Source organism: Rhipicephalus microplus, chromosome 7 (genome assembly GCF_043290135.1).
Source record: "Rhipicephalus microplus isolate Deutch F79 chromosome 7, USDA_Rmic, whole genome shotgun sequence".
NCBI lineage: Eukaryota > Metazoa > Arthropoda > Arachnida > Ixodida > Ixodidae > Rhipicephalus > Rhipicephalus microplus.
Window position 1 is genome coordinate 10,113,431 of NC_134706.1, and position 144,179 is coordinate 10,257,609.

A 144,179-nucleotide genomic window follows, 5' to 3' on the forward strand; every position below is an offset into this window, starting at 1 on the left:
GGATCGCGAGTCGCGCACGCTTCCGGTTCGGGGCGGAAGAACGAGCGGATCTTGCTTCCGCACTCTCGGTAACGAAACTCTTGAATTCTCGTGTCGTTTCGCAAAAAAAGCTTGAGCCAAGTTTTTATTTTCCGGTGGTCAAGAAAAAAACTGGCCCGCTTTTGTATAGGTATACACGCACTGTCCCCATTTAATGCATTATCATATTCTTTACGTTATCCCCGCATTTCTACGGCACCTGGCAAGTGACGGCGTGCAGAGAACTTTCAATATGTAAGCCGCCGTTTCCTAAATTTTTATTCTTGTTGCTGCTTCTCATTATAAAAAGTGGCGTTCTCGCTTCAACTGCTCAGAAGACGCTCTTCCCAATTAGTGGCATCATTAATATGCATCGTCCCCAGAGTTTAGGCATCACTTTAATGTAGAGTCGTGATTGGTGGTGGGAAACGTTTTGCGGTTTAAAAGTACCGTACTTTCTAATAACCGGTGACTCATCCCTTGTCAGGAAGGAACAATTCCCCAATTATAAAAATTGGATATGAGCAAGCTCACATCCAATATTAGAGATTGTTTTTTTTTTGCTATAGTCATAACTAGCACCACTAGGGCATGAGCTAGCTCACATGTGCAGAGAAACTTGAAATGCGCAAAGCTGCAATGCGCTCTATGACTCTATGATATAGTAGAATGCTCTGTTAGAGAGAGAAAGGAGCAAGGTGTTCTTCAACCGTAAGAACAGCAGCCGATAAAAATTAAGCTTCTAAATGCGCTGTATTTTGTTTGGTGTTCTGGCTTCTTATATATGATGACACGTAGTGTAATTGGCTCCATTCAAGTGAATTTGTGGTAACGCTTCCTGTCCACAGGGCCAGAGAAACATGTTTTACGAAAATTAGGAACTCTTAAGGATGTGTATCACGACATTCACACTGGTTTCGTGATACAAGGCGCATGGCAAAATGAATAATCATACGGAGGCTTGGCGAAAAGTTGACGCAAGTACGCGTAAAAAAAGAACAGATAGCATTGTTTATTACATCTTTACTGCCAGGTTTAGCCATATGTCACGTGTCTCACGTGCAAGTCAATTCGCGCTTCTGCTGTTTTTTTACTATGTCTGTTGTCTTTGTATTAGATCAGTTGAATAATACGATAAGTCACCAAGAACAAGCTTCATCAATTCTAAAGCTGGCAATACATTGGCAATTTCAATTGAGATAAGGTAACATTTTTCCTGCAGGAAAAATGCTACCATATAGTTTGTGTTGTGTTTCGTGCAGTCGAAATTTGTGTTGCACATATGGTGCAACACAAATTTCGACTGCACCTTTATGTACCAATTTTTTCGCTACTTCGCATTTAAGAAATGTGAATTATTTATAGCCTGAATATATTTTCTCATTATACTAGCTTTCAACGTCTGCTACCTTATGCAGTTGGGGCCAACAGTAGCAGCGATGACATCAAAATAAAGACAACTCACCACTTTTTTTCTTTTTTTTTCTTGTCCTCGTCATTACCGCTGGATACATAAACACTTCTCACTGTGTATAGCCAATGATCTCAGCAAAAAAAAAACATCATTGGTAATATTTAACGTTTGGTTCCCATGTGTGACACCAAGTTCTGCAAAAATTGTGAAAATTTGTTTTTTTTTTTTTGAAGACTATGGGTCGGCACAGTTCCTCAGGAGTATTTGTCTCTCACCAATTACAGAGGAATAAAAAGTGTCAGTAACGAATATGGCAGTAATGACTGTGGGTCAGGAGCACTCAATTTCTTGCTCCGCCTGCACTCTAATTAAACTGCACGCACGCATTACAGTGCAGAATTAGAGCTCCAATTTAGACGGCACGATACACTTTCATCAGTTGTGCGTTCTACTTCTTTTGTCTGTGTCGGTCGCGTCGAATTCCCGCACTAAAGCTACAATGCAACTTCACTGAAAACAATGGGCACTTGATAGTCTTTCAACAGCATATTTGGGCTCCTTCAAAGCAAGTTTAGACTATTTCAAGTATACGTATGCAATTTTATTTTTTAGTCATGAAAGTATAGAAACTAAACGAGTAAAATCAAGTAAAGAATATGTAAGTTCAGGATAAACTTGCGTTTTTCGAGTAGCGTCTCCCCATAAAACATTACCTATTTCATCTTCGATGGCTCAAACTTGTTGCGGTGTCTGTGTAAGCTTACGAAAGCCCCACGTGGTATTGGGCTCAGATCAAGCATTTTGTGGCAGTAATGCAATAATGCTGCGCGACAAATTGTTGTCAGATAGTAAACTCGTGATATGCAGGGTGGGACGGAATCCCGTGTGGTCGGGAGGAGGCACTTTAAGAACAAAATAATGCCGAACACCATAAGAACACTTTAAAATAAACAATATGTCTAGACTACTGCACGGAATCTTTCTTCACAATGTAGTTGAAAAGTTGAATATGTTTTCGAAACACCGAACAGCGAAAGGTAATCATTATAGTATCCTCGTCTCAAAGGTATTCCCACCGCTCTTTCATTACGCAATTTGAGCAACATCCAGGCATCTGGAAAAGGTGCATGCTATTTTCTTTCATGCTAGACAGCCGTATTATTGCTGGGAATCTGTATTGAGAATACACCAGAGGCACGCCTGAAATTCAGTGTTTTATTACTTTTTACTCCAAAAAGAAAAAAAAGACATTCAAGCAGCTCGGTGACTGAGACCACTTCATTCATTGCATTCATAGCACAGCGCAGAAATTAAAGTTTAGCATTCATCTCTATTAAAACTCAGTACTTGCACAGAGCACTCCACATTTTATTATTTGCGTAGTCCAATTTGCATTATCCATCGAAGTCGAACTACAATGGGGCGAAGAAACAAGGCATAAAAGCGAAGTAGTCTTTTATCTATGCCTAACTATTGCATCTTCCGATTCAATGTGCAGACACTGCAGCCGTAGCAACACGACACGCAGGCACGCTGTTAATTTTATGTTGTTGTTGTTGTTGTTGTTGTTGACTTAAAAGCTGCAGCATGTGCTCACCCGCCGACTTCTGAAATCTCCAACGCACCAAAAAAAAAAAACAAAAAAAAACAAATGATCGGCTACGGGGCTTGAAAGAGCTTGCTGTTGGGCGAGTTGGAACAACTGAGCATATATTCTTTAACGGCACTTGCGTACAACAACAGAAGCCTAAAATAGCCTAAAATAACGACAAGGGTTGACTAGCCCATACAGGCGTGGACGTGCATGGCCAATAATCACGAAAGTTGTAATTTTGAGTCGTCTTAGTCCAGTAAAAGGCATAAGTAAGGTGTGCACGAACGCCTTAGCGAAACCTCAGCTCATCTGTGTAACAGTGAGATATGGTTTATCGAGGCGCTTCATTAGGCTACGAGATACTGAACGGAGGGTTGATGATTGTGTAGAGTCAGTTGGATAAATGTTAACTCTGCTTTCTCGCGAATACACAGTGATGTGTGCCTGAAATCTACTTATATGTTATCTCTGTAAAATACAAGTTGCAACTTCTTGCCTGTCCTTGTTTCAGGTATATTTGCGGTCGTAAGTTGGCGCATTTCAAGGATGCGTGGCTACGGGGCGTTTCCGCGTGACATAATATCAGGGACGCTTTTGCTGACACTCTGGTTTTCTTATAATTTGCAATGGGCCAGTAAAAGTTCTAGTCTAAGACGGCTAATATCAACCAAACAAAGAGACCAAAATAAGGAGGTTATGAAAGACGTGATGATGTAATACTTCTGTGATTGCGGGGTTTTTACGTCACCTAACCAAAAAATGCATAAAGGTCCCTATTTGTAGCTTTTATTTCAAGTGTTGCAAATATCGCGTAAAGAGAAAACATTTCAACAGAAGTCAGAAAACAAGTAAACTTGCTTCTCCTCCTTGCTTCGTTTAGTTCTGTATAAAACGATGACTTCGGTTTCGCAATGGCTCATCAGTAAAAGTCAGACAACTGCATATGCCTAATTTTGTGCGCTGACACTTGCCAATTATCTCGCATGTATATTATTTCCCGGAATCAAATCAGCAGCGATAACTAAATCACATTGCCATCAGATTTAGAATCCCACTGACGCGGTATCTCTTAAAAGGTGAAATCACATTTTAGCTTTCAGTTCTGGATAAAATTAACATTTATGCGCCATTCATTGCCACCAATTTCTTTTTTTCAACCACCCGGGATAAACAACACTAATTTACGAGAGACGTGGTAAAAGAGGTTTACATTATTTTCGGCCACTTGGGCAAAAATATTGAGCACCGAAAGCTTTATTCTAACCTTTTAAAAAAAGGAGAGGAGGGGGTTATTCTTATCATACGATTATTGTAATTTATCTTGTATATATTTAGCCCAATGCTTCTAATGAACGGCGTGTGCATTAACAGCGTGTAATATCCATCTAGACGAGAAAGTGGCGAGCGTGTAGTTTTCGAATTGCAGAGCGTAAGCAAGCTAGAAGGCAATTGTTTTCAAATGGTGGAGAGACGCCCCAAATGGGTCCTATAAAATAGGAATGTGTGCGTACGATCGCTCCTGTATTTTATTCTGATTCGGTGGCCACCATCGCGAACTGAAGACATGACCTCATATAGGAACAGTGGTCCAAATAATCACCCTGACGACAACAGATCAAGACGGGACACTGCGCTAACCTAACAACTCAGTGTTTATCGTCCATGATCGCATATATACATACAGACGACATTGCACGAAACGATGAGAGAGGGGGAGGTGGCGAGGGAGCGCACAAGGCAATGTGGTGTGCACATAAATGTGATCATGTACTATAAACACTGAGTTGTTAGTTTAGCGCTGTGTTCCGTCTTGATCTGTTGTCAGTGTGATTCTTTGCAGTACTATTCCGACTTACGCACAAACCAACTAGTCCAGCAGTCTGTCCTTTTAAACTCCATGATCTCGAAATGAAGCAATGTTTCATTTTCTATACGAGACGCCCCAATCCAGTGGAAGAGGGCAGGGTTGCGCGTGTAACGTGGTACAAACTAGGAATATACCACAAGATGCAGCAGCCTTTATCTATGTGTTGAAACAGGCGCTGCTCTGTGCAAGTAACGTAGCAGTGTGAAAGCAATAACATGAACACGCATCCTCACATACGCAGAAACACACAAACACAGAGACGTACACACGCACAAACACGCAAAATAACTCCCCGACCCACGCAGGCATCTGTTTGATTGATATTACCTAAAGCATAACTCCGGATTGCATGATTAACTTTCTCACCATGGTGTAAATATACAAGCTTTGAAAGCTCCTTATACCGACGTTAACATAAAGTAGTCACGTGAGTTCCTGATAACATTGCGATGCTGTTCGACAATGGCGAGAAATGCCCATAAAAAACTATAGAAACCATGTCATTTGATGCTGCACGTTTATGGCACATCTTTTCAGAAACTGTAGCCAGCTCGTCATCTGAAGATAGCCGAAACGTAAGCAACAATGACGTCTGAGCACGCTTATTTTCAGTGTGACTTTGTCATGAGGCCCTCTTGTGTAACTAAGCCCAAAGGACCTCGAGTGCTACGTTTTTCAAGTTAGTGACACTTTCGCCAAATTGGTTATGTCTTATAGCGTCATTCATTGGAGGATTCGGAGTGGCCGACGACCTCTGCACCGGAGCACTCCGCTCTGGCGGAGAGCGACCAAAGGGAACACACCGAGTGCAACAAGCGTGCTCCCTCTAGAACAAGGTGTTGGAATCTCTGAAGCCAACGGCGGGGTCACAATGGAACGCAGTGCGTGCGCCTGCCTTCTTACCCGAGTGGACTAAGGATGTTTGAAAAATATTGCTGGAGTGGGAATTCCCGCCCCCGAGTGAAGCCGTGCCAACCGTAAGATGGCGGCTGTGGTAGCCATCTTACTAGGGGCATGATGAGCTGTTGGCGTTTGGCGATTGAGAAGGAGAGTGTTCCTCGCACGCCCAAAGCGTTTAACGTGGCAACCTTTTAGGGTCAGATAGTGCTGAAAATGCGTCCTTGTGTCACTAGTTTTCTTTAGTTAGCCTCAAAATAAAGACAAATTTCAATGGAGATTAGGTCACCGATAGTAGTCTCTGCGGATTGTTTCTCCGAAAACAATTATCTTTTCATTTATATTTAACGCAGACTTTAGCCTAACAACAATCCACTCGATGTGTAAGCGGGCACCACCAGGAAATAGCACGTTTAGGAGGTCTTTATAGGGCAAAAGCTGGCTTCACTATTGCTGGCAAAGAATTGCGGGACCTTCCACTCCGGCAATTTTTTTTAAATCTCTTTGGAGTGGACCCGCTGAGCAAATCGACTCTACGCTGGGGAAACGCGATTTCCGAAGCGAGGCGCAACCGACGTCACCGGCGTCTGTTGACGCGCCCACATTTGGCATGCAATTCCAGATAGGAGGGGCTGACACAGGGCGCTTCAGACTTCCGCTTGAATCCGCCGCTTTTAGCGTAGTAGAAGAAGTTCCTCCACGGAGTGTAGTGGAGTGAATATCGCGACAGAGCTGCGCCGGATCTGTCAGTGGAGCATACGTGGAGTGGTCTCAGTCTGCCAATCGAACAGACTTGCACCGAATGGAGCAGAAGAAGTGCCCCCGCTATAGTGCTCCGAATCTGCCAATGGACGATACCATGAGTTAACGGCACCGAACGCTAGAAATAGCCGCCGTATAAAGTAGCATTATGATCTCGCGGACGCATAGACGGGCACTTAAAAAGACGTCATCAACGACCGTAGTGTCGGAACCACATAAAACACATTGAACTATACTGTCACGTACGTGTAGCTGATTAATACGTTACTCCGAATATAATTTCACATATATACACACTACACTACCTTATTGTTTCAAAGATAAATATAAACTCTGTCACACAGAATACGCTCTCTTAAGACACTACATCACAAGTGTGAGCATGTTTGTCTTTTGCAAGACACCGTCAGGAGATAATATTCGATAACACAGTCGCTTCTTGCTTTTTTCTCTCTCTCTCTCTCTACAGCGGTATGTTTTCACAATATAGAGCGGTACAGGTACAAAGAGTCAGCACACTCTGGACGACATCGAAGATCACAAAAACATGACGCTCTGTGGCGGCGCACCTAGATTTCAGTGGCTCACGAAGAAACAGCTTACCGTGTGCCACCGGGCGCAATCCGAACCCCGTCCGCATAATGTGCCACACCAAGCGCGCATCGTTCATTCGTTATGTTCGAAGGCATTTTCACTTGCACGGCAAGTATTAAGCTGAGAGCGACATATTCAGACAGCATCGCTAAAGGCAGGGAGATCTCATCGTCTTGATGACGTAGATGTCCGCCGCCGCATCGGCTGCCGTGTAGGCTGGCGGCGGTGACACGTCAGTGCGCCGAATCCTCGAAGACAGCGTTCCCTGCAACGTCGCCGGCAAAGCACCACCGGGAGCGGGCATCATGGACATGACCACATCGATGGGACGCACCGCTGTGGCGCTCGCCGAGACCACAGCCGTCTCCTGCGATTCTGAACCGTCCGCCACGGGGTCCAGAATCGAATGCCAGGGTCAGCTGTCCGGGCTCTCCAGCGGCATGTCGTCGGCGGGGCGCAGGCGCGGTTCCTCCTTGCTCTTGTCTTTGCTTCGACACCAGAGCAGGAGGGCCGTGAGACAGGCGCAAATCACGACGAATCCGGCGCCAGCTCCCAGCGCCACGTAGAAGGTCGGGAAGCGTCGGCAGTGCTCGGGCTTCTCGTCGTGTCCCGAGGGACAGTGGACGATGCCGTCGCACCAGAGTTCGGGCGAGATGCACGCGCTCAACTCGGGGCACTCGTGCAGGCAGTTCACGTTGCGCAGCGTCAGGCCCGACGAGGTCTTCAGGAAGGGCCGCGTCACTTCCAGCCACCGGAGCTGGAACTGGGCGGCGCGGAAGGCGACCGTCTCGATGACCACGCGGTCTGCCAGGGTGTGGGGCTGCTGCTCGCTCGAGTCGTTGTACCACGACGCCGAGAAGATGTCGAAGTCCGTGGACAGCGACGTCTCCTCGTGGATGCCGCCCGAGCAGACGACGGCCACGGGCTGCACGATGCCGTCCGCGTACACCACGAACCTGGGAACGATCCACGCTTTCAAACACGGGATCAACTGGTGTTCTTTGACAAAAGCTGTGCTTACAGAAACCTGTATTTCAGCGCGGTCGGAAAACACTGCCGATTGGTCGCCAGGGCGCCTGAGAACATTTGAGCCAGGCATGACAGCGTTGCGTGCAGCCTGGAATTCACAATTAAATTTCAGCTAGAAATCACTGACACTTCACTCGATTAGTGATACGATTGCGGTAGAATGGAAAGTTGGGCTATTTGTAATGTTCGCATGATTTGCGCAGCGCTATAGACAATGACAAAAGACAAAATGCACAGAACGAGCGCTGTCTCGCATCAGAAAGATTTATTTCGAAAAACCAAAACAGAAAAAAACAACGCCGGCAGTAGCATACATGCGCATAAGTGAGGCAGTAAAGCAAATCATTTAGAAACAGCACTTGCGTCTCTAAAAAAAATTCAGACATGTCACCCGATGTTACATAAGCCAAGAAGATAAGAAACTCCTTGTCTGTCAACAAAAAATCGACGCATGACTCATCCATGCGTCTCCTCTTCTTTTAATGTAGAAAGCTTCCATAATTTCGCGGGTTAATGCGTCTACGAACACCTGAGAGCAGCCACATGCATTACAATGCGATCCTGGACGGGATGTGTTAGGCTCCTTCACAGACTATTTATTCTTTTTTAAACGAATGTTAACACATACACCGCGTTGTCCCACGAACTGCAGGATAATGCCACGTATATGCCATAAACCCAAGTCACCGCGCCAAGCACGAACGACCAAACTGTCAACACAAAGTCCACACCTGATTTGAGCATCGCTCATTGCACACTTGCCAGACCACACAGGGTAAGCCACGTGTTCGGTAAGAAAAATAAGAAAAACTAATCAAACGCTCAAGTTCATTGAGCGCGCTGGCGAACAGGCGTAGCTTCTTGCCTCCTTGTCAAACCTCCGTCTCCCTGCGTAGGTTGCAGCAAGCTCACTGCTACAAGGGGAGACGGAAAGCTCTGAAAGCGTGGGACGATTCCCTCTACTTCCGTTCGCACTTTGCGGTTTCGAAAAATGTTTGCGGCAGTCGACTCATGTGGCAATTTATCCCTTTATTGAATCCACTCAATGATTACTAGAGAGAAGCGTTTCAGGGTTTTCTTTATTACGAACTAGTTTTCCTTAGCACACACATTTCTCCCCTTCTTGCCCTGTCATCTCTGATTGAAGTCGGTTTCGTTTGCATGCATGTGTTAGTTGTCGGAAGTTTTTGCGTTGAGAAGTTTAATACTGCATTACCAACTAGCCCAATCCCGCACTTTATTTTTGTACACATATTCGAGTACATCATACGTAGTTTGTTACACCAGCCATAAAATACCAATAAACATGAAATTTAGCCTGTGCATGAAAGATGACTGCTCCTTTTTCCTTTTGAGAAATACCCATACGTGTGGTGGAACGCTATAGCAGCTATATGCAAGAAGTTCATTCACCGAGATGTTTAGGTCCACGTATCTCGCGCTTGAATTTGTCGCTGTGAGCAAGACCTCAACGATTGACTCCGGGTGCGTGCTACCGAAACTTATCGCGGAGGCCACGATACGAAAACACAGATACTCTACAACAACATATTCATAACCTTGTGATTAACCGGAATCGTTTGTTTCTTCTAAAGCCTGAAGCATATTAACTCATTACTGAATCTAAAAACAAAAAAATAGCAGTGGCTTGGCTCGCTATGTCAGGACATATGTAACGTGAGCTAAGGTGCTCCGGTGTCTTCTCAGCACGCTCAGCCTTCTTCTGTTTGCTCTTCCTACGCTCATTCGCTAATTGCCCCGCAACTGTGGAACTCGTTCAGTTAAGCTTATCCGCCCGTCTGCGTCACAAAGCAGCAACTTCGCTCTACCACACTATACGTCGCTATATCACACTGGAAGACGTCCCGCTATATGTACAACATCACTCATACCTACGCGCGTGCGCGCGAAATGAGAGACGCTATTATTGTGTATTCTAGTTCACTATAGATGGGCGCTATCAAGCAGATTCGGCCCATGGAGGATTTTAAAAAAATTGCTGGAGTGGAAATGATTTCGCAAAAGTGAAGCCATACCTCGGGCAAGATGGCGGCTGTGGCGGCCATCTTACTAGGGGCATGATAAAGTATCACCGTTCAGCGATTAAAACGGAGTGTTTTTCTCGAGTGCCCAACGAAGTTAATGTGGGAACTTTTTCGGGTCTTATAATGCTCCAAGTGCGTCTTACAGTTACAAGTTTTTTTTCCTTAGTGAGCCTCTGATTGGAGGCAAAGTTTTTTGAAGATTTAGTCATCCATACTCGTTTCCGCGTGTTATTTCGTTGGGAACAACTATCTTTTAATATATAACTAACGTAGCACTTACATAACATATCAAAGCCACTTGATCTTTAAGTAGACATCATCAGAAAAGAGCATGATTCCGCCATCTTGGTGGTGGCAAAAGGTGGCTTCACGTCTGCTGGCAAGGCATTGCGGGAGCTTCCACTCCAGCAATTTCTCTTTAATCCTCCTTGCGCTGGCCACAGCGTGATATGGCCACTGCGCAAAAGCGCTGCACAGCTGGCCACGCGTCGGCGCCAGTTTATCTGCCGCGGCTATGACGTCACATTTACAGAGGATAGTCTTCCTTGGGGACCTTCGACGCAAAAATTTTGGTCAGTCAGTCTGCCTGAACATGTGTCTGTTTGCCCGTGGTAACGATATCCCAAACGGCAACAAACGGTACCTCAAACGGCCAACCCCATCCGCAGCGCCCACCAATATTGCTCAAGTTTCAGTGTTTATACTCGTGCGATCGTCAATTAAAAAGCAATTATTGCGAATATCTGAGGCACCATAAGAACACGTCGATATTTTGTATGTGTGTCTTTATACTAGAGAAGGCACACATAAGTAATTCTAAGGACCGTAGCGTTTATCTCGCAGCGCTGACAGTGCAACGCGATGCTCGAAAAGGCAAGCGTTTCCAACGCTTTGCTAAGACGACACAGTGGTGGCACCTGCCTGTCACTTTGCGTTCTACACCTTATCACCTCTGAGACAGACGCGCATCTTTCTCCATGGGCGCGCACGCCTTCCTTCATTTTCGAAGATAAGTGCCAGATGGCGCTCGTGTCTAACGTGCCTCGATGCGCCCGTTAACCTTCGCTGCACGGATCCAGACTCTCCAACGCAGCACTTCCAGAACACAATTCACCGATTTTCTCGTGCAGAATATCAAATAACTGTTTTGTTTACTCTCTCCACACGCAAGACTATCGTCTTTCGACGACATTTGCAGTGAAACGTGCAGATACGGGGCCTTTTTTTTATGCGTAGATCAACGAGACTTTGGCTCCGAGCGTCAACTGTATGCCATGTGACGTCACTGCTTCTCGCGCACGAGTTGCATGCCTCTTGATAAGTCACGCAAAACTGCTCCATCTCGGCCAGTATATCCCACGCCACAAATTGAAATCAAAAAGATGGTCGCATTACTGGTGGTAAATCTATTGAACTATTTGTTGATGTGAAAGCATCTCTTGCCATAAAACTTGCTAGCTTCTGCGGCGTTGCACCTGATGTTGCATCTTCGTAAGCATTTTGTAAAAATGCCCACATAAATAAATAAATAAATAAATAAATAAATAAATAAATAAATAAATAAATAAATAAAGCTAAAATGTGTTAATCAGAATATAGTTTCAGTGTTTAACGTTTCTAGCTCAAGTAAGTCTTCTATTACTAAAAGAGCGCACCTGTTTCCCGAGTCGGGACAGCCCCGGGATCCGTCGCGTCCCTGGAACTTGAGGTACAGGTACTTGCGCGGCGATGCCTCTATGAACCAACGGCAGCGCAGGGGAAGCTCCTGGCCGGTCACACTGGCAGGAGCCGTGAACGTCAGCTCGCCCTGTGAGCCGTTCCTCAGCTCCGTGCTGGTATCGCACGAAGTGGCAGGTCGAAACTCGTACGTCGCCTCGAAGCCGTAGTTGTTGAAGTCCTCCAGCGCTGTCATGCCGCTTATTGTGAAAGTCAGCGTGACGTTGTTCCCCACCGACTCGATGAGTATGGGCTTGCGTGGTTGCGAGGTAATGTTGCAGAAACAGCCGATGGGAGTGTACGTATCGCTCCAGTGGTCCATAACATGCAAGAGCGAGATGCGACCCGACTGGCGACCGGTGACGCGACAGTTGTACCTCTGCGTTACTTGGTCGAAATAATGCTCGCATCCCGGCGCCGGCAGGTTCAAGGTGACCAGGTACAGCCTCAGTTTCTCAGAGGTCATGCCGGAGTAGTAGTAGGAGCAAGTGACGTTCTCGCGACCTCCGCGACCGTACAGAAAGACGTTCTTGGACGATGACACCATGCCGAATTTGGAGTTACTGCTCTGAAAGTGCCTGTGACAAGGCCCGTGACGTAGTCCCATATCAGTGCCTTGTTGCTCGGTGTCCACAAACTCGTATCGGGCTGAGAAGAAGCTCCTGCGGACAGGTAGTTCGATGGTTTTGTAGAACTTCTGCTCGAGCACAAGCTCGGCACCACTGGACAGATAGGATTCATCGGGGTACCTGCAGGGACGAAGTGGTATAAAGTTTGGGTATTCTGCCGCTCTCGCGCATATGCGAGGGGAGTTCTTTTCGCAGAAGCGGTAGGACATTCCAGGGATGTCCCCGGTGGCGCTGGTGTTTGAGGCATCGGCAGAAGTGTTGCTACCGGGCCTTAGGAGAGGCACGTCGAAGAGATCGATGCTGGACAGGTCACACTTCTCCTCACTCGACCAGCGGTGCTTGTCTTCGACGAAGTACGAGAGGAAGTAGAGCCAGACGCGATCTGTGGGAGACCTGCCATGAAATCGGTAGCGACAGGTGGTATTTGGCGGCACCGTGTGCGCCGGCGTGTGCACGAGGCCCTGGCGCTCGACTTTGCCGTCGACGTGGAACTCGCACCTGCCGTGACCCAGCTTGTATTCCTTCACATCCACGAAGCGCACCTTAACTTCAAGCTCGAGCCGCGAGCTGTGCATTTGTTGCGCGGCCACGCTTCGGAGCACCACAGTCACTTCCGGTCCGCTCGAAATCACTTCCGGTAGCACCCCAGTGCCGCAGAACTCGGTGAGCAGAGGCGAGTGGTCCGCGCTCGGTCCGTCGTAGATTTTCACAACGTCTCCGAGACAGTCCGTAGTGAGCGACCTCGGGGAAAACGTTGTAGCGGTGCGGCGACCCGTGAAAATGGAGATCTTGTACTCGTTGTCTTGATACAAAACTATCTGTGCTTGCTTGCCCGGTGGCGCCACCATTTGGCGTATGGTGAAAGTACAAGTGAAGTTTCGCAGGTAGAAGCCCGGGAAGTTGGGCGAGCGGATCTTGCAGCGCTTGCGGTCGCAATGTTCGAACACACGGTCGCAGTACGTTCCCGCTGTCGCCATGCCGATGTCGTGAGGGCTCGCGGACGTGCCGTAGCGTGTCCGGGAAGGCCTCTTCGGATGAAAGCGAAATGTGAGATACATGCTGAAGCTGTACATGTGCAACGAGGCACGACTGGGCACGGTCACGACCAGTGTGACGTTATTCCGGTCCGAGAAGAAGGTGGCGCTTCCACCGGTGCCCGAACCACCGTTGGTGGCCATGTCGCCGCAGAAGTAGCCGAACTCCGGCTCTCCGTCCGAACCGTCGTAAAGGGACGCCAGGTGCGGCGAGGCTGCTTCACCCCGCACGGCGGAGAGAATTTTACTGAAACCTCGGGTCTGCGGGGTCCGCACGATGGGCGCCGATGTCGAAGGCTCGATTATTTGTACATGACCGTTCAAGCAGGTTGTCGACCGGTTCCTGCGGGAAAACGGGGATCAACGAGTCATAAGCTTCATGACTTAACCACAAAAGATAATTTGGGAGCAATATGCAACACACTCGTATTATCACATGGCGCAGTCGCGTTGCCTAATTGAATGCGTACTTGAGTTCTTCTACCCATGCACTCATAACTAAAATTATTATAAGAGCTAAAGACAATAATGCCATTTAACGATGCGATAACGCAGATGAACGTTGTATTCTGAGGTAAAGCTCGTCGAATCTCAGCATGTCTCAACAATTGTATAGTATTTCTAGCTGGCAGCTTCTGCATACATGTACAGACGCTCACAAAAGCATATAGATAATCTGCATTTGACATGCTCTAATATTATGTAATCTAAAGCAAGGGACATACTGCACTCACATTTTTATGTGACCGAAGGGTATATGCTATCGTTAGTGAACATGACCCTTCCTAAGGGAGGGCAATCGAATATGAAGGTCACATAATCGAGCCGCCTTGCGAAGTCGAGGAAACAACTTGGTGTCCGTTATACCCATGTTAGCCTCATGTAAATGCCGATCCTAGAGACTGTGCGCACTGAGTACGTAAATGCGAGCGTCTTCTAACAGCCCTGATTTTTCGTCTCTGCATACGACTGCCTCACCTGTCCAGCTCGAGTGAGCCTATCTGGAAGTTGAGGAAGGTCAGCTCGACGATGTCACCGAACTCTCCACCAGCCGCGACGAAGTAGAGCGTGCAGACAAACGGCAGGTTCCTCTGAAAGGGCTCCGCGATCCTGATTGGGTTCTTGGTTCCAACTTCGCCGAACAATGTCCGGTTGCAATCTGCGTGGCACAGATCGCGAAATCGCGCTATCATTGCAAGTTCAGTTCATACGAGAAATACATCGTTACAAAGAGATTATAACGTTGTTTGTCAGTGAAATAAGGCGAATCAACAAAGGTACTAGCCCATACAAGGCGGCAAAAGTTGTATTACGCATTTTGTGATAGACCGCAGATAGCCCTGAGAAATTTAAGAGAATTGTCGGAGGAAAGAATTCTACAATATTGACAAGATACAACTTCCTAGAAGAAGGCCCTGAAAGCGCTACTGCACTTTTTGCGACCGATCTGCCTTTCTAAACGGTTGTAGCCAGAACGCCCTTCCTGTGTGTGTTTTCGTTTTCTCATGAGTGCACGTGCGTTTGTTTTTCTTCTCTCTCTATCTACCCCTTCTTTCTTGCCCCTATTTCCCCACCCCCAGTGCTGGGTAGCAAACCAGATGCTAATATCTGGTTAGCCTCCCGGCCTTCCTTTCTCTCTCTCTCTCATCCTTCGAAATCGAAAACGCGTATGTGCCAGAGAAATCAGGTAAATCCGAATACCCACCACTTGTTCGCGTAAAATCAAGGCAGCAGTTCGCCCAACAAGTAGCTGTGAAGCGACGGTGGTGAGCCAAGCCCCCCTTTCTTTAATTCGCAAGTGCGCTTCTCTGCACTGCACATTTGCCCAAGTAATGGCGGCCCCCGTCACGCTTCAAGCGGAGACGCGGTGTCCTAGTTGAACGTGCTAGGGCTTGTCTATACTATGCGTGCTTATATCAAGAGAGCCGACTCTACGTTTTCCACGTTGTTGCGTAAGCCAAGCACGCGTGATTAGGCTATTTGCAGTTAGTGACTAGCCACCACTAGTTCTTCGAACTGCACAGTACAAAAGCAAACTTTACAATTTTGAACAGCGTCTATACTGGGGAACAACTTGAGCCTGCTTCGCACTAGAGGCGCCAAGCCTGAAGTACGGTATGGGACAGTCTTTGTTTTTCTTCGAGTTTTTCTTTTCTTTTCTCCTCTTTTTCTTTTTTTCTTCATTTCCGTTTTTGTTCATTTTCCTCTGTGGTTTTCTAGTTGTTTCTATTTTTCTTTCTTTTTTCATTCTTTCTCTCTCTATCCATTTCATGCTTGCTTCCGGTTTTTGTACATAATTTTTGTACATGGTTCTCGCTACCGTAGTGCAGGCATGTAATATTCTCCACACTTCATGTAATCATAGAGGTGCCCGAAAAACAAAAGGAGAAAGACGTACTTGGCACGAGAACGTGCTCGGTATGCTACAGGTGGCTTTGCTACGTGCGGTGTTGCCTGCGCTAATGTCATCTTCATGGCGCTCGGAGAAGAAGAGGAAGAAGACTCCTCAATGACACGAGCGTGTGTAACTGCCGGCTAAGCTAATGTAGTTTTGCCTGCCTTATGCCTAGCGACAACGACAGCATGAGATCACTGCATACGACAGCATACCTGGCCGACTGAAGTGCTCCGCACGCCAAATGTCAACCAAAAATACGAGCGGGTTATTCTTTCCTGCCACTTCTCGCCTTAAATTGAGCACTTCGCTACTCAAGAACAGCGATTCCCGTGAGGTCAATATGGCACATTCACACCATTGGTCTATATACGCGAAATATCAGATGTGAACTGTCTCCTGCACTGCTTCGCTCTGCAAACGCCCGCCCGTTCTTCCTTGTTTCGCATGACTATCCTGCACAATCGACAGATATTACTTCATTTTGTGTGTTTCCAATTGTGCAATCGCACATAACAGCGTGCAGCCGGCAAGCACGAAGTCTTGATGGACCCATGTTTAGCCCAGACATCGTACGGGTGCCTTAAGAAGAAATAAATGGCAAGGAAGAGATATCGCCTGTGAGAAGGGTAGCAAAGGCGAGGAAAGAACTATTCACTCGTCCCTAAAATGGCCCTGAACAACTTCCAGAAATAAGGAGACCGAGCGCGTTTTATCTCCCCGCGTTTCCCGTTTCTGCTGCAACGTTCGTGACGTCAGCAGTTCGTTCACATGACGTCAGGAGAAAAAAAAAGCTCTCGATTGGTTGATGTACGAGAGACGTCTGTTGTTAATTGAATCCAAGAGCGTTTTGCCACGCAATCAAATCGCATGCTCGCTCGGACGTCTCCTTGCATGATTACCATGCGTGACCAACTGATTTCGCTTCGTTTTCTGCGTGTGCGACTGCGAAAAAGCAGATGGCAGCGCGTTGTCGAGAAACGAGAAATCTTGACCGGCTCAACGCTTGGCGCCGACGTTCCACAAGTTTTGTGAAGAAATAAACGGCAAGCCCAAGATATGTAAGAAGGGGAACAAAAGCGAAAAGCAAACCACTTCCTCTATATCGAAGTTATGTGGTCCTTTAAACGTGGTGTGGTCAGGAGCTACTTATATAAACAGGCAAGAAAAAAAAAGGCAGAACAATCAAGAAAGGCTCCTACTGGTGCAGCCGATGGGCTCGTCCGAGCCGTCCTTGCAGTCGTCCGAGCCGTCGCAGAACCGGGACAGCGACACGCAGCGGCCATTGTCGCACGTCAATTCGGAGAGTCGGCACGGAAGAAACGTCACTGGTGCGTCTGTGATCGTAGTAGTCGTCGTCGCGTTCACGTCCCACCTTGGCCACGATGTCGACATCGCCCAGCGCCCTTGGATGAACGCCGCTAAGATGAACGTCCAGAGCACTGCGACGGGGTGCCGCAGGCCGGTGGAGAAGATCCATCCCATTACTTACGCTGCTGCTTCGCTTTGGAATTGGCTTGGGCACCTTGTTGACTGTTACCGAACGCCGGGTGCCTTGACTGAAGGCGCAGAGCTTGGAGTCACCTGCGACAAGGCAAATACGCAGTTTTCAAACTGGAGAAACATTACAATAAATTTTATTTATTATCAGAGTGTGTGCATGTAATACAGAAGAAGAGACAAGGACAGAAAGAGCGTTGATTCCCAATCACCAACTAGCCCAAGCATCTGTCTCATTGGGCTTTTTTTTTTTCAAAATGGGTCAAACACACAAACAGAACTAGCCAAATAAGGCTGTTTTGGCACACGCATACTTTTGAATTTCCTCTAAAAGAGTAATGATAAATGACTCATTTAAGTAATAAATTATTAGTAATGTTTTTAGGAAAGGTAGGGTATGTATGCGCCAAAAGAGCCTTGTGTGAGCTAGTTTTGGTTTTGGATTTGGCTCATTTCAAAAAAAGCTCATTATATATATATATATATATATATATAAATATATATATATATATATATATATATATATATATATATATATATATATATATATATATATATATATATATATATATATATATGCCATGCAAGAAGTGACTTTCTAACCTGTTCTTTCAATCACAGCAAATAGATATCAAATCTGAAATATGGCACCGCAATGACAAAGTTATGTACTAGTAATAATTAGTAATCCAAGTAAAGAAACAACACATACACCGGCCCTTACACCTATTTGAAACGACTGACTTGTGTTCTCTGCCTATAGTATAGCTACACCGCAGTTGTATTGTACATGTAAGGGTGCACGCTTTACAGGATACCCAGTTTACAGCACGGAAACGGATGCACACTGCTCACTTGCGCGCTGTTTTCATACAACGTGGTTACAAGCTTACTTTATTATAACGAGTGGATCACACGCAGCTTTTCTAAGTTTAGTTTTGTTCCGAAAATTAGTTTTTTGCTCTTCAGTAGCGGGGAAATAAGCTTTTTCACTCTTAACAAGGGCACACTATTATCAGTCGTACAAAATCTCGATACTGCGTTTTTTTTTTTCAACCTGAGTGCGTCAGAAGATAGTCTTAGTAATTGAGAAATTTAAAGCTTTTTCATGTGATAGCTAAACACATAAGCCTTGACCCTACCTCATATCAGCCTAGGTGGTGACTTCGAGTAAAGCTTCGTCGCTATGGCGACTACACGTATCATCGAGACACTGTGCTTTGCGTGATTCTTCGATATCAATAGCATACTTGCAAAATAGACAAAGCCATAGAAACTTTTTATCAATCTATTACAGATGAACTCTTCATCTGTGTGGGCAGATATGTGGCATCACGGCTTGTGAAGATATTGCGTACAAGAACGCCAGCGCTCTTGCTGAACAGCATATACCATGCAATGGTTTGAGGACCGCATATTTCTTGACGGCAGTATAATGCCAAGGGCTTATAAGAAGGCAGCCGTCGTTTAACAAGGCAGCCGTCGTTATTCTGAAGGCTCATTGTTTCTACTTGGGCAAACTTGTGCGAAGAAATTGATACACCACTCTACAAGCTATACATATTGTATATTGATAGCAGTGAACAGAGCGTCGGCCGTCAATAAAACTGACAAGCAGTGAATTGCATAGGCATTTATGCATGTGCCACTGAATATTCTAGCATTATCGCTAGCAGCGACGAAGTTCTAGAAGAATGTAGAAGAACACTTTTGAACCTGTAATGTTTCCGTTGTGCACGTAATCTCATCAAACGGCTCTAAGATTGTCTAGATGGTTCCTAGACATTCATTCAGCGCGGTTTGTACAAGGCATCAGTAACACGTGTAACAAGGTCATAACATAAATATTTCAAGAAATGAGGGTGTGTGCAATATCCCACACCAGTTTGTAAAACGGTATATCGCCAACTCCTGCCGAAGAGCACTGCCGAGGCTGTTCCCAGCACCACGGATACTTAACGTCAAGAAAGTCTGAGCGAGAGAGAGAAGAGTGTTGTGGGGAATGCAGGCACGTTAACAAAAGTTAATAATTGTTGAAGTTTAAAATCCTAGAACACCGATTTTATTATAATAAATGCCGCAGTGAAGGGCTCCTTCAATGTTGACTATCTGGTGTTTTTTTTTATGATGCACCCAAATGTACGGACACGTGCCTTAGGCATTTTCACCTCAGTCTAAAATGCGGCCGCCGCAGCGGAGATTCCATCCCACGACCTGCGGGTCAGAAGCCGAGCGCAATACCCACTTGACGACCACGGTGGGTCGCAGGTTAACCATATACGTAGTTGGCTATGTTGAACTGTAAAATAGTAGGAGATTGATTGATATGTGGGATTTAACGTCCCATAACCACCATATGACTACGAGAGACGCCGTAGTGGAGGGCTCCGGCATTTCGATCACCTGGTGTTCTTTAACGTGCACCCAAATCTGAGCACAGAGGCCCACAGAATTTTCACCTACATCGAAATTGTAGCCGCCGTAGCCGTGATTTGATCCCGCGACCTGCGGGTCAGCAGCCGAGTACCTAAGCCACTAGACCACTGTGGCAGGGCGGAGTGGTAGGAGAGGCAGAAAGGTAAAATATGAATAAGATAAAGAGTGAATGTGGTGCAGCGCAAACGGCACACGCGTACACGCGAGACACATAGTCGTTCAACGTGGCTGGTTGCTCATAGAAACTTCAGTGCTGCCTTCTTCGCTTTCCGGTGTGAAGCTCGGACTTTCCAACGTTTCAAGACTGATCGCTCAGAAAGTAGCTATAGTTGTCGAGGTGTAGAAACGCTGATGCTGAGAACTTCCGAAAATGCTGGTAGCTCTTGCGCGACTGAAACATCGAATGACTGCCGGATAGTGTTAATACTTTATGAGTTCTTATGAAGCTATCGCGTCTACTAATAACGATAACAGTCTGAGAATTATTCTTGATAAACTTACGTGATAGTCCGGTAAATACCATAAAATTATGATCGTGAAACCTTTCGGGCTGCTGTGCTTGAAGCCAGAGGTTCAATTTTACTGTCCACCAGGTACTTATATTATTAAATGAAGTCGAACGCGCAAAAAAAGAACAAACTCCCATAAAGTGCTTGATAGAGCCAGAAAAATGCTTTGAATAAAAAGAGAAGAAAAAGACCAAGTAAGTACTTTTATGAGGTGTCATCTGCATCAGGAGACACACAAGAAACAAAAATTGACTGAAATGTCACCGTAAGGGCTAATTGGCCACTTTTCTGGATGTGTTATTAAAGCAGTGAACACGAGCACCAGCCACGCTTAGAGTTGATGACTCTCGGCGAATGTACAAGCCCTGACTAGCGAATAAACGACGCTGCTACGAAGGGATGGACCAAGTTTCCAGACAAACTACAGTAAGGTGTTCTTCCCCGACGCTTCGGGCTAAGTGAAAGGCGAACAAAGCGGGAAACGGCAGCCAGATTAACCATCGTCGTCGGGTAGGTGCATCCTCTGTTCGCGCGGCAGAGCGCCCTCCCACGAGAACCACTTTTAAGTCATTCGTCCGGGCCTCGCTAATGGCAAGCAGGGCCTAGATCGCAAATGGGCGTCATTAAGGCTGGATTATGCCGCCCCGACTGGCTCCCGAAGGGTGGCCTCGTTTTTTCGAGGAGCGAGGACCAGAAAGCTCCGTGGAGCCGGACCCGGGATTCTCCAAATGCGCTCCGGAAAGTGACCGAGCATAAAAAAAAAGTGTCGTCGACCTAACCACCTCTTCCGGTGACGCGCGAGACAGTTGCTGGCCGGCTACGGTTCAGACGCCGAGCATTAACGCTCAGATCTACCGCGTTTTCTATAATAGGCACGCCGTGGTGCCAGAAAATTGCATAAGCACTCAATTTCACGTGAATAATAATTTCCGCGCTGTTTATGGTTATGTTTCCGTTTTTCCTATGTGTGCGAGACAGAGGAGGAAGAACAACAAGAGAAAAAGCTGGGAGGTTAACCAGGCACATGGCCGGTTGGCTACCCTACGCTGGTGGAATCGGAAAGGTGAATATAAAGATAAGAGAGAGAGAGAGAGAGAGAGGAAAGACATGGGAAAAGAAGAGAGATGCAAGAAACGACAGCAGGATTAACTAGATGCACGTACAATTTGCTATCTTGCACTGGGAGAAGGGAAGAAGTGGGGAAAAGACAGAAGAAGGAAGGGAAAAAGAAGTTACTTGGCTTCAACAGTTTGTTCGCGGCTTTCTTTGCTCACGATAAACTGGTCCACTAATATTTGAGGACAGTATTTAGTTAGCGTTGATTCAGCGCCTTCAACTGTTACTAAATGCAACGCTAAATGTTCGATTGCGAGGAACTGGCTTAAGTGTTGATAAGTAATATAAATACGTTGAGTTGTTCGGTTCGTAAAGCCGTCCTGCAGTAATACCTCTAATTGCATTGTGCAAGTAGAGAAAAAGAAGTTAACAAAGAAGTATTGGCTGGTTGCGACGCAACAAAACATTCCGCATACTAAGTAGGCCCCATTAGTTGCTAGTTGGTCACTCGGAAAGGAAGGATTGCACAAAAACGCCACACAGAATCGTCGTTTCTGTATATAAAGTGGACTTTGCTTTTTGCTGCAATCCTTCCTTATTGAAATTTCGTTGGATGGTGTGCCCAGCGTCGAAATATGGCCCTACGCATTTTGACTACACTTTCTCATCACGTGAGTTTCAATTTCTTGTATTAATCAGAAGTAACAGTCAATAATACCAAGGAAAGTGTATGGGTTGTTATTACAACTAATTGTATAGTAAATGTTTTTCATCATGGGAGGTCCCGCCTGCGGTTCTTACCTTGGGACCTCCCACTGAATCTGTACCCATGCACTTTTTCATGTTCACGCTTGATGAATAAAATTCAAAAATTCAATTCAGCTAGATTAAAAAAAATGCGAACAAAGAAAAGTGGACGTGAAGATAGTTTGCCCCCGGCATGATGCGAACCTGGGACCTTCGGATAACGCCTCCGATGCCCTACCACTGAGCTATGGTGGTGATCATCCTCCTGTGCACTTTATAGGGCTTTACGTTTAAATACACATATATATATATATGCCCCATAAGGGGGACGGGAAGGGGATCGGGGGGGGGGGGGATCACCACTATAGCTCTGTGGTAAGGCACCGGAGGCGTTATCTGAAGGTCGCAAGTTTGCATCATGCCGGTGGCAAGTTATTTTTTTCCGTCCACTTTTCCTTCTTCCCATTTACAATACAATTACTTCTAATAACAACCCCTATACTTTCCCTGGCAACATCGCCTATTAGTCCTCAATAGTATTGTGTCTAACAAGAACATTGATTGATTAATATGTGGTGTTTAACGTCCCGAAACCCCCATATGATGATGAGAGATGCCATAGTGGAGGGCTCTGGAAATTTCGACCACCTGGAGTTCTTTAACGTACACGCAAATCTGAGCACACGGGCCAACAACATTTCCGCCTCCATCGGAAATGCAGCCGCCGCAGCAGGGATTTGAACCAGCGACCTGCGGGTCAGCAACCGAGTACCTTAGCCACTAGACCACCGCGGCGGGGCGTGTCTAACAAGAAGAACGAGTCCTTAAGTTTACACTTTCCTTCACTCAATTACGTGTTAGTCCCATTTACACATAATCGAGCTACAAACAGCTCGTTTTGCGCGGAAAGCTGACATGATAGCATTATCGACGTAGCATACGACAGAACAAGAGCGATGTCTACATGTATAATGATCGACTGGACATCGGGTGGGAACAAGACATAACGAGCAAACTGGTGCTAGGTAAATTCACGTCTTAAGTGACTTTCTGAGGAACGAACATGCGCACCCATACGCTTTAATCGCTATTCTACATGTGCGTTGATATGCGGACCACGCGAAGTCACCTCACTTCTAGCATAAGTGGACTCAGCCGGAAGACAGCCTTTTTTTTTCTTATTCTAAAACCCCTTAGGCTTCCGCGGCACAGAACAGTATCTCGCCGCGGGCGGTAGTCGATAAGCCTAACCCTCGCATTTCGTATCCTTGTTTATCTTGGCCGTCCACTTCTTTTGAGGTCATTCTTGCCGTCACAACGCTTTGGGTTTCTCGAAGGGCAGCCATCGCAGTCTCCGAAAGCGTCCATTTGTCTTCCACGGGCGCGCGCAGAATTCGATAACCGAGACTTTGAAAAGGCTTTAGACGCTGTGAGGCGAGCGAAAGAGTTTGCTTTTCTTTTGCGTTTGAACGGCGCTTTTCGCCCCTCCGTCTCTTCCGATTCTACGAACTCTGACGTTCTTTGTCGGCTTCCAAGGCCATTGAAGCCCCGTATAGCTTGCCTGCATCTCTGGGGACAGTCTTTAGTGATTTGATGTTAAACTTATTAAAGCAGTTTCCCCGTCACACGAGGAAGCTATCTGCGCGTGCATTGATGAGGCTGAAGCCTGAAATGTAAACCGGCAGTGGAAGGCGAGTCACTCATCGTCCCTTTTTTTTCTTTTACTCCCAGTTAACGAACGCTAGCAGCAATAAGAACTAGCATGGCACAGAATTTGCATTCTTAATTCGCTTTCACCGTTTCTGTTATATAAGCGAGAATGCGCCTAAACGCCACTAATTTATTTATTTATTTATTTACAGATACTGCAATCACCTTTGGTGATTTTAGCAGGGTGGTACATGAAGTTAGTCATGAACAAATGGCAAGTACAATGACATATAATATATACAGGTTATACAATGTGTATAGGGCAAAATACAAACTTCAACTGGCAATATCATACAATAAAAAATAGAAGACTACAATTATACAAACATGTACAGTGGTATGTAATACGATTCAACAATTCAACTGGTTAGTGCACTTTCTAATTTCGAGGAAAACAATGCCAATGAGTGTGCTGAAACAATTGCATTAGTTAGTTTGTTCCACTCGACTATGGTGCGAGGAAAAAATGAATACTTAAAGCAATTATTGCATTCATATCAGTTATATTCGTTTTTAGGGGCACGTCACAAACTCCATAGCTTGGCCTTTTCACGTCCGATGAAACGAGTCCTCAATCTCCTAATCATGCGAAGTTGAAATGTGAAGATTAAAGTGAGAACAATGGACGTATGTTGGTGTGCAAACTTGACAGAAAGTGTATAAGAACAAGGTCAATCATAAGTACAACAATAGAGAACGAGGTACAGCGCAAGCGACAGGGCCTAGGTGGATGAAAGCTTACTATTGACCTTTCCTTCGGGCCCTTTCAGAAATCAGTTTATATATTCTGACTTCTGATTTTCTCTCTCTCTCTCTCTCTCTCTATATATATATATATATATATATATATATATATATATATATATATGTATGTGTGTATATGTGTGTGTGTGCGTGCGTGCGTGCGTGCGTGAGTGCGTGCGTGTGTGTGTGTGTGTGTGTGTGTGTGTGTGTGTGTGTGTGTGTGTGTGTGTGTGTGCGTGCGTGTGTGTGTGTGTGTGTGTGTGTGTGTGTGCGTGTGTGTGTGTGTGTGTGTGTCAGAGAGAGAGAGAGAGAGAAAAGTCTCTTTTCAGTTGCCATCAACAAATAGGAAATAGGAAAAACCTGTACGCTTCTCAAACTCCTTTTACTGGTCGACTCATTTCAAAACTTGTTAACAGCGCATAGAACGATTAGGAAAGGATGAGACAACTGAGACAAAGAGCATACTTTTCTAATTGTTCAACGCGCTGTTAACACTTCTTGAACTGAACCCCAACAAACTTGTCCACCATCAACTCTTTCAAACCTTACTGGTCGACGTTTCGACCGGAGGCCGACCTTTATCATAAAAAGGTGATGATGACCGGGATCCGATCGAAACGGCAACCAATTACCAGTTTCTGAGTAGCGTACACGTTCCTCCTATATCCGCATATTTCACCAATTTCGCCACTCCGGCTGGCCCTTCGTCATCCACAGGCACACATCTCGTGTCTGGACATGTATTTAGAAGTTGTGTTTGACAATCAGTAAGACGATGGTCAGTTCTTCCCATGGCATGACCTGCCACTGTCAATTCCCTCCTTCTATATCTCCGATGGTATTGGGTACCCTTTTGTGTTCGATGATTTACCCTCAAGATTGCATAATCGATTCTTCACGTTTAGAAGCAACAACAAAAACTTTGGTTTCGGCTCTACCATGGAGCCGAACTATAAACAATTTTTGGCAAAAATAATGTAATTAAAACTCATGACCCGTATATTAACGTCATCCAACGAAACGTGCCCGCTTGATTGGCCATTAACGTGGCGATAACGGCAAAGCCACTCTGTCGATAGGGCCGATGAAAATCTCTTTCCGCCAGGTCACCTCCTTCTCCCCGCTAAATGAACAGCGTGAGGCAAGACGGAGGCGCGCTTCCGACTCGATCGGCACATTAGCACCCAAGCTGCTGGTCGGAACAGCAACGCATCCTCCGTCGCGGTGCCTTCAGGATGGCCAGTTTTCATCCCTCTAGTCACACCGCGCTTTTGTTCCGGCAGCCCAGCGCGCAAAACCCTCCCGCATTATCGACGCTAAAGCTGCCGCGGGTTCTCCTTACAAAGCTTTCGTCGGCGGCGGGCAAAGCTGCGACAACGTCGGCTATCGGCGCCTTCCCTTGCCCCTAACAGCGGTGACCTCCTCTAAAAAAGGAAAAAAAAACTTCTCGCGCCCTTACGCTTCAACTGTGATGCGTCGTCGCTCGTCATCGTCGCTCAATACGTGCGTCGCTGATCTCGATAGCTGATTGCCTTTCTCGGCCGGTATAGCCTTCCGCATCCTTGCAGGGCTTGCGGGTGAAATCCCTAGACGCAGCTGCCGGCGTGTCTCCTACCTCCCACCTCACACCCCGCGCATGCACCAAATTTGACGTCGTGGTTTTAGCCCTCAATACCCAACGAGCTTACGACCTTCCTTTCAAAAATAATACAAAAATGAAAGCCCTGCAATGAGGAAGAGGCGAGAGATCGGCTCGTCATCCCCGTAACGTATAAGGCGACGTGAGGCTATCGTATTCACGGCTGTCTGCTCTAGCGCCGCGCACGCCTCCGGCAGGAATCATCCCTGCCTCTCTCTCTCCCTCTTTCTTTCGAAACCTCTCCCCCATTTCGGCGAGATTCTCGCTAATTCCGCACCCTCTATCTCCCGACACGCTCCAGACGCACCCTCTCTACCAACAAGTCGGCTTCACGGCAAAGCGCCCATCTCTGGAGCCGTTCTTCAAATTGATTTAGCCCTCCGGCACGGAAGTTTCGGTGCGAGGGGGTGAAGAAGGTTGTCAGCCAGAAGAGAGGAGGAAGATTGAGACGATCGAGGGAAGAAAAGAGCGGAGTAATTTTAGCGCGCTCTGTTCCTTCTACCCTAATTAATTGCGGCGGCTCCGAAAGATGCCTAACTCAACGCTACGAGGCGAGGCGGATGGTGGTTGAAGGAGTGGAAAGTGCGAGCTGTTTTCGCCAGGTAACAAGCAACCGTAGCATAAGACTTGTCGTTCTATCGGGTAGGGCTTGCTTCGCATTGAAAAAGAGGTTGTCTTTTACTTTCGGTGCTCTGTATTTTACTTCTCTCAGAAGGAAAACATGAATAAAATGTTGCGTGTAAAAGAGCGCTAAAGCAGTTCACCTTGAATACCTGCACTGAGATGTCTTCTTAGGCGCGCGTAGTTTGTGTTGCTATGCTTATTTAGCATAAGAACACAAAAGCTCCGTCCACAAGGAAGAGGACGTGAAAGAGTTACAGCCTGATTAGCTTACTGAGTATGGCTTGATTGCAGTTGCTTCACCAATAAACTGGCGAAGTGAAGTCACGCATTTACAGATTGATTGCCAACTGTGATAGAGTATAAGAACCAAAATGTATATATAATTTCACTACCTTATGCCACTGAGCAAATCTCGACAATACGGCAGTGCTTGCGATTGTCTAATTTCCCTATTAGCTGCATTTCAAGGGAGCTCGAAGATTACTCGTTCATCAGGCTTTAGCCGACAAAAACGAAATTCATATTAGACCCTTTCAAAGATTCCTCCAGTCCAACCTGTAGAGTCGATGACTGTGTCTATTAAGTATCGGACGTCATGTCAAGGTAAATGTATGAATGATAGCGAAACGTTCGAGGAAGGTGATGAGTTCGAAATGCAGATAATGATCAGCCCCTTACGGAGCTTAGCGCCATCTATGTGAGGAGAGGAACGTGTGATGTTTCATATTACAGGTAATTTAAATTAGCAACTCATCAGATTCGTCGTTAAATGGTATAGCGAGTGCTAGCCGTTAACAAAAAAAAACCTTCCAAGCAAGCATCGCTGTATGTTATCATTGTGGAATTTGTACACTGCTAATCAGGTGCCGCGTGATTTGCTGGCTATATCCAGGACACTTGATGAAAAATATGCAGTTTTCTTGCTGCATCTAGCACTTTAGGTGGGTATTTGTTGTGAGTGTACTGCACGAACAAAATTGCTTTTCAGCTTTCTTTCTATTCACTTCTATATACCGGCTCATGCCCTGTCCCCCTATTCCAAGAAAAAAAAAAGAGTTTGCATGACCGTGCTTTCACGTGTTCCTTTCTTTCCACGTAAATGACTCCCTTTAAAGGGGCACGTTACCTGTCTTCTGGGTCACATGACTCATATAAGAGAAGGTAATGACTCCCCAAAGAGAGTTGACCTGCCTCTTTAAAGACAGTAATATACGCGTCAAGTCATCACTCTCTTAAAGGAGTCAAATGATCTTTCTTTTTTTCTTTGGAGTGTAATTCAGCCACTACATCGGGCTACTTTATGCATCTCCTACGGAAGTAGCCTCGGAGACACTTCAAACAGGAAAACGATGACGTTAACAAGGAGGAAGCATATGATGCACGCAGTGGGACACGAAAATCCGGGAAACTGCTTCGACGCTTTTTTGTCACCTCGTCCGCTGTCAAATAAAACAACGCTCAACCCAGGTCGAGGCGAGGGGTCGTAGATACGTCATCCGTTTTGCGCTGCCCTCCCCCTTTTCCCGCAGAGGAGTGAGGTTATATGGGCCGTCCTGTGATCGCCGCTTTCGATCATCGTGGAAAGAGCACTCCTTTTTTGTATCATTTACATTTTTCATTGGCCGCTCTCGTTTTCCGCGTTTGCGGGAGAGATCAACGAGCGTTTTGTCAGCGCCGCTTTTAAGAGCCGTATTCAATCACTGCCCTAATGGGGCGTGCTCTGAAAGGTGTTTAGGGAGCCGGAAAGATACGTCTCTCGCCGCTCCGCTTTTATCTTGCCTCCTCGAACGACCCGTTTCCGCCTCCGATGCAAACATCACGCAGCGACTGCCCGGGAGGAAGTAATTATTGTAATGTGTTAACCCCGTTGTTTGAAACTCTACACCGAAGTAAATTGACCGGAATTTTTCAGCGGCGTGAGAATTTGTAGATTTTTTAACGCTATTCATCTGCACATCACTGTTAATGCGCAGCAAGCATGATCACACATCTTGATAACACGAAGTTCCGGCTAACTCTCATTCAATCACTAAACGAGTCCCGCCCTTTTATCGCAACGCTGTGAACTATAGGAGCATAGTTTAACGTCGACGAGCATTTGGGTGTCGCAACGAAAATTTATTCTGCTGGCGCCCAACTTTGGGCGTATGTTAAAAAACGCCATCTCACAACACGACTGCAAGGCTTCTTTGCTACAGTTAATGTAAATGTCTATTTACTTCAGGCGCGTTGCAGCTGCCGCGTTGTATAACGAGCCGATATCTTCTAATGAGGGTGTTCCAGCCAACCACTAGGAAGAGGACAGAAGGGGAGATGACACACCGCTACACTATAGCAACTGAGCAACTGCTTGGACGAAGACAGAGGGGGAGATGACACATTCCTATACTATAGCAACTGCGCAACCGCTTAGACGAGGACCGAGGGGGAGATGACACACCGCTAGACTATAGCAACTGAGCAACTGCTTGGACGAAGACAGAGAGGGAGACGACATTCCGCTGGACTATAGCAACTGAGCAAGTGCTTGGACGAGGACAGAAGGGGAGATGGCACACCACTGACCTATAGCAACTGAGCAACTGCTTGGACGAGGACAGAAGGGGAGATGGCACACCTCTAGATTATAGCAACTAAGCAACTGCTTGGATGAGGACAGAGGGGGAGACGACACACCGCTAGACTAGAGAAACTGCACAACCGCTTGGATGAAGACAGAGGGGGAGACGACATTCCGCTGGACTATTGCAACTGAGCAAGTGCTTGGACGAGGACAGAAGGGGAGATGGCACACCGCTGGCCTATAGCAACTGAGCAACTGCTTGGACGAGGACAGAAGGGGAGATGGCACACCGCTGGACTATAGCAACTGAGCAACTGCTTGGACGAGGATAGAGGGGGAGACGACACACCGCTAGACTAGAGAAACTGCACAACCGCTTGGACGAAGACAGAGGGGGAGACGACATTCCGCTGGACTATAGCAACTGAGCAAGTGCTTGGACGAGGACAGAAGGGGAGATGGCACACCGCTGGCCTATAGCAACTGAGCAACTGCTTGGACGAGTACAGAAGGGGAGATGGCACACCTCTAGATTATAGCAACTGAGCAACTGCTTGGATGAGGACAGAGGGGGAGACGATACACCGCTAGACTATACCAACTGAACAACCGCTTGGATGAGGACAGAGGGGGAGGCGACACACCGCTAGATTATAGCAACTGCGCAACCGCTTGGACGAGGACAGAGGGGGAGACGACACACCGCTAGACTATAGCATCTGCGCAACCACTTGGACGAGGACAGAGGGGGAGACGACACACGGTTAGACTATAGCAACTGATCAACAGCCTTTACGAGGACAGAGGGGGAGACGACACTCCGCTGGACTAGAAACTGACCAACTACTTGGACAAGGACCGAAAGCGATTCAGTTGCTAGTTTAGCGGTGTGTCGTCACCCCTCCTGTCCTCGTCCAAGTAGCTGGCTGAAACACCCTCGCTATGTGCAACCAGCGAGCTCAGGCAAGCACATTTCCGATGTCTTCCGTATTGTAAACATGCCTACTTAAGATAATGACAGAGACACCTAAAATTGGACTTGATGGAATTGACTCATCATTACTACAGCGCCAAGAAATTTCTGGTACTGTCGCTTTATGCCTACTGTACGCTCAGTAGTCATTTTTGTGTGCTGTAAAAAACGGAAAAGGTAAATCCAAGAGCAAATAAAGAAAATCATTTGCCTTTGCAACTGCTTTTCGTTCTCGTCCCCAATCGCAATATATGAAATACATTCTGTCGTCATGTCATATTCTTGTCAAGGTAGCAATTCGACGAGATTTCGCAATGGTGTCAAAATTCATAAATACCGGTTCCTTCGTGAGACAACAACACATTAACGTGGTACGACAATTCAACCAGATTCAGATAAACGAATTTTATTGAAGGCATTTCAGGCGAACAATTCAGTAGAGCCAAACACACACCGTAGGTTCCTGTTCCTCTCATATATATATATATATATGGTGCCCTAGTTATCTTCAACCAGAATTTAAAAATATTTCGACATGATCAAACGCGCGTTGCTGACCATTGCCTGGAGTGAATCAGACTACTTTTTGTGTTTTGATTATTTATATACTTAAGCCCGTTTAACTGACTAACTTTCGAAGAAAAGAAAGTAAGCAAAAAATACTATGAGAATGATGTAGATTGGTTTGCAAAACATCCTATTAAACAGTTTCTAACGTTTTGTCTGTTTTTGATTAGTGTTTTCCTGCTAACTATAAATGCCCGCGAAATACAAAAAAGTACCTCGTAACAAACGCACTGGAGTGAGTCTGGTGCTTTCTAACGTTCCGCGTACCAACGATACACTTCCCCCGCAACAATTCGTGACAGCGATAAGTAGCCACGACAACGATTATTTCTTTTGTGGCCGATAGCAGACCGGGTTCCTCGCAAAGCTACCCCCATCGTCGCGGTCCTGTCGAGATAGCGTAATCAGGAAAATGCTATGACAGTTCGTACGCGGAACGCCAGGGAGCGCTAGAACCATCGCGTGCACTGACGCTAGGGCTGGCTCGTAGCGTGTGTTTTAAGTGTGAATACACTTTATAAGCGACCCCAAACCATCAACCGCCGTCGGCGGCGTCCGCAGTCTTCTCTCTATCTTTAAAAGAAAGAGGACTTGGCGGGCCGCAGCGCGACGCTCTACCGAATAAGCCACGGACGCGACGCTGATATCGGTGTCAGTAACGCGCCTTATATCTTTAACGACGCTGCGCGCGTCACTCTCCCCCTTCGCTTGCTCCTCCGCTCTCCTCGCTCGCTGCAGCTGCGCGCGCACCCCTCTCTCTCGCACGCCCGCCTTCTCTCTCAGTCTCCCGTCGAGAGCGGGTCGTGAGGGGGAGTAAAGTTAAAATCCGTTGGCATTCGCCAGTGAGTTAACGTAAACTCCCCCGTGTGATCAAATTGCGATTCCCAGGAACCATTACACCATAAAGGCACCATAGTGTGATGAATGAATTTAATAGTGCGAATTAATAAATGCCCCTCATAGCATCAACCCGTGTATTCGCACTTAACCATGTTCACCCTCGGGGAAATCCTTGGGAGTTTATTTGTGTGTGTTTATTTCACGATCAATTGTAGTTAGCAGAAAAACACCGAAAGTTAACAGGTAATATAAAGGTCTATACTGTCTAGTCAGACGTTGTTTTTTAAATCGGTGAGCAACGTTTTTTATTATAATTCCTGGCCCATTTTCGTTAATTAATAGGTTAGTTAATAAAAGAGTCCTGACTAAGCACTTAATCAGAAACACAAAAACAGTTTGACTCACTACAGACAACACTCAGAAACATGCATTCGATCTCGTTGTCAATCGCGTGTGCCGGATTATTTGTAAACTTTGGCTAGAGATAGCTGGGCACCCTGTATATGACAGGCACCTACGCTATATAACACCACTGCATTCTAAAGCCCCAACTTGGTCAACATCGACTGGCATTGCATCGGCAAATTGAACGAGTTAGAAAATTACCATACCGAGACTCTGCTGCATGCGATAAGACAAGCTCGAGACCTCACATTCGTAGCATCTCAGTATTATTGGTGCTCGAGGGTCATAGAGCTTATCTTTCATGTTCAACTATAGTTCACCGCAGTGTAGCCGTCGGCCATTGGTTGGTAACTATGACTCAGTTGCTTCTACACCTACGAGGAAAACCTCCACGATAGGGCGCGTCCTGTTTATTTATATTTTTTGTGCAATAGTGCAACTTTATACCCGGAAGTGGGCGCAGCACGAGTGGACAGGTAACCCGAGTTGTAATTGCACGCAAGGCGCGCGCTTCTAAGTGGTCTCGTGCGGGGGAAATCATAATAACGTCAGCGCTTATTAAAAACCTTCGCTAAGGCTGAAACGAGGCCCGTTCTCGGCCGCCGTCTCGAACAAACAGCGTTGGCTGAGCGTAGCGATCTGCCTCGGCTCCTCACCAAACGAGGGTGTCCGATGTCACGCTCTCTGGGCCCTGCTTCAGACGAGACGCCCACCAGCCATCCGGCACGGGAAACTCTGTTACTGTAAACCAATTACGGAAACTTGAGCACGAAGTTTGGAAAGCTTAAAGAAGGCTAAGAGAGGAAGCGAAATGGAAGCGAGAGCCCTGCATTGGTAAACGTCGTTATGAATGTGCGCTAATGTTTGACGATGCCCCACAGATTCAATCAATGCATAGGTTGAACAAGGCGAGTGGAGAGACTGTAACAGAAGGGACAGCGACAGCAAAAAGCAGCTTGTTTCTGTGTTCATACTGCATTGGCATATTTGATGGTGGTTTGTTTCATATGTGGAGATATGTTAGGAGGTCTACTCAAAGGTGCTTGTCTCTTTTTCTTGTTGGGCCGTTTTATTCAATAACCGTCACTTCATGAAATAAATTTATGCAGTCTAGTATTCTGATCCCTAAGTAATGACGGTGTTAGAAAGCAGCTTTGAGTACATTGCGAAAACATTACCAAGTCAAGATCGAAATAAGCGGCAGATAGTTTACCAACATGGTAAGTTGTACCACTGGCATACATATTGCAAAATGAGCAAACGCATTAATACGCAATCACTCTTTCATCGTCTTATCTATAAAAAGGTCACTCATTCACGACACAATATTTCACCCATAATTACTAATTACCTCTCTTTATATCTATCAGTTGACGGAGTCACCGAATTCATAGCCTGTTTACGCTACGCTGGCATTCTTCGTGAAGCGAGGGCTGAACTTATTGAAAAATAGCAGTAGCGGCAAGTGGCAAAGGGGCACGTTTAGTGCAGCACCAAACAACACACAGATAAAAGCGGAATATGAAACAAGAACTATGCCTTCCACCTTCTAAGCGAACCATGAGCAGATGCGAAGCAGCGGCTGCTAACACTTACACGGCGGTGACGACGTTGACGCTGGCGTTCACCGGGGCATTGCACAGGAGAGAAATCCGGAGAGGCGCAAAAGCACGCAGTGATACACCGGTGTTTCCTACTGGAGAATGACAAACGCTGCTATATTCGGCAATGAGAGACTGACGACTCCGATTGGACACAGAGACCCGCAGCCCGTTCGCTTTCAGTTAACGCCCACACTGCGAAATTTCATTGTTTAACAACGCACAAGAGTAATCTACTAATGGTATTGCCTCGGAGATATACATATATACGATGTGGCCAGTGGACGGTTGTGCAGCGTGAGCAGTCAGTTATTTTTTTTTTTCAGTCTAGAAACTCGTTAGCAGACGTTGCCTGCATTGGTGTTGCTATGATTGATATGTGGAGTTTAACGTCCCAAAACCACCGCATGATAATGAAAGACGCCGTAGTGAAAGGCTCCGAAAATTTCGACCACCTATAGGGTTCTTTAACGTGCACCCAAATCTGAGCACACGGGCCTACAATATTTCCGCCTCCATCATTGGTGATGCGAAGCGAGAGAGGAAGAAGCGTTTGAGAGGAAAGAGATGGGGAGGGATGCGCTTGCGCAAAGGGGGTGTAAACACCGTGTAGAGAACTGCCTAGATGAAAATTCGGCAGATCCCACGTACCTGATAATTGACGTAATGCGAAGCATGCGGAGGGAAGGTGACTATGTTTAAATTTTTTTGTCGAGCAACATGTCATGAAATGACGCTAAATATATGTACAAATGTTGCACGCGCAGACATATGTTGAAGTGTTGCAGATGTTTATATAGCAAGTTCTTTGCTCAAGCGCAACGATGCCAACTGTAAAATGTGTATTAGCAACACCAGAAGCTGATATAAAGCGCTGATGCTCGCGAAAATGCTGGCCCTGGACATTGCTACATCAATCAACTTCAGCGCGTGGCAAACAACCGCAATTTACGTTAACCCGACGTGACGGCTCTATCAAAGGAGTACATATGTAATGTTTATAAAATTGGGTAGGCAGCACTGCAAATCCTATTGACGTTTCACGAAGATAACCGTATATTTGAAAAGTAGTTGCGAAACCTGGCGTAGCTCTGTGGTAAAATGCTTCATTGCCACGCATAATTCTCAGGTTCACTTCCGGATGGCACCCTGACATTTATTCTTTGCATTTGTCGGGTCGACGCTACCAATTTTGGGTATTTCTTAACACTCGCGTGTTCAAATTGCCCATGTGTGTTCTCGCTGTTCCTGGGCAGATACTAAGCGTCAATCACCTGTGGCACATACCCGCTAACCAGTGGCACGTACCAGCCCGTGGATATGTTCCTCTGTCTGGCGGGAAATGTTTGACGACGTACGCGACGGGATTGTGACATTATTCATGTCTTGACCAGCGCGTCATATTCGTCAAACCATCTTACCCTCCCATGCTAATTTTAGTTCACCGCCAAGTTAAGCCAAGGGGGTGACCACGAGAGCACCCAAATGTAAGTGGCTAGACAGACAGACAGACAGACAGACAGACAGACAGACAGACAGACAGACAGACAGACAGACAGACAGACAGACAGACAGACAGACAGACAGACAGACAGACAGACAGACAGACAGACAGACAGACAGACAGACAGACAGATAGATAGATAGATAGATAGATAGATAGATAGATAGATAGATAGATAGATAGATAGATAGATAGATAGATAGATAGATAGATAGATAGATAGATAGATAGATAGATAGATAGATAGATAGATAGATAGATAGATAGACAGACATATAGATAGATAGATAGATAGATAGATAGATAGATAGATAGATAGATAGATAGATAGATAGATAGATAGATAGATAGATAGATAGATAGATAGATAGATAGATAGATAGATAGATAGATAGATAGATAGATAGATAGATAGATAGATAGATAGATAGATAGATAGATAGATAGATAGATAGATAGATAGATAGATAGATAGATAGATAGATAGATAGATAGATAGATAGATAGATAGATAGATAGATAGATAGATACGCTCAAAGTCGCTGAAGTTCACTAAGAAATGCTTTGCATTTAAAACAGAGGGGGGTAGTGAGCGTAGGTTAGCAGACGCTCCCTGTGTCGGCGTTGCGAGGCGACACACACATGCGCAGTAAATGGTCACACCGGATTGAGCCAGACCCTGAGCTGCTTCGTATCCAAAAAAAAACGATAAAACTTGGTTCTGCATTGCCTCCGTGATCGGATCACCTTTGACCAAGGGGCGGTGTTGTTTGATGACGTCATACCATGACGTGACGTCACAGTAATGTCCTAATAGGGTCATAATGAAGCCACAACTTTTGTAATCTGTGCCATAATTGTGATGTCGCATGGCTACGTCACCACATGATGTTTGTTGTTGTTGTCATCGTCGTCGTCGTTTGGTGATGGTGGTGGTGGTGGTGTTTTATTTAATGAACTTTCACTTTCTAGTCTGGGCTTGTGCGTGGACCTTCTATGTTGTCTCTTTTTTTAGGGCAATTTTGTATAGGTACTTTCTTCCCGACAACAAGTCGCGGGTTCTATCCTAGCTGTGGCCGTCGCATTTTGATGGATGCAAATTGGTAGAGGCCCATTTGCTGTGCGGTGTCATCGCACGTTGAAGAACATCAACTGGTCGAAATTCCCAGAGCCCTCCACCACAGTGCTTTTCATAATCATATCGTGGTGTTGGCACGTATAACCCCATATCATATTATTTCCCTCCGAGCATAGCGTACGCGATTGCCCATTCTAAATCCCCACCCTCAATATGATTGATTGATTGATATGTGGGGTTTAACGTCCCAAAACCACCATATGATTATGAGAGACGCCGTAGTGGAGGGCTCCGGAAATTTCGTCCACCTGGGGTTCTTTAACGTGCACCCATATCTGAGCACACGGTCCTACGACATTTCCGCCTCCATCGGAAATGCAGCAGCCGCAGCCGGGATTCGAACCCGCGACCTGCGGGTCAGCAGCCGAGTACCTTAGACACTAGACCACCGCGGCGGGGCATCAATGTGAAAAGGACGTGCTTACACCGGGACCGCATGAGGGCCCCTTATGATGTAGCGCACGTGCGAAGCCTGTAAATCCACGCGTTGCTGCTCGACAAAAAAAAACTTGAAACAATCACAGCCATTTTGGTGCAGCGAACACAAAATGAATATAATATACCCTCGGAGCAATCTAGCACGAACTACCACAGCCAATGCGCGCTCTCCTTTTATGCCCGCCGAGTGCGCTAAGAGTACAAACTGCAGCGTCTGGTTGGTCGGCTTCCCTGCTGGGCACAAATGTGTTGTGCTGCCATAGATGATGACCCCAAAGCGGAGACAATACATAAAAAAAAAGAAAAAGAAAAGGCGTCGGCGGTCTTCGGGAGAGGAATATCGACCGAGGCATCTCAAAATGTTCTATGCGCCGCACGAGTTTCGTTCTATCACCTTCGGCTGCGAAGCGAAAAAAAGAAACAAAAACCTGATGGCCGCAAGAGGCATCTTCAAAGACCCTTGAGGTCATTGACTTGGACTGGCATTTATGGGCCCAGGCTGCTCGTTATACGTATTTCCTTTAGCGTCATCAAATACTTCTCTTTTTTTTTTTTTTAGGGTGGGGTTTGGGGAGGGAACGCAGCATCTGCTTATCTTTACAGTTCAGATTTTGTTCGTCCGCCTCGTCTCTGTTTACCTCGCTGAGAGAACGCATACTTGAGGGCACGAACCTTTCAATGGCCAATGCTCAACTTTTGCCTTTCAAGAGAAACACTTCCAGCTCCCGCCGGAGACGCAAGCCTTGGCGCCTTTCCTCTTCTTTTAGCTCCGACATTACAGCCTGATTCTGTTCACGCAGTGAAGATTTCCTTTGCCTAAGCGAAGCTGGCTCTGCGGAGGAATCTATAGGAAAGCCGTTCGCTCCGAAGCCGTGGATCCAGAGAACCTTCGTGCCAGCCATGGAACGTCTAGGGGAGGAAAATAATCTAACAACCAGAAAAAAAAGGCGGGGATGAGATAAAGGCTTCTGCTATTACCCTCGCCTGGGTTCATCAATCAAGTCTATCTTTTCTCATTCAAGAGGCGATGCTACGGCACCAAAAAGGGGTGGAAGGTATATAAACGAAGCTCGTTCAGGGGGAATGTTTTGTTGCAGGGCGCTTGTAGCTTTATTGAATATATATATATATATATATATATATATATATATATATATATATATATATATATATATATTCACTTGGTTCTTGTATGCTATGCTATGTTGGAATGTGCACCTTGCATGTTCGTCGCTTCTCCATACGGAAGTGAGATAAGTGGTGGCGCTAGAGCATAGTGGAATCATCTGTCGCCCTCCTATAGACATACAGTTGAACGCCTTTCTAAGAGACACCTGCCGGGGAGCAGTTTTTGTCCATAGCATGGACATAGCATAGCGCTATATATAGTATGGGCTAAAAAAGCTTTGCTGGCAGATACGGCGTGGGTGTGGCTTCTTACGAGGAATTCGCGAGGAAATCGCCGTCGTCTAAACAAAAAGCAGAAATTAAAAAAGAAAGTGCTGCCGTATCCACGAAGAGAATGATGATGAGTGGGCGAAGCTCCGGAGGTAAACGTGGTAAACCATGAATCCTCCGTACATTTTGCCCACTCGATTTTATTACAACGCTCCCCCTAGCGTACGTCGCCGAATTAAATCGAACGATTGCTTTTCACCAATGACACGCGCCATATGTGACATCGTTCCTATTTTATAACATCTCGCATCTTTCATCATCAACTACAAGTACCGCCGTCTAGTTTATAACATGTTGCATCTTTTCATCGGATGGATGGATGGATGCTATGAGCGTCCCCTTTATAACGGGGTGGTGACAAGTATGCCACCAGGCTCGACAAAAAAAAAAAAAATCTTTTTTCCCTTTTTTTTTATGTTGGCCTAATGCCTCTACTTCGATAAATTCTATCTTAATGGAAAAAAGGTAAATTTTCAGCTTAAGTTCTCTGCCATTTACGGCACTTACGGCATCATCATCAGCTACAAGTACCACCATCTAGTGAACACTGCAAGAACTAAACGAGAGGTGGCTACATACAGGGGATGGTAGTGCCATCTAGTGAACACTGCAAGAACTAAACGACAGGTGGCTCCATACAGGGGACGCAGCGCCGATGCCTTAAGGAGCTTCGCCCCTAAAAAGGCAAAGAATAATGTAGGTTGTGACGTTAAGCACCGATCTCAAGCAACTGAGTGTACCTCGGGTGCTGATCACCGAATCCCCGAGCTGTCATTCGACGCCGCATACATAGGCCAGACAGGAAGGTATGTTAATGTTAGGTACGTAGCGATGGCCTATCGCATATGGCTGCGCATTGTCGGCAATGTGGATGTGAACCTCAGTTCAGTGAAACCAGCATAGAGTCACGGCATCGTGACCAGACAACTCGAGATATTATACAGGCTTGGCACATGAGTAGAGACCCAGAATCATGCATCAGCTTCCACTCTGTAGCCTTGCAAGATGAAGAAATCATACGCTTGAATGGGTAGAGATATTGTTGTTTTATGTGCTTTTTTATTGGTTGCTCACACCGGTTGTCATACACTTATGTATGGATTTGTTATATGAGAAGCCGCACGTGGGCATATATATTTATGGTCTGCGCATGTGAATAAAGGTGCAGTTGAGAGTCGGCACTTGTGTTTCACGTTCCGTCTTTCCGTGTGGGGGTGCGGCACTCTTCTTCTGGGCACGAACTTACGTTGCTTCATGTATCAGGTGCTGCCCGGTGTCCTTGTTGCTGCGGCGTTCATCGGCGGAGCGGCGGCTGAGTCTACCCCACAGCCCTGGATGGCGGCTACGGCGCATGTGCAGTGCGCCCTTCCTTGCCATCCACTGATGCGAGCTCACACGCCTGATACCGTGCTTGAACTGCGGACAGGCCACATGACTGCGTGGCGGGGAGCGCTTCCGGATCCGCCTTACGAGGCCGATAAAAGGGAGCATCTCGGCAGCCGTCGACTGGGGTGCGGCACTCTTCTTCTGGGCACGAACTTACGTTGCTTCATGTATCAGGTTTGTTATTTGAATTACGCAAAATGTTATCACACGAGTAATGTGATGCCTGTAAGAGTGTCGTGCCCCATTGATAGACAGAAGTTGTGCTTGTTCATTGACACTGTTTGCAAATACTTGGTTGACTCTGTTTGGGTGCTAATCTGCAATGATTGTTCTTTGTTGGGGGAGGCTCTATTGCTACTCTCAGGGGATGTAGAGCTAAACCCAGGCCCTATGAACTCAACCGAAAAAGAGCAGATGGCGAACATTGAGAAGATCCTTTTGGATGTACAAAGTAGTCAGAAAACCATGCTTACTAAACTTGCAGAAACAGTGGCGAAGCAAGCCGACCTGGAACAGAAAATAGACAGCGTGATAGCAAAATCAAATGTAATCGAGGAGCGCATTAAGATTGTTGAAATATCCGAAAGAAAGATAGAGGCTAAGCTTGACGATCTCGAAAACAGGAGCCGCCGGTTAAACTTAGTTTTCTTTGGTGTGCCAGACAATGAGCGCAAAGAAACATGGGAAAAATCTGAGAGCCTGGTTGAAGAGATTTGCAGTAACGTGCTCAAGCTTAGTAACATTCCGATAGAAAGAGCTCACCGGCTGGGGGCCTTCACAGAGGGGCGCATTAGGCCTATCGTCGCAACCTTCTCGGGGTGGAAAGCCAGGGAAAGTGTTATGCGTAATGCTTACAAATTTAAGAACACCTCTTTTAGTGTATCCGAAGACTTCAGTCATGCTGTTCGCGAAAAACGACGGCTTCTTTGGAACTATGCCAGGGAAAAGAGAGATAGCAAGGGATGCCGAGTGCGCCTTAACTATGATAAGCTTGTTATCAACGGAAAGACGTTCGTGTGGGACAGTGAAATGAACCAACCTGTCCCACTGCATGCACATGCGCGATCACAAGAAGCCGACTGACGTGACGTCAGTCCTCGCAGAACTGGAAGAATCGATACTTCAAACACGTGCGGGCGCATACCGCTGCTTCTTGTGAACTGTCGAAGTATTAATAATAAAGTTGACGTCTTTGCGTCCCTTGTGGTAACTACTCAAGCAAAAATTATTATGGGTACAGAATCTTGGCTGGACAGTGCGATACCTGATACTGAGGTCTTGCCACATGGCTTCACTGTATATAGGAAAGATAGAAATCGCCCTGGTGGGGGCGTATTTATTCTTGTAGCGAACGAGTGGACTAGCGAGGAAGTTTCTTTCCACAATTCTGCCGAGGCAGTTTGGTGCCGTGTTTTTTTTACCGAAGGGAAATACTGTCGTGTTTGGTTGTTTTTATCGACCACCAGACAGTGGTGATACTCCTATGACACTGCTTCCTGAAATGGTACAGTTAATTCCAGACAGTGTACTCCTGAGTGGAGATTTCAATCTACCAGATTTTGACTGGATAACCAGTGGTACACAAAACAGGTCGTCAGTGTATACTTTGTTCGGCGAATTCTTGAGAGTGTTTGGTTTTTGTCAATATGTGAATGTTCCAACGAGACATGATGCCATTCTGGATTTAATATTATGTAATGACCCAAATATTGTTTCTACTGTGTCGGTGATTCCTGGTATAAGTGACCATAAGGCCATTGTGGCAGATTTAAAGATAGAATACTGCCAAGTAGCACAGGCAATACCCCGAAAAATTTTCCTGTATGAACAAGGTGACTACGATTCTGTTTCTGCAGAATTAGAGTCGTATTACCCAACATTCTTGCTTTTGGCAGAAAGTCGTTGCTCTTTAGCTCGGTGGTCTTATTTTCGTGATAAGCTACTTCACGCAGTTGAAGCTCATGTACCAAACAGAATTCTGAAGAAGAGAACAAAACAAAAGCCTTGGTTTAATAAAGACATTCGCAGGTTAATTAGGAAAGCACGAAGTTCGTACAGAAAATTTCGCGATAGGAGTACCACGTCTAATGAACAAGAGCTTAGGCATGCAAACCTGACACTGAAATCGGCAATAAAAACAAGGAAGGATACTTTCTTTGCCCAATTAGGCGATAGGTTAAAGCAAAACCCGAAAGAGTTCTGGAAGTATATTAAACAAACTAGAAAAGACGATATAAGCATTCCTGCTCTGACCGTGGAGGGTGATACTTTGTGCACCGATGAAGAAAAAGCTGAAGCTTTTAACAACTATTTCCAATCAGTTTTTACTCAAAGCACACCTGGCGATGTGGGGGCGCTTCCAGTCACGTGGACTTCCATGAAAGACGTGGAGGTTGACATTACTGGTGTTGATTGCTTGTTACGGCAGATAGATACAACTAAAGCAGTTGGACCAGATGGTTTATCACCATTTGTTCTTAAAAACTGTCACAGCGTTATTGCAAAGTATTTATGCGTTATATATGAAATTACACTAAATACTGGAGTTGTCCCACATGACTGGAAAGTTGCAAACGTTATCCCGGTTCATAAATCAGGTGATAAAAAGCTTGTCGAAAACTACAGACCCATCTCGCTAACAGCAATTTGCTGTAAGTTATTTGAGCACATCATATACAGCGAAACAGTTAAACACCTAGAGTCAATCAACTTCCTCACTCCATCTCAGCATGGTTTCAGAAATAGACGCTCATGCGTAACTCAACTAGTCGAATTCCAGCATTACATCGCACAATCTATAGACAGTGGCGCTCAAGTAGATGCAGTGTTCCTTGACTTCCGCAAAGCCTTCGACACCGTCCCACACAATCTGTTAGAATTTGTAATGCTCTCTGCAAACATAAACCTTAAAGTTATCAATTGGGTAAAGAACTATCTAAACGATCGACAGCAGAACGTAGTGCTTAACGGATCAAAATCATCTGCGCTAACCGTTACGTCCGGTGTACCACAGGGAAGCGTATTAGGACCTTTGCTTTTCCTGATTTATATTAATAGCATAGTCGATGGTATTACCTCTCACATTAGGTTATTCGCAGATGATTGTGTAGTGTTTAGAGTGATTAAATCGCACAAGGATGCTGAAATTCTGCAGCACGATCTGTACCGAATATCAACGTGGTGCCAAAAATGGAAAATGAGTCTAAACGTCCGTAAATGTTGCTGTGTATCATTCACCAACCGGATTAGTAAACTAGACACAACATACGAAATCAATAATTCAATAATTAGCAATGAATCCTATTATAAGTACCTGGGCGTCTATTTTTCCGACAATTTCAAGTGGAATAAACACATTGACATAACTGTGACCAAGGCAGGCCGGATGCTATACTTCATACGCAGAAATTTTAGGCAAGCTTCACAGACCGTGAAACAAACCCTTTATCTCATGTATGTAAGACCTATTTTAGAGTATGCTTGCGTAATCTGGGATCCCCATCAGCAATACTTGATTGACGCATTGGAAAAAGTTCAAAACCAAGCAGCCAGATTTGTTAGCAACAACTATAATTCCTTTGCAAGCATCACAGAAATGAAACGAGCATTGAAATGGGAGACACTGATGGTAAGGAGGCAGAAACTCAGGCTTAAATTTCTTCATTGTATATATTATAATGGAAATGCCATTAACCCTTTTGATTATCTGTTCACACCAACGTACGTCTCAAATCGTCTGGACCACTCACGAAAAATATTAGAATACCGTTACAAAACCCACTCTTTCGGTAGTTCTTTTTTCGTAAAAACAATACAGGAATGGAACCGTCTACCGGATGATCTCGTCAATGAAACTGATAATGAATCCTTTTTTTCTTCATTGTAACAACTCCTACAATATCACTGCCACTAAGAATGGTTTGCTGTCTCGAAGCGTGTGCGTGTTTTCAAATGCATGACTGTGACGTTGTTTTCACTCACCAATATTCGAGTGTTTTTTTTTCTCTTAAAATATTTTGAGTGCTGTTTTATTTGTTGAATCTATTGTTTTGAATGAAAACTATTTAGTTAAATTATTATGTGTACCTCCCCTACGTAATGCCTCACGGCGATGTAGGTGAAATGTAAATAAAAATAAATAAATAAATAAAAATGCACTGGTGCCGTTTGAGTAGCAGGGGGATTATAATATTTTACTGCTTTGTTTGTTTGTTTGTTTTTTGAAGAATTAAGCTCGAGTTTACCGTGCTCGAGCAGCGACCACAGCAAATCTTGCTAAGTAAACCGGAAGATGAAACCTGGAAAAAGATATGCATCTTTCGCATGAGATGTATTACGCGTGATGAGAACATGGTGCCGCTCTAGCAACTCAGGTAGCTTTTTCTGAAGTATTGAATTCAACACAAAAATCATAATGCAAATGAAAGTTCTGAAACTATACGTATACGGAGTGCAACGTGGTGAATCGCATCAAATAAACTTGTAGTAGAGGTGATGAAGACTAGTTTTACAATTTTTACCGAAAAAAGGCTGTGCCAGTTATCTAGCGCTGCCAGACGACTGCACAATGTACCATTAATAAGCTAAAGTAAATAGTTGAAATGTAGCCGAGGGCGTTGTAATTTGGTGTTGTCCTAAAACAAATCTGGTCTGTAAAAACATCGTGCTTTTCCTTACACATTCACCTGAGACGACTCATAGGTGAAAGCCATGTCCTTTTTTTTACTCAATCAATGTATCGATCCTCTCCCTCACCTCTCCAAGATATTTCCGCACCCGACATGATTCTTCATGACCTCCGAGATCGGAGGCAATGTAAGCTTTTGGCACCTAACGTGGATTTGCACGGGCTCCATGATCGGCACACCGTTGACCGTCATACCGTGACGTCGTACCGTGACGTCATCACAAGCTCATGCTTCTTTTACTCAATCGTGCTGACTCCGCCGATTCCGAAGGTCAGTTTTCACGTTTGACGAGACGCCTAAGCTTTTCGTCTTAAAATTTTCAGAAATGTAAAAGCAAAAACTTGAAATATTTTCCTCGACTAGCTAGATTTTCTTATTCCAGAAGGGCATGCGTTTGATCTCGGCCATGGTGATCGCATTTCGATAAAGGCGAAATGGTGGAAGCTCGTGTAGTGTGCGATATTAGTACACCTTGGGGGAAATATCGTCCAAATTTTAGAACCCTCCACAAAGACGTCTCTCATAATAATGTCGTGGTATAGCGACGTAAAACCTCGGATATTGTTAGATTAATATTTCCACGTGCAAATCAAAACTGCTCGAGTCTGGCAGAATTAATTTCGAGTTGGCAGCTCTGCATCGGCGAATCCTCCGCGACTCGCTTCGCATGGACCCCGCTTCACTTGCGAAATAGCAGCGCCCTCTGTTACTGCTCCCCGAATCGCAAAGCCCGCGTATCCAGCCGAAAAAAAGCTCCACGGATGCGTCCTCTAATAACGCCATCACCCTGACGAAACAGTAATCGTTATTACGCATCGGTGACGTTCCCTCGCCTTCCCATGATGCTGTTCGCACCCGTTGCATTTTTTTTTCGAGACTTCGTTGTGCGGCATAGGCGGAGGCGCATTGTTTGCTCTTATACGAAACGCGCCTTTCCTGCCCGGATCTTTCATCTCGTTGTTCCCTTCGGTGTCCTTTCGTTCTATATCGGTGCAGCCCGGCAGCTGCTCGATAATCCACGCGCCATTCTTTCCCTAGAGCGCGAGAATCATTTGACGCGCTACGAACCGTAAGCTGCCTCGAGTGGGAGATTCTGCTGGGCGCTGCGCGAATACAACCGGCTGTTTCCCTACGGAATGTATATAAATCAGATTGCAAGAGCGGAGGACGAAAAAAAAATAAATAGCGGGAGAACACTTTCATCTTCGTTTTTTTTAACGAAGAAAAACAACATTCCTAAAGGGTGAATGGCAAAATTTAATAGCCTCAAAGGCGTAAGAAGGGTAAATTACATTATTTTTTATATTCCACCCCACGAGGGCTGCTCTTAAAGGGGTCCGTCTCGAGAGGCCGACCCGACATCTCCCATTTGTCTAAGTTAGCGGAGCGAGGAATAGTGGGTAAAAAATAGAAGGCAGCAAAGAGGCGCAACTTCCGGACAGCTCGGAAGAGAATAAACACTGCTCGTCTAGCACCTCCGGTGAAGGTGGAGAGAAGTGATAAATGCGAGGCTGCTCGAAAAAAAAAAGGTCAGCGCAGCGATTCGTCCCGGTTCCTGGCTGCATGCGACGAACCTGCACGGCGCTGCAGCGGTACATGCTCGGCCACGCATAGCAAAGCACGCTACCGTCGTGTCTCGCTAGATACCGACGAGAAGTTTGAGGATAGTAAGACGAAAGGGTTAAATGCATAATGAAATGCGAAAGCCGACCGTTGGTGGCGTCGGCGTCTCACGTCGGTAGCGTCCACTCGAGTGATGCCAGAAAACATGGTCACGTGGTGACCACACCATATACAGTCATCCTGACGCCACAGATAGTCAACTTTTGCAACGTCACTATGACGTCACACGAAGTGAGTTCACCTGTTGACGCCATTATATGACACAGTCACTTTGCATTGCCTCCGTGATTGGAGGCCCGGTCACGGAGGCCATGCAAATGCGAGTGAGGTCGTAAAAGTTTCTAATGCTTCCGATCCCGGAGGCCATGGAAAACCACGTTACGTGCAGAGAACTTTTCTCGGGGGAGAGAGCAAGGAGGGACCCTTATTTAGGAGTTGAACTTGATAGTGATATTCTGTTCCTAGTGCGTACTTCATACACTTAGTGCATGAAGCCTTTTTGAACTTGCTATGCACCCACTACGTGGCCTTAAGGGTGCAGTAACGGGAGCATTCTGTAGTGCGCGACTGGGTTTAAAACTATGAAGTCATCACGATAATCTCCTCTTACCACTCTGGATGGTAAGGTACGGTCATACCACACAATTTTACGAAAATATTTCATGTTTTGTTTTATTGCGAAGCGCGTATACAGGACGCGTGTGTTTGTATAGCGTGATAGTTACTTTCACTGTATTACCAAGCAGTGGAAGTTATATTAACTGCACCCACAAGCAGAGGCGGGGCTGTGCGGTAGAACACCCACTTAAACCCCGCAAACGACCCGGTTTCATTCCCTACTCAGACCCAGCAATTTTTATTATTTACTTTATTTGCATCTTTCTCGATTTTACGGTCGCGCAAAGATGATTTTTCGCTCTCAACCATCGACGCCGACATCGACGGCGGAATTTCTGCGAAACGACCTATTTAACGATATCGCGTTAAAATTGTGCAAGCCACTCTGTGAAAACAGATGTCAAAATCCTCTTATTGTAAGCGGAGTTGGCAGCCCTTGCTCATACACACTCACTGGACCCATATTTTCTGCTCGGTAGTAGAAGGCAGTGATATCAAGTAAGTTAGACAAGGGCTGCTGATATTTTGGTGCTTTGATGCGGAATCAAAGCGTGAAAGCGGCAAGCTAGTGTACACCTGCCACCATATGAACACAGTACTCTGACTTCGTAACGGACGATTCCTCGCATTGTTAGTCGTTGTTGAATATGACCAGTAAAATAAAATGGTTTGAAAGAGACACTTCAAAAGTATAACGCTAACTGCAGTGCGACCACATTGACGGTGTCTCGGAGCACCGTTCTATTATTTGAAATAATTTCGGAAAAAATAATGTTCTGTAAAAATGGCTTTGTTGTTATTGTTGTTGTTGTTGTTGTTGTTCTTATTATTGTTGTTGTTGTTGTTGTTGTTGTTGTTGTTGTTGTTGTTGTTGTTGTTGTTGTTGTTGTTGTTGTTGTTGTTGTTGTTGTTGTTGTTTTGAAAACGGGAAGAAGAGACCATGTACGATACTTCAGACTTCAGAGGGAGAGTTATCAGGTTTTTTTTTTTTTAGTGTACTATGTGGAATAATATTTAGAAGGGGGGGAAATGCAGGACTTACACTACCAAGTAAGCTACCCTGGGAAGCCGGTAGTCTATCTTTGGGAGCTGGTATGAAGAAACCAATACGGTACATGGTCAATACATTTACTATATATCCACATGCGTATGTGTGTATGCTACAATACACCTAAGCTGCTTTGTTCAAGTTTTATGGTTATACCTCACCTGTTCTTCAGAATTTTTTACGATTGTAGTGCACACGAAGCCTGACACTTTCAGCGCAAAAATATATTTTTATTTGGATTGGCTGTTTCTTGTCTAAACAGATACTTGTGCCACTGTTCCTAGAAGCTTTTAAATGTGTTTTTTAGTGTTATGTATCTATTATTGTTTTGTCTATAGCTCCCTTTCATTCCTCCTCAATGTTTGTTTGTAGCTGACGGTAAGAACAAATTAATTAATTAATTAAAATTAATAAATATGGACATTGTGGAGAACTACCCTGTCAGTTTGCACCAGTGGTTGGATTCTCTTTACAGTCAAGTAATTTCAAAATGGGGCTTGGAAATAACGGTTGGTATGAGTGTGTGACTGCGAGAAAAAAACATGAAAGTTTCATTAGTCGCAATATTTTTTTTCATATGATCGGCACTTATATTAGACCCCGACACGCGAAACAATGATAATATCTGGAGTTGAACATTCAAAAACCATGATATGTTTATAAGAGGCGCCGCATAGTAGAGGAGTCCGGGAATTTCGATCACCTGGTGTTCCTTACTATGAACTGACTTCGCACAGTTCACGTGCCTCTGGCATTTCAGCTCAATCGAAATCCGACCACCACGGCCGGTATCGAACCCGCAACCTTTGCGTCAGCAGCTGAGAACCGTAACAGCTACAGCACCACGGCGGGCTGAGATGCGAAAATTGCGAAGTATCATTGAAAAAAAAATGAAGGAATCAAGAGGTGCGTTTATTTTGGAAGACACAGCATAATGAAGCCAAGAAAAGCATTGAGTACAGAATTTGTTGCTCTATTTGAACACTAGTTATAGTCATGTATCTTCTAGGCGTTACAAGCTGGAATAGGACCAAAAAAATCTGTCAACTCATCACCACCCTGTAAGTCCTAAGAACCCCGTAAACCCAGTACTTCTGGCGTCTTTAGGTAATAATAGGTATAGCACGCGAGGGTTTACAGGTCAGCTCCTGGCTTGTTAAGATCACGTGCCACGTGATGTGAGCAGGCGAAAATTCGCCATTTTGCCACTATTGGCCATTCTAACACACCCGGGGTTAGTCGTACACTAACACCCAATCAAGTGGACGAGGGGACGGCCGTCAACGTGGCTCAAGCTCAGCTGAGCATCAGACACGCGGTTATTGATTGATTAAGATGTGGGGTATAAAGTCCCAAAATCACCATATGATCATGAAAGACGCCGTAGTGGAGGGCTCCGGAAATTTCGACCACCTGGGGTTCTTTAACCTCCACCAAAATCTGAGCACATTGGCCTACGACATTTCTGCCTCCATCGGAAATGCAGCCGCTGCAGCCGGGATTCGATCCCGCGACCTGCGGGTCAGCAGCCGAGTGCCTTAGCCACTAGACCACCGTGGCGGGGTGGACACGCAGTTATGAGGTTGTGGGCTCGGTACTTATTAACACCAACAAGTAGTTATCTTGCTCAATTTATTTTATTTCTCTTCAAATGATAATTAGTAGGCTTCAATTAAAAACTACAAATAAGGCCTTTCACGCTCTCATTTACGTAATTATCTGTTTCATGAATTGGTGAGCATTGGGAATATAATTCGGAAGAATGCCATTGAAACTTGCAGTGTCAAATTGGGACGACGAAAAAAGAGAACACACTTCACAAAATGTGAACGGCGTTGTTTCTGTTAAGTTGTTGCAGTTTGAGGGCGTGAATTACGGCATGAATTACAGATGAGCATTAAATGCTATCCTTCAGGAAGAACTTCACACGATACCCATGATCGCGTTCGTAGCACTTCCGCTTTTCGTCCGACACCCCATTTTCTTTTCTTTTTAATTCGCAGTGACAGCGACTTCCCGCCAGTTAATTGAGGAGTTGTAACAACCGTTTTTTTTTTAATCCTGCAGGAACTTTCGAGGGACAATGGATAACGTTCATTCCCATTCATTCAGGGACGCGTACCTCCCGTATACGTAGTACACGTACCTCACAATCAGCATGCCATTCCCATTTCGCTTGACGCACCTTCAGTCGGCTCCCCCACTGTCAGAACTTATTCACCCGTCGCTCGGAGCTTCTCATCATTCTCACCCTTGCTCCGACCATTTACACAGCTGTCTGAAGAGCACACAGGTCCTTCTCAGTTATTACCGTGTCGTTCTTTCTCTTTTTTTCCCTCGTCACTCGGGTGTCTGTTGTTTCTGGGTACGCGTGTTTGTTCATAGGGGCCCCGATTGTCCCCGCCAATGTTCCACGCGGCCAGACTGGAACGCGGTCTCGACAAGACAAGGCAGGGAAGGAGGGACGACGAATGGGGAAGACAAAAAAAAAAGGACGATTCGAAATTTCAGGCAGCGGCTGCAAAGCGTCGTCTGGCTGATTGATGGTGGCGCCGGGATATCCGCGACGTGTTGTTCCCCTTCCCTTACAACCCTTGCGCCCTTTATGGCTCCCCATTTTAGTTTTTTTTTTTCCCGCTCCACGAATGTGCGCTCGGTGGAGAGAGAGCTCAACCGCACGCAATCTGGACGTCGCTGAAATAGCAGCATGCCAGAAGAAGAAGAAAAGAAGGAAAAAAATGGAATGGGAGAGAAAGGTGAGGCGGGTTGTGCGGAGGGCTCGCAATACCCGACCGAGGAACACGTGGAAGACGAACACGCTCGGATCGGCACCGTTTTCCAAGCGGACGCACTGCTCTGATTTCGATGATGAGTCAGAGCGACCGCCATCCTTCTTCGCAACGATACGGCTGTGCATACGAGCGAATTCGTAATGCGGCTGCACGGTGCGAGGTCATCCGAAATGGCCGCTTGGTCAGATCGTGCGAGTCCGCACGACGGCGAGATGCCGGTTTTCGCGACAACAAAGCGAGCGGCCTTTGCCGGAGCGGCGTCAGGTCAACTCCGCGCAATAAATATGCGCTGCCCGAAAATCCAAGCCGTGACTCGATGAGAAACAGCCCAATGCGATACGTCTGATGAAAAAATCTGAGTCCTGCAATCGGCCGCGGGTATTATAGAGCGAAGAACCAACAAAACATTATGCTAGAACTCAATTACAGCGAATGCTGTTTTGAGATCAGAACACGGGTCACGTGCAGTGCAGTATAGTTGTCCGCCGCCGCCGCCGGTGTTCGTAACCAGTATCGTAAGAAATAAGAGAGGAACCCAGTAAATAAAAAAAACATCAAGGACACAATCGGATTCGAAAACCCGGATCCGCTGCATATGAGCCCAGTATTCTACCATTAAGCCACGCTAGTGCTTGGAACACGTTTCCAAACTCACCTTAGGCAGGCTGGATGTCGGGAAATGAATCGCGTTAATATGAGCAGTAAAGCTTTTTGAATTATGAACGGGACAACCAGGCGTCGCACAATGCGAATTGTGTAACGAGTGGGTCGTCCAGCGCTCAAACCCATCACAAAAGCTTGTTTTTTATCACCTATTTACTGTGGCGCATGCGAGGCACAATGTGCGGCACGTGAAAGAAACCGTGTGGTAAACCCAAGCCAAACGTGTGTTTACCTTCATAAAGAAGCACGAACATGCAACCAATAATTGTGAAAGACTTCAGTGCAGCGTAGAGTTGAGCCCACAGCTAAACACCGGAGCCGCATGTTTCAGCTTTCGCTGGCTCACTATCTGTATTGAGTGCTTGGGCGGTGATCTTTTTTCACTTTAATCATCATCCAGTCACGGCAGGATTCTGTTGCCGCCACTGAGATATGGCGCAACTTACTGATGTCACCAAATCGAGAGACTTCCGTACACGTGAAAACATTTACTACGTCATCTGACTTCGATCTTTCAGACCCTCTAACACCTGAAAAAAACTGCTGCGCCTTCGTTGTGTATGTTATACTTCTCGATAAGTAGCCGAGACGAGTGGTTATAATGGTCTATTGTATTGTTTTTATCCAGAAAAATACCGAAGCAGTCTACAACAGTCTCTTCTTTGCTTTCAAGGGACAAATGCAGGAAGTTTGAGGACCCATTCCACTCTGCGACGGTCGATGACCAGCGAGGTTGTTCAGCACACTACGCAGTGGAGACCAAATTTCGAACCACAGCTAATCATTAAACTCCTTTTGAATACAGTGTTAGCATCTCCTTCTTTTTTTTCATTTCATTAGGATGGGCCTTTTCAAACGCGCATGTATTGTCCTGTTACCCGCATCCGCTCGACGCGTCGTGCCCGATCTTAATTTGTGCTTCCTGCCTGTGTGTTTCCTCCTTCATTTTTAGTAAATCACTGGGGAGTGTTGGTGCTTAATTTGGCCAATCTCCACGGCACATTTTTTCGCTCGAAAACAAACGAAGTGTCCTACAGCTATATACATGACTTCATCTTAAAAGCTGCCGAAGGTGATGCATGCCAGAATGTAACGCCATTACACCTTTTCACAGAAGCACCCTTGTTCGAGTGATCTGCATGCAGGGGTCGAAGGTATTTTCTCAGCATCGTGTTTAGGTCGGCACGTGTCGTTTAGATGTACACTTGGTATGCATGCATGTACTGTGTGTAATAGGCACCTCTTCCGGATAAAAAGTGACTGTCATGGCAGAAAACTCCACGTATTCGAAGGACAGATCTGGTTATCACTGTGTTGCTTACATAATGATGCGGGGTTCAACATCCCAAAACCACCATTATGATTATGAGAGACGCCGTACTGGAGGGCTCCAGAAATTTTCATCACCCGGGGTTTTGTAACGTTTCCCAAATCTGAGCACACGGGCCTGCAACATTTTCTCCGGCGTCGAAAATGCAGCCGCCACAGCCGGGATTCGATCACGCGACCTGCGGGTCAGCAGCCGAGTATCTTAACCACTAGACGACCGCAGCGGGATACTTTGTCGCTTACAAGTGCACGAACAATCGGATCAAGAGGAACATTTCAGGTGCAATCATGTCTCCGACGGACAGTATACGCCACCCGGCGAGTGCGTTCAGGTGTGACATGTTCACGATGCATCGTTTTCCGCCATCGCTTGAACTGCTGAAGCGGCGGGTGGTTTCAGTGAGACGAAAGAACTTCCGTCTGTCGACATCGTCACGCCTCTGCTCATGGCACTTGGTTGGTGACATGAAAAGCGGCGACAACAACGCGTCATTATTCAAGGTTGCACTTGCGGATTATGTCGCAAACCTCTAATAGCTCAGCATTCTAGGAACATTCATTCTTATTATTTTGTTGTGTTTCAATGTACTGCTTTTTGCATTTTTATTGATTTTGTATCACCCCCCCCCCACTTCTCTGTAACGCCTTTATGAACTTTGCGAGCGAATTAAATAAATAAATAAATACATACATAAATAAATAAATAAACGAGAAGAACAGCACAGCCACAGGTACCCAAAATGATATACATATTGAACAGTATCTTCTAGGAACCTTCATCGAAATATCTATTAGTATACCACTTATTTTGTCACCTAAGTAAACAAATTATATCGCATGGTCGCAACCACACCCGCGCATAGTTTAGGTGGCTTGCATTGTCATGTGGCTTGCACTGACGAGAAGATTGGGTGGTCTACGCAGTGTCGTCTACGCGACGCTGGTGCACAAACGTGCAATAAGCGTGTCACACATGCTTGCCGTGCAATGGCTGCTGCTAATGGTGAATCGTCTGCGTGAAGTTCTCTCTCTTTTGTATGGCATTCGTTCGGTAATCTCGAGTCTGGTCCCAGAAGAATTAATGCGGCGCGTGTTCAACGATGGCACTCGTCATGCTCGGCGCATCTCTTGTCTTGAACCGGGAGCGAGCTTTTACGGCTAGGCCTCGAAACTGAGGACAAAATGCGGGAGAGATGGCGGTGATGACAATGTTCCCTTAGTTGCCTTACAGTTACACTTCTCCCTGGGGAAGAACGTCATTCTGACATACTGTACTGCTGGCTGAAAACAAGCACTTATTCCACACGAAACACCTTTCGGACTTATGGTCCTGTAAGGTGCATATCTTGGAGACAGACGGATAGATAGATAGATAGATAGATAGATAGATAGATAGATAGATAGATAGATAGATAGATAGATAGATAGATAGATAGATAGATAGATAGATAGATAGATAGATAGATAGATAGATAGATAGATAGATAGATAGATAGATAGATAGATAGATAGATAGATAGATAGATAGATAGATAGATAGATAGATAGATAGATAGATAGATAGATAGATAGATAGATAGATAGATAGATAGATAGATAGATAGATAGATAGATAGATAGATAGATAGATAGATAGATAGATAGATAGATAGATAGATAGATAGATAGATAGATAGATAGATAGATAGATAGATAGATAGATAGATAGATAGATAGATAGATAGATAGATAGATAGATAGATAGATAGATAGATAGATAGATAGATAGATAGATAGATAGATAGATAGATAGATAGATAGATAGATAGATAGATAGATAGATAGATCAGAGAGAGAGACAGACAGGTGCACGGATGGACGTACGGACGGACGGACAGACAGACAGACAGACAGACAGACAGAGGAGTGTCAAAATTATTCACAAACTTCAAGAACGCCTTCAGAATATTCACGCTCGCATGGGCGTTTTAGAAACACTTATGTCGTTCAGACTAAACAGTGCAACTATTGTACCTTTCTGCGCAGTATACCGAGCTTAGCGCTCGCAGCAAGTTTACAATGGAGGGCATACTGATTCCATCAAATTACACCCAAGCATTTTCCTCGATCTTTCTCGTCAGGAGTCGTCATTTTAACCCCGGAATGCAGCAGCAGCACATGCCATTTAGAAAAAAAAAACAAGTGCAATGATTACGGGCTGCAACAGTACATTAGGCTTAGAGTTCTCTTGCCAAACAAAATGTTCCATTGTTCGGCGGCAGTTCTCAAACCCCTCTGAAAGACTTTCACGGTCTGCTAATCCCTTTCGCCTCCCGACTGCGGGGCTTGCAGCTTCGAGTACGAGGCATATTGCGCACGCCGGCCGAGTCCCCTACAAAAGGATTGTGTCTGACTCAGTGCTGCTAATTGTTCGAATGGCACACCGGTGCACAAAAGGAATTTCCCTGCGTCAGGCTCGGGGGCCGAAAACTCGACACGCAGAACGGTCCGACATTCCACTGGTGGAACAAATTAAGCATGCCGTTCTGCAGACGTACAAGCTTTACGCACGATTTCTTCGTCTGCCTTTGTTGATTGCGCGAGTTACAACTCCCCTCTCAAGTACGAATATCCTATCTATCTTTTTTGTTTTGTACAGAGACTAGAGCTGCTATCAACCGTTTAGGATGGCGCGCTGGATTTGAAATGAACCGGTGCAGGCCTGCACGTTCTGCAGAGTCACTTTGTGATTTTCCACCTCACTGCTATTCAGATGACAGGATGCGATCACCATCACATGGGGCCAAAAGGCGGAGAAAGCAAGAGCAAAAGAACCCAGTGCTCAGGACAGCTACCACATTCGTTGCCAGGTCAAAGCGTGGGCATTGGCGCATGATACGTTTGCTGCGTCCCAGATGCTCAAAAAAGAAAAAAAAAATACTGAGGGACACTTTGTGCATTCCAAAGTGTGTTCGGCGAAAGCCTGAGCTTATTCAACTGAGAATGCGACTTTTTTTTTTTACATTTCCAGTTGAATGGCACACAAAGGGAACGCATGCGTGTTTTCTTGTTTTTTAAATTTTTACTACAAATCGCAGCGAGACGGTAGACTAATCAACGAAGTTGCTTTAGGTGGCCTGAAGTACTTTCTTTAGTTTATACTTATTGTTTATACCGGCTAAAATTATAATGGTTAACTTTTCGTGTTAGCCTATAGTAAAAAGACAGGAAGTGCCAGCTTAGGGATAAAACAGAAAGTGCAGAGAGACTGAACTGTAATTCCACTTACAAATACGTCACGTCTTTTTGTCATATGCGAGGGATTGTTCGCACGTACGTAGCTGAATGGGCTTATGTTTGTAAAAACAACTTCGAATAACCGGAGTTGGGATTTAGCACTTGTTTTTGTTGCCTTCATTTTTACGTCCATTTTCCATTGACAAGCTCTTCCTTTTTTCTTTCTCTCTCTCTCTCTTTAGAGACAAGGGCGAGAACTTAAATACCATACTTGCTGCCATGTACGTTGTGGTGTGGTGTGAAGAGAAATACACGCACGCACGCACGCACGCACACACACACACGCACACACACACACACACACACACACACACACACACACACACACACACACACACACACACACACATGATGCCGTAGTGCAGACTGTGTCGTAACGATTGTTCGCCGTACCGCAGACGCTCGCTCAGCAAGCTACTAGTTACGTCATGGTTTGCGAGGGTGGAAATGCTGCCCTACTGTCATACCACCCTCGTGTTCGTAAAGATGTTAAATTATAAGTTAAAGCAAATACTCCCAAATTTCGCCGAGATATTTATTAACACACAAAGATTAAACCTTCCACTCTTAGTCGGGTCCCACTTAAAGAGCTGGATATAGCCAGGAAACCGGACACTTTTCGTTCGGTTTCCTGGATGTAGCCAGCATTCAACCAGGAAATGATTGGGAGCACATAACGCAGATCACGATCGAAAATTTGGTGTCAGGGCGCCTTTAACCACCTACTCCTTGTGAAGCCTATAGCGAACAGGAAGCGTGTCTCGTTAGGCTTCCTCTCTTTCCCTCCACTTCCTCCTCCTACTTCCGGGCAAAGTGAGTGCGCCGCTCGAAAGCCATTATTTACCCGCCTAGTGGGAATAATCAATCGAACTAAACTTAACAAAAAAAAAGTAAAACCCCCATCGTCGTTTGACGACGACGTGTCGACAGGGAGAGAGAGACGTTCACAACGTGGTCGATAATCTCATTCCCGCCTAATTATGGTCGCCAAGGGTAATTTATGACACGCACGTGGAGCCAGTTAAAGGCTCTGTTTACAAGACAAGCAAAAAAAAAGGTGGTGTTTCTGCTGGAAGTAGACTGCAATAGCGAGGAGGAGGACGGTAAGTGTTATGCGCCATCACTGCAGCCATCGTTGAACAAAAAGAGAGCAGAAGTTGTCGTGTCCCCGGGGGGGAAAAAAATTAGCCTCGTCGACAGATCGCGACCAACATGGTTCAGTGGTGGAAGGCAGGAGTGGAGAAGGCTCATTAGACGGCTTATCCGTATTTGTCCTCTACTCACACGCACTCCATCGAAGAGTGCTGTAGTTTTATCATAACAGGTGTCTGGTAGAATAAGTACATGGTATAACTATCAGTTAAAGCGCACGAATAAACAGAAACGAAGAGAGGACATTTATTCGTTTATTCGGGTTTATTCGTGCGCTTTAACTGATAGTTATACCATGCATATCCAACTAGCCCAACTTTCGATTCTGTTCAATAAGTACATAATTGACGCTTGTATTTAGTTCGTTGAAAAGTGACGCAATGCCCGAAGTGCGCAACACCGCTGCAAAAGTATGCCGATATTAGAGCCTATGTCCTGTAAACGCTTAGGTGACAGTATTTCCAGTGGGTCAAGTGCTAACTTTTTTTGTGTGTTAAACTGATAGTGCTAAGAAACGTTGCTCCACATACAAGTAGTTCATTGGCGCATGGAGTGCGAGAACGTGCCAATGAAATGGAAACGTGAAAAGGTACTTTGAATCACTGTCTATTGAGAGAAAAAATGCTTGCTGTCTACAAATATTCCTCAGGCATCAAGGTACAGTAATATGCTTGTCTATGGTTATCGACGTGACTCTTACCTCTTAAAGCAAAACATTTTGCTCTTTGTGGAAGCGTTCGAAATGGAATGCTGAAGTCACACTTGAAGTTTACCCTGCTAAATGCTTCTAACTGATGGCTGCGTATTACTAGTATCTGAATATAAGCATTGTGATAATTTGATTGATATGTGGGGTTTAACGTCCCAAAACCACCATATGATTGTGAGAGACGCCGTAGTGGAGGGCTCCGGAAATTCCGACCACCCGGGGTTCTTTAACGTGCACCGAAATCTGAGCACACGGGCCTACAACACTTCCGCCTCAATCGGAAATGCAGCCGCCGCAGCCGGGATTTGAACCCGCGACCTGCGGGTCAGTAGCCGAGTGCCTTAGCCACTAGACCACCACAGAGGGGCATAAGCATTGTGATGAAACGACACCTTAGCCTTAGAGAGTATTGCTAGAACAGGCATGCGCATGGTGTGTGTGGGGGGGAGGGGGAGGGGGCAGGGGATAGCCACCTTCCCAGTCACCAAAGAGGGGGGGTGCAAACTCATCCCCACGTGTTCATATAATTGCGACAAAATTTCAAAGTAAGCATAGTCAAAACGCAACGTATATGTTCCCAGCCTTCCTGCACCCCGAAAGAACTCACTTGTCGTAAGTGCCCCCCTTCCCCTGTAAAGAAATCCTGGCGCCACCCCTGAGAAGCGCAAAACTATATACGTTACGCTTCGGAAGGGGCGCAGAAGGGAGAGAAGTATCAGCACAGAGAATGAGAAGGCGGCTGTCATCTCAGTAATCTCAGGTGAATGAGTAGTTCTTCCCATAAGTTTACGCGTTTTTAAATGTTTTTTTGCTCTGCCCCGCCACGGTGGTCTAGTGGCTAAGGTACTCGGCTGCTGACCCGCAGGTCGCGGGATCGAATCCGGGCTGCGGCGGCTGCATTTCCGATGGAGGCGGAAATGTTGTAGGCCCGTGTGCTCAGATTTGGGTGCTCGTTAAAGAACCCCAGGTGGTCGAAATTTCCGGAGCCCTCGACTACGGCATCTCTCATAATCATATGGTGGTTTTGGGACGTTAAAGCCCACAAATCAATCAATCAAAGTTTTTTGCTCTCATAAAAGTACATTAACAACAATTAGAACTAGCGAGCACCATGCTATGTGCGAAGTGCGGGTGTTAAGATGTGCCGCAAAAAAAAACGAACAAATAGAATTTCTACTGCAAGTGCAGTTGTTAATTGTTCACTACGTCGTAAGATTTACTTTTGCGAATCAGCCGAGAGTGCACTGCGGCGCACAGGGCAAGACGCGAACATATGTTCGAGCACTTTGTGATTTAGGGTCTACAAAAAAAAAGGGGGGGGGGGGGGAAACCAAGTAGCACAATTCCTATGTTTCGTCACCTAGTATGATTCTACGCTGCTGCCACGCAGTATGACGTGGGTTAGGAAGACTCCTTTCCCTACACGACATTAACCTTTTTTTTTCGAACCCGTTTCACCTTGTATACTCTGCAACCAACCTGATTGATTAATTATTAATTAGTTATTTATTTAAATAATTAATTGAATAATATATTGATTGATGTGAGGTTTAACGTTCCAAAACCTCCATATGATTATGATAGACGCCGTAGTGGAGGGCCCCGGAAATTTCGACCACCTGGAGTTTTTTAACGTGCACCCGAATCGGAGAACACGGGCCTACAGCATTTTCCCCTCCACCGAAAATGGGCAACCAACCTGAGACGATAGAGCATTCTGTCATTCATCATAGTGACACACTTCATTTTTTTTTTACATTCCAAAGAGACAATCAGAAAAAGAACTTCCTATCACAGCTCACGGTATGAAGTTCCTCCTTTTAAAGAAGAGCCCCTTGAATAATATGTCATATGATCTGTTTATATTATCCGGACTTTAGTCGCTGTGGAAAAGTCACGTGATTGGAAGACACGCCGAGCCACTATGATGGACGAGTTCTGTCCTCCGAGAAGAAGCTGCTCAAGTGCGCTGAGTTGTTGAAATTTTTGACCCCGTTGCGGAGTGGCTTACCCTTCTGGAGGCTTGTGTCGGACTTTTTAAATACCTCGCACTATTTCGAGCAATGGGAAAGTTGTTAACGTTAAAACAATTCTAATCTGGCGAATCTTGTTATGCACAGTTCGCAGTTGAATATTCCGTACATTAATAAAACAAAGCAATAACTCGGCTCTGTGGTAGGACACCTGCATGTCACGCAGACGGACTGGTTCCGATTCTCCCTCGGACCGCAATTTTCTATTATTCATTTTATTTATCTCTTTTATTTTGTTACAGACGAGATTATTTCTCGTTTACAGCCTACGTTAAGAACATTGACGCTGACGCCAGAATTTATTGAAAACGAGCTCTTAAACGATATTGCGTAAAAGCAAGACAAGCACACACAAAATTAGTGTCAGTACTTGACTACAAATACTGTTTTTACTATTGCATTGACCTTTCGCTATGGGTACCTCAGTGCCTATATATAGTCGATATTTCGAGGGAACACCGTCTACGATGTAAAGGCATTGTTAAAAAGCAGGCCACGAACCCATGTCAAAACAAAAAAAAAGTGACGTTTCGGAAACCGTACAGATTCCTCTTTCACAATCTAAATTTGTTTTGTTTTGGCATCAATATGTAACCTGCAATATAATAATGATGACAACTCATCTACTTTCCAACAAGACTTCTGACAAAAAGAATCTTTCGTGTTCCACTAAGGAACAAAAAAAGGAGTATGTATTTGTCAGGCCTCCATCCTGAAACAATAAGAAAAAATGCATGGTCTAATAAAAGTGAAACGCACATAAGTAAATATACCCCATAGAACTTACATACGATAATTGATTATTTAAATGTGAAATTCAACGTCCCAAAAACCACCATATGACTATGATAGATGCCGTAGTTGAGGGCTCCCGAAATTTCGACCACCTGGGGTTCTTTAACGTGCACCCAAATCTGAGCACACGGGCCTACATCATTTTCGCCTCTATAGAAAATGCAGCCACCGCAGCTTAGAACGTTCAAATATGTACAAAGTTAACAAGAACATCGGCAAAACAGGCATTGTTCGTCGCCTACTGTTGACTGTGAGTTCCTGTTCGGAATAAACAAACAGCACAGAAAAAGTAAGCGAGAAAAAGTCACAGTAGTTTCCACCGCCGGTCGGTGCTATAAGCGCTATCTGCGTCGTAATAAATCCCATCCGAGTCATTCATAACCCGGCACACTGCCGCCACGTCACGAGTGGGGTATAAAAAAAGAACCCGGATGGAACTCTTTCCACAAGTGAACGGGGAGACATTGTCGCGTGGTAAGCAAACGAAAGTAAAACGGGGGGGGTGTCACGGAAGAGGTGTCAGGGGAAGACGAAACAAAAAAAAAGTCCTTACGCTTTGGTTTTTCAAAAAGAAAAAAAAATGGGATGAAACTGGGGCGAAGAGCATCCTGTCTCACCCGTCGTACCGTGAAGTGCCGTTAGGGGGAGGAAATCAGCCATCCTGATTGGCCCATTCAAAAAGCGTTTAGGCTTCCTTTGTGATCTTGGCGGAAGCTTCCGGCTTTGACGTCGGTTGATGTTGGCCGCCGCCGCCGGGGAGGTAAATTGCACCTATTGTTTGAACTGCGCCGGGGAGGATGATCGCGTAATGGGGAAAGGAATTTGTGGAGCAAAGCCCGAGTGTGAACACGGCGCGACAGAACTTAGCTCGGGTGACACTTCTGCCACGAGCCAACGTGGTTAGGACATAGTTACAGTTATAAACTGAGTTTTGCCTCTACACTCGGTAGCAGTGAACAAGGTGTGTACATGCGCAGGGGAATAAGAAGTGCACGATGCCACCAGCCATTCGCACTCATGCTGCTTTTCATTCCAAAGCGGATTACCCGCAAGCGCCCAGGCTTTCTAAGCATCCCGGCATGCCCAGAGCTGGCACAGCAGCACGGTCATTTTATTGAGATTGCACCAAAAGCAAGCACTCACTTGTCATCAGCTCAAATAAACTAGGCCCCAAGCCAAAGCAAGGACCTTACCCTTCCTACCTACCCACTATTCGGTCCTGTCGTCTGCCTACCGATAGAGCTGGGGAATACAGAAAACCCCACTCCGTTGAGGCAGATCTGGCAAGTATCGCTAGAGAGCCTTTCACATGCCCTCAGTTGACTACGCGGACCTATCACTATGTAGCTTAATTTCAATTAACTGGAACTTGCCAACAAACATCTCAACTTCATTAGCGCTTGGGGCAAAGGACACCCGTCGCTATAGATGTGTCACGCAGCCGAGGCTCCAAACGCCGGGGAACTCTTTCGTACGTTTGCCACACTATCGGTTCAGTCTGCAGGGATGCATTCACCAGGTGACAGCGTGATTACTGACGTTTCGGGGAAACAGAGGCCAGGTCCGCGAACCCGCCAGGCGCACGTGGATCGTCACGGAGATGAGAGCCAGGGACTGGCGAGCCATGCTCGCGCTCGCGGCGAGAGAGATGGAACGCCGTACTTCTCGTCCCCTCACCTCCAGCCCCCACCCCCCCCCCGCCTCATTTCTCGCGCAAGCTCTGAAGTAGACGCTCCTCGCACATCCCGAACTCGCGGTAGAGCTGATAAGCCTAATCTCATTTGCTCTTTCCGTACGCGTTTCTCCGCGTCGATGAGAATAACTCCGCCCGACAACCAGCTCGAAGCGGACAAGGTATGGCACCCGTCTTGCTGTCTCCGGCATTCTTGCTCCAGCCCCGGCCAGCGACATGCCGGGGCATCCCTCTTTGCTCCGGGTACGCGGAACAAATTGGGTTTTCCCTTATTTCCTCATCTTCCTCACGCTCCTGCCCCTGTTGGTCGTAGTGACCGAGGAGGTTCTACGCACAAAAGCCCTTTGGTGAGAGTAGAAGCGGGTGTTGAATAGGCCCGAAGAAAATGCGGCTAGAAGATAGGAAGCGTTTCGCTTATGACCGAGGTTTTACCGCATCTCAACCAGGCCACCCATTGTCTTCACGCGCGAAAGATACGTCGAGGCGGAATTGCCTCACCACTCCTAAGGTAACATCGATGTGTCTATATATAGTTAACAAAACTTGCTGATTAGCTTTCTTTTACTCCTCCCTGAAAGGTGGTTGGTTATGTCACAAATTGTAGGGCAAGAGATTCGGACTCTCTGTCTCGGCGTGGGAGATGCCCTCTGCACCAGGAGTCGAGCCGAGTGTCCTTCAGGACCCCTTTTTGGGTAGTGAAGTTTCACCCCCGCCCCCGCCACCACAACTTCCCGCATCCAGAAATCTTCCGTAAACCGAGTAATCATCATTGAGATCGAGGTGCCAAGTCAACCACCGTGGCATACCGGTTACTGTGCTGAACTTGTGACTCAAAGGTCCCTTGTTCGATCCTGGCCATGGCGGTCGCATTGGAAATGCTACAGACCCTGTACAAGCAATCTCAGTGCGCGTTAAAGAGCACCAGATGGTCAATATTTTGCGAAGCCCTTTAATACAACGTGTCTCATGATCACGTCGTGGTTGCGGCATGTCCAACTCCCTATATCATTATTTACAGTGGAAATATCAAACAAGAACATTGCGGGCACTTCGCAAAAGAGACCATTCTGCTCCGTTGTGCCGGGACTCCTCGTCACAAGAGAGTGACGAACTTTTTATGAAGGTGCGTCGCATTGTGGTACACTGTCGTGGAAAGCTGTACGTCACCTCACTTGCTCCGCAGGATCACGCGTGATTTTTTATGTTTGTCCGTTTTTCTGACACTGCGTGCATGAAAAGCGCAATTTCTATTTTTACCTTGATAGTACAGAGCTCAGAAATTAAAAGCAGTCACTGCTGCGCTTCTTGCAAACTGTGCGACAGCCCACATAGGGCTTTTTGCCTGTATATACTTTTTTTCAATTTAAGAACTTAGGAAACATGTGCACTAGTGGTGACAAGGTGGATGAAGCTGCATAGCAGAGTGGCTTTCGTTTATTAACGCGATGGCGTTAAAGAGCTCGTTTCGCAGAATTTCCGGCATTGGCGTCGGCGTTGGTGGTTGCGAGCGAGAAATCTTTATATTATGCGCGACGTAAAAATCTAGAATGATGCAAATAAAATAAATAAATTAACGCTAAGAATCTTGAGCCGAGTGGGGACCGAACCAGGGTTGTTTAGGTTGGCAAACAGCGAACGTAAACAGCGAACGTAAACAGCGCACGCTCACGCAACCATCCGTAGCGCTAACTACGAATGGTTACGTCTGCGTGCGCTGTTTTTAATAGGCGTTTTTTTTTCTTTCATTCCGATTTTTCCACTTAAAGACGATAGTCTTTCTTGGGGACCTTCGACGGAAAAATTTTGGGTCTGTCTGTCTGTCTGTCTGTCTGTCTGTCTGTCTGTCTGTCTGTCTGTCTGTCTGTCCACCCTTAACGATACCTTAAACGACACCAAACGGCCGACCCCATCTGCAGCGCCCACATAAATTGCTCAAGGTTCAGCGTTCATAGTTGTGCGATTGTCAATTAAGAAGCAATTATTGCGCATGTCTTAGGCACCACAACAATACATCAATCTTTTGTATTTGTGCCTTTATACTAGAAGAGGCACACACAACTAACTATATGGTCTGTAGCGTTTATCGCGCTGCGCTGACAGTGCAACGCGATGCTCAAAAATGTAAGCGTTTCTAACGCTTTGCTAAGACGACACGGCGGTGGCACCCGTCCGTCGCTTTGCATTCTACATCTTATCACCTCCGAGACAGGCGCGCATCTTTCTCCGCGGGTGCGCACGCCTTCGTTTTCGAAGATAACTGCCAGATGGCGCTCGTGTCTAACGTGCCTCGATGGGCTCGTTTGCTTCCGCTGCACGCTCGAGGGACTCTAACGCAGCGCCTCCAGAATACCATTCAACGATTTTCTTGCTCAGAACGTCAAATAAACGTTTTGTCCACTCTCTCCAGAGGCAACACTATCGTCTTTCGACGACATTTGCAGTGTAACATACAGATTCGGGGCCAATTTTTTTTTTTCAAGCATACCCACGCATCTATGGAATAGAAACGTTACGCACTGCGCATGCGTACTTCTCTGCCATAGCCGTGCTGCGTACGTAGGCTCGTTACGTACGCTCCCCTAAATGTGCCCACTAAGCGGTCCACGCGAGTAAATTCAGACGTGCCTTGCCATTGGTTCTCTCGCCGTCCCATCTCTATAGCGATGTTCTCGTCCTAATAATGTTCGGCACACTCCGCCGCTTCACCGTTTTATTAGCGAAGCCTTTCGTGGTCCAGTCTTTCACGCCCGGAATACGTGGTGATAGACGGGTGTGCGTCAGTGGCATTGGGTAAATACCACTACTAGACATTTGATTGATTGATTGATTGATTGATTGATTGATTGATTGATTGATTGATTGATTGATTGATTGATTGATATGTGGGGTTTAATGTCTCAAAACCACCATATGATTATGAGAGACGCCGTAGTGGAGGGCTCCGGAAATTTCGACCACCTGGGGTTCTTTAACGTGCACCCAAATCTGAGCACACGGGCCTACAACATTTCTGCCCCCATCAGAAATGCAGCCGCCGCAGCCGGGATTCGAACCCGCGACCTGCGGGTCAGCAGCCGAGTACTTTAGCCACTAGTCCACCGCGACGGGGCTACCACTACTAGACACTGGCGTACTAAAAGATGAGATGAAACACTCGTAGAAACGCTAGTAAGATAAGATGACAGCCGACCCGACAGACGCGTATGTGCCACAGAAATCTTCGCAGTCATTAAGAAAACTATCAGCATCACAAACACGTATCTGCAACGAAAATTCGGCAAATTCCACTACACACAACTTCGACTGAAAAGAAGACAACTGTCAGCCCAACAAAATGAAATGCGCGTTACCGAATTCACAATACTGAAGTTTGAAGTTTGAAGTTTATTCATCATCATAGTTTTAAACATACATCACTTATCCAGTGGTTGAATAGAAAGGGGTGGTGAAAAGGCAACTGAATGCCTGACAATGTACCGATCCCCGCCCAGACCACAATAATGCACAACACTCAGCATGTGTGTCTAGAGCATAAATACATAGATTCAATACAGTGAAATATACAAAGTGTAGACGTAGGGCGTGGAAAAGATAAGAAATAATTACAAATTTATAAATGCACTCTTTACACATAAAAGCCCTTTAAAATCCTATAAAAACAAAAACGTAGTTGTGAAGAGTTGCGAGGAAGTGAAAAATTACAGTGCGTTTCAGCAAAGCTACACGAGTTGTCACGTGATACTCTGCGGTAACAGGGCGTGGCTATTCTAACTCATCAAATCTTAACAAAGAGTGTTCAATTAGGCGCAGTGATACATATGTGAAAGACTTGCAAGACATAGAAATGCGTTAGCCTAAGCAAGGGAGAGCAGCCAGCTTCGCTGTTTTATTGGTGTCCGCGAAGCGGAGCGCGTTGAATTTTAGATGCGAAGCAGATTTTGCTCCGGGCTGTGTCCGTCCCTCGGCGCCGTCCGCTCCTCAACTCCGCATGCGCCAACTCTCCCCCTCTCCTCAGATGAGCGTGAGGAGGTGGGAGAAGTTGGAAGAGCGTTGATTCTCCTCTCTCGTTTCTCTCTATCCGCCACAGCTGTGCGCTCGTATATAATGCTGCGCTCGCTCGCGCCGTTTCACTCTCCTAGCAGCGCTCGGTGTTCACTTTGCGGAAGACACACGGTAATGCACGCAAATTAGAGGGCGGAATAACATAAGTGGTACGCAACATATACATACCGCCACAGACAAATGCAGCATGCATAAAAACATACAGACACACAAATGCAAACACAAGTGAACGCCAGTGCTGCTTCGCATCCCCATATGGTTCCCTACAGTGGGATGGGGTGTAATTTTGCCCTGAAAGACTCCTATTGTAATCTACTTCATATTTACTATAACACTTCAATGCAGCACGAAGGCCACTCCCGATAATACCAAAGTTAGCCCGCTTACACCAACGGGCTCCATTCGATCCTTGTGAACTTATTAATTCCATCAGCCCGTTTCTGCCGCCGGCTGCATTTCCGACTACTCCGTCATGCTGTGTCACTCTCGTCGGCTTGGATAGCACTGGCATGACCGACTTGCGCTCGCTACCCGAATCAATGAACGGCCTTCGACCCCTTATGCCGGATGGCGGTCTGCACTCACTGGCAGCTGCTTTTCAGGTTGCTACTACAGCACGTCCCGAAAGTTACGTGCAATGCATACCACTATATGCCACGAAGTGCGTTGAGTGCGGCCCAAACCTTTTGGGTTTTTTTTTTGGCGTTAACCTCAAAGCAGCACCAATGAATCAAATGATGGGTGACCTAGCCCTTATTGTAATAACAAGACTGATTATTGTAGCCTTCACTAAAATATCTACAACTGTTTTTCGTTATGTAAGGTTAGCACGGATACGAATCACTGGGCTTGAGATCTTCACTTTCGGGGTATTTCTTCTTCATATGGTGTCCTTGATTCCTTTACCAGGCGATTTGCATTTGTTTGTAAAGTCTGCCTTGTCTTCGACACAGTAGGCTCTCTGAGTGCGTACAATGTATTTGTTGTGTGTTCCTTTCCAGAAACTAGAACATTACAGAAGAATCAGATGCATGATGATAACAATAATTCATCACAAAATTTTAACTTCTCTTAGACAAAACATGGGGACAAGATTAAGGACCGTCCTTTTCTGGAGCCCTGTAAATGCAATCAAAAGTTCGCGCCCAACTCAGAAATGTAGCTTATACTTCCAATGCAGGTCACGGAATCTTTCCATTGTTGTCCACGTTCGGAGCTTAAGTATGATATTCTGGTCAACACTTGACGCACGAATACAAACCCAAGATTCCTAGATGTCTTTCTCGCAATGTGAGAGCTTTAAAAAGACGACTTCTAAAGCACGCATGCAAATTACACCGTAAGAAAACACGTGGACTCCGCTTAGTGAAAAAAAACACGCACAATCATGTCAACGTTCTTAGTAGCAGACAACATCATAAATTTTGAGACAGTGTCAAGCCAAAGAAAACTTTTGTGGCTGCTGTAATACGTGAATAAAGCCTTCGCAGCATCGCACAATGTTGCACCATTCTCGTAAAAGAATTAAGGCACAGAAGTCAGTAGCCCTTTGCGTGGAGGTTCTCACGCGCCAACCGTGCCAACCAATGAGGGCGCCCGAGCTAAGGAGATTACGGGATTAGCGTCGCGAATGACGCGCCACCTAACTTTTATGCGGCGTCGCGGAGAGCTGAAACTCGCGCTTGTCTCCATCCTTGGCTTATGCTTGTGTGTTCGAGGAAATAAAAGGTGTTAGGCTGCTCTTATTTCGTTCCGATTTCTCGATCAATCGTAACACCGCTATTGCTTTCCTTTCTGCTTTTTTTTTTCGTTTTACCGTTTCGTCGCGGAGGATTTTCTATTCTTAGGCAGCCGAAAGCGGGATGGTAGCTGGTCACGAACTAGGTCACCAGGCACCGTAAGGACATAGCTTGACGAACATGAGAGCTTCAAAAGACGAAGTATTGAATACAGCTATTAGAGCAGTATTGTTTAACTCATTACTATTAGTATTGCTAATTCTCTTTACTTCCTTTGATACTTAATACGCTATATGTACGTGTGTGTATTGAATGTCTCCTTGCTGTATGCCTTGTACAGGAGCCCTGAGTGTTCGTCAAGGGAGAATCGCCACTGTTTCTTCGGGCCTTCCTCCTTTTTTTATGGAAGATAAAATTGAAACCCGGCGTAGTGAAGTGTGCCAAAGAAAACATAGCTGTAGAACCACACCACACAAGAACTATAAAAAAAATTAAACGCCGGGAGTGTTATTCCTTGATGTACATGCCACTAAAACAATTAACAGCAAAACGAACCAGATTTCAACGGGAATCTGCGTTAAAGTGAGGGTGTCCCAACCTAAGAGCTCCTCTGCCAACGAAATCAATTTTATTACGTTTAGCACTCTCATTCTGAGGAGTATGCATACCAGTGCATCGGTCGCAACGTGAGTTAATAAATAACGAATAATTTTCGTTTGTTAGACGTATATATCTCCATTCGCAAATAGTTCCACAGAAGCGTGACCCAGAGTTCCTTTTGTTCCCGTTTATATCGACCGTTACGCCGGACACGACTCGCGCTTTTGTGGCGCAAAGCATACGGCAAAGGATTAGCGAGTCGGGTTCCCTGGGGCGTCGTCTAATCCGCTTGGTTAATCCCCTTCGCCGCCGCGCCGACCGGCGCCCCGCGTTTCTTTCACGGCTCGCCTACGATTCCTCGCTCGACATACCGTATTTACTCGCGTATTTTGGGCCCTTTTTTTCTGCTATTTTTGGGGCTCCGGAAAAGGGGTGCGCAAATTACGCGGGTACTTTGCGAACGCATTCGACATAATGTGCGATAGACCCAACGCACGCAGTATATACACTAAAGGTAATAAATTGAAGCACAAACTAAGTGTACTTGTTAATTGAGCAGAATTAGCACGTCCTTTAACCAGTCAGATCCGGTAACACGCGAGTCACTGATCGAAAGTTCCGATTGAGAGTTATCGTCTCGGCCGCTGTCCCCGCCCTCCCAAAACGCATCGTCTTCGGTTCTGTCGAGAGTGTTCGAATGCCCCTTGGTGCTCTTCTCGACAATGCAGGGAGGAACTAGGTCCCACAACACGGCGACATCGGAGGACCTAAACATTCGCATATAATTGATAAGTCCTCCTTCTTAAACGGTAGAAAACTTGTATTATATAGCACGAACTTGCCTTCTCCCGTACCGATCGCGCCGACCGTCGCACGTTGAAGTTCATGCTGAACACTGTCGAAATTTGGGCTTGTTGGTGCATTGTGACGACTGAAAATAGCGCTAAAAAACGGGGACACAAGAAAAGGACACACGACACAGGCGCTAACAGGCGCCTGTGCCGTGTGTCCTCTTCTTGTGTCCCCGTTTCTTAGCGCTATTTTCAGTCGTTCATGCTGAAGTGCTGGCGCTGAAGTTCACGCTGAAGTGCTTGGTTTTCTTCGGCAAACTTCACAACAGTGAGCTTGAATTTTGTCGTGTATATATATGATTACCGTAGGCCATCGCAAGAGAACAGTAAAAACGCTATACGGTTGGATAGCGAAACCTAAAACTTCAGAAATCAACCAAGTGTGCGTTGCAGGGCGAACGCGGGGAACGAGGGGAACAGTTGGCGCGCCATTGAGCATCGAGGCACTCTAGCGCATCACGTGCTCGCACTCCTCCCATGCACAAAGTTGTCCGTGCCATGACGCGAGCATACGTTCTCATGGTCATGGTAGAGATATGGAGAGAGAGGCAAACGCTCGAGCAGTTAAAAGTTTATTCTCTCTCTCTCTCTTTCTCTCGAGCAGTTTCGGTGTGTACGGTGTTCTAGGGACCCTAGTTCAGAGAAAGTCCTCCGATATAGGGATGCATTCAAGAAGAATGGCGATTTGGGCCAGTTGGTCTGAATTCATGATAATAAGGGTTGCAGCGCGAGCACGAATGTGCTAGAAGAAACAGACGAAAGTCGAGGTACGGAAGGCAAAGAGGACAACACGAGCGCTGCTTCCTCTTTGCCTTCCGTACCTCGACTTTCGTCTGTTTCTTCTAGCACATTCGTGCTCGCGCTGCAACCCTTATTATCATGAATTCAGACCAACTAGCCCAAACAGCGCTCGTGTTGTCCTCTTTGCCTTCCGTACCTCGACTTTCGTCTGTTTCTTCTAGCACATTCGTGCTCGCGCTGCAACCCTTATTATTCCGATATAGGGGTTTCGCACTCGTAGCCCGCTTGATTTGGTTCGGCTGCTCGAGGAGGCGCGCCCGCTCAAGGCGTCAAAACGTCCAAAGTCTTCTCGTGCGCAAGCCGGTGAGCCGGCTCGGGCGGGTCGGGGTGCGTAAAATATGCGAGTTAATTTTTTTTTTCATAAAGCCAGCAAAATATTAGGGGCGCGCAAATTATACAAGGGCGCAAGTTAGGCGAGTAAATACGGTAGCTTCCTCGGCGGGAACCAGCCTGCCGGGATTCGTTGATTATTGAACGTCATTGTGTTTCCACTCACAGCACGCCGTATTCTTAGGAGCGAATGCTGCGCTAATCCGAAATGTTGGGCTTTCAAAACTCCCGATATAATTGTTGATTTGGAGCGAATGCTTAGACCACGAAACGAACATGGGGAGCGAATACACGAAGGCTTCGTGTAGGTTTCGCTGGCGGCTCAAAAACAACGAAGCATTAAAACTGCAAAGCATTTGGTATTCAGCGGTTGTCGCAGTGAAAGCCGAGTTCATACATCAGCGATGCAAAATAATCCCGTTTTACGATGTGGTCTCCTGTTTTTTTTTTTTGCGTTGAGTATGGTCGGCTGTAGCATTATTTGCAATGATGGGGTGTTTATTAAAACATAGTATTGAAAAAAGTTTTTTTTGCATGGACAAATAACCTTCAAACTGTGTTGGTTCAATGTACTGTCACAGTTTATAAATGAACATAATGTTCAAGTTTAGGTGCTATATATGAACTTCATCATTCGTTTTCGTGATGCACTTTGATGTATGTGTGATTTCGTAAATGTGTGTTTAATGTTAGAATCCATTCATGAAAGCCCACAGCGAAGTAAATCATGAGAGGTCATGGAGGGAGGTGGAGGGGGGGGGCAGGGTCCTCACCTTTTCGTGTTCAGTATGGCGGGGGGGGAAGATTCATCCCTTGCAAGTGTCCTCCCTCGAGATATAGATACTAAACATCATATTTAACTTGATTAAGAGGTAGGCATCGTGCACTCGAAGGAAAAGCAAATATCAAATCAGAAGTCCGCCTTGGTGGAACTTACGCTGGCTGTAACGATGATCGGCTGCTGACTTCAAGGTCACGTGTTCGATCCAAGCCACGGCGGTCGCATTTCGATGGAGATAAAATGGCAGGGGCCAGTGCACTGTGCAATGACAGTGCACGCAAATGGACACTAGACGATCCAAATTTTCAGAGCCCTGCACCGCGGCACATCTCATATTCTAAAGAAGTAGTTTTGAAACGTATAGAACTCCATATATCATTTTTATTATTATCAAATTTGAAGCCATTTCACAGATAATAAACGAATCTTGAAAGCCAAATGCGCTTCTCACTTCAAAAGGTACTGAAAACGCCAGCTCCTTGAAATGCTATGGGCCACTTCATCTGGAGTATCGCAAGCACCCATTACGCCGCGCTTTAAAAGGCACGGCAAATGAAGAACCGCGATCATTCACCGATATTTATGGGCATTGAAATGTCAATCCGATTGCTCAGCCATGAACGTGCTGCTTTTGAATAAAAAAAGTTTTTGCGCCATAAGAGCAGACTTTTAGGAATAAATAAATGAATAACAATGCCCTCTGAACATAAACATGCTACACAAAAGAGATTGACGGCATAGATTGTGAGAGGCTATGTCTAACAGGTATGCAAGATGAGGAATGGAGCTCAAGTTAAAAAAAGAAAAGCTCTATATTAGTGCGTCACAACAACAACAGCACTAGCACGGTGGCTCTCCAAAAACCGCACTGTTGTGCCTTGCTATACGTGTTGTCTTGTTTAGCTGCCCTGTTCAAGGTCGACGGTTTCGGCTAAATTTTTCCTGATAGTAGCGCAAACTGCAAATGAACTGGAACGCGGGCTCTTTGAAAACGGATGAAGTTGGAGGTGTACAAACACTCCTGATCAAATCAAGCTTCCTCGCAGAACAGTGATCGTTATATTTCGTTATCCTTATTCCAGTTGGCGCACTTCTTTTTATACTAAATACGCACCAACAAAAGCATTTTTTTTCTGCAATAACACGGTCAGGTGAGGTAATTGTCGGTGTATCATTCAAGGCTGACATGTCCATCTAGGGTGAAGATTCTTTGTGCACCAAAGCCAGATTACGTCAATAAAACAAAACGCGAGAAATATTGCTCCCGTATATTGTATTTAAAGGGAGAGGCCAGAATGTTCGATTAGGTCGTAGTATAAATGAAAAGAGCATCAAATACAGTATTATATTGCAGCATTCTTTTCGCGTTGTGACTATAAGGTTTATATTGTTATACCATGCTTAACATTATCAGAAACCGCTTTGTTGCCCCGCCACGGTGGTCTAGTGGCTAAGGTACTCGGCTGCTGACCCGCAGGTCGCGGGTTCAAATCCCGGCTGTGGCGGCTGCATTTCCGACGGGGGCGGAAATGTTGTAGGCCCATGTACTCAGATTTGGGTGCACGTTAAAGAAACCCAGGTGGTCAAAATTTCCGGAGCCCTCCACTACGGCGTCTCTCATAATCATATGGTGGTTTTGGGACGTTAAACCCCACAAATCAATCAATCAAATCAACCGCTTTGTTGCGCGGCATAGTGGAAGAGCCTTGAAGCTGGATCGTGGAACATGGAGTAGATCACTTTGCTGAACGCGGTCGCGTAGTCTGATGCTGTCGTGCGTGCCAGTACTTCAAAATCAGATCATGTATATTAGTATCGAGCACCCACTCGATTCTCTGCTGCTTACGACGTAAAAAGACTAGCACGGTGAAAAGCGGCGCTGCTATCGCAGCCGCCAGTGGACCAAGTCAAGCCATGGATGGTGTGTGCGCGTGGAATTCACATATACATAATACGTAATATACGTAATTTACATAGTACGCAATGTTTGCGGGCGCCCACATGCTCACCGTTTGAAGCACGTGAGCATACGACTGCAGTATTCGCTACAGATGGAAAAACACTGATTACAAGTGAATCGCGCTGTTTTCCTCTTTATACCATTCAAGAATCACACTCACTGACGGTTAAAGTTTACCCGCGGTAATTGAGAGATGTGTGGAGTTAAACGTCACAAAACTACCGTATGATTATGACTGACGTCGTAGTGGAGGGCTCCGGAAATTGCGACTACCTTGAGTTATTTAGCGTGCACCCAAATCTGAGCACCCGGGCTTACAGAATTTACGCCTCCATCGAAAATGTAGCCACCACAGCCGGGATTCGATCCCGCGACCTGCGGGTCAGCAGCCGAATACTTTAGCCATTAAAACACTGCGGTGGGGCTCGCGCTAAAAAAAATAGGCACCATAAAAATTGTTGTTGGTCCATTTAGGTGCCTGTACAAAAAGTTATAAACAATATGGTGATTATGTACGACAAGAAATGTCGGTGATCGATATTTATGGTTGCAGGATGGTCATGGATGGAAAGTTAGAGTGCATTAGGTTTAAAACAGTCCCACTCATGTGTTGAAAATGAATAACGTGATTCATTTCATTCGCACGCGCAATTAATTCGCCATACTACAGTCCAGAAAAAAAGGTATGCCTTTTTTTTTTTATGGACTGCTGTTTGGCTAAAGCAGTTTGCGTGTGTGCTTCCACTGGTTCTCGCAATTTTTGGAGAAGTCTACATTGTTACAGTTGTCTTTCCGGTTCCGCAGTCTACCCAAACTGTCACTTTCAGCTTTGCACTGTTCAGAGTAGTTAAAAAAAAAAGGTGACTAGTAGACAAAAAAAAATAGCGTCGTTCTCGCCAGTTGCAACAGCACTGTTAATTAGACGTACGCGCTGTTAATTAGACGACGGCCTGGAGACCCCGAATCTATTTTAAGAAGACTGCGCAGATCGACCACCGTAATAATGATACTTGTTGGAGTTTAACTTCCCAAAACCAAGATATGATCATGAGAGACGCCGTAATGGAGAGCTCCTGAAATCGCCACCACCTGCGATTATTTACCGTAAACTCCAAATATACGGAACTCCAGAACTTTCGCCTCAATAGAAACTGCAGCCGCCGTGGCCGAGATTCGATCCCATGAATTTCGGTACAGAGTTCGAGCACCAGAACAAGTGGACCACTGCGGCGGGTGACCGACCACCCTTAATTTTACAGTGAGCACCACATCGCGCATCGCTTCTGTTCCGGTGACTTTATCTACATTGCTGCTATTCGTGGATGAGGGTTAAAAAGTCGGGGCCATTTAATTAACTCGTCTCTCTCCCATTCCCTTCTCTCCAGGATGATTGCATATCGTCCCAGTTAGGGCAATCAAAAAGGGAGAAAAAATGAAATTAACGTTGAATCGAGAGAGAACACTCCAAAAAAGAAGATCGAAAAGCAAGCGAGACACGGGAAGGGAAACATGTGCGCAGAAAATGAGACGCGCTACGAAAAAGCGAGCGCGACGCCGAAGAGGAGAGGCGAGCTCGACCAGTTCGAGGCAAAAACCATCGCATTGCTCGAAGGGGCTAGTGGATGAGACAAAAAAAAAGGTATGTACAAGAAACAAGGGCTCCATCTGGGCTGAGGAAGTACTTCGTCTCCCAAGAGACGACAAGAGCTGCTTCCATTAGGAGATGCTTCTCCTGGTGCTCCCCCGAACTTGTTCTGCGCTGCGACGTCCGGCATCGTAGCGGTGTATTTCCAGATCCATTCAGTATACAATGCAAGGACTATACTACAGTGCATCGAACACAGTTTGCCAAAAAATGTTAAACACTCGTGTTCACGCTACTGAATTATCTCGCAAGAAACTGATGATGTAATTCGCTAGCATGTAAGCAGTTACACCGCATATTCATGCATAACTATTCATATCAAATGATCACGTTTTGTTTGGGTGGTTCGCTATTCGTGCAAATATGTGTGCCGTTGAATGTCCAACGTGCCCTAGTAAATCATGCATCTCAGTGTCAAATTTGTTTACTACCAAAATGCTTATGGCTTTCGCACCGTCCTGTACAACGAACGCCTCTTGGGTCAAGTCAAGCTGCTAACGGCAGCTTTTAGCCCCGGATGTCTTTTTTAGTCTGTAGTGGAATAAATAATAAAGTTAAATTTAATTGAATTTTACCGCTTGGAAAACGCTAAAACGTGTTTAAGGGAAGATATGGGATAATAAATAAGCAGATGGGTCAGTGCAACTCCACGTAGTACTTTACACACCTGTATTATTAGAAGAAATGGCAAAGCCAGTCGCATCCGATGCACAGAACAAACTTGAGATGTGTCCCTATAGACCGTGAAGGTACCATGATGTGATGATGTTTATGTACAGGCGATGAAGAAGTGTCTTATAAATGCCCACACTATGTCGAATTTGAATGGTACTATATTAGCATTCACAAAATAAACTGTAGACTCCGAATTTCATTTCAACTGACGAGAATCACACTTCGTGCGAATTCTGAGCGCACCTTCGTGTTGGAGCAAAGCCACTTGACTCTTAAGTAATGGTTTTGCGCAATGGATCGACTACGTCGTAAATGATAACATTTGTGAAGTATACAGTACATCACGCAATACGCCATTACTGTTCCGTCTGCCGATTGACGAGGTACCAGCTACGCTTCTCTAAGGTATTTCATGGACTTCGTTGATGCTCCATGTGGCTGATGACGACAAAGAATTATGTCTGAGCATTTTCACAGTGGGTGGGAAGCATTAAACCATACACTCGCTGCACAATCAGCATCCTGCGATGATCACCATGGTTGTTATTTTACTCTTCTGTCACGTGATCCCAGATATCGGTTAACGTTATTTCTTGCCTGACATGAGGCCTGTATATGGTATTTTTGCAAGTATAGGTGTTTGTATAAGGTCTATTCCGCAATCAGCTTTAAAATACACAAGTTATTGCCGTGAGACCTGGCGAGTGCAATTAAATGTTAACAAATGTAAAAATTTACCGGTTCATGAAAATTCTACAACCATTCTAATATACCATTGGAATAATAGCCCCTTAGACACTGTGAATTCGTACAAATACTTGGGCGTTCATATAACTTCAAGTCCAACTTGGACTCTTAACGTTGAGTACATAATCAGCAAAGCTAACAGCCCGCTTCGTTATTTACGTCATAGTTTTTCCAACACCCCATCATACTTAAAAGTACTACTTTATCAGTCATTGGTGTGCCCCAAATTAGATTAAACTGCAGCCATGTAGGACCCACACGAAGACAACCTCAACTTTTCTGTAGAACTCGTTCAAAATATTTCAGTTCAATTTATTTATTCTAACTATAACAGCCCTTCCAGCATATCTTCAATGAAAGCAAACCTATGTCCCGCCTAACTTTGTTTTATAAGTTATTCTATCATTCAGGTCTCGAAGTGATTTATTTCTTATCGCACTGTATCGACAATAACTTCGAAGTCAGCATTCAGACAGGAAATAATTTCGCTTTCTTTCATTGTTTTTCCCCAAAACATATCGATAATGAAACCACCTTCCCTATGACATAGTCGTCATCACTGATAAAAAACTTTTTCGCAAGGCTGTAGGTGACATTTCTAACTTAGAAAAATAACGTGCTCTTTTTATTGATTTTGCTGTTCATTTTTAATAACAAATTAGCTAAAATTCTATACGCATGAATAATGTCATCTTACCTTGTTCGTTCATGTTAGTACTAGCGGGCATTTCCTAACTACTTTGTATGTACTTCTGTTGCTTTTCTGTTCTTTCATTGCATTACTGTATTTTTTTTTGTTGTATTACATTACTACACCATTTTTTGTGCGATTTCTCGTCTACCACTCCCCTGTGTAATGCAGAGGGGACTGTTACAACAAATAGGAGGCCCTTCTGCCGAACCGTTACTAAAAAGAAATAGCGTTTCGTCAGTTTGTTGTCTTTATATATATATATATATATATATATATATATATATATATATATATATATATATATATATATATATATATATATATATATATATATATACAAAAGCTGTCGCGTTAGCATGGCACCACGCTCCTATATTTATTATGCTGCACAGTTTTCTGCAGGAAGCGCCTTTTTTTTCCTTTCTTCGTGCCTTTCGCTCGGTTGGGACTTTTCTTTTCGAACCAACTGTTGGCCGGCCACCTCGTTCAGCTCTGGCCCCGTCGTCGCGATAACGCTCTTCTCTCTATCATCTTTTCGAATCGTTTGTCTCTCGCTCCTCTCACTTCGCCGCCGCCGCCGGCATCCATGTTTCTTTCTCTACTCCGGCCTTCGCCCATTTCTCCAACTACCTTTTTTTGTTCTTATCTGCTCGTTGTTCGTGGGCTTAGACGCCTAGCGAGGGCTCTCGAAGAGGAGGACATTTTTATTTACAGTGACGGCACTATCGGGCAGCGAGCTTTCGCGAAGTTGTTCTCTTCGACCGCATCTGTTATCATTACCGGGCAACGGTCGGTTCGAGAAACTCTCGCAATGCTTCGCCGACGGCAGGATCGGCAGACGTGGTACTCCAGGACACCGGAATCCCCGAGACGTGTTTGTTCGCCGTTCAGATAAGTCCGCGGCGACTGCAGAGGAAAGGATGACCACAACAACAAAAAAGAGGGGTGAGGCTTGCTCTATGGGAGCGATAAATAATAGATATGAACGAATAAATTTTTTATTGCATTAAATTTAGGAAATGAGCGTCATGCGAAAAGTAACAAAAGTAGCATGAGAAGTGAACGAGGCCCAGTGAGCGAAAGAATATCAGAAAAAAAAGAAGACAGCGTCAGAAACACGTGAACATCCGCACTCATGAAGCATGAAAATGCGACGTCATATGGGTGTTAGGATATAAATTTTTGTACCTCGACATACTTTCATCACCTAATCGTGCCCGCTGTATGGCAATCTTTAAGGTAGCTCTCGATCGAGTTCAGTTCCATCTGCCAACAGCGACAGCAATTGTCTAGGAGGGCGAAAAAATTATATTACTCACAAATTCGCTGAATTATGCGTTTAATATGCTTCTCTTGTAACGTTGCATAAAAGCTCCTACGCCAGTCATGGCTGCAGCAGCGCTCTTACTTGAAAAAATGGGCAGATCCCACGTTCAGTGGAAATCGATGATGTGCGAAGCGCGAATGAGGGAGGTTGATATGTCACTTTAAAATTGACACAACGTTACGAGGCGGACGTAAATTATTCCGTACTATTGCTTCCATGTCATGATTATTTCCATGTCACGTGTAATTTACCTTCGTCGTCTATTCACGTCACGTGATGCCAAGTTTGGTATATATGGAGCTAGGCTAGCGGAACGGCCGTCAGTGCGCTATGAGTGTAGCATGCTGTCGTGTTTTACGTGACACGCATATCGTTATTATCATGTTTGGAACTGTAATACACTTTCGTCATCTATTCGTGTCCCGAAATACCAAATTTGGTATATGCGAAGCTAGCGAAACGACCGCGAGCGCACCATGAGAGTAGCATGGAGTCATGACTCACATGACATGCATGTCATCATTTCCACGTTAGGGTTTGTCTCTTGTGTTCGCCGTCCAGTCATGTGATACCATACCAGTTTCGCAAGATGCCATGTAAACGAAACTACCGCAAGAGCAGCAAGACCATCAAATGTAAATCATGACATTCATGACATACATGTAATTATTTTATGTTATGACTAGTCACCTATACTCGTCTATAGTCATGTTATGTCATACCAATTTTCGTGTCGATACCATTATCTAGAACAGCTTGAGAGCTAAAGGTCGTAGGCGGATAGATAGATAGATAGATAGATAGATAGATAGATAGATAGATAGATAGATAGATAGATAGATAGATAGATAGATAGATAGATAGATAGATAGATAGATAGATAGATAGATAGATAGATAGATAGATAGATAGATAGATAGATAGATAGATAGATAGATAGATAGATAGATAGATAGATAGATAGATAGATAGATAGATAGATAGATAGATAGATAGATAGATAGATAGATAGATAGATAGACAGACAGACAGACAGACAGACAGACAGATAGACAGACAGACAGACAGACAGACGGACGGACGGACGGACGGACGGACGGACGGACGGACGGACAGATGGACGGATGGACGGATGGACGGATAGACGGATAGACGGATAGACGGATAGACGGATAGACGGATAGACGGATAGACGGATAGACGGATAGACGGATAGATAGATAGATAGATAGATAGATAGATAGATAGATAGATAGATAGATAGATAGATAGATAGATAGATAGATAGATAGATAGATAGATAGATAGATAGATAGATAGATAGATAGATAGATAGATAGATAGATAGATAGATAGATAGATAGATAGATAGATAGATAGATAGATTGATAGATAGATAGATAGATTGATAGATAGATAGATACGTTCAAAGTCACGAAGTACGCTAAGAAATGCTTCGCATTTAAAATCTTCCTTACTAAAAGAACCGCTGTTATTAGATTAGGACAAGACGAATCCAATGTCTTCCACCCACCGAGCAAAGGCACACCACAAGGCGCTGTGATCTCGCCTACGCTTTTCAACATAGCCATGATTGGTCTAGCCAAAAAACTGGAAGGTATTCCCGACATCCGACACTCCTTCCAAGCGGATGACATCCCTATATGGACAACCAAGGGTAGCTTGGCAGAAAAAGAAGAGAGGCTTCAACTGGCAGCTAAAACCATCGAAGATTACACTAAAGAAAGGGGACTTCAGTGCTCAGCAGACAAATCGGAACTCATTCGGTTCTCCAAGAGTAAAAAACAAGGGACAGACCCGAGCCTCCGCTTTGAGGTCAAGCTAGACGGCAATATTATTCCAGAGAAAACAACCGTTCGAATCTTAGGGATGTGGTTACAGTCCAATCAGCGATGTCTCCACACACTGAATATGCTTAAACGAACAGCTCAACAAATTGTTCGTATGGTAGTTCGAATAACGAACAATCGTGCTGGACTGAAAGAACACGACGTGCTTCGTTTGGTAAAGAGCTTAGTCATCAGCAGACTAACATACTCGCTACCCTACCACAACATGAATAGAGAGGAGAAAGAAAAGGCAGACAAAATAATAAGGATGGCGTATAAAGCGGCTCTGCGACTACCACAAAGCACTTCAAACTGCGAAGCTATTAGCGCTCGGACTTCACAATACATTTGATGAGTTGGCTGAGGCACAAGTAACCACCCAGATTAACCGCCTGCTACAGACGCCAACCGGCAGAAAACTTCTTCAGAGGATCGGCCTCGGTGAACAAGTACAGGCACATGAAAGAGCTAAGGAATTGTCGTGCTCAGTCAGAGCCTGGTACAAAATATGCCCCCTACCGAAGAACATGGACCCAGTTTTACATGCTGGAAGACGTAAAGCAAGAGCCGCTTACATAGATAAAAAGACCAAATATTTGAATACGGCGAGATTTACTGACGCTGCACCATATCAGGCAAATGCAAAGAACATGGTGGCCGTGGTCACAGACCGAAAAGGAAACGTCACAAGTTGTGCCTCCATAGCCCAAGCCTCTATCACAGAAGCGGAGGAGATAGCGATCGTGCTGGCAATCAAGGAGGGCAGGGAGCGAAAAGCCCCAATGACAGTAATCACAGATTCGAAGGCTGCATGTAGAAATTACGAAAAAGGTAGAATATGTATGAAGGCCTTCCAAATTCTAACCAAGGCTCATAAGGACTTCCCAATTGAATACACCCAAACCATTATCTGGGCGCCAGGGCACGAGGGCGTCACCAGGAACCAGTTTGCGGATGAGGCGGCTCGAGGCTTCACAAATTACCGAGCTTCCATGCACACTGCAATAGAGGATCCAACACCCCTAGACCCTAACTTTGGTACAATTCTTCAGTATTACAGAGACAATAGAAAAGTGTATCCAGCATCGCATAAGAAACTCACAGCAATGGAATCGGTGGCATTACGCAGAATCCAAACAAACACATACACGAACTTACACAGGCTGCATGTATTCTACCCCACAGCATACAAAGATATATGTCCATGGTGTGGGGCCACACCAACTCTGTTTCACATCACGTGGGAGTGTACGCATCACAATGAAGAACACCACAACATGAACAACACAGAGGAACAATGGGAGGCGCTGCTGTCCAGCTCGGCCATTGTTGATCAGCGCTGGCTGGTCCAACGGGTAGCGATGATGGCTAGGGCCAGCGGAGCCCTGGAATAGGGGCCCGACCATTTGGAATGCTCCGTGTTATGCGCAAATAAAGTTTTCTCTCTCTCTCTCTCTCTCTCTTAAAATTAAAGCAGCTTGCAGTAGTGGTGCCAAGCCTGACAGAAAGGTAATGGGGGCAACCTTCCTTGTTTCATTTCGTCTCTCTATACTTCTTTTTTCTCTGTTACAGTTTTTTTGCGGTTTTTATCCTTATTTTCATTTGTTTGGGTCATCTTCAAAGCGCTTCAGGAACAAGGTGAAGTATTGAGCACGCGCTAAAATGCCATGTGTTGCGTAGCCAGAATATTTCTTTTTTTTTTTGGCGGGGTGGGGGGGGGGAGGGTCAATTATGCTTTAGGTAGGTTCGTGCGTGCGCTTTTATGTGTGTGTATATATACGCAAGAAGAATAGGAGAAGTTCGGGAAAAGGTTGAGAAGCATTCCCCCCCCCCCTTCCTCTGCCCGGCCTCGCTCATGATGCTACACATGATTTTACGTGCGTAACGTCCAGCTACGACAGTACACAACGTTGAGAGCTTACAACAGCATGGGCCCACTCGAAACTCCATCGGTCTATTAACTTGTCGAACTGACCAGAATGCAGTAGCGTCAGCGCGCCTTAACTGGCGATGAAGCAAGGTTAGCAGGGAGTTCGTCCTAAGGCTCGTCGATTCGTGGCTAACGTTAGACATTACATTTTCGTTGAACCAACCACCTGATACAGCATTTTTTTTCTAGCATCGTCCAACTTAGTCGCAACGCTCTTTTCCTTTCAGCGAAATTTCTTTACAATCTTTTCATGGCCCTGCACTAACTTTAAGAGCGCTTAGACACGCATTTTTTAATTCATGGGCGAAGCTGCGAGGTAAGGATGCTCGATAAAAGAATATATTAAAATTAGTCGGCAAAGCTTCAACGGAAGACAATTCACTTTTTAAGCAAGTGCTTGTCTAGTCTTCTTCCTTCGTGTCTTGAATGCTTGTGCGTCACCCAACGAGAAGTAAGGTAAAAGTGACCATCAACAGTTATTTACAGCTTAAATGCAAGCTATAAAATGCCACCAAGCTGCACTCATGCACAATCACACTAGAAAACATAGTACTTTGCTGTGGTACGAAAATTTTATTTCTGAAATATTTATGTCTAGTGTTCCTAAACGTGTTCGAAATGTCAAGACTGTGTTTTCATCCCTTAGCTGGAATACGCTGCCTAGAATATTTATTAGACAGAAACAATTTACGATAGAGTTCGCCGAAGTTTTTCGCGTTATTATTCACTGCTATCTGCCATGAAAAACCTTCGAGGACAAATATTACTACGAATAAAAAAAATAGACTTCGTTTTTATGGAGGTTGTCTCGGCTCTTGCTTATTAACACTTATAGCTTACTGAAGGAACATGAACACAGAGCTAAGACACGTACACGGATTTCCTAGGAAGTTATCGTTGTGTCCGCGGCGTACTACTGTGTTGCTGTCATTTCTGTGCTCTATGGGTGATAAGATGAGATACTGAAATGCTCTAGCTCACGCTTTTTCATTTCTTCCAAAAAAAATATTTCCAGTGATGACGCTGCTATTATGCGCAAAAAAAAGAAGTCATAATGCGCTCTGCTACGTCATTTAGGCGGTATACTTCAGCTCACTTGTTCGTAGAGGTCTCGTCAGAAAAAGCCGCTGTCGAAAGTAGGCAGTTGTCGCAAATATCTGACAACGCCGCTAGTAGTAATTCAGGCCGCTAGTCAGGTGCAGTTCGATTTTCTTTTCTTCTCAACTTCTTTCCTCTACGTGCCCGCTTTTTAACGTACCGGACACCCTGGCACACTTGCTTCTTGCATGCCAGTGTATTGCCAGACGTAATCTGCAACAGACTACTGATAACGAAGCAGGACGGACGAACGAAGACCTAACTGAAACGTGGGAGGCGAAGCTCGCCCTCGAGGACCTGGAAGACCAACAACAACTCGTCGCCAGGGCCAAGAGGACAGTGGAAGCCAGAGGGTTCCTGGACTAAGAAGCCCTCCCACCTCAGGGTGACACCGGGCGTTGCTCGGGGCACTGTTTCAAAATAAACGCTTACTTCTCTCTCTCTTTCCTCTTCCAAGACGGGGACAAGGACGAGGACGACGAAGTTACTTAGTGATAGAACGCGTCTGTCACTACTAACTGTTTTTCGTTATATTTTCCACGATTCCTGGGACGCTCCCTGCGTCCCGCCTTGTGGCGATGGCAGCGGCGACTTCTACAGGCCAACGTGGTCAAATGTCAGCGCCCTCAAGCTCTTCTGTGGCTCAAGGCTCATGGTCCATCACCAGCGACGGCTCAAGAGATGCTCCTGCTCTTGTGCCCATGGACGAAGAACGAACTGCTGGCCCGTCTGGCTACAGCTCAACATTTGTAAGCTCCGCAAGGAAACGAGGCTCTTGGTGCAGCTCCAGTGAAGACACGGACATCTACTCAGTCGACGGCGACGACTCATCAGATGGCAGCTTCGTGTCTGTGATGAGCCGCAAGGCCAAAAGGAGGCTAATCAAGACGTCATCACCAGCAAGCACGTCAACCGTGAAGGCAAGGAGTGAACGCTGGCCGCATACCATTCTCTTCATGCCCGTGGATCCTTCCGCCAGCCTTCGAAAATTGAACAGGCAAGCCATTTCCAATGTTCTTGAGGGAATAACACAGAATGAAATCAAAGAGGTCCGGCTAAACACACGTAAGAACGTTTTAGCCGTTGACACAACACATGCAGATACGCTGGAGAAGCTTCGAATGATGACAGAGTTTGGATATGTCAAAGTACGAGCGGTCGTACCGATGACTGGTACCTGCACTCCAGGTGTCATTTACGACATTGACTTGGCAATCCCAAACACGGATCTACCCATTCTGATAAAACCAGCGTACGAAGGAGTGGTCATTAAGCATATAAGCCGCCTCGGGAACAGCCGCTGCGTTAAGATAGTCTTTGAGGGCGACTCAATCCCTACGCACGTGAAGGTAGGACATTTCCGGCATGTGGTACGGCATTTTGTCCCAAAGCCGCTTCAGTGCCACAAGTGCTTCAAGATCGGTCATGTCAAGGGTGTCTGTGCGAACTCCACCGTATGCCCCCGGTGCGTGGAGGCGCACACGGTAGACACCTGTTGTGCAACAGTTTATAGGTGTGGCAATTGTCGAGGTACGCATGAGGCCACGTCTAAGGAATGCCCAAGACTCAAGAAAGAAATGGGTATCCTAAAAGAAATGGTCAGGGATAACTCCACCCATAGAGAAGCTTCACAGAAAATCCGGCGTCGACGTCGCCACCGACGGAAGCGCTCCAGTCATGGTGATATTCATGCACCACTTCGGTCTACACCACCATCAACATCCAGTAGAAAGCCAGAGAGTACAAGAATACCTCCACTGGCGAAGCCTCTCTCCCATGAAGACTGGCCGGTGGTTGCGAACGCACGGCCTTCCGAGCAGCCTTCCCGCTCTCTGCTCCCAGTGAAAGCCAATGCTGCTGATGACGAGGCTCCAAAAGCAGATCGTCAAATTATTCCAATGCTGCGATCCATTGTGAATGTCATCAGAAGTCTTCTGACAAGCATCGATACGCCAACTGCTAGGAGCGGCCTACAGGTGCTGGACGCGTTGAATCCGGTCCTTGCAAGCCTCCAGTAAAGCCATGGCCGACAATCACAAGTCGTTCCGTCAGGAGGTCAGAGAAGCGTCGATTTTTCAGTGTAACGCAAGAGGTCTGAGATCTCGCATATCTGATTTTCGCCAGTTTGTTCATCTGTACCGATTTCCTATCATGATTATATGTGAACCGAAATTATCGCACCCAATCAGATTATCCGGCTACGAGTCATTTTTCTCTTCAAGTGACATCGAAAGTAGCAAGGTTGTTGTATTTATTCGCCGGGAGCTTACTTACGTCGTCCAGCCAGTGCAACCTCACGACGGCAATCAGTATGTGTGCTTGTCTGTTGAAAAAGGAAAAGTGACATTCGCACTTCTAGGCGTGTATATATCCCCATCAGGTCATTTCGACGCCAACAAACTAGACGGCATATTAAGGGCACATCCAGGTCCGTGGGTTATCACCGGGGATTTCAATGCGCATCATCCCATCTGGGGAAGCTCAAGGCTTAATTCAACGGGACGACGTCTAGCATCATTGGTTTCCAGCCATGGTCTCGTCCTTCTGAATGACGCCAGTCCTACGTTTTTACGAGGCACTACATATAGCAGCTGCCTTGATTTGTCCTTTGTTTCACGCCGATTTGCTACACGAGTAAAGTGGTTTTTGGACATTGGAACACACGGACGCGACCACGTCCCCACTTACCTGAAGATCAAAGGTATTTCGAACACGTACTCCTCTACCACAACACAAAGAATAGATTGGAGTGTGTTCAAAACTCAACTTGAGGATGCTTGTGAAGAAGGCCTGTCCAATGGTCTTCAGCAAGCTATTAAGGAAACTGCACATGCGACTATGCGCACAATAATACGCTCTTCGAAGTACTCTGAATATGACCTCGAGCTGGAGCGACTTCGTGCGATACGCCGTCGTGCCGAAAGACGATACCGACGCACCAATTCCACAGACGATCTACGGACAGCCCGGCGCATCCAAAAGAAGATACAACGGCGCCTTGACAAATTAGACACCCAACGATGGAGGAAATTTTGTGCGTCGCTAGATCCTCATAAACCACTGTCTCAGATATGGAGAATTGTTCGAGGCCTACGTTCTGTTCAAGAGCAGCGTTTTCCCTTCAAAGCCCTTGCACTTTTTCATCGCCGGCATGAAATTGAGGTAGCAGAAGATTTCTGCGCTATGACCGTGGGCCAGACAGCGTACACAAGCCTACATACAGTGAATCAAATCCCTCACTCACGGGACCCACGCATGGATCTACCGTTTACATCACAGGAGCTCGATGCGGTGCTCGTCTTATGTAATAAGTCGTCGTCAACTGGCCCGGATGACATCTCATATAAGATGCTGTGCAACCTTGGTAAACGGGCACGAGAAGCACTCCTTAACATCTTCAACAATTCCTGGCAAGCTGGCGTCGTTCCGCAAGATTGGAAGATTAGCCGCTTGGTACCGATCCTTAAGCCTGGAAAATCTCCCCTGGACATTGCCTCTTACTGACCGATCGCACTCTCAAGTTGCGTAGGAAAGGTACTGGAGAGAATGATCTTGGCCAGGCTTGAATGGTACCTGGAATACTATGAGATATATCCGAACGCCATGGCTGGTTTTCGCCGTCACCGATGTTCGATCGACAATGTTATAGATCTCGTCACATATGTCCAGCAACAAAAGGCAGGTAAACGACTATCTGCAGCCATGTTCCTTGACGTAAAAGGAGCATACGACAACGTTCTACATGACGCCATCCTCGAAGCCATTGAGTCAGTGGGCCTAGGCGGGCAACTGTATTGTTGGACACGCAGCTATTTACAAGGGCGGACCTTGTTTGTGAACACTGCAGATGGTCCAACTTCCCAACAACCAATGCATCGTGGAGTCCCGCAAGGTGGCGTCTTGAGTCCAACACTCTTCAACCTCGTTCTCATTGGTCTTGTAGAACGATTACCAAGTGTGGTCAAGTTATCCATGTACGCTGACGACATCTGCGTCTGGACATCTGGCGTGACAAGGCCTCAGGTACGCGCAAGACTTCAGAAAGCTGTGACGTTGGTATCAGTGTACCTCAAGGACCAGGGTCTGAAAATCTCGCCAGCGAAATGTGCATTGATTGCTTTTAGTCGAAAGCCAATGAGACCATACGCTATATCAATTGATGGCCAAGTCATACCATATGTCAGGACGCACAGATTTCTAGGCGTATTCATTGATAGAGACCTATGCTGGGGCCCACATGTGGCCCACTTGAAGAAGAGGCTGACAGAAATTGCTAACTTATTCAAGTATCTCGGAGGAAAAACGTGGGGGACTTCAGTACATGCAATGATGCAATTATACAAGACGCTTTTTCTTGGCTATTTGCGCTACAGTTTGCCTGTGTTGACCAACACCTGTAGAACCAACATTCGGACTCTCGAAAGCATCCAGGCCATGGCTCTGCGAGTTTGTCTGGGGCTACCGCGATGTTCATCATCAGCTGAGACAATCGAGATCGCAAATGACTACCCGCTAAAGACGCATATCATGATGGAAGTGCTCAGAGCACACGTGAGGCATCTTACTCGTGCCCCTGCCCATCATCTAGCTTCACTGCCAGAAGCCCGACCTCGTGCCTCATTTTGCCAGACAGTCTTGTCATATCTCACACGCATTCCTGCGGGATATACAACTCCATCGAGGATTTCAACTCCCCCATGGAGTATGACCTGTGCACATGTTGAACTCACGGTTCCAGGTATATGGTCAAAAGCCCGGCTCTCGTCTCCAGCGCTAAAGCAGCTTTCTCTTCTCTTGTTATATGAGAAATACAGTGACCATACTCATCTATATACTGACGCTTCAACTAAAGTGGATGGGTCTGCAGGGTCGGTGATCTTTCCTGCAACAGCGACAACGGTGAAGTTTCATTTATCCCACCAGACATCATCGACAGCTGCGGAACTTGCTGCTCTACGTAGCGCAATTCAAGTCATTAAACACCAAGAAGCCAATAAATGGAGCGTGTTCACGGACTCTAAGCCAGCACTACAGTGTTTGACATTCGCCTTACGCCGGGGACCTCATGAACAACTAGTGCTGAAAATTAGAGAGCTGCTTCACCACCTCTTCGACGAAGGACACAGAATCACGTTTCAGTGGCTTCCAAGTCACTGCGGCATATTGGGCAACGAACATGCCGATGCAGCTGCTCGATCAGCACACGAAGATGGTGAAGAACAATCTATACGATTTTCAAGGATTGATGCTGCAATGACAATCCGAAAAATCGCTAATGCAGAATTAAAATCCCTGTGGAACACCGAGTGCTTACGGCACACGTGACTGCGTAGACTGGACACGTCTCGTCGACTCCGGCCTCCGTCTGGACTCTCCCGACTCGAGACAACGGTGCTTTGCCGACTATGGCTTGGTGTCGCCTTCACCAAAGCTTTCGCCTTCCGAATCGGCATGGAAGACAGCGCTGCTTGCGGTCATTGCGGCAGCGATGAAACTATAGAGCACGTTCTCTGTCACTGCCCTCGTTACAGCGTGCAAAAACGGCAACTAGCTGCTGCGTTAGCTCGCCTTGACGACAGACCTTTGTCTGAACAATCAGTGCTGGAAAGACGACATGATTTGTGTGCTCACAGAAAATCAGTGAAGGCCCTACTGAACTTTTTGCGTGGCAGCGGCCTATTGTATAGACTGTAGCACCCCAGCTCCCCCCCCCCTTTTTTTTCTTTCGCGCGCGTCTATTTCCCTCTTCGCTTTCTTTCCAATCTTTCTTCCCCATTCCCCCTTCCCCTAGTGCAGGGTAGCAAACCGGATGCTCCATTTTCTGGTTAACCTCCCTGCCTTTCCCTCATTTTATTCTCTCTCTCTCCTCTTCCAAGTGTGAGCGTTGGGTACAGAGATTTTGCCAAGCCGTCTTAAGAATAAGTATTTTTTTTTAGTTTACTCGTTCATTCTTCTCCAACGTATAATTTGCCGGAGTCCAGACTGTAGTCAATCTTTTGAAGGCCCCAAAATAATAGGACGCTGTGCTACAATACATTTCCATCGACATCATCATCAGCAGCAGCAGCAGCGGCGGCGGCGGTGGAGGCAGCTGCAGCAGCAGCATTACGTTCCCTTCGCGACAAATGATTCTGCCAATGAACCCGAATACATTCTCTCCTGAACCAGCTTATACAATTTTGTGTCACCGATATTTCTTGCCTTTGTTGCTCCACCTAACCCTCTGCCATCGTCGGCCACTCTTGTCATTTCCGGTTCCACGAGATCTCATTAATGCGTACAAAACCATCAAGAATGAGCAAACACAAAAACGAAACTTTGCTTAGCGCCTCCACTATAAATAACATCGCTTTTTTTTCTAAATGATAACCCGCAGCGATAACAAACATGAAGCAGCAATTAAAAAAAACACAACTTAGTTTAAGCAATTAGAGCTCCTTAAATGGTCGTTTCTGCTTATCAGCCAAAGTGCTTATTTGTTCCCCTCGCCCATCTCGAGGTTTCTCTAGCTAAACAATTTTGTCGCAGCAATTACGTCATGGGGAAGATGCTCGGTGCCCTAGCCGTATAATTATGTTCATTACACGCTCAAAGTGGGTTCTAAAAGGCAGATAAGGAAAAAAGCAGCGGCGCGATAATGGTTCAGTCTCTTACAGGCCCCCTATAAAGGTCCGCTGAGACATGTCCAGTGAGTATTCGTAATTTTCGCCCTTTAACGGCATCTTAAATTACCAGTCGCGCGTAATTTGACACCGGGCTCTGCTTCTGCTTAATTCTTATTCGCAAAACTTGTGCAGCGTACCGAAAGGCGGTCTCCTAATTATAACTCAGTAAAATCTGCTGGAAGATTGCGCATCTTTTAGGCATTTTAATTCCATATGAATAATAAAAAACTCGACGCTGCTTTGAGCTACCTCGCAGACCTTTGTTTATGAAGTACTGCGTGTGTCTAAAGTATGAAAGTTGCGCTGATTGGTCTATATTGGCCTAGTTTGCATGGAACATGCAAAGTTGTTTTGTCGCAAAAGTAGATAGTACATGAATGTAAAAGAAGAGCGCATTTTTTTTTCTCTTTTAGGAATTTCTTTGCTATCTAGTCTTGCGTTTACATAAGACGTTGTGTGTAATACAACACGACCTCAACCACAAAGCATGTGCAGCCAGAACACACTAACATACAGTGATGCATAAATAGCCATTATTTAAACCGCTTTATTTTAGGTTATGTACGAAAAGCTACAACAGCCAGTTGAATGTCAGGAACCCCCGGAGATGGAAAATCTGCAAACCTATCGTGGGCTGCTACGAAGCTATAACGCAATCTACAAGAATACGTATGTTCGCGGAGTATCCCAGAAAAAAAGATATCCCGCTCTCGACACATGTCTTTTCGTAACAATAGAAACTGCCTCCGAACGGCACGACGCTGTACTATCTGTATTCAGCTGATATTCGGATAGGTTACATACATTAGTTATGCAACACTAAACAAAATCAAGATACGAAGGGTGGTCAATCTATAGCTGACTTGAATTTTACTTACAAGACGCCTAATAGAAATGGGGGAGTAATTATGACTGTTGAGCTGATTTCTAAATTTAAATCTAGGCGCAGCTATGGCCGACAACCGACCACGTGGAAGATTGGTGTTCGCTAATAAAGTGACTTGTGTTCTTTCGGTGACACCAGTTCGCAGAATCGCTTTAGAAATTCATTTATTTGGAATCTCATCAGGAATACAGGATTTCTTCCTGCATGCCTCTAAGAATAGAATACGGTTTTTATTATTTTTATTAATTTTTTTACTCATACTCATTGAGGTTTTCGTCATTTTTTTCCTTCCTCATCTTCTTTTCTCTTTCTCCCCTCTAATCTTTGTTTTCTCTGTTTCTTCCCTCCCCTCGAAAGAGTGAGCAGGCATTGCGCCCCTCCAGGTGGCAGTTGCCAGCTTGCTCTCCCCCTCTTTCCTCTGTGTCTTTGTGTATCTGTGTATGCAAATAAAACAAATAAAGGAATATGTCCTATTTCGAAATGTTAGTGTCCTCGCAGGGCGTGAGCGGAGTATTCTCGAGATAAGAGTATGATTTCGCAATGCGGAAAAAGCTGACCCCAAGAAATTGTTTAAGGCTTCAGGCGCTAACGCGGGTTCACTGCACTTGATACAGTTCAGAAAAACACTATCGATTGCAGGGTTTGTAGGTAAAAGGCACCTCAAACATTTTTATGTAGGCCAAGTGTCTGTTGAATCAGTTCTCGCATGGCGTCGACAGAAAACATCACCGGTGAAACCGATCAAGAAACTGCCGGAGTGTTCGAGAAAAAAAACAAAAGCGGACCTGGGCAAGCGGCTGGGACAGTGATGTCACGTTCTACGCGAGATTGATGGACTGTTACTGACTGTGTTCTAGTTTATGCGCTGTGTGATGTGCCTTATTTTTTTTTCTCTTTTTTTTCAAGCTCCGCCATGCCCATTCCCACGCGTAGGGTAGTGAACCGGTTATCCTGGACTGGCCAACTTCCCTTCCTTTCCCCATCTTTCATTTATTCTCTCTGAGCTGATATAAGCATGTAACCGGTTAGCAGTGTAAAAAAAATTGTCCTGGAATCATATAGCCCGCATCGGACATGCGCATTAAGGGTAGCAATTTTCTCTGTGTCCGTGTGCCTAGAAACAATTCTCTTCCAAATCTTCCAAGCTCTTTTCACTTACAATAACGGTAGTTACGCTTCTCAACAGGTCAATTACGGTGAGTATTCAGAAAGTTTAGAAGCAGTTCTCTTATGACTAGTCGTGAGACAAGACTCGCGAACTTGCAACATTCTGGCTGCCTTGTCGGCAGCTGTCGCTTCTGTTACGTTGCACATATTTAAAAAGAGCGCAGCGCCTGGACCCCTTAACGTTCTCGCACCGTCAACAGCTCGCTTATGCTACCGTGCAGCGTATTCGTTTCAATTCTACCAAATTACTTTTCTTTTTCCAAGTCTCACTTTGTATTTTTACGTCGCTCGAAGGTTTTTCTCGGTCATTAAGGTTTTTCTTTTTGTTTTACCTAATGACCACCTCGTGTTGCGCGTACGATAAGTGGCGAAACGGGCTCATTTACGCTAAGCATTTTCACGCAGAAACTGTCCGACGTTCGCGCTGCCGATATAAGGCTCGGTGCACCAGCGAGCGTGGAAGCGCCGCGTAGTGGTAGACGTGAGAGCACTCGTCAGGGCCAAAAGTGTTTTTTTTTTTTTCGTACGTGGTTTAACTCGTTAACGGAATCACTTGCACCTTGTTCGTACTGGAGAGGTGAATTCATATCGATACTCGCGGATTATACTGCAACAAGTCGCCTGCTGCTTGTGCTGCCTAGTACAGCACACTCCGACAAGAGAAACCTTTTCATAACCCGCTCCATTTTCCAAACGCTGAGTAGCAGGACAGAAAGTGTATTCGGGCTGACTTCAAAGCCTTTTCGCCACATATTTTTTTTTACCAGCGTCTCTGTTAAGCTTTTCGTCAGCGCTCTCTTTTGTCCTTGTTTTTTCGCTTCCGTAGTTACGAAGTAACTACTTCTAGGTTGCGCTGTTTCTACATTCAGTTATGTCCCACCAAATCGCCCAAGTTTGCACGCTTCATAGAAAAAATATAACCCAGGCTCCAATGGGATGAAGAAGATCTATGTCGAAGAAAGGTATAAGTACAGAGAAAGCAAAAATACAGGTGCCGCATAAAGTGACTGATAAATATAGGAGACTTTCTCGTCAAAAAGCAGAATAATTATATTCACTTTAATGTAGCTAGAGCAGTCGTACGAGCTGTTGACTACGCAATCACTGTGGGCCCTTTGCATCGAGATTGAAAAGATGTTTACGAGTTCCTTACTGCGCGCTTTCACGAAAAATATTCCAATGATATGTACCAAATTATGAAGAAACAGCTTTCAGGAGAAATTGAAAATGTGGAGAGAGAAAAAAAACGCTGTGAATCCGGTCGATAGAAACTATTTTATTGACCGAATGTCACGTCAATGCGACTAAATTCTTTATAGGAAGCGAAAACAGCGAGTCGCTGCTGTAAGTAACCAGACTCATCCATCACTGTCAGTAGGGTATATTCGGTAAAAGCTATGTACCGTTCGTGCATACGGCGTCTTTCGGCGTCGTCTGCTTTGCGTTCACGGTTCCAGACGATGTACTCTCGAACGAGCTGTACACGGTACTCTAACGCTTGTGTAGTCTACGTTCTTGTTTTTGAGGCGCCCTATTTTCTTTGGTTTTCGTTTCTGCCCAGGCACTTATATATATTGTGACGATGGAACGCGTTTATTTGCAAGATGGGCAATGCAGAGGTGTAGCTCAGCGAAGGATCCACAGCGTCGCTCTTGAGCCAGTCAAGTCTCTTCCTCCTCTTCGTCGAATCTTCGCTAGCGCGTTTCACTTCCCGGTTCGCAGACGATGCCCTCTGGGCGAGTCCCTCAGATGGTTGATGGTGGCACGGTTTAAGGCGCGCAACGTGTGTCAGTTGTGTTTTGCTAGAGCGGCGACCATTGCTTGTGACGCTCGAGATTACGTACGTGACGTCGCTGAGGTGGTCAAGAATGACGAATGGACCGGAATAGTGAGCCAAGAACTTCTGGCACAAACCACGTTTGCGGACTGGTGTCCATAACCACACAAGATTGCCCTTACTATAAGATATGGAGCGATGGCAGGCTTCGTAACGTTCCTTAGAACGCTGCTGGGATGCCAAGGTTCGGAGGCGTGCGATGCGACGGGCTTCTTCTGCGCGGCAGAGCGTCTCGGCTGTCGAGGTTTCCACGTCTAGTGTAAAAGGTAGTATAGTGTCGAGACAAAATCGTGGGGAGCGAGCGTACAGCAGGTAAAATGAAGAGTAACCTCCAGAACCCATTTTTTTCTTGACCAAGATAACAGGCGTGGCCCAGGGACTTGACGATTCTTGAATTACGCCAGAGGTTAGCATCTCGCTGACTTGCTCTGAAATTACCTTGCGCTCTGACGCGAAAACTCGATAAGGTTCAATATTAAAAGCGACGATAGCCTACAACTGCTACTCGTCGCAGAAACAGCATACTTGCTTCAGCATGTTTCGAGCATTCAAGAACAACGTGGCATACGCTTTCAGTTACCGTGACGCTTGACGACATGATCTGGAACAAGATACAACCTACTTTATCTACTTCCTCCTAATTGGAGAGCACAGTAAATAGAGCTCGTTTATTATTTTTAACACAATTATTTTGCACGAGGAATGAGTCACGGTTGATATTGCTCTACGTTGCTTGTGTGTTTGTTCTATTTTGCAGACACGTTCGGAACTTTACTGAACATTATGTTGCTTACAAAACAGTATGAATACATTAAGCGAATAGAAATAAGCAAAAATTATCCTGACTGTTTCTCGTTCTTTTTCTAGTTTCGATTTCCGCTGCACGTTTAAAGTTGTGTATATTCCAAGAAGAGCGCCAACACGAAGAGCATCAGTGATAGTACCAACGTGTTCTGTAAAGCATAAAATTAAAAAAAAAGCTACAGTGGAAAACCAAGAGAGGGTAGCACCTGAAGTCTTTCCGGGAAGATAACAAAGAAAATGAAGCCAATAGATCATGCCAAGTGTGAGGCGAGACCTGCTATTTCTTCATTTATATTTGGCAGGATATGGAAAGGTAGGCTGCGTTATAGAGCCGGCTGTCCCATCATCATGGCGGTAATGTACAAGATGAACACAGAAACAAGAAAGAAATACTGGGCCAAATATTATGCGAGATCTATTATTTGCGCTTTCGAATGAAACAGAACAAAAGCAGAAACAAAAAAAACATCACTCCGCTTCAATGTTAGCGCACTCAGTCTTAATCGCTTATTCCGTAAAACGGGGCAGGACGGAGATTTTGTCTTTAATGAAGTGCGCTTCACAGCTCACATTTATCGTCCCACGCTCCGAAACAAAGCTCCGAGCAGATTTAAAAGCAAAACAGCAACCCGTGCTCGTCGAAGTTCGAGCTGGCGTTCTTTTGAAAGATTAGAACTGTTAGCTGCTCGAGGATTTTTCTTCCACTGTTGAATTGCGTTCTCTCTGAACGCCGCGTGGGTGCTTTGCTTTGCTTTGTTGATTGTTCTTTGTAACTACGTTTTTTTCTGATTTATAACAAGATACTCTCACGGCTTTTTTTTTTTCAGAGGAATCATAGCTACAAGAGTTTGTTCTTCAGATCGGAGAATGGGGATGGTTTAAAAGCGTAAGAAATGATTGAAATCACTTCGTTTTGCAAGTTCACGTCGCTTTGTGTAGAACACAGTTCAGCCGCGCTATAACTGCAAGGTTACTTGTCAGAAGCTACGCTTTCTATGATCAATTAATTTTACCAGGGTTTGCTCTGAAAACATTATTCTATTTCATCGTTTGACCGAGTCAAATACTTCGTGCCTCGAAAGGAAGCCGTTTACTTATTACGAAGTAGTTTAAAATTTAAAAAAAAATTCAGCCAAAAAGAAAACATTCAAGCCGCATAAATCGGCTTTAGTGACATTGTAAGCTGAGCTATCACGCTCAAAGCCAGCCAATTTATGTAGAATTTCATAAACTGTAGCATTGAACTGCCTTGTAAAGCATTCACTACTCAACGAACGCCGAAATCGTATTTATAAAACCAACTATCTTATTATCGTGGGTAAGATTAAAAAAAAAACTGAGTGATATAAGAAACCAGACGCTTAAAAGGGAGTACTCCAAATCAACCTGCGTATATGAGCGTTGTTCGCGAATCACTTAATTAAGCAATATCATTATCTTCCCTAAGTGATGCAACGCGTAAAGCACTTTGTAAAATTTGAGTGCATGGTCAGTCCTTCCACGCTGTTTTATCGAATTTAAATTGTTGAGAAATAGTCAGAGCACACGTTATAGCGAACGTTACCTGTCGTAATGTCCAAGCACAACTCGTTTCATTAACCAACATTCCTTCTCACATCACACTGCTAAAACAAAGATAAAAATATCGCAATGCTTAACGTTGGTTGGTCCAACAAAAGTTTATCATTATTATTATTATTATTATTATTATTATTATTCCTCTGGTTTAACGTCCCAACACCATGATTTGATTATGAGAAACGCCGTAGTGAAAAGCTCCGGAAATTTAGACCACCTTGGGCTCTTTGAACGTGTATTTAAATCGCCCTAAACAATTTAGCCTCCGTCAAAAATTCAGCCACCGCAGCCGGAATTCGATCTCGAGACCATCAGTTTAACAGCCGAGCGCGATGAACCCTAGGCCACCGCGGCGGGGCCCGAATATTTCGCAAGTAAAAAACGTGGGTGTTCATCTGTGAAAAAAAAAGGCTGTTAGCTTTTCAGCGATTGTGTGTCTGATCAGAACGAATCCTATTTAACGTTACTATCGATTCGTATAATTGATAAATTGTTCCCTTATATAAACGTCATGCCTGCAACAAGATCTTTTCGTAAACATCAATAGGCTAAAACATATAAAGGAAGGAATTTCGGAGATCAGTTTTACTTCAATTGAACGAACCTTTATGACTGCGCAAAATAGTGCATCCCATCTTCCGTGGTTCTGAAAAACTTCCAATCCTCCTACTCAGATCTTGCGCACACAAGCTTCGTCGCATGCCTGACATTGCCAGACGACGTCATAGTCTTTCTTTTTTCGTCAGCAGTCTAAAGGGTGAGTCAAAATATTTGTAACATACAGTGCGAAGGTCTAAACCAAGAAAAAAAAATACAGCAGCTGTGGCGCAAGCTATCGCTCTTTTCGTTTTCCAGGCCCACAAAGAAATAAAACAAAACAAAGAAGTAACCCCAATTTCTTCGTCAGTCAGATTTGGGAAGATGTCAGAAAACAGGGTAATCTAATCTCACGCAATCTTCGTTCCTATAATTTGTTTTTTATTTCGTACTATTATTTTGCTCTTTCTCAAACTTTTGGAAACTGCTTACAGCAGCACACGTCAGCGAATGAAACCGTTTCGCCTTCAAAGATGCTTTTTTTTTCTTTCATTCACCACATCACTCTTATTTAGTAACGCACTCTCGCCACGCAACCACGACGTAATAAGGAGATTTCGTAGCATTGCTGCTGCATCGCTGCATCTAGACCATATCGCTTTGAAATTGTGCAGTAACGTTAACTCCAGTAGCAGTGCAGCCGGCAGCGCAGATCGCGTAGTTGGCATAGAAAGTCATTTGCGACCACCTAGAAGTTGCACTATCATATATTTGGAAAGCGTTATGATAACCCACAAAAAAAAATTGCGAATAAGCTAGTTTTGTCGAGTACTAACATTTTCCATTCACGATCGCGTAACGCAACTATACAATAGTGTTAGATAAGTGAGAGTGGAACGCAGTAGGGTTGTTAAGCGCAGAAGCGACTGGAAGATCCGCCTCGAGCTTCCAACAGCGCTGAACACAACTAACGAGGTGCAACACAAGACGGCCTACCGCGCGCTCTTTGAAGTAGAAGGGGGAAAAAAACCGTGCAACGAAAATTACGAAAATGCGTGTATATTCGCGACAGCGCGTTTTGAATTGGAATGAAGCGTCTTGCGCCGAGCGCGGGTTTGTGGCGTTCCTTAACACGCCGCGACATTTGTGGAATTCAAAAGCGGTGCTCTTCGCCACGAATGCCTCCCCCCCCCCCTTCCCCGCTCGCATTACGTACTACCGCACACTCATACATACCGCTGAGGACGCGATATTACGTAGTGAAACACACAAAAAGTGACACGCCCCACTCCATCAGATCTAATCACAGGAAAAGCCAGACCGCTCCGCGCGACGCACGCATCTGGCGGGAAACGAGAAAAAAAAAATAGACAACGACGCAAAAGCTTTTTCGAGTAGATGCGATGGCTACTGCTTGTTTCAATTTTTTGCATGTTCTGTGTAAAAATATAAACAAATAAATTGACCATTCTATTTGTCGGTAATGAGAAAACGATTTCTTTTTTTGAAAAAAATCTTTTGAAGCATCAAAGTTTGAAGTATACGGATGCGTTACTCAAGTGTGAGTTTGTTCAGAAGACTCCTTCAAAATATATTACATTTGTTTTTTTTTTTAAGATTTTTACAGCAACACTGTTTACAGAAACACATGTCAACACGCGAACAGCATCCGCGAGAAATGTTTTTATCGCGTAATACATCAAACGTAGTCATATAAAGAGTGTACATTTACCTCATTAAAAAATTTACTGGATAAACGTTTTAACTAGTACGTGCTGCATGCCCCCTATACCTTAATCTGGTGCCGCGATGCGAGTGTTTCAGGGAGGTTTTTGTCCTTTGCTATTGCGTCGTGTTGCTTCTCAAATGAACGATACAGTATGTTGTTGACTAATATACCTACTGTTATTACTGTTAAACAATACAGCCAAAAATAATTAAAATGTTATATTTGATATGAACACAGTGCATTATGTTTTTATGTCATAACAATGTAATAAACATCATGGTGCATTTCACTTTCCGAAGATAGATGATTAGGAAAACAATGTACGTTTCCACATGGTGCACCTATTTATATTGCCCAGCTGGTAACAGTAGTGTCAACGATTACCAGGGTTGTATAATCTTGGATACGTCTTTTGTAGTTTGCGGAGTATAGGAAAAGTAAAGGCAACGCCTTCAATTCTCCTGAATTCACGATCTTTTTTACGAAAATGGGGGAGTGATCTAAGTTCCTCGTTTTTGTGTATTATGAAAAGATTCTTTCGTGTGTGTGTGTGTGTTAAAAAAAATGTGCCTTCATCTCAGCATGTGGAGAGGGCAGGTATTTCGAGCAATATTGATGATTACAAATAAAGTAATAAAAATTGTTGGAATACTTATCTATCAACTAAATAAATGTTTTATTTCATTTAAATATTTAATATTACTTTGGGTGGAGGAGTGCTAAAAGCCTGCTTTACCTTCACCGCGGGTCGGATGGGCCCACGCTCAGTTTTTCTGTTGCGTGCATAAAAATGTTGACTATCAAGCTTGAAAAACACGTAGAGCTCTAGTCATAATAAGCTTCTATATGAAATATTTACGCATTACCTGCCCATAAGCGTAGCCCTCGGGATAAGAAAGTCACGTGCTTGGACAATAACAGGCGCGTCGAACACACTTCTCTGCAGATTATTTCTGTATTTCCGGAACGTCCAAGAATGTTTGGCTTCCATGACACAAGCACCCACAGAAAAGTTTCGCACCTTATTTTTTTTTCTGTTGCAATGAGTAGTTAAGGAACCACCTATCACGGCTGTAATGGTCGTTTGTTCGAGCGTGCGAGTGTTAGTTATTTTGAGATGGTTTTAGCCTACTCAGTCGCAGTTTCGGTTTCAGAGAGTGCCAAGTGAGGCGGGACCCAGAGAAGAGAGAACAAGAGGAAAAGAAAAGGCAGGGATGTTAACCAGTCTGGAACGAACGGTATGCTACCCTACACTAGGGATAGGGATTAGGGAGTTTGAAAGATGGAAAAAGCGAGAGAGAGGAGAGCACGCACACGCGTTGGGCTCACAAATGCTGACGACTTCGAGCACGTTCACCGCCGCTCTAACTGACGAAAGTCCGAAAATACGCGGTTTCAGTCCACTGGCGTTCCACTGAGGGATGGATGCTTCCTTGACTTCTCAGAAATTATGGCGATTGTTAGCCATATTTCTACTCGAGCAAGAGTGGTTTTCGTGTAAGCGTAGCCGGCAACGCAAGCATCGAAAGCCACGCGCAAATGAGCACCGCGTTGACAACTCTTTTCAACGAAGGCTTCTTCCGAGACATGGTAAATATGCGTGACCCCGAAAATTGCGGTGCTGAGACAAGTACACCACCCTATGTACTTCCGTGCAAGCTTCTTTTGCGCTGGAAACGACTGCTAGGAGAAAGTGCTCACAAGGATCGTGGCGGCCAACACAAACTCACGACGAAAGTGGCGGTTGGTGGTTTACGCAAAAACCTTTGTGTAAACCACCAACCGCTTCGCACGCGGAGCCACGAAACCCAGTTCGAAGTTCATTTTAAATATGCTCTATTTTATATTATCCGTAGATATTTCGTGGAGGATGCAAGTGTGTTTACAAAAATCTATCCCACAAGTAATCCCGCCTTCAAAATTTCGCGTCAGTTCTTCAAGAAAGCTGATACCAGTTAAAAAACGAGGTCATCGGCAGTGATTCGACAGCGCACAACAATGAAAACTATTTATTTATGCTGCGGAAGTTCTGAGCCTTTTCCTTTCCATCTCAAGGCTGCGCAGCTTTTTCTAGCATTGTGGGGAGAAAAAAGTTTCGACTCAATGTCTTAGCACGAAATGCCGTGTGTCTCTCTTTTCGTTTCCAGCTAGCCTTATTACTGCGCGAAGGCGACGGCTTAAAACAGATTCCGCTGACTCCATCAACCGTCTCCTGCTCCAGTGCCGCACAATGGAGACAATGAACACATCAGTCTGCGCAGCGCGGGAACAATCGTAAAATGCCCCATTGTGCCGCCGCGCGAGCTTTGAATAAGCTCCGACTATAGCTCGGAGGAAGCGGAGCTTTTTTCGCGAACCGACACCTCCTCCGAAACTGTGAAAAGAGCACGGCTCCATTACGACTAGGAAACGGAAACGTCTCGCTTCGGCGAGCAGATAAAAACTAAGACGCGTCAACGTATTCCGCGAGGCCTGTGTCACGAAAATGTTGTAAAAAATAAATGGCGAAGTAAGGAAGTGGAGATTTCAGCGCGTGTCATTTGCTCCTGCTCGTGTAGTCTGCTCAAACTGGAGGACAGCGGCAGACGACAACAATATCGGGAAAACAAGAAGGCATGAAAACCGGAAACTAAGAACTGCAAACGAAGACCGAATGCTAGAAACTTTGACAAAGACTAATACAACGAATTTCTGGCCATCTACAAACGTCAGTAAAAGGAAATCACAAGAGAGAGAATAGCGAAAGGGCACATTTGGGCAAGAAACTTCACATGCACGCGTCCAATAAAACAAATACGAAGTGACAAAAAGGGGCGGAAATAAAAAACAAAGAAGACTCGGTATGTCAGAAATGATGGTACTCTACGGGAGAATGTCTTTCGGAGCAGCTAGAGCATCTGTCAGAGTCGCACATCCTATATTGGCAACTATCGAGATGAAAATATATCGCTTTCATTGGGCATCCGACCCACTAGGGGAGGTTCTCGAGTCCTTTCGCGATTCTCCGGTTTCATCCTTTATACTTTGTGACCCAATCCACCCATTCCGGTGGCCTCGCGTCATCTCAGTGCGTGTTTCTCGCATCTGCCTCTGTCGCCTTTTTCATCCGGCCTTCTCAGTGCCTGGCAGGATAGCTTGCGCGTTCTCGTACCACGATGGCATCCGTCCTTAGGTGCACATTTCGCGATCAAAGCACCATTCGAGCCACTCTGTATTGGGTCACTCTGTTTACGCATTTGTCGGCGAGCGTCCTGGAAATTTGGAAAACCTTTCCCGGGCTGTCGAGACAAAGGAGCATGAGAATTTGATTTGCGCATCATCATTTTTACGTTTGCGCTTCGCCGAGTGTCCCTTTGAAGCTGCGATCGCCGGTGTGCTGAATGGGAACGAAAACAGCCCGCTTCTTTTGCAAGGTAACACGATTTGCCGCGAGGATATTTGAAGAGCGAAAGAGCCGTAGCGCTGATCTACAGCACTACGCATTTGATTTGTTCGAATCTCGTTTTCGTGCCGCGTATGCAGAAACACGACAGAAAATAAAGTAGGCGTTTAATCTAGCGGGCTGGAGTGTATACAAAACGAGCACTCTCAATTCTTAGTGAAGAGTGTGAAATGTGTGCATCTCTTGAGTCACCCCTCGTACTAAATGTTTACGCTGCCTCCTGTTGATGAACGTGGAAACATATTTTGAACAGTGTGAAGCAAATTGTCCAAGGCAACATTTTGTTCTGAATCTCGCTAAAACTGACGACAGTTTCGGGATGTGGGTGAGATTTTTCGAATGTCTTCGATAATAACAATCGACGGAACTCTTTATGCAGCTAGGAACCCATTTCCTGCGTCGATGTTCTAGCGCATTATTTTTATCAACAGATAACCTAGTCAGCCCACTGATTTGATATATAAACGTTCGACGTTGTATGAGGTATGTTATGTGGTACTTGATTGTATATGTTGTGTAGCACCAACTGATTCTCCTCACTTCATTCTTCAACTCTTGCTGTGTAAATGAGGACAGAATATATTTTTTATTTGTTGTTTGCGGGTAACTTTCAACGTTTTAAACTACGCGAACATGTATTTGCTGTTTACAACAATTTTGTGGTGCCCTGCTAGTAATTCTTCTTTGTTATATTAAAGAGCTGTCCTGTGCACGAGGCTAGTGATAGAGTTCACCTAGCAATCACTGGACAAATGTGAATGTATGTTCACCAGTAATGACCTCAATATTATGCGATGGCTCATTATCACAGCAGGTGGTATCGTCATGCCGAATAAACTTTTGGTAAGGCTGTGTAGATTTCTGATATCAAACTATTGTTAAATTATTCAATGCTAGCGATGACATTCTGCCGACTTATTGTCTTTGTTATGGTTAGCTTTATTCAACTGTATAAATTTCAAGTAGCCTGTAGATGACGTACTATCCTCTTTTGTAATCGACTACATACTAGCCAGAAAGACCATTGTTTCGAAACGTCTTGTATGCTTATTTTGTACGGTGCGGAACAAAACAGTGATTGCCTCACCTATATATAAATTCAATAAAAAGAATTTATTTATTTATTTATTTATTTATTTATTTATTTATTTATTTATAGGTACAACCACGTGAATGCAGGCTCTATCGTGCCACTTTCGTGCGACTCATTAGATATTTTCTCTAGTTCCTACTATCGCACAATTTTCATAACTTGTGAACATAAAGAGGCGCCGATAAATAGCATACTTTCAAAACAATTCGGACACCTGTGGCGAAAAACTTGTTTGTTCCTTGCAACCTTTCAATTTGTTTCCTGTAAAGGGTGCACCATTGCAAGCAAGTCTGCATTGGGAGAAACATAACTAACTCTTACTGTCGCACACAGTTTATAACTTCGTGAACATGAAGAGGAATAGAAAAATAACAAATTTTCACAACCATCGGAAGTGTTAAAAAATTGACTTGCTGCAATAAAATTCTGCTACCTGTTATGTTTCGGACACCTTTGGCAAAAAGTGTTTTTGTTCCTTCCAACCTTGCAATTTGTTGCCTGTAAAGGGCGCACCATTGCAAGCACATCTGCATTGGAAGAAACATGACTAGTTCTTACTGTTTCACACATTTTATAACTTCGTGAACATGAAGCGGCATGGATAAATAACAAGCTTTCACAGCAATCAGCAGTGTTGAAAATTTGACCTGCTGCGATAAAATTCTGCTACCTGTTATGTTTCGGACACCTTTGGCAAAAAGTGTTTTTGTTCCTTGCAACCTTTCAATTTGTTTTCTGTAAAGGGTGCACCATTGCAAGCACACCTGCATTGGAAGAAACATGACTAGTTCTTACTGGTTCACACATCTTATACCTTCGTGAACATGACGCGGCATAGATAAATAACAAACTTTCACAGCAATCAGCAGTGTTGAAAATTTGACCTGCTGCGATAAAATTCTGCTACCTGTTATGCTTTGAACACCTGTGGCGAAAAGAATCAATGCATATCCACAGAGTGAATGATTATGAGTGGGGTGAAGCGTCTGTCAGCCCGTCCGTGCTTCCGCCTTTCCGTTCGTTCTTGATTCCGTTCGTCCGCGCAACCATCCATGTGTCAATCTATGCATCCGTCCGTCTGTCCATGCTTCCGTCCGTGAGTCCATCCATTCGTCTGTTCGTCCGTGAGTCCGTCCATCCATCCGTCCGCCCGTCTGCTATTCTGTTTTCCGTTGGTCCATGCGTCCGCCGTGCGTCCATCTAGTGAACACTCCAAGTACCACCATCTCCCATCTCGCAACCCCTGTGGCACATACCCACTCTAGAGTGGGTATGTGCCACCTGTGGATTCATACATAAATATATACATACATACATACATACAAAGGTGTACTCCTTTCGCATTGGTATGGCAGACACTCCTACATGTGACTACTGCGGAGCTGAAGAGATCATCGAACACGTCCTGTGCAGCTGCGCTTGCTACGACACACAGCGATGCCAGCTCCGGATGGTTTTGAATCAACTTGACCCCGGACCATTTTGTGTGCAGAAGATACTGGGACCTTGGGCATCTGCCTAAGTTGCGCAGAAAGCAACTAAAGCACTGCTAATTTACCTAAAGTCAACAAACCTGAGCGACGCCTGTAGACTGTGTGTGCTCCCCGAGTGTGCTCGTGATTGTGTGTACCTTCTCATCTCTCTGCAACCTCTTTTCTCCCCTTTATTCCTTCACCAGTGCAGGCTAGCAAACCGGATGTGCGTCTGGTTAACCTCCCTGCATTTCCTTGCATCTTTATCTCTCTCTCTCTCTCTCTCTCTCTCTCTACATACATACATACATACATACATACATACATAGATACATACATACATACATACATACATACATACATACATACATACATACATACATACATACATACATACATACATACATACATACATACATACATACATACATACATACATACATACATACATACATACATACATACATACATACATACATACATACATACATACATACATACATACATACATACATACATACATACATACATACATACATACATACATACATACATACATACGGAGGAGGAGGAGGAGCGACAGACACACGTCATAAGGAGCTTCACTCCAAAAACGTTCTTTGCAACCTTGCGATTCGTTTTCTGTAAACGGTGCACCATTGCAAGCACATCGGCATTGGAAGAAACATAACTAGGCTCTAACAGCATGTAGTACGCGAGTTCGCGAAAGACTCATAATAATTTTTTTTAAGTGAAAGCCTCAGATACCTAATCAAACGCCAAAGTTGGCCATCGGCGTCGGCATACCCTGGCGTCGGGGCAACGCGAGTGATGCAAAAGTCACCATCATGTGATGACGTCTCGTATGACGCCACCATAACGTTGCTGATCACCGAAATTTGTGAAACCATCGAGGTATACGAGACAGCGCAAAACACGTGGATACGGAAGCCATCCGTCAGTCGTACTTGCGGTTTGCAAGACAATTATTACTTGAAAGGGAAATGGCGGCGGCAGCGTTTCCGGCCTTTCAAGGCCAATCCGTTGATGCTGGCTTTTTGTTCACTGCATATGTCATGCCATCTTCACAACTATAAAATTCGATCGTAAGTATGAGTACGTCGCGTCCCTTTCTTCTTCTGTTTCTCATGTTTTTTAAGGGAGTAAAACCTATTTCTGAGATAAACCTACACCAACCGCTCCTAGACTCTTTAACACTGTGTTCGAAACACAAGACGATTTTGCATATTACGATAAGCATATTACGTTCTTTCCACTTTATGCTTCGTTTTAATGCACGGGAACTGGTATTACTTGACTGCGACGTTTTTCAAAACATTTTTTTTCTGAACATATTCGCTAGCCATTCGTCTTCATTATAAAACGAACGGGCTTAATTGCTTTCGCGTCTCTTAAACAAGAGTTCTACCACCAAACTTCGCGAAGTACAAAGCTTCCAAACTTCATCCTTTTTTCTTTCTCGTGGCACGCCCGTGGCCATAACCAACCTAACTTTCGCGTTCTCATACGGCTGTTCACTGCACAAAAGAGTGGGAGCAGTTTATGTACGAAGGATTGTTCCAGGAAGGAGAGAGGTGGAGAGGGTTTCATGTTTGTCCCGCGCCCGCTCTCCACAAGCTTGTGTTTCGGCTTTAATTAACCAGGTTCCACCCTTTTTGTGGCCGGCAGTCAACCGAGCGCGTAGCCACAGCCGCTGCGAGCCAAGTCAAGTCATTCGGGCGCACTCATAGGCATCCGAGTAAAAAAAAAACACGGGGAAGGAAAGTGTGGCGCTGTTGGATGACCACGGCGTTATTCACGCCTGCGTGAACGAAACGAACCACTGGCGCGCTTATGAACGCATCTCGCGCGACATCGCTATAGCTGTAGCCCCGTCTACGGGTTCCGGGTTTTGTCGGGCGGGCCAAATTAGTCGGCGAACCACGCAAGCGCCGAGCGAAGGGAGCCGCTAGGCAAATCTTCTGCGTAGCACTGTCCCCTTGACGGAAGAAGACCGCGAGAACGAAGGCATCCGACAGCATAAAACGATCTCTTTAACGGTATCGTGTTAAAAGATGTTGTTCAGCTAGGTGGTGTTTAACATGCAACGCAAGGCGAACTTGATGGATGGTACAGTAAAAAAAAAAACCTCATCGCGCCACGAAAGAGCGTCATTTCATGAATTCTTATCGAGATGTATGTATCAGTGATGCATCTGCAACCCCGCGTAATGTAGAGGCACAATTTTTTTTAGAGCACAATTACACAAAGATGTGATTGTACGCAATTATCCAGCGCTAATGTAAACACGTACCTGTATAAAAATGACCCTTTTTTCAAATAAACACACATGAAAGTGAGGCTTTTCCCAGGGCCTCTTGTTTTCATTGCCTTGCGTTGCGTCAGTATACCTTTTTCACAAACACGTGCACTTCGGTACGCAGAGTGCTCATGATGGTCGTGGTGACGTAAAATGTTTTTGCTTCGAAGGGCAACAGGTGGACAGAACATTCATTATGTCCCCTGCGTTTTTCTTGTTATGAATTGAAATGTTGATTTAGCGCTCATGGATAAATAATTACAATAAATTGAAACGTATGACGCTTTTTTAACTGCATTATTTAAGGCAGTTCTGGTATTCTGGCCGCCATGAATTCTCTCAGCCATGCTGGGCGAATGAAGGGTTATTTATCTGACACCTTTCTATATGAATTTTCGCAATAATGTCTCTTTAATGGTATTTTTGAAGCATTCGTCGATGCTGTCATTAACAACAAGCCTTTTAGGATACATTGCTGTCATGTTCCTTCCAGTGATCTTTTTCATTGAATGTCCGGCTAATTCTGCATTGTTCTGAGACTGCTAAAACTATACTTCTAATACAGAAATATTTTAGAACAGATTTAGGCTTGTATAGCATTGTTTTTTGTTTTGTTGTTATTATTATTTTAAATATTATTCATACTATTAAGAATAATTTTCTAGATTTAAGGGCGACAACCGCAATATTTGGAGGCGAGCCATTATGGAAATTTCGACTACCTGGGGTTTTTCAACGTGCACTTATGTCCAAGTACGCGGTACTATAGCATTTCATCTCCATCTAAACCAGATAGTAATAAAGTTTTGCTGAAAAAATGAAATAACAAGTCATAAATCATGGTTACATTTAAAGCACAGTGAATCACTTCCAGAGGCAAGCGTTGTATAAATATTTAATTAGTTAAGAACAGTGCGCACGCAAACACACGTTAAGAAGGCACACCTTAGGCTTTAATTCTGAAATCAACGTGCGAGTATCACTATTTATCATATAAGAAAAAATTCAATGAAACGACAGGAAACAGCGTCCGATAATTGTTTAGGCCTGCAATATTTGAAATCCGGAAACGCGGCTGCAAGTGCCGGTGGTTTTAAATGGCATCCCGTCGTGAAAAACTTTTGAGGCCATTCATTATCACTAAAAAGTGCCGACCGCCGTCTCAAGTTCTCTCTCGCGAATGTTACGGAAAGTGCCGTTTCCATCTTCGGAGCTCTGAAAGCAACGAACAAAAAAAAGTACCTCAAATCGAAGGCGACGTATACTCTCGAACGCATACACTCAACTCACGGGTAAACTTTCTTCATCGAAGTTTGTCTTCGTTCCATCTTCCACTTCTACTTCTCGTGTCGAACATAACTTTTTACTCGGCATTATTTCTTTATCCTCATCCTTTATCGAGTACTCCTTCTGCTGACGGTGCGGGAAGCCCGTATCCCGTTACAGCTCTCCAGGTCTGAATCCAAGAGAGAGGCTGCAGCGGTTTTTTTTTTCCTTTTTTGATAGTTTTATTTGGTCTGCTTCGAGCATTAGGTATGAGGTGAGGCTCAGCCGAAGTTTTAGCTTTGGTAAGCACCCAGAAGGGATCTGAAAATTTAGATACTCGCCGGAGTAAAAAAAAAAAAGGTGAACGTTTGATATATGCGGCTTCTTCGAAGGGCTTGTCGTGCACACTTAAGACGCTTCAGGCCGAAGCAGCCATTAGGGTTACAAAAAAAGAGCCTACAAATGCATTAATTTTTGAACTTATTTGAAAGCCCAAGCTCAGATGGCACAGACATAAAAAAAGCGACATAAGAAATTATGAGAAGTGCCTTTTGACGTACCGACAGCAGATGCATTTCCGAGTATACTATGCTTATAACTGAAACATAAACGCAAAACATCTTTAGTATTGTTCCCAAACTACTTCTTTATTATACGCTAGAAGCAGTGGAAACGTCAAGAGAGTACCATTCGCCTTTCAATGCAGCCGAACATAGTTTTGGTCATATTAGTTTCTTTTCCCGAATATTAATTGGAACTTGCTCATTTGCAACGCTGAAATTCTTCGCTAAGGCACAACAAACACGTCTGCTAACGGTTGCAGTGATGAGAGGGTCTTCGTAGAAGCTGCGGTCAAGGCAGATCAAGTTCTTATGTTCAACAGTGATTCTAGTTGGGAGTTTCGGCGGTAACAAGCCTCGCAATGTTCTTTTACGGGTATAAGCATGTCTTCGAAATGAGTGCCCGCATATCAAAATAAAACAATTTCACTCGTAAATGGAGCAGAAATAAGCGGTTACAGATGGCACCAAAGAATGAATGCAGATCAGACACGTGATTTTATAGTCATTCAGCCAACGTACACGCCGCACCGCGTTTGCAAGGACATAATAATAAAATAAAAAATGATGCATAGAAGCAACATGTTGTAGTAAACCCCATAGGAATGATGTGTACTTTGGAAGGAGTGAGATCGACGGGACGCTTAACTCTTTGCTGTAGTTTATGTGAGACTTGAGGTGGGAGATAGACCCACTCATAACGGTATTTCTATAATGTAATTGAACCAATGAAATACAGCTGGTAGCTACATTCGTTGTAACGGGCTAACAGGAGCTTCGTTGTTAGCAGTAATAATATTTATGGGGGCTTAACGTCCCAAAATCACCATATGATTTTGAGACGCCATAGTGGAGGGCTCCGCGAATTTCCACCACTTGGGGTTCTTCAACGTGCACATGGATCTAAGCACACGGGCCTGAAGAATTTTCAACTTCATTGAAAATGCTAACATCGTGACCGAGATTCGATCCCGCGACCTGCGGATCAGCAGCCGACTGCCTTAGCCACTAAACCACCATGGCGGGTGCTTCGTTGCAAGTCAGCGCTTTGGTTTGCGTTCCTGCCTTCGTACGTTCTTTTAGAGCTAAATGCTGAGACAACCAGGTCAAATTACTAAATCCAGCATTACTTACTCAGCTAGCATTACTAACTTTACCTATTATTCAGGCGGCAAATGCTTTCTCATGAAACCTCCAACATCGCATACAAATGTCTCGTCGATTCTTATTAATATTTTTCTTCAAGTATCACCGAGAAATGGGACTTCTTCCTGGGCCAGTTAGCTGATGTTTGAAAAACACATGTCAGCGCAAACAAGCAACGAATATCTCGAAAGGATGAGCCCGGAGTTGTATCTTTTTGTCTTGTTTGATCTGACGCTTATTCGCCGGCTAAAAATTCGATCTGTGAACGCATTTTGATTACTTGTCGAAGCGGCTTTCTGTTGCGAAACAGGAACACTATGGCTGTCTATATCACATGATTCGAAAAATGCTAAATTATATTGTCAAGTGCCCCATTTAACTCAGCCGTCACGGGGTTAATATTTCTGTTGATACAAAAAGAGCCAAATAGGATGTCGTGTTCTGCACAGTTTCACCGTCTATTCTTGCCTATCATTCATATTCCCTTAATTATTTCTCTCTCTCTCTCTCTTTCTCTCTCTCTCTCTATCGTAACTTTCAATCTCCAATCCCCTTCTCCACGCAGAGTAGCAAGTCATCGATTTGCATATGCTGGCTTAATTATCTGCTTTTCAATAAAGAGTTCTCTCTCTGCTGCCTACGCTGCTATGAAAGCGCTGTGTGTTCAGGTTAACAAGATGCTGAGTGAGTTGTTTCTAAATTCATTCATTCTAAACAACAGGGCGTGCGAACCCGTGCAGAATAAAGGACAATAACATGATTGATTGATGATTGATATGTGGGGTTTCAACGTTCCTAAACCACCATATGATTATAGGAGACGCCGTAGTGAAGCGCTCCAGAAATGTCGACCACCTGGGTTTTTTTGACGCGCACCCAAATCTGAGCACACGGGCCTACAACATTTCCGCCTCCATCGAAAATGCAGCCGCCGCAGCTGGGATTCGATCCCGCGACCTGCGGGTCAGCAGCCGACTGCCTTAGCCACTAAACCACCATGGCGGGTGCTTCGTTGCAAGTCAGCGCCTTGGTTTGCGTTCCTGCCTTCGTACGTTCTTTTAGAGCTAAATGCTGAGACAACCAGGTCAAATTACTAAATCCAGCATTACTTACTCAGCTAGCATTACTAACTTTACCTATTTTCAGGCGGCAAATGCTTTCCCATGAAACCTCCAACATTGCATACAAATGTCTCGTCGAGTCTTATTAATATTTTTCTTCGTCAAGTATCACCGAGAAATGGGACTTCTTTCTGGGGCAGTTAGCTGGTGTTTGAAAAATGCATGTCAGCGCAAACAAGCAACGAATATCTCGAAAGGATGAGCCCGGAGCAATATCTTTTTGTCTTGTTTGAAGTGACGCTTATTCACCGGCTAAAAATTCGATCTATGAACGCATTTTGATTACTTGTCGAAGCGGCTTTCTGTTGCGAAACAGGAACACTATGGCTGTCTATACCACAGGATTCGTAAAATGCTAAATCATATTGTTAAGTGCCCCATTTAACTCACCCGTCACGGGGTTAATATTTCTGTTGATAGAAAAAGAGCCCGAATAGGATGTCGTGTTCTGGACGGTTTCACCGTCTATTCGTGCCTATCATTCATATTCCCTTAATTATTTCTCTCTCTCTCTCTCTGTCGTAACTTTCAATCTCCAATCTCCTTCTCCACGCAGAGTAGCAAGTCATCGATTTGCATATGCTGGCTTAATTATCTGCTTTTCAATAAAGAGTTCTCTCTCTTTCTGCTGCCTACGCTGCTATGAAAGCGCTGTGTGTTCAGGTTAACAAGATGCTGAGTGAGTTGTTTCTAAATTCATTCATTCTAAACAACAGGGCGTGCGAACCCGTACAGAATAAAGGACAATAACATGATTGATTGATGATTGATATGTGGGGTTTCAACGTTCCTAAACCACCATATGATTATGGGAGACGCCGCAGTGAAGCGCTCCGGAAGTGTTGACCACCTGGGGTTCTTTAACGCGCACCCAAATCTGAGCAAACGGGCCTACAACATTTCCACCTCCATTGAAAATGCAGCAGCCGCAGCCGGGATTCGATCCCGCGACTCGCGGGTCAGCAGCCGAGTACCTTAGCCACTAGAACACCGCGGCAGGGCATAAATTACGATGACGGTGACGATAAATAGCATATAGAAATGACGAAACGCGTCCGATGATTGAGGCATGCTAAATCGATACTAGCAGTAGCGTATGCGTAATGATGAAACCAAATGCCTTAACAATTATCTTTCACTTAGACTAAATACGAAGATTTGATTTGTGGGGTTTAACGTCCCCAAACCACCACATGATTATGACACAAAATACGAGCGCATGTCCTAATGACTGTTTTGCATTGACTGCCCCTGTCGCAGACAGAGTGTGACATTTTGTTTCACCATCTAAGTTGTCCCTTTTCATCATTCAGATTGTTCTGAACGGTCAGGAAGTTGTTTAGTCTCGCTCTATCTATATGAAATCAATCAGAAACGTCCGATTTACCTTCTTTATTGAATCCCACATTCTCAAAGTATTCTCGAGAGGCGTATATATAAAGTTTAAAAAGTGGCTTTGAAAATGCGAATAGAATAATTCATTTCAATGCGATCGGTTCATTCAAACATTCCCCATGAGAGAACTTTGTCCGTAAATATTAGCATGCTGTTCCTTATTAATGCCATCGCAAACATATGACAGTCCTTGGAATTTATCACCCTTGGAAGCAGATAAATTACGCTGCCTATGAGCAGATAAAATTCATTCTGCTTTTCTCACGCTTCGCTAGAGCAAGGAGCTAAACTTAAGGCAAGACGAACTTAACTTAAACGTTCGCAAGGACAATGCACCATAACGTTTCAAGGATTCAGATTGATTCACCCAAAGTAACGGACACGTTTGGCTAAAGCAGACTTGCTGCTCCGCTTTCTCTAACACCACTCACGGCATCTTGAATCCGCAGTGTTTGTTTTATCTTTTACTGACATCGAAGCTGTGTGGCAAATTGGTTTTTTGTCCGGCGAACTAAAAAAAACTCTCTCACATACGCACCACACGAATTGGGAAGCCCCACTAGCGAGTAAGAACAGTCAAATATCTTCGTGAGGAAAAACTTCGTCCGTTGCGTAGAAATGTACCATTGTCATGAATGCGATAACTCGGCCGCAACGCGCTGTCTTCTTTTTCTTCATACTCTGCTTGACCCGCAAAAAGAATGTGCCGATTCGGCTGGCGTGGGATGCAAACATTCGGATAGGTACAAGAACTTGTGCAAAGAAAGAAAAGAGAGAGAGAGAGAAAATAAGGACATAAATATACTGAAACAGAGAGGATAAAATAGGCAGAGAGAGAAAGAAACAAAAATAAACAAAAATAGATAAAAAAACAGAGAGCTAGACAGAAAAAGAAAAATGTAGACAAACAAAGGGTGAGTGATGAAGAAACTGATTCAGAAAGATAGACAAGCTAGAAAGAAAAATGAAGCGAGAAATAGAGAAAGTGGAAGAGAAAAACAAAGAGCTATAAAAGAAAAAGTAATAATGTGGTGCGAAAAAAAAATAAACCAGAAGAAACAGTGATAAACTGATGTGAAAAAACAGTGAGAACGAAAGAACGAGAAATAAAGTGAATAAAAATATAAAAGCTCAGCTCTGATGTTCCTTCAGGCTTAGTCCTAATAGTGCAAAGATGCTTTATTTATTTATTCATTTAAATATTTGTTTATTTATTCATTTATTTATTTATTTATTTATTTGTTTGTTTGTTTGTTTGTTTATTACGCATTCATTTATTTATTTTATTTATTCATTTAGCCTCAGAGCCAAAAAAATATTACATAATGAAGTGGGAACTCGTACGAAAATTTAGTACAAGAAATGCCGTTGTTCCTACTCGCACAACAAGCAATGTCTGTCAAAAACAATTAACACAATGAATCAAGTAGAAAAATTTTAATGAACAAGCCAACATGATATCGAGAATTAGAACTAAAAAACATAAGAGAAAACGCAGCAAGTTACAGTAAGTATAACGTACCTATCCATCGAACGTGGAGTAATTGAACACCAGTTACAGAAAGCACGAAAAATTTACTGAAACTTCTGCCGTTAATGTGGGAGGACAATTCCACTCTTTTGATTAAAGTGGAACGCGCGAATTCAATTATTCATAAGTTCTGCAGCAGGGTGTTTCAACTTTATGAATGATGTGTAATCTCTCAGAAACACATTGGGAAATACAGATTACTTCGTTAAGCAAACGTCGTTGGTAGTATATGGCTTATCAAAAAGGATTAGGTGATGTTCTTTACGTCTGGGTGTCAGTGAAAAAATTGAATTTGGCGTTTGTTTTTAAGCACGATATTCTTGACGAGCGCGAACAAAATGAACACCAGCATCTAGCATATTATGAATACGGCAACAGATGGGCAACACCAGATGTATGCGTTCTTTTTCAGGCACTTACATTTCGAAATTAACGCCCTTTACCATGCTTTTTATTATGGTCGCCCCATCGACAGCACTTACATGTTATAAGAAAAAAATTCGATAGATCCCACGTACGCTGTGAATCGATGTTATACGAAACATGCGGATGGAGGGCGATATGGTTCTATTTTTTATTGAGCAAGACGATATGAAGTGGAGCTAGATAAATGTACAAATTCAAGCACACACATACGATCAACAGCCACATATTTTTTATATATTAGCGGTTGTTTACAGTTGCGTAATTATGCCAACAGCAACATGAATATTCGCAACACAAGAAGTGTGGTGCTTGTGCTGGTGCGCGCGAGGTTAGTAGCCCGCAACACTGCTACACAAATTAACCTCAGCGGATGGCACCTAAATAGAGCTTACTTTAACCCCCACATGATGGCTGTATCATGTCATTTCAAATAAACATATGTAATGTTTAAAAATTTTGATAGACAGTACTGCTACAACAATTGACGTTACGCGAACATTAGGGTCTATTTGAAAAGTATATCCGCGGCCTGGCACGAACACGTGGTAGAATACTTCATTGCGACACAGAATGCTAAAATTCTATTCTTGCTGGGACACTGACATCTATTCTTTGCATTCGTCCGGCAACGCTGCCTATGGCAGGTTTTTCTTAACGCTCAAGCGTTAAAGTTACACAGGTGTGTTCCCACCGTTCCTGAATAGATATAAAATTTCTATCACCTGTGGCACATACCCGCCCCTGGGTATGTGCCACTTTTTTTGTGAAGTGTTTGCCGACGTACGCGACGAGAGTGTGACATTATTCATGTCATGACCAGCGAGTCACATTCGGCGAACCGTCTTAGCCTCCCGAAGTAAACTTATTGTAATCCAAGTTCAGGAGGTGATTATGAGAGCACCCAGACCTAGGCGGATGGATTGATGGAGATAGATAGATAGATAGATAGATAGATAGATAGATAGATAGATAGATAGATAGATAGATAGATAGATAGATAGATAGATAGATAGATAGATAGATAGATAGATAGATAGATAGATAGATAGATAGATAGATAGATAGATAGATAGATAGATAGATAGATAGATAGATAGATAGATAGATAGATAGATAGATAGATAGATAGATAGATAGATAGATAGATAGATAGATAGATAGATAGATAGATAGATAGATAGATAGATAGATAGATAGATAGATAGATAGATAGATAGATAGATAGATAGATAGATAGATAGATAGATAGATAGATAGATAGATAGATAGATAGATAGATAGATAACAACAGTGCTTGTAGTACGCAAACAAATGCTTCGCATTTAATATAAAGTACAAAGCCTTCAATTTATTTGAGCTAACCACGTCTTTTGTAGTGTTGTACCACGAATTAAACTAGACTTATCACTTCAGATATTAAGCACTGGCCATTCTGGGGCGTTGCTTACGCCTAGCAAACACTTCTATAGTCTAATGACAAAGCAATCACCAATTGAAAAGCCGTTAGCAACTTTCAGGTGTGTTCGTAATCGACCTTCAATAAAACTTACGTTTTGCCGTACCACACCGTATTCAATTTCTCGGTTGTGCCAAGGGCCATCACATTTTTTTATCTTTCATATAAAGCTGTTTTATTCAATAAATGAAAACTTCCACGAGCTTCTGTAGTCGCACTTTGCGTGCTAAAAATGTACGATAATGTCCTTTCTGCCAAACTTGTTGATAGTGCTTCGTCCTACTAACTGCATTTCGGTCCTATCTCTTAGTGCTTGAACCGGGGCCTGCGATGGGCTTACTAATGAATAAATGAACAACGAGTACAACAGCATAAAATTTTACTCGAAGCGTTGCATCTTGAAATCGCTACCACAACATCACGTAGACAGTACGAGAAAAAAAAAACGCGTAACTTCAACTTACCCCGATCTTTTGTGTCAGCTTCGGTAGTAATCCGAGAGACTACCACACACGGCAGTCGGGGCGATGAGATGGCGTTACGTCTGCGCACCAGATTTCCGCTGACTAAAGAAGTTGAGCAATACCAGATGCTTTCAGCTATTAAAGCTGATAAAATTCTTGCGAAGTAAATGTGAAAACTAGTAACGAATTGTTTCAGTCATTGGAGAGGTTCCACACAGCGTACCTGTTGGGCCCAGGTCACGGAGCAGACAGATAACTGTTGCGCCGGTTGAAATCAGAACTGTCCAGCTGTTGAAGTGATCAAGGTATAAAAGAGATGTTCTGTTCAAGGAGTTCTTGACTCGCGGGGAAGTAGATCGTGAATCACCAACCAGAATACGTAACTTCTTGGCGGGGTCCAGTAGAACGTACCCGAGTAATTCCTTAGTGGTCCGTGATCACTTGGAGCACAGAATACTTCGTTCGCGTGAGATCACAAATACGTGTCACGCTAGCCACCGCATTCGAGTCACCTTATTTCGCTGTTTTGCGCGGGTAAAAAACGCGAAGGGCGAGTAGCACGTCCCAGATTCAAATGCGGACTCGAGCGGTGCCCCGACCCCAACGTTGTCCGTGGCTCTTTGAAAAGCTTATAAATATGCTTAGTGAAAGAGCTCGGCGTTCACGTTACTGTGTCGCGTGATAACGTTCCGGACGCGCGACATCGTCTCGGGACAGGCGCACACTTCTGGCGAATACGAACGCACTCCGGCTCATTGACGTCGGATGTGCACTGGGGCGACCGTGACGACGCGCTGGCTTATTCCGTGCGTCTGCTTCCGGCGAAGAGCGGAAGTTAGTTCCTGTTGCGGCTCCGCCACGCGCTGCTGCTGCGCCAACAATCCGGGCAGGGTAGCCATGGCACGCCGCGTTGAGCCGCAATGCCTGCGCACATTGATTGCGAGAGGCTGCGCGGACGATGAGCGCCCGATGAAGAGCCGGCTGCTTCGAACGCCGCCGCGATGCTCCCCGCCCAAAAGAGGGCGCCACACGCTCGCTCCTCTCCTCTCCCATCTATGATCCCTCTTTCCCGTTGTTTTTTATGGGGGGGAAGGGGTCGCGGGCTATCTTTCCTGGGGATGCTTTCCCCTCGTCGGTAGGTCGAGTGCGTGGACAATAGGAGGAAAAGAACGGCAGGGAGGTTAACCAGCCTGTAGGCAGCTGGTTTGCTACCCTGCGCATGGGAGGGGGATGGGGTAGATAAAAGATAGAGAGCAGAGAGGTAAGGGAGATAAACACAGCACATTCGGCAGCACATCCGAACAAGATGACTCGCATAACTTACGGGAAGGGGAAAAAAAACCCGTGACCACCTTCGTATTGGTGGCGACAGTGGGAGTGAAATGCCAAGACGAGAGCGACAATCTATGGCTGGGTCTACAACCTGAAAAAATAATTACAAGTTCCAGCCTCAGCCATCACCATCCAACCCCACCCAGAATTGATTTGAATAGACGTTTCTAACCAATCAGAGCTCCAAACGTGTAGCGCGACCAAGACGGGGCGAAGCGAAAGACATATTACACACGTATACAGCGCTAACTTTCAACAACCTAGTTTACTGAGTGAATGCACAGTACATACACTCTACATAAGGTGCGTAACAAAGCTCGTACTTTTAAGAAATACTCATGCATCTAATGCGTGTCATCATGCCTTACTCCAATATCATATTTCTTCAGCTTATAATGAGATATATGGTTTACTGGCACACATGTTACCAAACTTGGTACTTCCTTCATTATCCGTATAATTTCGTTCCTTTCCTTAATCAAACGAGTATCTTTGGTGCACCATGTCAAAGGGTTATTATTCACTCATGAACTAACAAAAAAATGGCCAGATTGTATTTTCAGACCACAGCTGCAACCGTTTTTGACGACCATGTTTGTTGGAAATGTAATCCGAGGTCCCAAAATAGGTTGTTGCCCTATCATTCCAGCCATTAAAAAACAGTGAAGCGGGCCACAGCGTCGCAGTGTGCCATGTAGGCATTCAAGAAATCTTGCGTACGCTTTGTGCAGCAATGGTTAGGTAAAAAGAGGTAGGTTTCCCGCAATATGTGCTAGCTGCAGTAGTGGAGGCAATGGTGAAGGAATTCAAGGCCGAAAACTCAAACGTTACTTCTGAACGTAGCGTGAATAAGAGATGTGTAGTTGTACCCTTGTGCACAGAACGTCCCACCACCTAAAGAAGAATGGAAAGAGACATAGAGTTGAAGTCGTGTTTTCGGCTCTTAAGAAGCTTGTAGGGCTTATGCACTCGTAGGGGACCGCCAAAACAGGATACATGGATGCGTAAAAAGGCATGCGAATACATATACACAGTTAAATGTTGGCGTAGTCTATGAAGTTCTCTAGTCATGTGGAAAGAGTTATGTAGGACAGACCGGAAAACATGTGAGCGTGTGCTTGCGAAACATGAATTATCAGTAAAAAAAAATAACACAAGCAGGCATCTACCCATACACTGGTCGAAATGCAAGTGTTGTCCGAAACTGAAAGATATTTAGCCATTGCCACGATAATGAGCGCTAGATGAATTTGCGAAGCGTATTAAATTAGGAAGAAGGGAAGTGAATTATCAGTGACTCATCAGTGTTTTTTGCATGACATAAGAGACGAGATTTATCGATGAGCATTGTCAAAGTGACATCTTATGATTTCTAAGATTTCTGTGATGATACCTTACTGATAAGCTCACGCGCGGGGATGGTTTCTGTGAAACGTACTTGTAGGTGGACTGTGTGAAATAAAGGTGAGTTGCAAGTCTGCGCCTGTCTGTGCGCCAGATTTGTGCACGTGTTGCGCAGTTATCTCCTTCGTACGCACCAAACTCAACCAACAACACGTTTTTTCAGCCTGTTCCCTTGATGCTTTAGTTTCCATCAGAATAACTTGATCGAGGCTTCTTGCGCAAACGTTGCAAAGACAGTGACAAAAGACGTACAAAACACGTTTGCGCTGACATGCTTTGTACGCCTTTCGTCGTTGTCTCCCCTTCTTTTTGCTGAAAAGATTGCGCAAGAGCTGTTGATGATGTATAGCCAACTATCCCATAAGTTTTTCTGAAATACTTCCTTTAGAAGACCGTTCAACTGCGGTTTTGTTTGTTACCACATCGATCTGTTCATCTATTCTTCTAAAATGATGTATTCCTTCACGCAGACATTCCGCAGGCCTGTGTGCTCAGATTCGGGTGCACGTTAAAAAAACCAGATGGTCGAAACCTCTGGAGCCCTTCACTAGCTACGACGTCTCTCATAATCATGTGGTGGTTTTGGGACTTTAAACGCCACATATCAATCAATTCACACAGACATTGAAGGATACATATAAAACTATATGGCATACAACGTTATCTTCATATACTTTAGGGTGCGTTATAATAATCCCAAAGAATAACAGCAACAGAAACGAAGAACACGCAAGAGGCTTCTGCTTAACGACAAGTTATTCCTTGTGTTCGTTTGTCATTCTTAAGTGCAGTGCATTCATCCGACATACCTGTTTGTGGGAGACATACATCCTGCGAAAATGTCAGGTGGAGCAAGGGAAGGTGTGATTTCGTGGCTAAACGTGCGCGATGAATAACTTGTCGTCAATCAGAACCCTCTTGCGTGTTCTTCGTCTATATTGCGGTTATTCTCTGGAACTTTTATATCGCACGTAAAGATTATAATCAACACATTTTGTTTTTCATCATCTAAATGTAGCAAGCAGCTTTTTGTCACATACCTAACTCCTGGACGTATAATTAGCATTCCTTCACGCTTTCGAGGCTTCTTAAAATATGTTAATCGAATTCACCTTGTTATCAATGACGAAAAACAGTTTTCGCTAGCCTTCATAAAAAGTCGGATAGCCGAGTCTGCACATGAGTCAGTTACACATGAGATCAATGGGGAGAGACCAAGATGAATCTTTAGTGAAAATGAGACCTGGATATTTATATTGCGAAACTTTTCCAAGAGGGGCAACCACTAAGCGAGTAGGTAAACGGAGAGGTAGAAGAGCACTTCGTAAAGGACATGAATACCGTTTTCCGGAAGCTGATTTGCATTTACCAAGTGTCAAACTATGATTGAAAATATGCAAAGTAATCGTTAAGAATGATCTGATCACGAGGAGTTTTCATCGTATGATACAAAAAACCTTTATCAGCATACATGCGGTTTTTGAACAGGAATATGACTTGACAGATCATTAAAATCAGAAGGAGGAGTGGGCCTAATATTGAGCTTTGGGGCACACCAGACGTCATAGTCCAAGCGGATGAATGAGAGCACCTGGAGAGTACGTACTGAGACCTATTGATGAGGGGGAAAAAATATTCACTCCCCAAATTTTTCATTTTTATGAATGACGGTGAGCTTATTTAGCAGTTTATAATGTGACACAGTGTCTAAAGCTTTAGGAAAATCGGTTATTATTACGTCAATTTGATCATCTGCATCAAGGGCCTGGAGCATGTCATGAATGAATTCACTGAGCTAGGTAATGGTACTAAATCTGCGTTGGAAACCGTGCTAGGCATCAGACAACGCATTATTGCAGCCTAAACGTTCTATATGTTTGAAAATGACGTGCTCGAGTATTTTACAAGGATGACTTGTGATAAAGATGTGTTTGCTGTTCAATAAAGACTGCTTGATTCCAACTTTAAATAATGAAAGAGTTTTAGCCGTTTTCTATGCTATAGGGACAACAGGCGTCGAGAGAAACTTCTGAAAAATGAGAGTTAGAAAACGACTAGTTCATAAGCACGAAGGAGTATCTAATGAGGAATTCATTGTTAATATTACCAGGACTGCTTTTTTAATCGACTTTTAACATGAGATTCAACACACGCTGGTTTGAAACAACAATGTCGTATAGAGCTTCTATTATGCCCTGTAAAAGGAAAAACGTCGGAGTTATCAAGAGTAAGAACAGATTTAATGTAATCTATAAATGCATTTTCAATCAGAGTGGTGTCACATGCAACTGTGTCATTTCAAATGTATATATCGTAGATTACCTTAGTAGTACAGACCTCCAAATTTACATGAATTATTTTGGAAGTCTGTATATGAGGAAGCTTTCCGTTAATCAACTGCAAAAAAATTTAATGCGACTCAACTCGTTATCAGCAGCAACAAGCTTTTCTGTTTCTACTAAGTGATATTATATATTCTTCTCAAGGTCCCTTGTAAGACAAATATGATCCGGAAAACCAAGTTTTTAACAAAGAAAAAAATGTGATAACTAACAAACCGCACTGCATGTCGTTACTAGTTCAGGAACTAGGAATGCGGTATCCGCTGGCTGCTTCCGTCGCATGCATGTAACAGAAGCCGCGAATCTGATTTGAAGCTAGAACATGATAAAAGCTTGTGAAGTCTGTAACGCTGAATCGCTTTCTTTTTTTCACTCCTTCCCAGTTATTTCTCGGTGCTTTGCTAGCCTACATCGACATAATCGCTGTCATATCATAAACATAGCCTATTTCTGCGAAGGTGAAATAAACGCGTTGCGACAGTCATTCGAAAAATAAATTCTTCGAATAGATTGACTCGTAGAGTCACGATATAAATGACAGATGGCGCAATACGTAGTTTGTGGTAGGCGCACCGACACAGGCGAGTACCATCATCAGTGCTTTCGGCACCACACCGTGAAGGGCACACGAAAACCGAAAACGGTCGAATTCATTGCCTCGGCGATGAAGACCCGAGCCATTATGCAGAGCCGGTTTCGATTCGCGAGCATTAGAAAAGCGTATAGAAAAAAAAAACGTAAACGTCCCGGTAAGATTTGAACGAGCGAACCAATCACCGGGGGCTCCGAATTGATTCGTACACTCGCATCGGAGAAGCTTCACGCCATTGCAAACGAGGCTTGGTGTTGGTGGAAGCAGACGACGAGCTGAACGACAGAGAAACAGACGACATACGAAAGTGGGCGAGAGAAGCAGACGACGTCCAGGAGAGCGAATTGTGAGCCGAAAACAATGTAAAGTCGAAAGCCGCGCTAGCTTCCTGTTCACGCACCTTAGCTATGTTGTCTCAGAGGAGGGTAGGGGCGTTTAGTGAATAAGCAGGGTGCGCAATAAACCCTAGGAGAGAAAAAAAATAAGAGATGTCCTCTTCGGGAAGAAAAGAAAAATAAAAGACCTAGAAGAAGCAGTTCCGAATCATATCGTATGTGTACAAAAGCAAAAGAATCAAACATATAGGCCGAGTGGCGAAGTGCGAGTCCATAGGAAATCGAAGGTGGCGGAATAGAGACGGGCGGTGCGCAGAGAACGAAGGGACGAGAAACGACAGCTGCCCTGCTTTTCACAGGACCAGTCCATCCGAATCGAAGTTTGTCGCGTCTGCCGGGGCGAGACGAAATGAGAAGAATACCTAAAAAGAAAAAAGAAATGGGAATCTTTTTTTTTTTGGCCTTTTGTTCATGATGCTTCTCATAGAGAAACTTTCGCTGGTAGAGATGGGAATGGTGATGCCCTAACAACGTAAAATGCACATCATTCTTGACATTACAAGGTATCGTGGCTTATAGTAGTGAATATTTCTTATGTTTTCAATTGCCCTAGAACATTTATTTACCGCTAATCAAGAAACATGAGTACGCTTTCTATACCGTGTAATTTGCATATGCTGCATGTGCTCTTTTATTTTCTCTTAACGTCGTCATCGTCATCGTCATCATCGTCATCTCATCATCAGCCTGACTAGCCGATGGCAGGGTACGTACGAGCCACAAGTGAAGGGCAACAAGAACAAGGAACTGTATATGGGAGCAGATGGAGATGTATGCGGGATGCGTGGCATTTGTATTACCCCAAGATGAAAGGCAAAACGAAATGCGACTATCAGTACCTCGTGTATCATTACTGAAGCAGGTAGGGCAATTTGAGAACAAAATTCTGTTGCGGCATGCACGTTTGCAATCTCTCCTCCTTATCCATATATGTCTGAAGAAATGAAATCATCGAGCGCGGGTGTTACATGTCACTTGCAGCATGAACAATTCCTCCTTTTTGGCAGTTTTGGAAGACGTGGCACTGTTCCCGCGTATTCCAAAAGCATGTGAACACATCCTGGAGAGACATAAGCACATACTGTTTCTTTTATTTGTTTTTAATCACGAAGTGCTTTTACGTTCACGCGGTCTTTGGATAATTGAAGATGTACACACTTCCCAATAGTGTGTTCGTTACACTGTACTATTTGGACCTTTACTTTTGTTCCGTTTACCTCTATAGTGTATGGTCCTCGTGAAGTGAAATGCAGCAATTTAAGGCTATAGATAATGTACGTAGATTTCTTTATACCACCGGCATTGCGTGAAGTATCAGTGTAACTTCGATTCGAACATTTACACCGAATGGCATCTCACTTTAGCGACAAGGCAACATGACGCGGTGGTTAAGAACGATGACACCCACTTGTCGTTATACTGAAAGCTTTGGTGTAGTGTGTCAATCCGTGAGGATCATACTGTACGCACACATCTTGACTAGGCAGACGCACAAGAACGACGGAACAAGCGGTCAAGGAAATAAGTGAAAAGATTACTTTTTTTCTAGTGATTGACGTTGACCTCTTTTAGCAATGCGTGAACTAAAGTTGTTAGCCAAATGGTGCAACTCTGGAAACTCTACAATGGAAACTCTTCAAAAAGAGCAGAACAAGATTCCTCGCATTATTAAGTCACGAGAGCATCGGGAAGCAGCAAATAGTTTGAGAACGCAATGATTGAATAGAATTGACTAAAGATAGTATTCAATTTACAATGATGAGTAGCCACAGCTGGATACGATATAAATTGCGAAATACAGCATTTTTTTACAGCTAGAAGTGCGAAAGTGCAACATCATGCAAACTTCACACAACAACACCAAACAATGTCAAATCGCAAAATACATTACATGGGCAGATACTAGCTAACATTAGCAAATGCCAGCAAGCACTGCCCGTATGAAAGTTGATAGGGTAGTTATTCCCAGATGTCCTAGTGGGACGCTCTATGAGGCCGCACTACCTTTGGTATCAGCTCATTTTTCATCAGAAAATATGACCCTCTTGCAAAAAACGGCAGAAGAGTTCGGTTCATGCATAGTTTTCTCTAATAACAGAACGGCCCTGCAATTAGGGTACCACGTCAGTGTAATAACGAGGTGAACAAAAAAAAAGTCAGAACAGACCATCGCTTCGGTGATGTCCGGAGATTGATGAAAATCGAAAAGGGTTAACAAGAGCGATACTCTCGTGCTCCGCGCGAACCTGCACCACCGAAGGATGGTAATAAAATCAACAGCTCGGAAGGCGATGTCGCGGGATCTGCATTGCTAATGTCCTTGCAAACGAGACGAGCATACGTTGTCCCGTCCAAGGGAAAAGAAGAGAATAAAGACGACATTCGGAGAAGGACCGCTTCGAGGAAAAGACAACGCTGCGGAAAGGACAGACCTGGAGCGTGACTGTGAGATTATCAGCGAGAGAAGACACTGGTCATTATAGACGAAGGATTAATAGCCGTAGAGATCGATGAGTAGTGTCCTACCCTCTTAAAGGGGCCTTGACGCCGTCATTGCCCACCAAGTTGCGGTTTTCAGCAATAAATAAAAGGAGAAGGTCTATTCTGCCTGTGTAAACATTAAAAATGGATCGTACAAGAATGTTTGATTGCAGAGCGAGGCCTAGAAGTCACCGGCTGAAAACACAAACCCACCACCGGCGACAGCCATTTTGCCATGGCGTGGGTGACGTCATGCGCTACATGGACCGAAGCCATCGTCTGCTACCTCAGGCTGTATTCAATGCCAAACTGAAGCAAGCTTTAGGAGCTTGCTTCACCGCAAAACAAAGCAGCTCACCCCGCAGCTCACCGCAAAACAAAGCATTGGCCAGAAAAAAACTGACATTTTGTAAATTTAAAGGCGTGTTCGGTGACAGCCCGTGGCCCTTCGACAGACTATGACTTCTGTTTTTGTTTTATTTTTTAAACACGAAAGTGTTTTACGTCAAGGTCTACCAATATCTTTATGACGTATTTCCGTCACGGAAATACGTGAGAAAAATAAACGCGAACCGATATAAAAGAAAGAAAGCTTGAAGTAAATAACTTTTCCTTGCGGCTACACGAACCCATATTTCAGAACTCTCATAGTGTTTTTTTTTTTGCTAAATATATGGTCCCAGTCTCCAAACGGAACAGTCAGATAATGCGTGGCTTCTACGATTATCTCAGTCAACGCGCCATTGTAACTACTATCTCATTCAGCGCGTTTCCGGTACAATTTTTCAAGCGTTGGTATGGCAGCAGTGGCGTAACTAGATAGGACGGCGCCCAGGGCAAATATATTTCCGCGCCCCTCATTATGCCCGTGATAATGTTTGTTATTATTATTATTATTATTATTAATAATAATAATAATAATATTATTATTATTATTAATAATAATAATATTATTATTAATAATAATTATTACTACAGCTCCTATTAATAATAATAATATTATTATTAATAATAATAATATTATTATTAATAATAATTATTACTACAGCCCCCCCCCCCCATTAAAAGCGCTAATGTAGGCTTCCGCGATTGCCTACTGGCGCGCGGCGGGCCATTTCGGAGGCCAAGGGCCACCAGTTCTGATTTCGATGAGCTACGCCCGCGTTTTTGTATAGTATTTTTCTTTTTTTATTCAAACTTCCGGAAGTCCCTTACCCGTCATTGTTCTCTTCCAGTCCACACTGCAAAAATCTTGACGGCACGGGCGCTTCCCAGGCCCAAGTTTCTCGTACCTAAGCTTTCGCGCTATTTGTGCATCCCAAGGAATGCAGGGTGAGTACAAAACAAAGCAACCAGCTAGACACCGCGCCCTCGGGTCTGGTATGGGGGTTAAACTGGTCGGAGTGTTCTGCCGTTTCGCTCCGTTCGCTGTTCCATTGATGGAGGTCATCCTTGTGCGGCCGCATTCTTTCAGGGAAGTTCTTGGTTTCTCCAACGTACGAAGCGGGGCAGTCGGCACATGCTGTCGGGTACACTACGCTCTGCGCTTTTTTCGCAGGTGCGTGTTCTTTGGGCCAAAGGATGAACCTGCCCATGGCGGTGGATGGCATGTGGGAAACGTTGACCCCCGCCCTTCTATTGCTTTGCTGGCGCCCGCGATGCAGGGAATCAACAAACGTCGCCGTCGTGTCACGCTTTCTCCGTCTTTCCTCCAGAGAACTCTGCGAATAAACGCCTTTGTTTAGCCTTTGGTGCCGAGGTCACGGATTATATTCGCCCTTCCTTCCGCCGCTGCGTGGACGATTAGTCGTTGGACGATCGGCTATTTCGTTGGAGTTTTCTGTTCTTACTCAAAAAAGGTGCATTCGAACTTTTTTATTTTATTTTGTTTACGTACGTGGTTGGTTTCAGGGAAGCTTTCAGTAAGTGGTTTGGGAGGCTGGTGGGGTTCGCTGAAACTCATCTAACCCAGTGCTGCGGAGCACAAAACAAAGCTTAGCCGAGGGTCATGGGAAGGCACGGAGGTAGCGCAGCAAAATGAAAATAGAGGATCCTTTTCCCGATGCAAAAGCCATTGCGGCAACCCTTTCCTTCACCACCATCCCCACTTCCAGTCGTACATTACAACCTCGCCCCTCCCCCCTTCCAGGCGGTTTTACGGAAAAAAACATTGACAACCTTTCCAGGGGGCGCCAACCCGAGGACTCGGCTTGGCGCCCCCTCCCTAGTGGCGCCCGGGGCACTTGTACCCCCTTGCCCCCCCCTAGTTACGCCACTGTATGGCAGACACCTCTACATGCGACTCCTGCGGAGCTGAAGAGACCATCGAACACGTCCTGTGCAGCTGCGCTTGCTACGACACGCAGTGATGCCAGCTCTGGATGGTTTTGAATCAACTTGACTCTAGACCATTCTGTGTGCAGAAGATTCTAAGACCTTTGGGCATCTGCCTCAATTGCGCAGGAAGCGACAAAAGCACTCCTACTTTACTTAAAGACAACAAACCTGAGCGACCGCCTGTAGACTGTGTGTGCTCCCCCGAGTGTGCTCGTGATTGTGTGTAGCTTTTTATCTCTCGGCAACCTCGTTTCTCTCCTTCATCCCTTCTCCAGTGCAGGGTAGCAAACTTGATGTGCGTCTGGTTAACCTCCCTGCCTTTCCTTGCATTTTTATCTCTCTCTAAGTGTTTTCCCTGCCACGAGGAGGCGGCTTTAACCCAAGCCTCGCTCATAACATTCATTCATATTAAAATTTAGCTCTCCGACGCTCGCCTGTCCCTGTCTGTGGCACCTCGTTCCGCGCTCACTTTGTGAGAAATCATGGGTGAGATAAAGACGAAGCTTTTAAAAGGGGCCCTGAAACACTTTTTTGATTAACCATTGTATAAATTCACTGGAAAAGCGTATTGCCTCACAAATTCAATGTCGCAAAAGTTTTAAGAATCCATTCAGTACGAGCAGAGTTACAAAGATTTGTCACACGCTGCAATCGTATTCTCTCTTCTCTCGTCCCGACGAAAGCGCTGGAAGCTAAACAGGGAGGGATGGGAGGGCAAAAAAAAAAAAAAAACGTCCCACGAGCCTCGTGATCTTGAGCACTTCTTTGTTTCTTTTTTTTTTCGAATGCGCGCCTCTTTCAGTGTGAACAAGTGACGGTTCCTCGCGACGATCTCTGTAACAACCGAGCGCGCCATGTTCAAATCAGCCAATGGCTGATAGATGGGCAAAATACGTGTAAATTTTGAGCAACTTCCGTCACTTGTCGAGGGAAGAGAAAGCAATTTTAAGCTGGCTTTGATAATTTATTGTGAATTGCAGGCCGGTGAGCTGCGCTATAACATTTGGCTCGCGTGTTCTCGTGAGCGGCTACTACCGATCGTCAGCGTATTCTCACCAGGCTCAAAAAGTGTTGCAGGGCCCCTTTAAGGTCGAGGCTTGTCCGTTAGGGGCATTGGTGTGCGCCGTAGCCGAGCACAAGCAAGGTACCCCCAATACGTTATGACGATGAAGAACAAGCGAGTTCGAGACAACACATTCTCCTTTTGTCATCACGGCACAGTACAGACCCACTTACGCCATGAGGATGACGATGATGATCACGGACAACTATTGGCTTGTGTAGTATATGACGTCTCGACATCCCTTTCAGTCACGGTGTATAAAAATGTACACGCCAACATCAATGGCACGTCACGCGGTGCGTCTTTCGTCAGATTGCTTGAAACTTGGCGAATTCGGGCAGGCCTCCTGTGTGGACCACTGGTGATCATTTAAGTTCATTATGCAGAGAATTACTTTACTGCATGTACCAACATGCTCGACGATTGTTGGACGCGATGCGTTTCAGGACCAATGCAAAAAGTTTTTCTTATCTTTGCTCGAAACAAATGCAACCAAGAAACAAACTGTGCATGCATTTTGGGCCGAATAGCGGACTCTTTTTGTGCAAGTACTGAAGCTGTCGGGGTGCAGAATAATTAGACAATTAGTTACACATTTATGTAATTTAATTACTAAAACTTACACAAACGAACACTTTTCTTCATTTTTTTTACTTGGAATGTAATACTGAGTGATTTGTAATTATACCACATGAATTTGACGCGTTTTGACAGCGAGTCAAATTCGCAACTGAAGGGCATATGTTCTACTATTCATTTTGTATACAAACAAGAACCACCAGGGGAACGTGCACAGACCTTGTCCATGCCATCTTCAGGCTAGTTCACAATTTAACACAATATACCAATTGTGATCATCACATTGTGTATAAGAGTACACCGCTTTGTCACTCAATTACTTGCACGAGTGGTGAATGTGGCAGGTGATCGACGGTAACACCAAATGGTCTCAATGCTTCGCCCACTCATCATCATTTACTTCGTGGATATGCCACGAGTTCCGATTTCCTTTTTTACACTCTCTCGCCTATTACTTCATTGATGAGAGATTGTAAGGGGGAGACGCCACAACTGGCACCGTTCCAGGGCACGGACAGACGAATGCAAGGCTATAGCCCTAAAATAAAGACGCAAGCAAAGCAAGAGGCTTGTACGTCACGGCTCGCGAGTGTGCTAGTGTTGCCAGGCTCTGGGCACCTCGAGTGTTTATAAAAATGCCCAATGTACATTAGGTTCTCGACCAAATGTGCTTTAATTTTGCCAGCCTGTTTGCGGACCCCCATGGATTAACCCAGACAACACCAATTATGAACGGGGTGTCATAACCCCTATAATGTGAACACGGCTCAACGTGACCTCGTTCCGCGGAGCGCCAATGCATCCGGAGTGGCTGCGCTTGGAATCGAAGTGGCGCAGGCGCACGAGAACGTGTCGTTCTTGCAGTGCAAGAGCAGCGCCACGGCCATGATTCTACACGGTAGCGTCGCGCTCAGCGCTGCAGCAGACGATACGAAGTTATCTCCTGTGGGTCCCTATGCACATGCTCTCCTACGCTTCCATGTGCGGCCGCGCTGGATGCTCTGCGCCTTGTTCGCCCAAAGGGTATGCGTTGCTCTTTGTCTTCCTGTTATTCGGTGTATAGTAACCGAAAATGAGCAGCTATAGACCAACAGTACGTCAATAGATATGAGAAAAGTTTAGTACAGCATTTCACAATGAGCCAATGCATGTTCACATATCTAAAGTACAAGTTCTATACACAATTGTTTCCTCGGGATTATCTGTTTTAACGTTCTACGTGTTGACAGCTACTTCATTGCGACACATGCGCACGCTATACAGCTTTGACACAGCTCGCTAGGATATTTTTATGCTTCTGAATATCGAGACTGACGAAAGAAAAAAAAACCAAGTGTGTGTAACGTGTGTGATCTGTTACTCTCCCGAAGACCGGGTACAAGTGAACAAAATAAAGAAAATTATTGTGCCACGATACGTCTCGTGAAACAAAAAACTACAAGCTTGATTGCAAAAGAAAGAATTTTTTTTTTGTAGTGCGAGGTGAAATACGCAAACAGGAAGAGATAGACGGACAGGATAGAGCGTTGTCTGTCTAACCTTCCTGTTTCCGTATTTCGCCTGGCGCTATGAAAAATCTTTCAAAAGCATCACCAACAAGCCCACGCACATTGCAACTCTCGTTGACTGCAGAAAACACAGAAGAAGCTACGAGAGGTGCGGGGAAAGGGTAATATTACATGCAATTGCCAAGTGGGGCGTTTGATATACACTAAATTGCCCACGCCATGCGTCACACAACAAGGCGTTGATATGGTCAACATTTAAAAAAGATAGAATACCGGTAGACGCTTCTTAAACACCTTAAAATGAAAAGTTTGTAAACAGTGAGCTTGCATGTAAACAAACGTTTGTAAATAAACAAACTAGCCATTATTCGACGCAGCAACTTCGAGAGTTGCAGCTTCAATAATTCGAGCCCTGAAGAAGACAATTTCGCTTGTCGAAACATCGACTCCACCACGCGCTCCTGTGTTTACGAATTTTTCCCCTCTAAGAGATTTCATCTTCCCCTGACTCCTATACCTCTCTCATTATTATTTTATTTTTTGTACTTGCACGAGTTAAAAAAATACGAATACAATTTTTTTTTCTTCATTTTGCACGACCGACTTCGATCAGTGAGTACGTTCATTAAGAACCAGCTTGATATTGCGGACACAGCAATACCTTAACCCTAATGGTATTTGCGTGCGTTGTGCAATAGCCCCGCTGGCCGGCGTGGAAAGATCTTCGATCCGCAGATTCCTATTGCAGATGCAATGGACCTCTAGTGTATTGCTCACTCTTCCGCAGTTGCAACGAGAACAGGCCGCGCAATTCTTCCCATTCGCGGATGAAAAATAACGAAACTACCAAAGGCGAACAATTGTCAGTCACGTATGGCGCAAAGAAACGAGCATCAGCGGAATTCCCGAGGAAAGCGCTGGGCCATGCTCGTCCAGGCGCAGCAAATGGCCGTTCCTAAGACCGTATGCGCTGCGAACCGGAACTAACGTCCTGCCTCGCCGGAAGTGCCCTAGAGCACTTGTGTGCGCCGTTCAGGACGCCAAGGCATGCCTATTCTTTCTCGCCCTGCGTTCCAAGGGGCCGTGCGCTGGCCTACATTAAATGTGTGCACCATCGCATAAGCTGCGAGACCAGTAACTCCTATATGTACCAACGACATTTTGCAACGCTTGCAAGGATGCACACTAAGTGGCTTTATCGATTCACGACAGGTAAAGGTGTTACTTGAGGAAGTCCATCTCAAGTCATATAATACACCGCACGTAGAGATAACGAACACGCCCTCTAAAGTGATAGGTAAATGATTTTCTTGTGGCTGGTATACGTAATTTATGAACTATCATAATGTTACATCCCACCTTGGGGAGTCTATCGGGGGGCTAGTTGCTGAGGCACTATGTAAACTTGAACACTGCAGTAGAAGAAGACAGGATGAACGCAGACTAACAACTGATTTATTGAAATCACACAAACTGTTCTCCTGAAACAATGGGCTTTAGTAATAACAGTCACGACAGCGTGTAGATAGTACACTGCCCTACCAAGATTCCAATCTACTAAAAAAAACAAGCTTCTTTTTTTCCTGGAAAGATACATACATGTTTTGCTGGTGCACTGATATGGTCTATGTCCACCTACGCACGAAGCTTACATAGTTTCATGTGTCCTCTGACTTCTCGCTCGCCCCAACACCTTCATGAAACTGACGCCTTCGTTATACTTCTCGACACATATCCTACAATGAACTGGCCGGTGCCATCTGTCATCTCCTAGTGAGCTAGAGTAATCCATCGCTTATTGGTACACCTCCCGGTTCGCCCAACGTAGAACATTCCACAAGTCAGGTGAAATTCATAGACCACTTCCGTGCTGCAAGGTACTTACTTACGCGCATCTGCGTTTTACTCCACATCTGTCGTTCTTTTGTTTGTCTGTGTCAGAAATGGCGCGCATCGCGACAGCTTGCAGGGCACTGAGAAAATGGCGTCAAGCTCGAATATTCCTGCCCCATTTTTCAAGACATGCGACAGCTTGAGGACATTCCTTCAAAACTTTCGCCTCCCTCTACTCTCTGTTTTTGCCGGTGGCTGTTGTACTTTCAAGTGTCTCGACTACAGTCTATAGTAACGTTTGCGGCAAACCTGCATTAAGAAGATGATTCAGGTGGGAAAAGAAACTACTTTTGACGCTGACGTTACGATAGTAAAAGATTAACTCAAGCCTGACATCGCAACGCCTCACATTGCAAGCTTGTAGTGACAAGAATAGAAAAGCAAAAGGGCCCTATTCGAACGTGGCGAGCACGGCATTTTCTATGACGGTAAAACAACCTTAAGTTTAAATTATTGTCAGGAAATTCATCAGTAAAATTCAACTCGGTTGTCGTACATTCAAGACTCATGAATGCGGCTGTTACCCATTCAGGGCAATTCCCATAGTATTAACAAACATTTAAAATAGAGAGAAAGAGAATGGATATAGGATATGTGGGAAGGTTCACTGGACGAAGTCAAGTTTGCTACCCTACACATAGAAAGTGGAATAAGGGAGTAAAAAGAGAGAGAGGGAAAGAGAGGCACTTTGCACATACATTGCGGGGTTCAACCGGCGGCCTCTCAGTGATGATGCCTTGAAGTACTGCAGGAGGGCCTGTGTGGCTTTCTGCGCTGATATACTGTTAGACCATGTTCCCAAGATCTTTTCTTGAGCAAAGGGCTGATCATCAAATCTCCTTAAGGCACAATGGAGAGTCCGGCGATCTTGTTCATATAGGGAACAGTGGCACAAGAAATGTCGTTAGCCTCTGCACAGTCAAATTTATCGCACTTGGATGAGTCAGCCGTGCTAATGCGATGGCTGAGTTAGTTGACAAACGCTGCAACAACCCTCAGCCTGCACATCAATGTGGCGTCACTCAGTCTCTGATGGCAGTCGTAGTTGTAGTTATGATTCACATAAAGTTTCTTAATATACACTAGAGGGAAGGAAAGAAGGAAAATAGGAGAAAAAGAACTGCAGGGAGGTTAATCAGCCTATAGACAGCCGGTTTGCTACCCTGCCCATTGGAGGGGGATAAGACTTTGACGCTAGTGACTATGGGAGCTGCAACGCACGGCGCTTCAGGGAGCATGGGAATGATGGGTAGTACACACATTTGTCTAATCTTCGTACTTCTGCCCTCCTTTTGGCGCCGTGTGTGTCTGTGTGGCTTGGAGCTGTTTTCTCACGAAACAAAAATAAGCAAATCTTCAGTGGTTGCGCTTCACTACATTATTGTTTTAGACTAGCCTTTCCAAATCGGGTCACGAAGTTTGAGAGGGTTGAATCTTTCTTTCAAAACAAAACCGAAACGCAGCAACAAACGAAGCCGCAAGTACGATTTGCCACCCGCAAGTACGAAGACTAGGTAATTGTGTGTACTACCCATCATTCCCATGGTCGCTGAACGAACGCAGTGACAGAGTCCCCTCTAGTTGATTTTAAGAAACTATGATGATTCAAGGTTCTGTGGGCGATGAGCGGAGTGCAGTGGAGAATGCCAGTGCGTCCAAGTAATTGAACAATGTATTCATCGGTAAGCAGATGGGACAACGAGTATATTATTTCGGCTAAAACTATCGCCTCAAGTACCGGCGCAACGCATGAACCGATACCTCATTTTTGTAGAAAGAAGTTATCCGGGAAACTCGCAATCGTTGAGGTAAGGGACGCATTTCACGTGACTTTAAGGATCCTCCTACGGAGATGCTACTAGGGTTCTGGCACGCCATTACGCCAGAACGTTCAATAGAGTTGCGAACCACTTCGAATAGGTGCTTGTGGGAAATCGAGTACAAAAGCTCCCTGGCGTCAGTCAATCTGAAAACGTTGATGCCAGTCGAGAAGCACGAGTTGAGGCCTGGTCAGTCGTTTCGGAGTAGTTCCACTGGCTGATCTGAGCTCTCGATCTTGCATGGATCCTCCGATGCCAGCCCCTTAATATGTCTGTCTCTACAGAGTCACGCTAACATCCGCCTGCCTTGTTCCGCGATCAGTTACAATGGCTCGGAGAGGACAATCCACCTTATGATACTTCGCATTTGGGAACACAGTGAGTGCTTGAACCCTGTAATTATTCACTTCTATCTTCATCCATTCAAACTTTAAACAGTCGAACAGTATTACAGCCCTACTTTTTGTGCTCTCATACTTTTCCCACCTGAAATCCGAAAATTCATCGTTACAGCGGCTAGGGCATTGTCAAAAAAAAGTAAAGCTCCTAGGTCATGAGTACAAAATTTCCGTCCTGATCAGACAACTTGAATGCGTAGCCGTAGTCTCTTGGATATCCTGCGACTCTTTTCATTACGGGCCACTGGGCATAACAGCTACAATAAGGATGGGAGCCGAATAATCCGAAGAGTATAGCAGGATACCAAAGGTAAGGCGTAAAGTACGCATTTACTTAATTAATGGCGTAAAACATGCATGTCAATATAACACTTTGAATCTGTACAACATTTCTAAGACTATGGCGTTAACCTCAAAATTTACCTTGCTGGTAAATGTTGGACAAGTTAGCACTGTTACTATTACGCGAAAATTAAACTTTAGACAAGAAAGTTACGCTTAAAATAGACTACAGTTTTTTTTAGAATGTTCTTTAGATACAAAATTTTACGATCTGTACAGAGTATAGTTGCGCTGATTCATTGTCATTCAAAGTATAAGTTCTCTTTGGATTGGGACGTTAAACCCCACAAATCAATCAAATCAATCAAGTTCTTTTAAGTGTGAATACACTTTATAAGCGACCCCAAACCATCCACCGCCGTCGGCGGCGTCCGCAGTCTTCTCTCTATCTTTAAAAGAAAGAGGACTTGGCGGGCCGCAGCGCGACGCTCTACCGAATGAGCCACGGACGCGACGCTGATATCGGTGTCAGTAACGCGCCTTATACCCCCTCCCCCTTCGCTCGCAGTCTGCTCTCCTCGCTCACTGCAGCTGCGCGCGCACCCCTCTCTCTCGGGCGCCCGCCTTCTCTCTCAGTCTCCCGTCGAGAGCGGGTCGTGAGGGGGAGTAAAGTTATAATCCGTTGGCATTCGCCAGTGAGTTAACGTAAACTCCCCCGTGTGATCAAATTGCGATTCCCAGGAACCATTACACCATAAAGGCACCATAGTGTGATTAATAAATATAATAGTGCGAATTAATAAATACCCCTCATAGCATCACCCCGTGTATTCGCACTTAACCATGTTCACCCTCGGGGAAATGCTTGGGAGTTTTAGATGCGGAGCATCTAATACTCGAGGCTTGTAGTGCGGCGCCGTCCGCAAGCTTCCTCCTCCTTCTTCCACCATCTGTGCATCTCTTCCTCCTCTACACACCGCGCGCGCTTCACTCCTCCACCATCTGTGCACCCTTCCTCCTCTACACACCGCGTGCGCTTCTCCTCTTCACGAACATTCGCTAGCTGTATAACGTAGCGCGCATGCGCCGTCGCGCTTCGAGAACATCGGCAGCTGACGCGCGCGCATGCGCCGTTGCGCTTCTCCCCCTTCTCGAACATTCGACAGCTGACAGTGCATGCGCCGTCGCGCTGTATATATACTCAAGGTCGGTGCTCGCTCGCTTAGTTGCCGCTCGTCGGTTGGTTTGTACGGCGCGTCGACGTCCGAGGTCGCAATGATCGACGTCCCTTCGACCAGCGCCGGCCAAAGTGGCATCTAAAAGCAATCGTGCTCAAAGTTCGTCGCAATAAATAAACACCGCCCTTTCGCATACGTGTCGTACGTGTTCACTCATTTAACACCCCTCCTACAACCACGTTAACCAATTTAGCCAGCGACCCAAGTAAGTCGCCATTTAACACCCCATTTCACAACCACGTTAACCAATTTAGCCATCGACCCAAGTAAGTCGCACTTTAACACCCCGTTAACCAATTATATGCTCCGCATCCTCCTCAGTGTTCCCCCGAGGGAAGCTGCGGGCAATTTTTTTGGAGCACATCAGTCATATTAACACATACGAAAGATATGTTTCCCTCGTTTTTCATGTTTTCAAAGATTACCTAAACAAAAAAGTATGAGTGCTTGGTGACAAGACAAGGTAATATCTTTTCTGACGACTCCAGCGAAACTATAGTTCCTGGATGCAATGCAAGGTGCCATCGAGCTTTCTCACGTAAAATCTGTCCCTGCAGGAATCGGCAAGAAATGATATCTCTATAGTTCGAACAACAACTTTTTTAAGTTCTATTACGACTCTGGTCTCCGACGGAGAAATTTTTCATTCTCCAAGACACCATATGTAGGATTCTATAGTCCTCCGATTCGAATGTCTCGAGCGAAAGAAAATCTGTTCAGTTGTGAACGCCTCAGGCACCAACAGAAACAAAGCTCCGTCACATTTCGGCAAACTTTGAAAACTTCAGCAGCGCTTGAGTGCTTTCAGCTGTCACCACTTTTCCAAGTGCATGATTGATGGACCTGGCTAGCTTAAGCCGTCAGCGAGTTCTTCTTGTTGCAGTACAAACGGAAAAAAGAAGGCAGTGACTCTTTCACTTCCGCAAGTTCATTTTACTTTTTCTTTGTTTCTTTAATTTTCGTCATTCCTTATGTGGCTGGGTTCCGTCAAATGATCAACTTAACACAGTAACATTATCTTGATTTACGCCATCGCGAAACCCAGAACTAGCGTTAAAGCTTAAGGTACCATATTTCTCTTTCTTGCGTGAGATACTTGACGAATAAAGGTATGAAGTTAAAAACGATTGATATGTGGAGTTTAACGTTCCGAAACTGCCATATGGATTTAAAAACTAGGAAAGTAAAGACAGATTTTCAGGTCGTCACCTCATTCTTCTTTTTTTTTTAGCGCCACACTCTTTTCCGTCACGTCGTGAACCAACTAACAACAAGCCTTCTTTGATAAACAATTGTTGGTAAACAATTGACGTCATTTTGTTGGAACCAGCACAAAACTTGATCTCAGATTACCTTTTGCGTGCCCCTGATTGCAAAATACTCGTGCTAAGGCGATCACCGGTGAGTCTTTCACGAGTGCGCTCCAAGTAAATGCCGGCTAAACGATTATAGACCGATGACTACATTGTGTTTATATGTATACACGTTCTGCCGTTCGATTTGCCTCGGTTTCACCAGAAGACTTACTCATGGAACTTTAATTCGACATTCGCGGCATCTTTAACAGATATATTAAAACAAGCATCAGCGTACCTGTCACATTTTGAGCATTGCTTGTTTGCTTCGCACATACGCAGGTTCTTCGGCGTGCGAGCTGTTCTTGAGTTCTAAGAAAAAAAATGGCACCTGTTCAGGCTGAAATTATGACATTTCGAATTTATTAATGATTGATTGATTTGTGGGGTTTAACGTCCCAAAACCACTATATGATTATGAGAGACGCCGTAGTGGAGGGCTCTGGAAATTTCGACCACCTGGGGTTCTTTAACGTGCGCCCAAATCTGAGCACACGGGCCTACAACATTTCCGCCTCCATCGGAAATGCAGCCACCGCAGCCGGGAATCGAACCCGCGACTTGCGGGTCAGCAGCCGAGTACCTTAGCCACTAGACCACCGCGGCGGGGCTTTCGAATTTATTAACTAGTCGAGGCTCGAGAAATAGACTCAAGTTTATTACACTGCACACAATAGTGATGAGCACGGAAAGAGTTGTATAAAACACAAAAAAATATGCGGAGACTACATGCGCTTTAATTTCTGCATTATGCTTTGATAAATTACCGTTATAGGTATGCGAATGCAGGCATGTGAGTTTTCGTGCGATAGATAACCTGGCGATCTCCTCACCAATAACACGAACACTAGTACGCAACGCGTGTTCAAGAAGGAAACTGGGCTTCAGGAATACTCATGCATGAACGTTCATCGAGCTCTGTATTCCAAACCGTTGCCCTTGTTTCTTATCTAGAACACATGAGTCTCCAGGCATACATTTGTTGCAACTGCTACCTTTCACAGCACATCATTTCCGCAGGTACGGAGGCAAGCACTCAGCGTTAAATGTTATCCGCATCGTTCCGCTGCACGTTGGACAGTGCGTTCAAGAAGTTCACCGACGATGAAATGCACTTGACAACTTTGCCCACAGCAGAGAATGCAAGCAATTGTGGAACTCTAGAACACGTGGAATGTTTGTCATCTCAAACAACATTCCCAAGCGGTGCAAGGACACGCAAAGGCCACACTGAGTTATAATGGCGTTAGGTCAGGGCAATAGGAAAACAATTTTTCGTAATAGCAAAAAAACTCTCACAATTTTTTTGCTCTTTACACTTATTTGGCGGCGAGGCTATATTGTGGCGTCATCTACCGGAATCCTTTTGTGACGTATAAAACGACACAACGTGGTACTGGCTATGCGAACTGTTCGGCAACTCCTGTGATTCAGGTCGATCTGCCATGGCTGACCTCTCTTCGCAAGCGTCGATTGTGTTTGTATTAGATGCGAAACAATCAGGAGTGTTTGCCAACAAAGATTTTTAGCGAGCCAACGTACGGTCATCGCCGCGCCATGCACTTACCACAGAGTACGTGAGCGCGGTGCCATGGACGCACAACGCGAAGAGGCGGTCTGGTAAAAGGTGAGTTGTTATCACAATCACCTAGTAATGCGTAAACCAAAGCATTCTCACACTGCACGAACATTTATGTTTACAGAGGCAAGCGCGATGGCATGCCCCTGTCTCTTGTTTCAGTTTTGGGTGCACGTTAAAGAACCCTGGGTGGTCGAAATTTCCAGAGCCCTCCACTACGGCGTCTCTCATAATCATATGGTGGTTTTGGGAGGTTAAACCCCACAAATCAATCGACGCTTTTTGCGCGGAGAGTGCGCAGCGGTGAGGTAACGTTTGATTCAGTTTGGACTGCCTCGCAGAATTCACGGCCACACCTCACTCTAGTTTTTAGAGCGGCATCAAATGGTTAAAGGGAGTCGATGCCTTGGCTTTGGTTATCATACTCGCTTGACCTTTTATAAGGGCATGTGGAGCCCTTTTGCCGCAGTAACATTACTCTTCACAACAACCGGGGTTTGCGCGCCCTGCTAGTTTCGGCAGAATTATTACTGTACGATTATTTATAAGACATTTTTTCATTAAATGGAACTTCAGCCGCATAAATTTTCTTTTTCTAATTCACGCTTTCACTACACTTGCTTCACTGCACGGGGTGTATTCACTGATGCGGTGTGATTCGAGAACGTTGCAATAATACCTTGTTGTTGTTGTTGTTGTTTTAACTGTTTTGCTGTGGAGAGATTGAGGAGCCTATTGCCTCGGCTACTCCATATCACAGAGTTCTGCAGCGAAAAATAAAAAAATAATACAGAACGGTACCCAAAAATTAACAATACGGAAAAAAAACACATAATAGCACACTGAAACCAGTTCAAATAACATGTCAATACACAGTTTTCTTCACGCAGTTCACACAGTCATAAACTACTTTCACGCACACCTTACTACTCTAATGCCAGTATATACATGACCACCCTTTACATGATACTCATTTCTGGCTGTCAGTCATAGGCGCTTGTCCAGTCCGGTCTCCACTAAAAAGTCTGTCAGGAAGATTATTGCCTTTTTCTGAAGATGCATCTCAGGCCATGGTCCAAGTAGTTTCTTTATTGTGAGGGGCCGTCTGTCCAAACTTGCTAATTTGTTCCTTAATTTTTCTCTTTCTTTCGCGTATTTAATGCACTCCAAAAGAATATGGCGAACATTTTCTTCTGCATGACCACAATGGCATTCCGGTGAGTTGGATCGATGTATCTTGTGCAGGAAGCTGTTTGTGTATGCTACTTCCAATCTAAGTCGGTGGATCAATGTCTCTAGGTGTCGTGGAAGGTCTGTCGCTATGGAAAATTGTCTGTGTGGATCAACTTCATAAAGTACCGTTTCCTTTAATTTAGGGCTCTCAAACCACTTCTCCACCGAACAATGGTTAGCTCCTTGCGATATAAAATGTCGAATATCCGTCCCAGATATAGGGATTGTGCAATCCCGTCCTTCCTTCAATGCTTTCTTCGCGAGACTATCAGCATCTTCATTTCCCTTTATTCCAATGTGGCTGGGTATCCATTGGAATACGATGTTGTGACCCTGCGATGAGGCATATTCCACAGTTTCTGCGATACATTGTGGTATTTCACCATTTCTGTAAGGTGATCTCACATTTCTGATTAGCTGAAGAGCAGGTTTGCTATCAGTGTATATCACCCATTTTCGTGGATCTGGATTCTCGCAGATAAGCTTAACTGCTTCAAAGATAGCCACCAATTCTGCTGTCGTCGATGAAGATTTGTGCGATAATTTGTACATCTTCTTTTCCTGAATTTCGGGTATAAAGACCGCACAGGCTGACGCTTCTTCTGTGCATGATCCATCTGTATATATCTTCGTTTTTTCATTATGCATTACATGAAGCTGATGAAGTACCAACTGTGCCGCTACTAGAGGTGCCATGGCTGCTTTCTTCTCTATGCCGTCTATTTCACGGATAACGTTGAGAAGTGGCAGCGTCCAAGGTGGTTTTGAAGGTTTCCATTGTTTAAATTCTGGTACTACTGCTTGAAATGATGATATAGTATCCTGTAGTCTCGTTGCCGTTCTTTGTGTTAGTGCACCAGATAAAAAATGACTTTCATGTTGCGTGAAAATTCTAAATAAATTTCGAGATGTTTCTTTAGTTCGCAGTACTGCCAAAGGTGGCTCTCGAGCCTCCGCATACACTAAATCACTGGATGTTGACCGTGGTAAACCCAGACATACCCTCAAGCTCCTTGCCAATAACAAGTGCAGTCTCCTTTCGGTGGAGGCTGGGAGTCCGTGCAGCAGGGGCAGTGAGTAAGTTACGATGGGGCGTATCCAGGCAACATGTAGGGCTAATAACGACTCTGTAGTACCACCCCATTTGGCCCCGCAGAGATGCCGGAGGATTCGAATGGCCTGATTCACTTTTTGTTCCAGGGACTGGACATGAGGCGACCATGTTAGTCTCCGGTCTAAAATTACTCCCAAGAATTTATGAGTTTTGACCATTTTAATAGGCTGATTTTGCAAAATAATCTGGAAATTTCCAGATCTCTTTAATGTAAACGGAAGTATGGCTGTTTTGGCCAGACTCAGTGCCATACCTCTTTGTTTTAGAAAATGGTCTACATTATCCAATCCTTCTTGTAGAGTTTGTTGTATATCCAAAAACGATGGACCAGACGTCCATATACTTATATCATCAGCATATACTGAACATCTGATGTTGGGTGGAAGATTATACGGGAGCTGCGCCATGACTGCATTAAAGAGAGTAGGGCTTAGTACGCTGCCCTGTGGCACTCCTTGGTTGACGACATGTTCTGACGTTGGGCCCTCCCGCGTAACTACAAAAATTTCCGGTGCTTCAGGAAGTCAGCGATCCAACGCAGTATCTTGCCCTTGAATCCCTGTAACGCCACGCCTTCCAGAACGTGAACGTGACTCACTGTGTCGTATGCTCGGTGGACATCAAGGAATACAGCGACAGTGATGTTCCCTTGCGTTCGTTGGTTTTCCACATCTGTGACCAAATCCAGAATGCAGTCCATTGTGCATCTACCTCTTCTGAAGCCGGCTATGCTTTCTGGTAGTAGTTTTTTCATGTCTTGCCACCATAAAATTCGTTCATTGATCATTTTTTCCATCACTTTTGAAAAACAACTTGTCAAACTAACTGGCCTAAACGAGTCCAACTGCATAGGGCTCTTCCCTGGCTTTAGCAGCGGTACTACTTTTGATATCTTCCAACTTTCCGGAACTTTTTCTTCTTGCCAAATTTTATTATAGATGTCCAACAGGTGTAATTTTCCTTTTTTGCACAAATTAGCAAGAGCAGCGTATGTGACTCCACCTGTTCCTGGTGAACTTGTTCGTTTTACTGAAGACAACACATATTGGAGCTCCTCTGGTGTGAAGCTGTCATCCAGATCTGATGAACTGATCGCAGAGGACTTTGTTACAACCGCCGAAGCTGATTCTGCTGAGGATTTATATTCGCTCGTTTGGGCGGTCTCTCCATTTCTCAGTATAAGATCGCAAAATTCTTCGGCAATCACCCGTTCGCTAACTCCTCGAGACAGCGCTAGAGCCTGTAGTGGTCTCGAGTGGACTACTGGCTGTCGGAGGGCGCGTACCATGTTCCACAGTTGAGTCGCCGAGGTAAATGGGGAAAGTGAGGCACATAAATCATGCCACCTTTTGGTTGAAAGCTTCTGCAGTTGGTTACGCATTGTAGTGTGTACTTTCTGTGCAACCTTGAAGTCTTCTAAATTACCTGACCTGCGATATCTTCTTTCAGATCGGCGTCGTATTGCCCGAAGCCTCTCATACTCAGCGTCAACACCCGAATACCCATCTGGAATGGGTACTGTACGAGTTGCTTTTGTTAGAAAATTTTTTATCTTAGATGCATACGTTTCTGCGTCAGAACAGGGTTCAAGATTTTGTCTCTGTAGTTCTCGAAAGATTGCCCAGTTTGTGATTCTTGTTGTGCGGTTATTTCTTGTTTTCTTCAACTTTGGGTGATATATGAATACTGGCAAGTGGTCACTTCCTCTTGTGTCAGCGTCTGCAGTCCAGTCTGCTCCAGCCGCTAATTCAGAGGAGCACACAGTAATGTCTAGTGCGCTGCAGTAGTTATGCCCCCGTAGAAACGTTGGAGAACCATCATTTAGTATAGTGTAACCATAATCTTCGCATATTTTTACTATAGCAGATCCCCTTACACTACAACGCTCACTACCCCACAATTCATGGTGCGCGTTAAAATCACCACATATAATTATGGGATCAAGGTCAGATCTACACACTGCAGCCAACTCTGCGTATGAAACGTTTGCTTGAGGGTGCACGTAAACACTAACTACAGTTACAGTAACGTTACCAAACTTCACTTTGCATCTAACAAATTCTGGCGCATCTGTTTTTGAAGTAGCCACAAGTGTCGACGGAATATCGCGTCTCACACACAACATCACTCTGCTTTTTGCAGCAGGACGGTCTGCTTGGTACACCACATAATTGGACAAGCGAAAGTTAGTGGATACTCTTGTTTCGAAAATACACAAAATCGGAAACCCGTGCTGAGCGACGAATTTCCGAAAATCTCCACTCTTATTCTGCAAACCATTGCAGTTCCACTGGAATATTGCACTTCTTTTGTACCAGTTAGATAGTCCGGTAGCCATGATTACGACAAGAGAAGATGCTCAACATCTAGCAGCAATTTCACTTCTGGTAAAGAGCCTGCTTGTGGCAGGGATCGTAGAATTGCTTTGAGAGCCGCAAAGATTATTGGCAAAATGACTTGCTCGCTTCCGGCTGTCTCCGCCGAGATCGCATTTCTCGAAGAAGTTTTACTCAGCAAGCTGCTGTGACCCTTCCCTTTGGTAGTCAGTGGCTCTTTGGCTGTGTCTGGCCTGGTAGAAAGTTCCACTTCAGCATGTTCCTGGGCCCGGACTTCTTTTCCAACGCGATGTTTTGGTGCTGAGCGCTTCAATACTTCCGAGTAAGAGTCGTGGCGCCACTGTTTTGCACTTCTTTGTGCCGCAGGAACATCTTCGACTATATCCGCATTGGGTGCTGGACCTTTTTGTATCTTATGGTACCCTTTTACAATTCTCTCTCTTTGTGCCGCTGATGCCAAACGGTTTCGAGAGCAGCCTGAGAACGACGCCGGATGTGGTCCAGCACAGTTTGCACACTTAGGTTGACGCTTCGAGGTGCATTCTTTGTAATCATGTGCGCCCGCACATACCTTGCATCTCTTGGTTCCCCTGCAAGTCTTAGCCTTATGCCCATATCTCTGGCAGTTGTAACACCTTACCGCCGGCTCAATGTATTCCTCG

The 144,179-nt window shown here is 44.9% G+C and overlaps 2 protein-coding genes and 1 pseudogene across 2 annotated transcripts; 2 read left to right on the top strand and 1 right to left on the bottom strand.

Annotated features, from left to right (window-relative positions):
* Positions 1-7,269: 7,269 nt before the first annotated feature.
* Positions 7,270-116,371, bottom strand: LOC119179422 (uncharacterized). The gene is made up of 5 exons (XM_075868638.1): positions 116,237-116,371; positions 17,197-17,578; positions 14,578-14,758; positions 11,876-13,942; positions 7,270-8,102 (listed from the first exon to the last, which is right to left on the bottom strand). Exons 2-5 carry the CDS (start codon positions 17,477-17,479, stop codon positions 7,562-7,564), a joined length of 3,072 nt encoding a protein of 1,023 aa, XP_075724753.1. The 5' UTR covers positions 17,480-17,578; positions 116,237-116,371; the 3' UTR covers positions 7,270-7,561.
* Positions 39,701-40,915, top strand: LOC119179421 (uncharacterized). Its single transcript, XM_037430488.2, has one exon. It carries the CDS (start codon positions 39,701-39,703, stop codon positions 40,913-40,915), a length of 1,215 nt encoding a protein of 404 aa, XP_037286385.2.
* On the top strand, positions 40,973-48,665 carry LOC142767170 (uncharacterized; annotated as a pseudogene).
* Positions 116,372-144,179: the final 27,808 nt, after the last annotated feature.

Coding starts and splice junctions, on each gene's coding strand:
- LOC119179422 (XM_075868638.1), bottom strand. CDS start 17,479: ATGGGATGGATCTTCTCCACCGGCCTGCGGCACCCCGTCGCAGTGCTC. Junction 14,759..17,196: donor CGAGCCCATCGGCTGCACCA/GTAGGAGCCTTT, acceptor TGTGCCACGCAG/ATTGCAACCGGACATTGTTC. Junction 8,103..11,875: donor TGTCCCGACTCGGGAAACAG/GTGCGCTCTTTT, acceptor GATCGTTCCCAG/GTTCGTGGTGTACGCGGACG.
- LOC119179421 (XM_037430488.2), top strand. CDS start 39,701: ATGTATCAGGTGCTGCCCGGTGTCCTTGTTGCTGCGGCGTTCATCGGC.